This window comes from Lytechinus pictus, chromosome 3, assembly GCF_037042905.1.
Source record: "Lytechinus pictus isolate F3 Inbred chromosome 3, Lp3.0, whole genome shotgun sequence".
Taxonomy (NCBI): domain Eukaryota; kingdom Metazoa; phylum Echinodermata; class Echinoidea; order Temnopleuroida; family Toxopneustidae; genus Lytechinus; species Lytechinus pictus.
This window is the reverse complement of record NC_087247.1, coordinates 50169530-50291586: the sequence shown is the minus strand read 5'-3', so window position 1 is coordinate 50291586 and position 122057 is coordinate 50169530. Positions and strand designations below refer to the sequence as shown.

Here is a 122057-nt window from a genome sequence, read left to right as displayed (position 1 = left end):
CATATCTGGCATGCAGACCGTGGAATGTAATTTAATATGCCATATTGCTGTGTTTGTAATGCAATATGTTTTGTTTTTTGTTCTAAATCATTCAGTATTGCTTGCCAGCGTTGATTATTTTTGTTTTTGCTGAACTTGACACTAGCTTGTGAATGTTGCTCCTGCCAGAGTACATTGTACATGTACTTCAAAGTATTGACAATTATACATTTGAATATATCATATATTTTGCGAAGCCACCACCCATACTGTAGATTACTCAAGACGTCCAAAGTTGAATCATACAAGAGAAGTGTGAGAAACTTTTTTTCCAGGTACTTCATACTGTGTGGACTTCAGAACTAGAATCTTCTTTATATTTAATTTCCACTGCATTGTGTATTAGAGATTCTGTTTGAACAAGTCTTGTGCACCTTTGAATAACAAGTATCAGTTTACCAAGTCTTGAAGCCTTTGCATATGGAGTAATAAGGACTTCAAACAATTGTTCGTGACTGTCCTATCATTCATGCCTATTTTGAAGGGACTGTTTTCATTCTTGTCAATTACAAAGAACAGTTTTGTTTGAGCTCTTCATGACAGTGTCAAGTAAATTGGATAAGTGGATCTAGTTTTTAGGACAGAGCTCAAGAAAGAACTCCAGCTATCCATTCCGAGGACACTTATATAACTATAATGGTAGTCTTAATGTGGAAACTTTAATTTGCATTTCACGAAGTTGAGCTTCTTTAATCTTTGTTGTATTGAATACCAGTAGATAAGAGACTGCCATTGATATATTCTTATAGTCATCCTTCCTTGTAACTGATTGCTGTAACCAGCTCCTTATTTCCTTTCATCCATTAGAGAATATTACTTTTTACATATTCACAACCCTAGGAAGCAAACCAAATAACAGTTCCACATCTTATTATCTGTTTTGACTATCAATAGCACCCATGGAGGATATCTAATATACTAGTCAACACAAAATTAATGAGCTGGGCAGTGTTTATTCATTAAACCCTCACTGGCCACCCCTCTGTATCAATCAGACAAATGTGTGAGTTTCCATTATTGCCTTTGCACCCCTTTTGCCCGTCATCTGCCTGAGCGAAAGGTCAGAAGCCCTTGAGATTCTCCATCGATGATGATTGACTGACGTAGGGGGATCCTTCTACTACCAATATAGAATTCACCCACCATCTGACTTCATGTATCAACCTTGGATGGGCGTGTGTATGCATGCATCGATCTGTCCTGCTTGCTAGTCACATCCATACCTTGGATTAGAAGATGCAGTCAACAGTTCATGCTGGTTCACTCTTGATTTGGAATTATTGATATTGATGCTCGCCTTTCTATAACAAAATAATCCAATCATTTGAAGTTGATGAATCTCTGTGGTATAAAAGCTTTGGAGCACCTTGGTGATATAGGCCCAACTGTTGTGATGGTTTGACCTGGAGTGGATTAGGAAATGATTTTTTTTATTTCAAAGATGGGATTAAGGATTAACGATTAAGACATCTCTTGGATTAAATGCTTAGTTCAGTCATAGTGCTATGCTCAGCCATAATCAGAGGAAGTTCCAGCGTGGCCTTTGTCTCATGCAGGAGTTGTACTAAGTTCGAATAGTGTCACTCTTGTCAGTTTGATATTTATAAAGTACAGGCGACTTCAATCATTCAATTTACCTTCTTCTCCATGTTGGATTGTCCTTGTTTTATTTTGATGAGGTGAAGATAGGATGTTGATAATGAGTGCTGAAATTGAAATGGCTTCATTCAGATTGAGTGCTGTCTGAATCTGAATACATGCCAGCGAGAGATAACATTGCTGCCAGACCATATGCAAATTCAATTGAAGCACCTTATTCTCTGAATTTGTGCTACTCCCATCTGAAATTGTGTTTGAGCTTGTGAGATTCCTTATGACAGTCTGCACACTTAGTTAACCTGTAGCTGCACGACATCTTATTTTGAAAGATTGTTGTTTACGTCAGAAACAAAACGGTTCCATCTTGATGATTTATTTTGCATCATGCATGCTTTCATGAAGCTACCATTGTCGGTGGCTGCATGCTAGATTCTTCTTGCCTTGTATTCTTTCATGATTGTAATATAGAGAAAGTTTTCCTGAAGGCATAAAGAATCAATCAATACTCTTGAGGGATAGGAAGGTTCATCATATGCAATCATCTTCTCACCATCCCAGTGAAATATTTATTGAAATTGTAAGAAGGGACTGAGATAGGAACTGCATACTGTAGTACATTTATCTGTTGAGTTTCTTGTGCATGTGCAGACCTTACCAAATTTCTTGGTGCTTTTACATATTATTGGATAATAACAAACATGGATTATAAGCCTTCTGCAATACCAGTGCCACGCAGATCGCTTTTCACTCCAAGATATCGTAAGTATATATTTTGGCACTCTTTAATTCAACCTTCACATTTTTTTTTCAATTCAGTATTGAATTACACTACTGTACTTTTGAAAATTTTATTTTGTGTGTGTGGGGAGGGGGGGGGGGGGTGGTATGCAAGGATGATACCTTATGTACCTGCAGAAATACATGTACATTATTGCTCAAACGAACATGTTAAAATGAATTGAGATGAAAGTTGTATTTGTTTTTGAATTATATGAATTTCAATGCAGCGTGTCCTTTACTATTCAAATGCATGGAATGATGATGATATCGATGCCTTTGGTAAATGACAAAGTTATATAGAGTGAGTAATCACGCTTGTGAATGAATGCATTGCATTTGAAGGTCTCTGAAGGCACATTATTGTATAATTTATTAATGGCAGTCCCCAAATAATCATCTCTTTTCATCAGCATATTGCAATTCCAGATAAGTTCAGGCTTCTGTTAATGTAGACTACACGATGAACAAACTTCAATGAATATGAATTATGCCCTCATTATAATACAGTTATTGTGGGTGTCACAACCTTCATGCTATTTACAGGTGATAAGTCATCAAAGTACTATTCCAACAAGGTAATTGAATGCAAGGTTTATGATCAAAGTGCTTTTTTTTCCACAGGTAGCTGTCAAATTCTATTTCCGTCATCCAATTCTGTGTATATTATTTGACAGGCTTCCTTCCATGAAAATGCAATTCAACAGCGACATTCGTTGACAATACAAAATATCAAATAATTGACTTGCAATTATATTTACCTGGGCAGCTTGATGCTCTCATTTATATTTCCCATTATCTGTGAAATTATCAATTTTACCTTCTAAATCTGATGGTGGGGATTCATGATATTATGGCAGAAACAGACTACACTGTATACATACATATTACGGTAGTCAGTGCATTTCTATATTCTGTTTTATTATGATTTTTTTTTAGAAAACTGTTTTGCGTTGTGATATTGCTATAGAAATTGCAATGGGAATATGAGATCCTGTTAAAAATGGTGCATTTGTGATTGTAGTCAGTTCATTTGAATTGAATATAACTGATATTACATGTACAATTTACAAAAAAGTAAAGAAATACAAATATGCCCATATTTTGAACTCAAAGTTAAACCTAAAATATGTTTTTTTAAATAGTGAATCACCTATGGGTAGCCGAAGGTGACACAAATCTCTTCAACAAGATGATCAATATATCATCACAATTGGCACTTCAAGCATTGCAACACCACATTGGATTAAGAATAGACATTTTCCCTCACCATGAAAACATGAGAATGATCCCAGTAAATTCACAAAATGTGTGACACTTAAAACTTCCATTATTTTAGATTTTACTTTGCTACAAAAGCAACTCAAATGCAACTACTTCTTTTCATAAACAAAATTGATGGTGCATGAACATGAACTAGTTTGTTTATTTAATATCTATAGACTTTTTATAATATGGAATGAATACTAGTACACATGTCAAGGAATGCATGCACACGCGACACAGCATCACATGTCTGTTATAGCGTTCCACCATGGAACATAACACCCGAGCCTTAATTAGCTCTCAATATAGCCTGCCGAAAACCTTGATTTGGTTAACCCATTACAGGCCATGCCAGAGATAACTCCTTTAATCTACCATTGAAATAGCAGCCACATGTGTTTCATGAGTGATGCCATTACATGATAAGGTTGCTATTAAATAGCAACCTTCCATTCCATTTTACAAGAAATGTCCTAGTAATGCTTTGAGATCATTTTTACTATAGATTATTGTCTATTACAGTATATTTCATGTTTATACTCTCCCTTTTTTGTCACTAGTCAAATAAACTATTATGAGAAGTACTGTTTTCAGCAATGATACTTGATAAGTAATGTACATGTATTGTTTATTCATCATTACTCATCTACATCTTAATTATAACTATATGGAAATATTTTGTTGCCAATTTAAGGAGTGTATATTTTGAGTGATCAGGAAAGAGTCCATGGATTTTTACTTGTCCAGAGATATTTCTATTCAGTGCAGACTTCTTTACACAGGCAAAAGTAATTGAAATTCACATTGTGTAGAATTATTACCCTTCAAAATATTTTTATTGGTGTTCAAGATTACTGTTCTCTGAATATTGAATTTCAGTGATGCCAAGTGTTGATAACCCAGATAGAAATAATCCATCAGATTGCAGCCTAGGTCTACATAAAATAAAGTCATTCAAATCATTCCTTTCTGCTGATAATAATCATTGCGCAAAGAAGCCATGTAATGCTGATTTAAGATATGTTCTGTAGACTTTATTACTAAGAAATTGGTGGGGGGGGGGCAGAAATGGGTTAACTTCATATAACTTAATATTTTATGTAGGGTTGCTTTCAATAATGTTGAGCCAAGTAAATTTAATATCTTACATTTTGTTTCATTAAGTTATAGTTACAAATGAAATAAGTTTATAAGTTGCCAATGTTTATGCAGATCTGAAATTAGTGCTTTAATTCAAAGATCAGCATTTTTAATCTTAATAGCATTGTCATGTTTTTGCCTATATATCGTAACAATCTTCCCCTATTTCTATTTTTCATTTCAGCTCCTGCTAAAACATCAGCATCACAAGATGAGACTGACAGTAAGCCTGTAAGTATTACTTTAATAGGATGATACATGTAACTTAGAATCAATCTAGAAACACATTATTGCATGGGTAGTGTGTTTGTCGAGAACCCAAATGGATATGTTTAATGATAGGAATTAATACATTGTATCATCAGATGCTGTCTTGGTGCAAGATTGATTTTAAGAATGATAATAAAAAATGATTTAAGTTGGTGTCACATACACATACACATGTAGCACATTGAAAATCATCATAGATTTGAACATTCTACATCCTTGTCATCACCTTCATTAAATCATTGCAGACATCCATTCATGATACTCTCCATGTTTTTATTTGTAAGCATCATATAGTGTTTTGGATTTTCATCTTTCATTTATAGGATTATGGGTTCAAATTCTACCATAATGTATTAATTATCTTCTTATAGCTAGAACTTTAATTTCTTAAGAAATTAAAAACATTAATATTAAAGATCAACTTTACTACTCCACTTCCAGAAGAAACATGGGTGAAATGAAAAGAAGAAAGAGACGCCTGACAATTCATCTCATCATTCTTTATCCTTAAAGCCTATCTATAGTTTTGGTAAATCCCCCATATATGTTATTATGTGAAGGATTTATTACAAAAAAATAAGATAAGACAAATTAACACATTTTCCATCAATTTTTTTTTCAACTGGGTGCCTAATTAAAATAAGACATTTGCATAAGTCCACCCTAACAAAAAGTTGATTTGAATAAAAAGAGAAAAATCCAAGAAGCATAATGCTGAAAATTTCATCAAAATCAGATGTAAAATAAGAAAGTTATGACATTTTAAAGTTTCGCTTAATTTCACAAAACAGTTCTATGCACATCCCGGTCAGTATGCAAATGAGGGAACTCACTCACTATTTCTTTTGTATTTTATTATAGGAAATATGAAATATTCTAATTTTCTCCCCATTGTCCTGTGAAACAAAGTTTTATTTCTCCCTGAACATGTGGAATTACCATTGTTTAACATTTTATGGGTCAATCAAGTTTGTCATTATTGTCAAATCTGTAAAAATTGAAATAGTGTTTAATTCAAACAATAAAAAACAAAAGAAATAGTGAGTGAGGGACATCATCGATTCTCTCATTTCCATATGACTAAATTGTGCATATAACTATTTTGTGAAAAATAAGCGAAAGTTTAAAATGTCATAACTTTTTTTATTTCACATCCGATTTTGATGAAAGTTTCAGCATATTGCTTGTCTGATTTTTCTCTATTGATTAAAATCAAAATTTTTCTGAGGTGGACTTGACCTTTAATCTTTGTCAGGAGCTTTCTAATATCAAATTACTAAATCTGTAAATTATTCACTCAAAGGCTATTAAGAAAATGAAAGCATTACTGTGAGAGGGCTCTAGATGTTGAATTAAAATCCCAATGGCTGAAAAAAATGCAAAATTTAAATTCTCCAGTTGGCCGAACACATTCAGTGACTACTACACTTGAATTTTAAATGATACTTGAGTACTATAATTTACATAACTTACCTTTATCTTTCCAATTTATGGGGCAATATAAATATTCACTAATTGATATATAGCTACATCATAAACATACTTATATTAAAACACATAATTAGTGTTCAGAATAGTTCATATCATCAGACTTCATTAGAAAGTTCATGCTGTGCTTGTGAATTGCTAAACAATAATGGCATACAGTCATGATCTAAGCAATGTGTTCACAAATAAAAACACAATTGAATAAGTAATTCAGGTATAAAGAGATGCTGAAAGGTAATTCTAGAGGGGAAATAACCCAAAGGAACTTAACATTAAAAATTACTTATTTGTGATGTGTTTTTTTTTAGGATAAGGGTTAAGATCATAAGAATGAGATACTGATTGGCAGTTTGATTACTACCTAGCTCTGTTGTTTAGAGTAAACAACTTTCTGTCAAAAAATAAAAGTATGCATTCAAGTGCCCCATGTCTTTTAGATGCTTTGTGTCATAACTCTTCATGTAGTCATTTCATTGTGATCTGTTTGTATTATGCTAGCTGTTTTGTTTCTGTTTTGTTGAATGTGCATGTTCCAGTATTATGTTCAGTTAGTACATGAATGGTTAGTGTTACATGTAGGTGCTCATCATCATTTTATTCCATATACCTATCTATTCAATGAAAGGAGTGTGAATATGTATTGAGATAGGGATGGTTTCTTATATCATGTATAGCATATCATTCAGAAAATAAATGATTAAGTGCACTTTAATTAATCAAAATTATGAATTATTTATTTAAAAGGGATTACAATGTTTCTACTAATACTATTTACATTTATTTTATTTGGCATCATATTTAACCTTCATTATAAAGGGTGAAATAAAACTTCTTTAAAGCTGTCTTTTATTCAGTTAATTATGTTTTTTTTTTTGATTTTGTTGAATGTAAACAATAGATGACATTGTGTTTTAAAGAGTTCTTGTGAATGTATTTAAAGAAGCATGCAGTTAATTTACTTGATATTCCCTCCTAATAATACATGTTAAAGAACCACGCATCTGTTGCACCTTTAGCTATTATGATTTGTATTTTGTTTTGCATGCTCTTTTACAAACGACACCCCTTCATAACCCATAACCAGTCAAAAAAATCGCGGCATTCTAAAATCGACACCTCTACATCATCATGGAACGCAAAAGCCAAAAGTGCTGTTGCGAAGAAGGTGGCCATGAGGGCCGCAGCCGAGGTGAGAGCTTGCACTTTTTCCCCTAAAAAGACTAATGCTTGCTGTGTGATATCTACTGACATTTGACCTTTGGTTTGGAGTTCTTGAAGTTCATTAGAAATGGTTGAAATCATTGCTGATCATGATCTCATTCTAGTAGTGTAACTGAAAAGGAAAAAAAATACAATCATTGGCAATTCTGATTTCTACATGTCATACTTACACATAGATTAGAGTCTCAGGTGTTTACATTCTTTATTCTCATTACTAACTCATAAATTATATAGCCTCTTCAACTTGTTATCTTTTTTGTTTCTTTTTTTCTTGAAATATATCCTGAATAGGGAATATGTATTCATGTTTACGGGTTTATTAAAACTTAGTATGCTGGAATACTCTTTCAAACTTGATTTTTTTTCCCCTTTAGATGTTGCTATCCTTATTCCTTGAGATGTATTCTTAAAACATTTATTGGTGTACAGTATCTGAGTGTAACTGGTTTATTGTATTGTATCTGTTATGATATTCTTTCTACAAATGATAACAAGATAAATGTATGTAAAAACCAAATTATAACAAGATATATGTATATTATCCCAATTATATCTTTGCTGTGGATTGTAACCGTTTGCTAATCCTTGTAGCTTTAGTTCAAACCTGTAGCAACCTTATGCTCATTTAACACTCTTTTCAATTGTGATATATAAATATATATATATCTCTCTTTTGTTAGTTGATTGACATGCCCTTGGATTTGTCATAAGGGGTTTTGTGATAATCTAATGTTTATCAATCCACAGGCTGCTGTACAAAAGACTGCTCCTGCAAAGAGGCCTACTGCATCCACAACACAACGAAAGTCCATTAGTAGACCATCAACAGGTAGATCATTATTATCACTTTATTAAATGTGCATTGAAACTACTAACTGCTTGAGTAGTCTTTATGGGCAGGTTGTCTTGATGGAAAAGACCTTATTTGGAATCATATACATTTGGAATGATGTGATGAGAATACAAAATGTACACTATCCAATCAGCTAACCTAAATCTGGGCCTTGAGGGTTATACTTGCTGAACAAGAGTTGTTGCTTAGCAGAAGGAAACATTGAAAGGGTTAAATTTACCAATATAATGCTTGTGGCAGATCAAGTAGTAGTTCAAAAAAGGAGGGGGGATGTACACATTGATTTCAAAAAGTGATGTGATTTCATGAATATATTTGTTTGTATTTTATAACTTGTGAAAATGCCTTGTTCAGAACTGAATAACAGACCCTTTCTCCTTCAGATATTGCTAGTTTGGGACAGACATATTCAATTTAAAAACTAGATTACATACTAAGTTTCTCTCCTGTATATCTCATTCTAAATGTTTATACCGATATGTGCTCATCAGGTTCCAGCAGTGGTGCAGTAGATGAGAATTACTTCCAAGCTGCCTATGAAGATGTCCCTAGTGTTTCAGTAAGTATCTCATCACATAGAGGTAACACCCTTCATTACCATACCCACATAGCAGCAAGCTCTTAGCCTGGCAAAGAGAGGTGTACCATCTACCTATTAAAGCCCTTTTATGGCGCTATATATTGTGATGTTTAGAAGGGCAGTGGCCTCATATTCTGGAACCCAAGTGCAAATTGGAGTTGATAGCGAACATTGTGAAGGAATTATTCATAACATGAAAGCTCTTTCATGAAATCGTTGTAAAGTTACTCATGATTTTATGAGTGACTAGAATATAAACCTACTATTTTCTGTAATGTTTTAGCAGAGTGTGACTGTGGATGAATTAAACACAGATGTCTAAATTAAAGTAAAACATTAAATATCTTGCATAAAAAAAAAATGTTAAAGTGTGTATGTGGATCATATTTCTTATTTAGATTACAAACACTAGGCTTTGTAGTCTTGTACTTCATGAATAGGGGTGTCTCATAAATTAATTGACAATTGCAATATGGGTGGAAAATTGATATCTTAACCACTGAGCTGACATTGAAATATCCTGATTTTGACTAACATCCCTACTTTCAGACAACATTTTTAGTAAATAATGTATTCAATGGCACAATCTAATTTTCAATTATTTACAGAACATTCCATTCATTTCTAGATAAGTCAGGAATATTTTGGCACATTATACCCCAGTCCGTTTTTATGTCACTCAGAAAGTTATATCTTAAGTCATACATAAAGTCATTTGTAAATTTGGCAAGCAACTTATTGAACCACCCAACGGTCCCTCAGAAAGGATCCAAGCCATTGATCCTGTACTTGCTTGCTTTCAAACATTTGTGCTTAACAGTTGGCCAAAATAAACACATTTACCAACTTTCATTTTTTTTTCCAAAACAGATATTCACAACAAAACAGCTGGAGGATGATCTGAGTAAGATTTCTACTATTCTAAATAATGATAAAGCAGATTGGGAACTTCGTGTGACAGCAGTAAGTAGAGATTTGTGTTGCTTGTTTACATGGCATAAATGTTCTTCAAGTTTGGTTTATTGAAGTAGCACTTGCTTATAATACATTTTAATTCAATTTCAATATTCATTCAAAATTAAAAACAATTACAAGGTAAAAATATATATACAATAAAATAGAATTTGGAGACAGCTTTGAAGAACATTGAGGTCTTGTCAAATGCTGCCACCAATATACAAACAATTAAAACCAAGTAATATACAAGAACATATGAAAGAGAGCATATTTCAAATAAATAATACAAACAAGATGATGCAAATAAAGATAAATTGAACATTTATCAAAACCTTACAAACCCTAAACGGACATAACACAATCAATATAAAGGGAAAGTACCAAAGTTATAATAAAAAGAAGAAAAATCATTAATTTATCATCAAGGTTAGACTGCAAAATTCTGTAATCCGATATCTATTGATATGTGGTCATGCCAACAGCTCCTTTGAGCAGGGGCCCAATTTTGCAATTCTGTTTAAATAAAACTAATTGGATTGCCTGATAAAAATTGTGCAATGTTCACAAGTCTTAATGAAACAGGATCCTGTTCACTAAATGGGTTATTCATATTGTTTGATCTCGTCAGAGTTTTTACTTCTAAATGAAATTCTTTCTACGTTTATCTTGTTCCTTTTGATAACCGACATGAGCACTTCAAGGCAAATTCTGTGCATATGGTCAAAGAAGTTGAAGATAGTGGGTGACTGACTTTCGGAAATATTTTTGATGCAAGACTTTATTATTTTTCTTTTTTTATTATTTTATTTTGTTCGTATATTTCATTTTCTTTTTTTTTCCTTTAATTGATGAATTTATTTATTAATTATTTTATTAATTGATGTTTTATCTGTTTGTTTATTTATTCATTTTGTTTTTGGGGCATGTGCAGACCTGCCAACCAGTACGTTTTAGCCGTCTTTAGTATGTTTTTGCAACCAAAATACGGCAGTACGTTTTTTCTTTGAAAATACGTTTTTTTTTTTTATTTTTTTTTTTACTAAATAGTAATTTATTGAGAAAAATAATCTCTATATGTCTCTATTTCATAAAACGTACACAAATATGGTTATTAGATCAATGTAATTTCTGGTAACTTGTTTTTTTTTTAAATCTATTTGTTAAAACCAGGGTGAAGATATACACATGTTTTAATGTTTTTTTTTCATCTGCAAGAGCAGGGCACATTTTAGCTTGCATGCAGCTTGAGCGCCGCGATGAGCGAGTGCGCCAAGCATTTTATTATGAAATACACTTTTTTTGGGAAAAATACAGTTTTTTGTCTCGCCTGCATAGCAGAGCGAGACTATAGGCGCCGCTTTTCCGACGGCGACGGCGGCGGCGTCAACATCAAATCTTAACCTAAGGTTAAGTTTTTGAAATGACATCATAACTTAGAAAGTATATGGACCTAGTTCATGAAACTTGGCCATAAGGATAATCAAGTATTACTTAACATCCTACCTGAGTTTCAGGTCACATGACCAAGGTCAAAGGTCATTTAGGGTCAATGAACTTAGACCATGTTGGGAGAATTATTTTCAAAATCTTAACCGAAGGTTAAGTTTTTGAAATGACATCATAACTTGAAAAGTATATGGACCTAGTTCATGAAACTTGGGCATAAGGTTAATCAAGTATAAGTGAATATCCTGCCTTAGTTTCAGGTCACGTGACCAAGGTCAAAGGTCATTTAGGGTCAATGAACTTTGGTCAAGTTGGGGGTATTTGTTGAATTACTATCATAACTTTAAAAATTTATGGATCTAGTTCATGAAACTTGGACATAAGGTTAATCAAGTATGAGTGAACATCCTGCCTGAGTTTCAGGTCACATGACCAAGGTCAAAGGTCATTTAGGGTCAATGAACTTTGGCCAAGTTGGGGGTATTTGTTGAATTACCATCATAACTTTGAAAATTTATGGATCTAGTTCATGAAACTTGGACATTAGGTTAATCAAGTACCACTAAATATCCTGTGCGAGTTTCAGGTCACATGACCATGGTCAATGGTCATTTAAGGTCAATGAACTTTGGCCGTGTTGGGGGTATTTGGTAAATTACCATCCTAACTCTGAAAGTTTATAGATCTAGTTCATAAAACTTGGACATAAGAGTAATCAAGTATCACTGAACATCCTGTACGAGTTTCAGGTCACATGACCATGGTCAAAGGTCATTAAAGGTCAATGAACTTTGGCCATGTTGGGGGTATTTGTTGAATTACCATCCTAACTCTGAAAGTTTATAGATCTAGTTCATAAAACTTGGGATATAAGAGTAATCAAGTATCACTGAACATCCCCTGTGAGTTTCAGGTCACAAAACCAAGGTCAAAGGTCAGTTAAGGTCAATAAACTTAGGCTATGTTGGGGTAATTGTTGAATTACCATCATAACTTTGAAAGTTTATGGATAGAGTGAATGAAATGTGGACATGGGTGTAGTTGACAAGTCTTAAGTCACCGTTTAAATGTCATTTATGGTCAATGAACGTGGTATTATGTCATTATATGAATGGTGTTTTTGTGAATGATTATTTTATTGTAGTTTTCAAAGTTAGCACTGCTGCTATATTAAATTGCGTAATGCAGGCGAGACTGCCAGAGGCGTTCCACTTGTTTAATCACAGAATACAGTTTTTCATTCCCAGAGGTTGGCAGGTCTGCATATTTATCTCACACGGTAAAAATACTGATTTTTTTGGTCAAAATACTGATTTTGGGGGATAAGAATATTGAAAATGCAAAATACAACTTGGCAGCTCTGCATGTGTGTTCATGAAGGACATCATGATCTGTTGATGTATGATTCCACCCTAAAGTGATCATTGTTTTAGGGATTAACACAATTATGTTTAAAAAAAATATATTATTCCGTGTGAAATAAGAAAAGGAGAGAAAGAGAGACCTCAGAATAGTTACATGTGTGCCATTGAATGATGAATTACTCCCATTAGACAGGATACATTTAATTTAGAGTATACTCCAATGGATCCACTCAAATTAGTTGAAAAATCTTGGCACTATAAAGGGAGCAGCGGATGTGAATTAGCGGATATGATTTTGGTCTTCAATTAAGCAATGCCAGTTGTCATGACGATTAATTACAACTTGTTGCATCTAGTGACTTAGGATAGAATTGGGCTGGTGGGGCCTGAAGTTTAGGAGAAAGCTGTCTTGAATTAACTCCACAGCTTCCTAGAAAAACAAAGCCTGTCAGTCAAGATTGACTCAATGAGAAGTACTAATTTTAGGGTAACAATTAAACTTTAATTCATAAAACTGTCCTTGCTCATGTTTCATTATGATGAATTTCTAGGTTTGAATTGTAATAAACTACTTTGACCATTGAGGGAATTCAATTGTACTTGCCTATTCTTGTGATCCTTAATTATAGGAAAGGGAGAAGCAATATATTTTATATATATATTTATATTTTAATATATTTTTTTTTCAAATTTACAGGACTTCCGACTGATATAAATTGCAGTTTCATGTGCATGAGCAAATAATTATTTTATTATAAAATCTTCTTGAATTTCATAGAAATATATATATTTTGTGTATTGTATTCTGATGCATTTTCATCCATTGATATAAAAATCATGGTGGTACACAAAATATGAATGAATAGACCTAAATTGCTCAATAATCAACTCAAACTAAATTTCATTAAAAATATGGTTGTGTGTATCTGACAGGGGCCTTGGGACCTTCATAAAGAAGTTTACCAATAACGAGTTTTATTCAATCATGGTACAACAGAGAAGTTGAATGGTTGACAGCCGTTGGTTTTGTAGCCATGCAATGAAAATGCCACATGATATTGGTTGGTTTGTTCTTTCGTGCTTGAATAAACCATCAAAAGGCACTATCATTTTGTTTTGAAATCATGCCATTTGATTGGTTGATGGCAAATTTGTCACAAATTTTAGTAACCGCTATCAATAACACGTTATGCAAAATAGGGCACTTTCTTATCTATTATTATTAGCTTTGCACCATTGAAGCATTCACCATTTTATTACTGATATCTTTTTTCCTATAGGCTTTGTACAGGGACCACCATATATAAGTCTAAAGCAAAGGGTTTTATTTGTTTTATTTTTCTTTCAGTTGAAGAAATTACGAGCATTCATCATAGCCGGTGCAGCAGAATATGAATGCTTTGGGCAATCACTACGGCAGATGGAAGAAGCCCTTATTTTGTCGGTCAAAGATCTAAGGTCACAGGTCTTACGAGAAGCTTGTATCACATTAGCGTGAGTTCACTTATTTTGCTATAGATCCTCATTTTGAAGCCTGTCATGTTATTTCATGTCATTTTTGTTTTCATTTGCTTAAAATTTATACCAGTCCATGCAAGTTTCAATGGATGTGGATATAATTACAATACAGCACAGATCAGGGAACTCTGCTGCCTGATACATATAATTTCTGTGAGAGTGTGCTATCTTGTGCATTGTTACTGTTTCGATTGTTATAATGGGCAGTACCCCATTGCATAAAAGTTCATTTTCCATTTGATATCGTAACTACTGCCTTGAGGATATTCAACAGCCATTCAAATTTCAGGATTACATGGAAGTTACCATTGGATCGTAAAGTTAGTGTAATAGTATAGAAGTAATACACATCAAGGGCATTAGTAAGAATTTCATTCAGATTGTTAGGACAGTTCTAACTTATTTAAAGGTAGCATGTACTTGTTATTCTAATACCTGAGCAAATTGCTGAGTATTGTATGTTTCATAAGATGTTGATCCTTGTTATTTTATGAACCATCCTCACCTCAAAACCAGGACCGGTCATTAGAAATAGTCATGACAACCAGTCCAATTTTACTGTTAGCTGAAAGAAATGAATGGTCATCTGATAGATTTTAGTCAATAAGTTGATAAAATCCATATCACCATTTAACCAACCTTTAATGCATTGGACCAAGGCTTATACTTTGGTTGTCTTGCACTATGTAATAGCAGCGGAGTGTAGTGTCATGGGCCCAACCTGTGTAATAGCTGAGTTTACCCACAAATCCAAGTTTCTGCACATTCATTTATAGTATATAACATGGTAAAGGCTCAGTGAGTCTTTGAGAAATAGTTGCATTATAGTCTGTTAGTGATAGATGCATTGTTGAATATATAAATATTTTTTTTAATTCGTGCTTGGCAATTGAATTTTATTGTTCAGATAGACTTGATGCTCAGAACCCATTTCTGTACTTGAAGTTTTTATCGTGTTCTACCCTTCCAGGTTTTTATCAATTCGTCTGAGGCGGCAGTTTGACCATGCTGTAGAGGTTGTCCTTCCCCATTTATTTAGTCTCATTCAGAATAGTGCAAAGGTCATGGCCACATCAAGCATAGTTGCAATAGACATTGTCATTAGGGTAAGTATTTGGAAATATTTACAACTCCACATCTGGTACATGTTTCCCACGATTCTTTCAAGATCTAGTTATTTTGTGTTTAGGATTTTAGATCTGTGTATAATTTAGATTAGATTTTTTTAGATTAGATTTATTCATTTATTTCCGTTCAAACAAAAGATATAATCAAAGTAAAGTGTAAATACATGTTCAAAATAATACATACAGTTCTATAACATTTCATAACAAATATTGAAGATAAAATTATCTGAACGGAGGGACTTGCCAAGAAAAGCAGAGCTTGTAAATAAGGCAAGTCCCTAAACATAGTTCCAATACTAATTAACATAACCTATATACAAGAGAAGGGTGGAAAACAAAAATAAAATACATAATCTACAAAATACCAAAATAGAGCGTATAAGCGACAACAAAAAGTGGAAAGTAATTTGAATAATTGGAGTGATAACGATAATGATGATAAAATTTTTAATAGAATTCTGAATGTTTCCTTGAAGAAAAAATATATGCTGCTTGTGCGTCTTTTTAAACATTCTATAAATATGAATAGAATATGGTATATTACAGAGTACTAGGAATCAAAATCATCAGGGGGGATTTACAACAAAGACTTATGACTACAGGAATGTATGATTTTCCAAGTAAAAAAACATACGTAAAAATGAAATTTTTGCCAAGTCGTTCCTTATTTATGTCACATTTCTGTCATCTAATAACTTGTATTATTAATTTATTTCACAGCATACACATTCACCTAGGCTTATACCCATTATGAAAAGCAATGCAACTTCTAAGTCAACTGCCATTAGGAAGTAAGTAATATTATTCACTCTATATGTGATCTTGATCTTTCAAAAGGTCTCTTGTATTGATCAATTGGATTATTTTTCATAATTCCTGCATAATTTCAATATTTATATGGTAGGGGAAGGCAGGGTAAGTTGTGACACTTTTTGCTTTTTGCATGTTTGAATTGATATGATTAATAATCTTGTAGAAATAAGTACCTTACCTTAAGATTTAATTCTTCTGAAATATTTTTCACCTATATATAACTTTCTACCCCCACACTGAAGTAATTGTCACCTTTGAAAAAAGAGATGTGAAATAGCTCAACTTGCCCCATCTGTGGGGTAAGTTGTGCCACATTCTGGGGTAAGTTGATCCACGAAAACTATGTACAAAATGTATTGGGGAAGAACCAGCATGTCATTTTTTAAATTTAGATTCTTTTCACTTACTAATTCTCTGTACATTGTAAAACTAACATCCTCTAAAAGGAGTCATGTAAATTTGCTCCTTTCTGCCTACTTATCGATGGCTTTTTAAGGTTTGTTTGTTATTTATGTACATTACCATAAGAATTACCATGGCTCAACTTGCCCCATGTTGGCTTGCTCAACTTACCCCAGTCCGAACTTAATGCAACAATTTCTCATCCACACATTTCTTATGCATCCATCATGTAAAAGACTAGGACAAGAATGAAGATCCATACCTGGACTAACAATATTGTTCTAATCTCTTCATTATATTTAAAGATGTGTGTGTAAAAAGCGCTTATCTATTTCACACCCTTTTTTACTTTTTTGCTGAAATTTGTATTTTTCCCTCTAAAAAAATACTTTTTGTTTCAAAGTTGAAAACAATGTGGTGGGGTTAGGGGTTATGCAATGGGTCATCAATACATGACACCACCACAATGTCTGACTCATTCATTATTGGCCTGGGGCTGGTGGCTCAACTTGCCCCTATGCTCAACTTACCCCGCCTTCCCCTACTGTTCTCTTAATTGAAATCTTTAAGGCTGAGTCCATCCAGATAATGAGCTGTTTTACAAATTAACATGATGCTGAAAATTTCATCAAAATTGGATGTAGAATTAAGTAGAAAAGGCACTTAAACATTTCACTTAATTTCAAAAAATGCTATCTACACAACACAGGTGGTATGCAAATGAGGGAACCGATGACGTCATTTACTTACTATGATGTGACTTTTTCAAAAGAATGTTTGATCTATCAATTCAGCACTCGACACTTAGAAAAAAAGAAACCTCATCCATCTCCCGTTAAAAAAAAGAAAGTATTTTTGATAAATTGTATCACAGTGCATTAAATAAAACAATTTTCTGCTTAATTTGAAGCCCAGTTTATATAATGCAGTTTGATTCAATTGCTCTATCTTTGGCAGAGAATCGGGAAAGTGGCTGTTCATAGCTGGAAATTTGTTGGAATTTCGCCATGGAAGTAAATTATCATTAACAGAGTATTGACATTTTCATGGATAATAATTATTGTTCGGAGATGACTTTGAATAAAGTTTTGTCATAGAAATTATCCATGATAGATACCATAGGTGATATTTGAAGAAAGTTCATATACTGGCAAATATTGTTAAAGTGATTCCGTTTATGTATTGCTTGTAACTTTCTTTGATTGATTTTTTTTAAGAGGCCAATATGAACAACTAAATTAAAAGCTTTGCTTGTTATATTCATATCAGTCATGTACATCAATTTTTGTCTTCTGTGCATTCTCCTCAGGCAAACGTTTACATACATAAACACGATATTGAACGTATGGGACACACATGCATTGGAGAGGCATGCTAGCCTTCTATCTGAGGTCATTCACAAGGGTATTGAGGATGCAGATTCAGAAGCTAGGGCTATCTCAAGAAAGTAAGTTTCGATTGCCAAGTCTTTGAGTTAATTTTTCATGCATTGTTTCTTGAATACATGCAACAGTAAAAACAACATGCCCCCCTTCGTTTTTTTTACAAATTCTAAAAACTGTAAATGTAGGTGAGAATTGAAAGGTTTAGAGGTTGTTTTGAATTAGTGGTTTTCTTTAGTTAACTTATCAGTCAATTATTTTACTTTTCTTTACAAGATGGTGTGCATGGAAAATGGTCAGGAATTGAATAGAAAGTTCTATGTTTGTGTTGTTCCATTGTGAAACTCATGATTAATCAGAAGTATTCAGTTCACCTCAACATCACTATTTGTTTGTACAAGTAGAAGAAATGACTCTACCCTTTACTTACAATGTCACTACCATTTTTCCCAAACAGAGCATTCTGGAAGTTCTCAGAGCACTTTAAGAGCCATGCCGACAAGATGTTTAACAACCTTGATGCCTCCAAGCAGAAGATGCTACAAGGAGAGCTGAGCCAGGCATCCAGCTGCACCTCCCTTGATGGCAGACCGCTTTCACGATCCTCCACCGCTAGTTCACATGAAAACCTAAGGTTGGCTAGGGACTACAAGTATGCACACCAACCCCCTCTTATACTTTCAGTTGCAGTTTTATGATTTATGATGTTTTATTTGCTTGTTTTGCCCCTTGCTTGCTTGCTAGAAATAATTAGATGAATTGATTTGTTTGTTTGATTTACTTGGTATCATATAATTTACATCTTTCTCTCTGTCTCCATCTTGCTTCCTTATAGTTTCATTTTACATTTGGTACTTCCACTTGATTATTATGAATACTATTATGCCCATGACACATTTTGCTTTTCTTACCTTCTCTCTCATCTCCCCCCATTTCCTATTCTAAGTTACGTGAGAGTTAAAAAAAAAAACCCATCAGATCCTTATTATGGTCTGTAAATTCGAAATATTTCTAAATATGTAAAATGATTTTAACCAGAGACAACATAGCTTACTTAACCTGAATGATAAGTTGAATGTCTACTTATGTCCTTTTATTAACTGTCAGTCTCTGTAAATTCCCTCCTTTCATTTCCTCTTTCATTGCTGTTCATTGCAGTCTTTCCCCTTTTTCATCATTTGTACTCATTTCCATGAACATTGATATTTATAAAAGCAAATATAGATTAGATTATTATCAATGTTATGTTGTGCAGTTGCATGCTGCAGTTGTCATGGTTTCAAAAAATTTACTCATGAACAAACAGCTATAATTCAATTTTCTCATGTATATACTGTTCGTATAAGTATGTAGTGTTATAAATGTGGAAGCAATGAAAAGGACATGTTGTGAAATTGATTAATGAGTTTTAACATTACAATGCAAAAAGGGAAACAGATTTGGGGGGGATATAAACAAATTTAATTTCAGTTGTGTTTTGTGAATGTGCATTCTATATAAAAAAAAATTAAAAATAAAAATAAATGAAACTTAATGTAACATGTAAAAAGCTTTGCAAAATGCATTTTGATGATTCCTTATTAAAAAACACCATCAGTTCATTTGATTTCTTGGAGCTAATGGAATGATATCTATATTGCCCTTTGAAATGTAATGACTTTGTTTTGATCTTCCAAACTATTAATAGCTAGAGTAACCCCATTTACCTTTATATTCTGAATCATTGCCCAGTAACATTCCTCTTCCTGTGTATATTAACTTATATTAACCAGTTCTTGTATCCTTTTATTACCTTTGTGTATCTAACAATGATTGTTCATGTTTGCATTGCATTTAATAATTCTCTCTTTTCTCTTGGGTACTTTGTCTCTTTCTCTCTCCAACAATATTATCTGCACGCCCTCCATACAATATGACATCATACATACAGCACGGTGTAAGTCTACCTATCTATCATAGACTGTGGTTTCATGGGTTTTATTGTGGTCAAATGGAATGGATTTAGTAATCATTGTTAGATGTAAAGTGCAGTTCTATGCCACATATCACAAAGGTATGTGATGGATCACCTATATGAGAGATCGATTCTGATTGGTGTTTTAATGAAATTCATATTCAACAAGGGTCTGGATTGGCCATCGTCATTTAGAAATTGCTTTTATGTTATGTACCTAGATCATGGAATTTTCAAGGAAAAGTGAAGATTTCAAAGCAATTGAGAAATTAATTATATAAATACAGGTCTCTTGTGTGAAGTCAAAGGATTCTTTAATTGATTAATGAGAAACTTCACTTTCTCCAAAAGCTTGTTGCCTACCCAGGACTGTACTTTAATTGTTTTTTTTGCCACAGAAATATGTGGTTAATGTTACAAACTGATAATAAGCATGTGTTACCTGTCATTTTAATTTCAGTTTTTGTTTGTCTTTATATTGTGACTTATGTAGGATTTATATTTTCATTTTCATTACTCTATCTTTGCTCTTGATGTACTTCAATGTTTCTTAATTACCTATGAACTTATAACCGGCATCATTCTCTTTCATTAAAATAGGGACACACAGTACTGAACTATACTTTTCTAGATTCACTCTCTGAGGGTGATGGTATATATTGCTATTTAAAAAAAAAACGAAATGTCCAGCTCATTTTCTAAAACAAAACTTTTTATGACTTTTTCAAGTTTTCATACCATTTTGACATTTAGATGATGTCCAATAATGACTGATTGATTGTTAGTCATTTTAATATAGAAATACTAAGTAATTACTTTTATATGTATTATCTGTCAGGATAATATTCTATTGATGAATTTTAAAATATTCTTTGATATTACAATTGTATGTTTTTTGGGGGTTAGCTTGTGTTGTTTATAAAATCTCACTATTCTCAAGTTTTCTTAATGTGAGTTGTCAGTTATTGTATTTTTGTTAACTGTTTATGCATGTTCTATAAAATGCCAGTTCCTGGTATCTTTAACAACATTACATCACTTTCTATGTGTAGGACTGCCAGTCTGCCAAGGAGATCAGTTGCATCGAGAGCAAGTCGCACTTCAGATTCTTGTGAGTATTGCAATATTTGCCTCCTCTACTGCTTCTTTGCTCTCTATTTGGCAAACCTGTTCACAAACTGATTTATCATCTTGATAATACACTTATTCCCGACCGCAGCTAGATGTACCAGACGAGTGTACCGTGAACGTACATGTAGCTGTGACTGGTATTTGATAGAGTTGAACTGTTTATTCTTCTTTGACTTCATCAATTTCATATCATTTTGATAGATGATAGCTTTATAAAAAAATATATTGCAATTGGCTCATTCCTTCTAATCACCTAAAACCTCTCTATTCATCATGCCATTAGTTTATCCTATGTAGTTTATTAAGAAGAAAAGATGAATTCCTGTAATTTAAGGTGAAAATTTGCTTACTTTATAAAGTAAGCAAGTTGCATATGTCCATTACATCAACAATTAATAGCCATGGTATAAAACCTAAGTGATGTTGGGCGCTTTGCATGTATGGCTGAGACACATTGCACAAAAGCAGGCAACAATCACAGGAAATGTGAGCTTTAGGTGGGATTTTCTGCCTCAAATTGTATTTTTAGCTGACTTCGATAGATGGAATCTGACCTTCTCTTGGATCCTGAGAATTTAAAATTGTTGCACCCTTTTTGAGTCATCATTTTCTTATGGTTTATCTGGCTTCCCTCTTTACAAAGCCAGATTTATACCCCTTATATGCTTTACTCTGCCACCAGAACAATTAGATGCCAGTGGTAACCAGATGAGAATTAATACGAATGAGAATAACAACAAAACAATTGATATTGATGGTTTAAAAACATGCCTATAGTATTTTTTCTGTTAAATCTATTATGAGGTGCTAAGGTGCTAAGCTTTGTGCCCATTAGCACTGGTCTAATCCAAAGGGAAAAAAAATGGAAAAACAATATCTTTAGAGAACAGTAATGAAATGATTGCAGAAAACGTCTCCTGTCGCTGCCTTTTATTTCTTAATCATGAAATGTTAAATTTACTTCTATAAAGATTAGCAATGTACACGATATATGCAATATTTTACTACATTATGTCATTTTATATAATTATACAGAATTTGTAACCAATTATGTAATTTATGCATGGCACAGTTCGCTTGCGGGATTATGTCATTGCATGACTCAAAGTGCTTGAATGAAGAGTATGTTTGAAATTGAATGAATTGTTTTACATATCTTAACAATATACTTTCAACCAAAGTATGTATCATAATAGATATCATCACTCATATGTTAAAACCATGTATCTCAAAATTTAAAAAGTAATTAAGGACAGCTCAGGAAAAGCTCAAAGTATCTCAATGTAGCAACCGTCTTTTGACTAGAAGGAGGGTTTTCCATGCAGGAATAAGGAGACTTTTCATACAATAAGATGTTGCCACCATACATGTATCTAAAACAGGGCTTTTTCTGAGAGGTCTGCTGTCATTTTATTTTTTATTTTTTTTTTCTATTTTGTGTTGTTTTAATTTTGTATTATATGGATATTAATGCTGAAAAAATTAAAAATCATACAAAATTGTTTTATGAAAATGTTTGAAATGCACTATGTTATTTTTTGATTAAAAACAAATGACCAAACAAAGTTATCATTAAACCTTGGGTTCGTTTTTTAAAATTATGGATATAAAAAATGCTTTTTCTATGTACTTGTTTGCAAAAAGTAAGAGGATTTGTTATTTTCTTCTAGGAAATCATGAAAATCATTTATTAGAATGTTCATCCTTGATGAGTCCTCTTTAAAGAGGTATTTCTTGTGTGCATGTAATTGCATGATTTCATGTTGCTGCAGCAAATCAGATCTCAATGATCAGTAATCTGCTGAAAAGATAGCAACATCACATTCATTGTTCTTGAGGCTCTATCTCTACCATGAAAGTCTACTAGAGTTATAATGCATAAAGTTGTAAATTGAACATTGGAGCTCACTTTCAGCTATTTATAAGAAGCTCCACACCAATCACATTTTATGACATTGATAATGTTACATTAATTGATTTTGGCTGTTAGTTATTCACCTCAAACATGTCAAGCAGGAAAGTGTTATGAACTTGAATATGGGTTTCAGTTGAAAATCATTTAGGAGACTTTACATAAATCTGACTTAGAGTGTCTCTTCACATTCTGTAAAGGACAAAACTCATAAAAGGGTCAGTTACATGTAGTTGAAATTGATTATTGGCACCTTCAATTCTGTGGGAAAAATTGTAAATGCCAGGATCCCATTGAAGACCCGAGAAGTGTGTAATTATTCACATATATTCATGTAATTTTGCTGCTATCCAATGCTTTGCTTGTTTTCATAATTTCTTTAGCAATAGATGCATGCTCATTAAAAGTTATTAACATGATTAATTTATGTAGATATAGCACTGATGCACTATTATTATGCACACTTGGCTCATTTATTAGATTACACTGTAGATGCAATCAAGATATCTATGAAATTCATATATGAATCAATTTAATTTAATTTGAGAGCTTAAGTTTTTTCAATAGCTTGTCTTGAGAATAATTTATTTGGCTTGACTAGCCTTTCTAAGAGCATATTCTTTATATTTAGATTGCTGATATTTTTATATTTAAATTAATATGTTTGAAAGATATAAAAAATATGTAGACTACAAATAGAAGCATTTTAATGGTAAACATAAATTTTGATCTATCAAATATTAATTGGTGATTTGTAGCTTTGCTCTGGTTTCTTGATCCTGCCCTATGTTTAATTGCAGTGCTAACATGGGTTTTTGTGTTTCTTACAATCCTCCCCTCTTCCTGATTCTCTTTCTTGCTCTACCCCTCTATCATTCCTTTTCTGTCTGCATAATGGACAATACTTCCTCATGCATATCATATTACCATCTACTGACATTCTCACGATCATCGTCCCTACAACCATTATCCATCGTCCATACTGGTGTGTCTCATCTGCATTTAACATGCACATGCACAGCGGACAAGCCCGCCCTCTTGAACCAACGTTCCAGCAGTGAGATCAACTTGGCGGCTGCGTCAAGGGCCCGATCACGGTACTCGTCGGCAGGTCAGAGGGCAGCCAGTGGGGCGGCAGCACGTATTTCTAGATCTAAATCAACTTCTCGGGAGAGCTTGGGTAATTTCAAATCACTCTTTTCTTCCTATTTATTTCTATTTACAGCAAAATTTTCATTAACCTTATAAAAGTTCAGCAAAAATTAGCAAAATATTAAAAATGTTAGTAACTAACAAACCTCGAAAAGTGATTCATTAAGAGATCATGTAGAACAAATTTAGGTTCATTTAAATGCTTCTAACACTTTGAATGCACATTTAATTCATAATATGACTTCTTTAATCCACTCCACATGTAGCAAACGACCTAATTTGTGGAACGAACAGTCGAGTAGCTTCCACTCCATTGTCACCAAGACTTCAAGGTAGTGGGGAAAACAATCTTCTTGTCTGTGTGCTTTTTCTGTCTGCACTGCACTCTAGGAATTAGGGTTGCACTAGCAATCCCCTCAATGATTTTTTTTTTCAATTAATCATAAGTCTACTGTGAAAGATTCCGTTTTAATTTTCTTTTCTTTCGTTTTGCTGTTTTTATTGTGAAATAGCTTAAATGTTTTGCCTACTTCAGGGATCATATTGTGTTGCTTTTTATCCTGTAGAGAAGAAGTTATTAAAAAATATATATATGTATATATATGTACCTTCCACTGACCACATAAAGGAGGTCTAGTCATTTTTGTCTGATATTTTTCATGTTAGGGAATGATTACAAACGTTTAATGAAATTAGTTATATGAGATTCTGTAATGGTACTTTTCCTTATAAATATTGATTGGAAAGATAAATAGGGGCTGAGCGGGATGAGGACAGACATAATCATCACTACATGTTCATCAGATGAACTTTATAAACAACCCTGACATTCATGGCCATTCCACTTTGATTTGCATGAGTTTTAGTTGTTTTAGGATGTGATCATTTCATATTCACGATTTGTTTTTTGATTCAGAATGTCAGTATGAACATTCTTTTATTTGTTTTCTCCTGTATGGTTCATTTAGTTTTAAACATATTTGGATATTTTCCCCTAACAAATAAGTCATAAACTTGATGAAAACTGAAGTGATAATGAATTAAATATCCAGTCAAGATGAAATCTAGATAAATTGTTACATCACTATATGCATGTTTGCACATAAATCCTGCAATATATATAAGTAGATTATGTATTAACAGGTAAATATAATATACAATATCATTTTCACATAGGAAACTGTTACTGTTATTTGTTTAGAAATTGCTACATTTCCCCCTTTTTTCATCCTGGCTTTCTCTCTGTGTAGATTCTCTTTTTTTTCCATCAGTTAATGTTATTACCCTCCCCATATATAAGATATGAAGTGTTTCATTATTATTATTATTATTTTTTTTTTTTTGGGGGGGGGCAGGTACAGATGTAATTGGAATCATGATAGTCACCCTGCTTCACATGGTGTACCTGTGGTCTTAGCCAAATTTAGATTGATTTTTTGTTAGATTGACTTTAAGGAAGAATATAATTTTTGCTTTTGATGATCCGTGGCACTAAGAACTTTCTTGCAAGGATTTTATGAGGTTTGAAGCTTTGTGTATTCAAAAGTATTGATTGATTCAAATTGAACTCAACTATGAATGCCATCAATGTCATGATTGAACTTGAAGACATGTAGACTCCACCCCCCCCCCCCCCCCCACATCATAAAAAGACACCATGGTTCAAATTGTATAATATGATATCCCTTTGATGGCACAAAACATTTTTTGGGTCATAATTATGACACTGCCAGCTTTTCATAGTTGAGACTGATGCAGTCAATTGCACTCTTTTGTTAGACAAGCAAGAGACAGGTATATGTGCCTTCTGTAGTTAGTATTGTCTGTGCTTTCCAAGGCCTTGTAACACAAAATATAGCAATTGATCATATGACTGATTCTATTATTCATTGCACATAATAATCAATACAGTCAATCATATAAATCAGTCCTACGATCAACACAAAGCTTTGTGTTACTGAACAATGATATCAACCCTTGATAGAAATCATCAGATGGGCATTTATTCCTTTTACTTTGACTTCATGTCCTTTAGCTTCCATCAGCCATAAACAATTTCACTTTTTGAGAATACCAAGTGAAAATTACTCAACACATTGCAATTTGATGCTGATTGCATTACAAAGAAAAGATTAAATTGTTTATTTAAAAAAAAGATGAAAACCAAACAATACTTTGATCCATTATTTGTTGCAATTATCTCATCTCCTGCAGCCAAGCGAAGGAAACGAGGTCTGAATTCAACCTGTCGTATCTCCATATTTTTCACACCTAGTCTCAGTCTGTGTAATTGGTCTTTATTATGATTTTCTAGATGTGCAGCTTCCCATTTTATTTTGGTTGATCATGTACTTTTGATTTCGGTTCATTTTGATTGTTGTCTTGTACAATTTGATTTTGTTATCTTTTTTATTAGTTTTGTCTTTTTTTATGTATTTGATAAACTGTCTGTATATTTGTATATATATCACAATGGCCTTAACTAAATCAATAATATGAAGTGTACATTAATATGAATTAATTGTAAAAGTATAAGACCAGGATTATTTGTTCTACATAGATATTGATTCACAAGTTGAATTTATAATTTACAGGTTTGAAGGGATTATGAATACAATATTCTATATATTTCATTTTGAGAAATGTGTATATATCTCAATTTTTCATAAGCTAAAAAGAATTGCATGGCTTCTTAAGAATCCACATTATTGTAAAGAAATTGTCAATCATATTTTACTAAAGTTGATATTCTCTTGGATAAGGTACAGCATCAAATTCAGTTGTAATTCATCCTGTTTTGTCATTTGGCAGCATGAAATTGAGTTTAATTTAAACAATCAAACTGCATATTTCATTGTATTTGAATGTCAAAAAGCTAGCAAAAATATCATTTAACTCTTCATGTGCTGTTGTTGTTTATTTCAGATAAGCCAAATTGATATTCGAAGATGCATTGTTAATTGGTTACATGATGAATGATTATGGAAAAAATAATGAGTGATTGATTAATTCTTTTTTTTAACTGTCAAATGAATTACAGGGAATGGCATTGTTTTTTAACTTGTGTAGGAATTTGGTTATTTGGTATGCCACTTGTTTAATTGTTAACTAACGTGGTTTGAAATTCCCCAACAATTCCAATAATAGCCATGTGATCCAACTTATTTGCATTGTTAGCAATGCTCCTCGTCCTACTGCTTTCAAAATAATAAGTAACAATTTGTGATTGTATATATGTTTTGCAGGTTAAAGCCAAAACATAAAAATGAAAATAATTGAATAACAAATAAATAAATGATAGTTGAATGTTTTTGTTCGAAAATTTTCAAATGAGCTATTACCATTTTCATTTAATAATGTGTTTCTACACAACGTTTAACTTTATATTAAGTTTTGATGTGCAAAATTTCAAGGAGAATTTAAATATGTATTTTAAATTAATTGATATAATACCACATGTGTGTTGAGCAGATCTATATCGAAGTTTTCTTATTTTTCCTAGAGGAGATAGTCAAATGATTTCTTATAATCCTATTCCTTTTGTAAGTACACTTTAATCTATTTGTCTTCAATTTCTTTCCGCCGTTTGCATGCGATATCTTTGTCTGCCTACTCAACTGTTTTTTTCCCATCCTTTATGGTAGTGGATATGTTTGTGTGACTTTTGTTGTTCCTCTCTATCACTCATTTCAGCTGCTACTCCCAGAGGATCCTCTCTTCTTCAAACTCCTAATGGTCGTGCAGGGAGAACACGATCGAGAATTGGGGTTTCCCAATCACAACGTAAGTCACTTGCAGAAAATGTTAGTTTCAAAACGCCTTAATTATCTCAGTAAATTCATTACCAACTAGAGCTAAACTACAAAGTATCTATGGCAGGACTATGGATATATATTAGAAATTCAATTTTTGTTTGATTTCTGAATCAGATCTATAATCTGATGCATGATGGTAAATATGAAAAGTTGAATCAACATTCCCAATGAATTAACAAAGAAATAAGGAGGGTGACTTTGTTGTCTGTTGCACCATTGGATTACTGAAGGAGTTATAAGCCCAACATATTAAAAAAGCAATAAAATGCATTAATTTCTGTTCATTCTATTTAATAAAACAATATGTTTAGATATAAATAACTATTGATGGAATGGAAGAAACTCTTTGCTGCTTAATCCTAAATTAAACTTTAATGAATTAATGCGAAGCAACTGACATATTCGGCCATGATGGTAAGCTTTTTTTTATGTGTCTTCTTCAACTCTGTTTTAAGTGCTAGTCTGTGCTATCTTCTATGACCTTGTTTCAAAATACTATCTTCACATATGATCTAGTTTTTTTTTAGCTTAGTATATTCACCAGCTTTAGCAGAGTGGTTCTGGACTTCCTTGACTGAGAGTTGAAATACATTTCCCAAAGTATACCATATTGTATATGCGCACCAAAGGGTGGATGGGAAATCAACAGTATTGATATTTCTTGTTTGCAGCTGGTAGCAGGTCTAACAGCCGGTCCAGCTCACCTTCGACAGCCTCCTCAAGATATTCCAACATTCAGACCAACGGTAGGACAAGGAGGAAGAGTGGAATCCCAGTGCCTCGTAGTCAAGGAGCAAGCAGAGAGGCCAGTCCCAACAGATATGGATATGCAAGTGGTTCGTATATTGTTTCCTTAGAAATATAATCTTTTTGACAATTAAGTTATAGTTTTGATGCCAGTTTTAGCAGATATGGTAATGCTTTTTGTATTTACATTAATTTTTCCTGCAAAAATGATCTTCCTAGAAACTCCCATCTTTATGATATTTGCAAGTATGCAAGGAAGATTTTAATAGTGTTAATACAGTCAAACTTGTGTTAGTGGTCACGTGTCTATAGTTCTCCCGCCTATAGTTGCCACTAAAACCGATTCCCATGGAGGAAGATTGTATAACAGCCACTTGGCCATAAAGGCCACATTTTCTGTTTCCTTGGTTGGTCACAATAGACAGGTTTCAATGTATGTGCATCATTTACGGCTTTCATTATAGAATGGGAATATATGGAGACAAACCATACCAAAGTCGTTCTTGGGCATCAGTGAGTGCATAATGCAAATAAAACATGTTGCGCTAAAATTTGTTGTAAATCATGATTAATCAGGGGTGTGAGAGTTCAGATTTTTTTTGTTTTGATTTTCAGCTTAATTTCAGCTTATTTTTGGCCTTCCTCTGTACAAAAAGTATGGGAGCTCTTTCTATTTCAGACTTTTTTAACACTCTTCAGCTTTTTTCAGATCTTTTTTGTTTGTGACCACTCACACCCCTGATTAATGTGAATTCAAAAATTTACCCCCAATTGTGGCCTTCATTTGCAGCTCGAGAGAGGCGGCAGAGTGGATCATCTCTTGGTCCTGCACAGAGAGAGCCTAAAGAAAAGCAGAACATCATGGCCCAGAGAGTCCTGGTTCCTGGCCAAGATGCAGAGGCTGCCTTAGCTGATGCTCTGGTGAGTAATCCTACATTGACCAATTGACAGGGTCAAATGTCTTGTTTAGTGGCTTTCACTTGTCATCTAGATGGAAAGCCACATTTGGTTAAGGTCTTAAATACCCAAACTAAAGAAGTTATAGGCTATTTCAAAGTGGCTCTTTGAGCATGGGGAACTATCAGCTTGAATTACTTGAAAGAACCATTTCTATCCAATGATCATTCTTAATATTTAAGTATTTAACTGCCAAGTTCTTTGCAGGCAGTATTGATTTTTGGGTCATTCATCTCCCTAAACCAAAGAAAGATGCCAGGAGTAAATTATTTTTTTTTACTAGGACACAACTTTCATTATAATTTGGCAAAAGAGAAGTAGTATTCTTTAATAAAATTATGCTCTCAGATATGAAGATTTCAGACTTCATGGATCGCAGTCTGTTACATCAGAGATCTCATCTAGTGTAGTGCCCAACCCCTTCCCATAGACTTGTACCTGTAATGCTCTTATTCTGTTCACATTGCGCATTAGAACCTGTTAAGTAGCAGGTGTGGGATGGCGCTTGCATCCCAGACAGGCGGAAATCTTATTAGCACTTAGACCACCTAGAGGGTGGGGCTGGGTAGCTGATAACTTCCCCCATAGTCTGCAAACTTGCACCTGTGTTCCTCTCATGTTCGGGTGGGAAAACTAAGGAGGAAATCAAATTAGCTTCGTTTCCAAAAGTATTAATGAATGTTCCAAACACGCATATCCTCACTGATGCTATTTGTGTTCTACTTGTTGGTTCACAGTGTGGAGCCTGCATTTCATTTCAGTTAAATCCTTTAGCTTTACTTGATGATTTATTATATACCTTTTCTCATTGCTTCAATTTATTTTTCTTTCAAGAAAATATATATTTTGCAGTGTTGTATAATTTTTTCTTCTTCATCACTTATCACTGTTTTTTAAGCATTACATAGTCTGTCTTTGATTTCAGATTCTATAAAGGTAATTTCATGCAGTGTAAGATGTTTTGTGGACTTATGTTTTCTGTGCAATTTGTCATTTCATTAAAGCTTTGACCTTATTTAGATTTACACTGTAATGAGCTGGTAGTATATATGACCAGTTTGGAAAGTTATGCTGAAAACTTTTAAGCAACAGTTTTCATCAAAAGTTAATTTACCTTCCTAAGTGAAGAATTTTGTGCTATATTTAGTTCACATCATGATCATGTACAAATATGTATGTATTTCACACTTTTGAAGGTATGAAAATACATTTCATTTCGTACATCGTATTGTAAATATAAAGTGTTTGATTTGCAGTGATGCTACTAAGGATTAAAGCCCCGTTTTAATAGTGCCCTGGCAGAGGGCGGGTAGAAAAAAAGGGGGGGTGGAATTCCTCAATGAGGAGATAAAACCACGGGTGGTAGCCTCCATGCTCCGTCTTAACAGACACTAATTTTTACCCTGGTAGGTTTCCATGGTAATAAATGCCCCCCCCCCCTCCAAAAAAAGAGACAGACAGGAGGAGAACAAAAGGAAGGAAATTGGGGGAGAAGTTTAAAAAAAAAAGAAAGGAAGAGGGGAAAAGGAAAAAAGTGAAGGAAAAGAAAGGAAGGGGAGAGAGGAAAAGGAAGAGGGGGGGGGGGTAGAGAGAAAGAAAAGAAATGAAGGGAGGATGGGAAAGAAGAAAAAGGAAAAAGGGAAAAAGAGAATAGAGACATGAAAGGGAGAGGGGAAAGAAAAAAGAGAGAGAGATAGAAAAGAGAAGGGAAAGGGAGAGATGGAAGAAATGGCAAAGGAGAAAAGGAGAGGGAGAACAAAGAAAGGGGAGAAAGAGAGAGGACAAAAATAAGGGAAAGAAAAGGAGAAGGGAAAAGAAAAGGGGAGATAAAAAGGAAGGGAAGAAGAGAGAGGAAAAGAAAGGTGGGGAGAAAAGAGGAAGAAAAACGATAAGGAAGGGAAGAGGAAATAAGGAGGAAAAAAGAGAGAAGGGAAAGGAGAAAGGAAAGAAAAGAGGGGTAAAAATATACATGTATAGAAATGAGAGAGGAGAGAAAAGGAAGGGGATAGAGAGAGAGAGAGAGAGAGAAGAAAAAACATGCTTAAGAGAGAAAGGAAAGAAAAGGAGAAGGGAAATGAAGAGGTGAGAGGAAATGAAGAATAGAGAAAGGAATGGGAGAGGAGAGAGCTTTTCAGACAGACTGTACCCCGATTGCGTCTTAACAGAACATGCGTCGAGGCGTTAGCGGGGTGGAGATGTTTTTTCTACCGCGCTTCCTCTCTGGTCTAAGCAGGCCGAAATTTGGAAAAATCCTTCTAGACACAGTCCTACTTTTCTCCCAGTGGGAGCGTCTAAATAGGAAGGGACATTTTTGTTCACCCTGCCTTTGTCAGGGTAGGGCAGTATAAAATGTGTCTGTTACAACGGGGCTTAAGTCTGAGTCTGAAATTCATCTATATTTTCCAAAAATGCTAAAGAGCTGTGAGTCACAGTCTCATTGATGTAGAAGGGAAAGTACACTCTAGAAATGTTCCAAAGCTTACAATTGAAAAATGAAGTTGTCAAATTGGTAGCATTTTCCTCATGATCGTATCAAAAGTAAAATATTATTTGTAATTGAAATGACTTCATCTTGCCAAAGGAACTTGATAATTAAAAAAAAGAAGACATTTCATTATAGTTACTTAAGAAATGTCACTGCGACCAGAATCAAATAGTTGCAAATAGTTTGGGAGTTACATAATGATGGTAGTGATTAAATTGTTTGTTTGTATTCTTTATAGTGAAAGTATTTGGAAAAAGTCATGAATGATTGTATACAATCCTGTGTTGAAAAGAAGTAAAATAAAAGGTGGGAGCAAACATTTATTGTGACAGATATCTGCCCAGAGAGCCCTCAGGAGCAACTATGGGTACGGTTACGATTCTGATTACTCCGACAATTTGGTGAGTCAAACACTGCGGCCAACACTCGTAGAAGATAAACGGATCTTAGTAATGGAAGACAATTATTTTACGTTTCTTTGATTTGCATTCCATTTCATCACCCTGTATAATTGGCTTGAATCATTGGTTTGATGGTGTTGCGTTGTGATGCATTACAAGAGGCAGCCTGTGGATTACCCATAATGCATGTGCACCTGTTCATCATAGAATCGTGTGCAGGCATGGAAGTTGATTTTTTGTTGTTGTTGGATGTCCATATGGAAGGGAATGCATTTGTTTTGTTTTGAATATAGTCTGATTTTGTTCTATAAAATCTGAGGTGTTGGTTGCTTTGTGTTATATTTAAAATCATGTAAAGATTATTAGATGCGTAATGTTCATTATGAGATAAAAATTTATGTTGCTAGCATTTGTGTCCCATTAGCTTAATACAAGTGTAATAATCACTGGTAAATTCAGGTAGTTTATTGAATTCAGTTATGAATGATTTGGCACTCTCATGCTCAGATTATATTGCAGAATTCATACTCCTTTCTATTAAATGTGTCAATATCTTCGGTAGTAGAGCATTGTTTTTGTTAAATAGTCTTGTTCAGTTCCATATTATGTGGATAATGATCAATAAAAAAATGGCATTGATTTATATCTTTATGATTAAAATTGTTTTAAATTGTACACTTGCCATAAAGTTGAAGTGTTATTAGTGTGCCACACTTTCTTATAGAGGAAGCAAAGCTATGAACAAATAATGTTTTATTTTTAAAGAATAATTGAATTATTCAAGGAATTGTGGAAATGTCAATATTTTTCTCTTACATGTATGTTATCTGTCTGTCTCAAACTTATTTACAAAGTTGCTTGTTTAATGCAATGTAGTTGCTTATTAAAGATAATTTTATGTTTGTTTATGCATGGATTATTATTTTCAATTGTTTGTTTGCTTTGTTCCCCTTCTAAGGTGGAACCCTTATGAATTGCTTATTTTATTTTGTTTACAAGTTCTTGTACACTTTGTTCTATACAGCATAGATTATTAGTATGCACTATTTTAAGGACGTTCCACAGTTATGTTTGTGCGCATTATGATCTGCGCATAGTTTACACTCTGCGCGCTGACGTCACAATGGATGAACAGGTGATTAATTAGCTGCGGGTATGTGCTGATTTTTCTCATCTTCTGCACTTTAACTGCAGATCCGATGCGTTATTTCATGAAGCTAAAAAATGGAATTATTCCATGGACCATTCAAAAAAAGATTCTCTATAATTTCAAAATACTTTACTCTGCAATGCTGCCAAGAATCACGAATATTACCCCGAGTTTGAATATATGGTAGAGTGGTTTTGATTTTTTCTTCACATAGATACAAAGCATTCGGCGCATTTTTGGTGTTTTAAAAAGCACATTTGCTCTAATAAAAATACAGATAGTTTAAAAACAAGCACATGAACCCCTATTTTTGAATGTTTGTTCCTCTTAGGTATACCTTCCTCTACAACTCTACAAATTTTGGTGAAAATGACATGGATTTTGAATAAAGTGCAGCATTTATTGTACTTTTGTAGTTTGTTACTGAAATTTCACATTTTTTAGATTGGGATTTTGTTATCTTTTACGCCATTTTTAAGAACTGACAGTGCTGTTAAACTTAAAATTGCAAACAAATAGCTCTATAAATATATTCTCCATTCTAACGATACAATTATTAACTCTCTTGCGAAATTTGATGACTTTTTCATGTATTTTGACTGAGTAGTAAAGGTTTAAACTCATTGTAGTAATCTTGGGCGGTCTAAAAATGCCAAATTCTTTTGAATGCGCAATTCTTAAGAACATCAATTTGGGTGAACTTTGAAGTTCTATAGCAAAAAATCAAGCACATGGATCTATGTTAATTTTTGCATATTTCGAATATTAAGGTTCTAAAGTATCTATGTGCAAAGTTTGGTGAAAATGACATGGATTTCACTTTAACTGTGGAACGTCCTTAAGCAACAAAGCATTATTTGGAATATATGCTCTCCATAAAAAGTTGAGGTAGCTTTGTGCTTATAAACATTTAATGAAATGTTCTCTCATCAAGGTTTGTATGTTCAATGAAGATGTTTGCCATGCGATTGGGTTCCCTACAGTATTTGGTTTCTCCTGACACAATGTATATATTTGGTACAAAAAGATTTATTATTGATGTTGAAACTAGCATAATCCTAGTTTTGTCCATCTGAGAAGCGTATCCTATTTTCCACGGTCATATAGGTTGATCATATTGATTGAATTATTATTTAATAGGTTAATACTAACCAGACACATTTTTAATGAGGGGAAAATTAATTGGTCTGTATCATTTGTTGGAGCATGCGGAGGAGCACTATTAAATATTTTATTTTCTGAAGCCATTCAAATGAAATTTTGATTTACCCATAAATCTCAAAGCATTGTGGTGTAATCATGTTCATTGTATGCCAAGTTATATTGTTTTTTAGACAGAATAAAACACACGTTCACACAGCATGGTTGCAAAGCATACAGAATAACACACCTGAATTCTTGAACTTTCTTTTTTAAAATAGAGGCATCTCAGCCAGTTACTTGCACAGAAAGCTGAGATGAACACTTTCAAAGTGGATTTGGGTATTACGGCCAGTGTTTGAGTTTTGTGTCAAAATTTCTCTATTTGTCGTAATGTTTTGACTGAGTTAAAGGATAGAAAAAAATTTCATTTCATTTTAAATGCTTTACCAACCTATGTAACAACATGTACATATCCATACAAATGGAAGATAATTTAACATGCATTCAGTTACAATGGTTTGCATTATCTCTGTGGTTTTGATTCCAAATCATAAACAAAAGCTAAGATGTGAATGATAAGTTTCTTTCAGTTTTGAAGAATTTTAAAAAATCAAACCTTTTACACAAATTAGGTACCTTCAAATATTGAAATCATAGTATTCCTATCTTGTTTGCTTTCTAATTCAAAATCTATAATGATTTTGTACAGGATTTCAAAATAATAGAAATGAACTTCAACGGCTGAAATTTTATATCTTTTTTTTTATTCGAAGAATAAATGATATAGTTTTCAAATTGGAATCTATATGGGTATCCTCTTCTTTTTTTCCCCCAAACAAATGATCATACTTTGGATATATATATTATCTTGTATTGGTAAGTAGGTTATTGCTGGTTAAAGAGATAACCAATATTTAGATTAAAATTTTATTTGTTATGATTTGATTTGACAGACCCAGAAAGTGATGCAAAAGAAGAGATATGAAAACTTTTCAGATGATGAAAGTGATGCTTCCAGTGTCTGTTCTGTAGGATCCTATGGGTCGGGACAAGCAAAGATCATTGAGGTGAGTTTTGGAATTCATCACAACCCATTGTGAGAGATATTGAAATGGAATGCTATTGGTATTAAGGTTATCTGCATTTATTTGCTATGCAGGGTAGAAAGTATTTTTTAGCTCATCCGGCCCGAAGGGCAAGATGAGCTTGTGCCGTGGCGTGGCGTCCGTCGTCTGTCGTCCGTCCACAATTTCAAAATGCTACTTCTTCGCCATTTCAAGTCCGATTTCAATTCTGTTTGCTTTATATGATAGCACTAGGTGGGGGATTCAAAACTTCTACACAGAATTGTGAAATTCATTAAATATGCTAATTTATGCGCATTTTTCAAAATTCACAAAAAATGCTTCTTTATTGTTGACCGATTTTGAATTTTTTGCTTCCATCTGGTAGAGCTTCATGAGGTTCAAATGTCTACACAGAATTTTGAAATTTTGATCAGTTCAATTTTTATGCTAATTTATGCGAAATTAATTTATGCAAATTTTTAAAAATTCACATAAAATGCTTCTTTATTTGTTGACCAATTTTTTGATTTTTTTCCTTCCATCTGGTAGAGCTTCATGAGGTTCACCAAATTTCTACACAGAATTTCGAAATTTTGACTAGAACAATTTTTATGCTAATTTATGCGAAATTAATTTATTCATATTTTTAAAAATTCACATAAAATGCCTTTTTTTTTTCTTTAATTGTTGATTGATATTGATTTTTTTTCTTCCATCTGGTAGAACTTAATGAGGTTCACCATACTTTTACACAGAATTTTGAAATTTTCAGTACAATATTATTTATGCTAATTTATGCAAAATTTATTCAGAAATCACAGAAAATGCCTCTTCTTCTTTATTTGTTGACCAATTTTTTTTTTTTATGTACCATCTGGTAGAACTTCGTGAGGTTCACCAAACTTCTACACAGAATTTTGAGTAGAAAATTATTTATGCTAATTTATGCAAAATTTATTCATAAATCACAGAAAATTCCTCTTCTTTATTTGTTGACAGATTTAGATTTTTTTCTTCCATCTGGTAGAGCTGCATGAGGTTCAACAAACTTGTACACAAAATTTTGGAAAATTATTTATGCTAATTTATGCAAAATTTATTCATAAATCACAAAAAATGTTTTTTCTTCTTCATTTGTTGATCAATTTCAATTTTGTTAGCTTTATATGATAGCTCGAGGTGGTGATACAAAATTTAAACACAGAATTTTAAAATTCATTAAATATGCTAATTCATATATTTTCCAAACTCACAAAAATTACTTATTTATTTGTTGATTAATTTTGATTATTTTTGTTCCATCTGAGAGCTACATGAGGTTCACCAAGGTTCTACACAGAGTTAAGAAATTTTGACTAGAAAGTTATTTATGCTTAATTTATATGAAATTTATTCATAGATCACAAAAATACTTCTATGTAATTTCTTCATCAATTTCAATTCTATATCCTCAATTTATGTCACCAATATAATTCACTACAGTGTCAACTGGGCTGAAATTAAAATTGTGTTAAATTTCGTTGCGAGATGCCGGATGAGCTCCACATCATTGATGTGCTAGTTATTTCTTACTACAGTGGAGTGATTGCTGAATATTCTGGGTTATTTCTTTCATTTGGAGAGCTACTTTCTGTGTAACAAGTAAATATGCTGTAAATGGATCTTTTGCAGTATGAAGAATACTAATTTTCTAAATATTCCTGAATATTGTTTGTGGCAGAACTTTTGGCGATACAAGAAAAAATGGCCACCCCCATGCATGCCATTTGGGACATTTTAGGGTCAGTTTGGGCTGTGATGAGGGTAAAATCGCCTGTCACCCTCATATATCTCCTCTGTTGCTGCTATGCTAGTAATGTAATTTTCAATTCCAGTTGTACCCAGGTACATGCGTATGTAGAAGTCAATCCATGATACCAGTCATACAATTCAATCACTATACACCAGTCAGACCATTTAAGATGATGTGGACCATTTAGCTTGTCTATTTAGATCAGTCATACCACATATGACAATGTGCTAGACCTGTAACATCAATCTTTCATGACCCTGTTACATACAGGGTCTGTATCTACATTTATTTGTTAAACTTTATATGAAAATTACAATAATCATTGAATATTGAGTATAGCTCTTTATGTAAATAGGCCCAGTCGTACTTTTAACCTGAGGAAACCATTTTCTCTTTTTTGCAAAGTGACCAATGTTGGTAGCATAATGTAATTCCCTTGCAATTTGTAAAGTTGATAATATTCCAGATGAACTTAAATTAAGTCTGACTTTGTTAACATTTAAACGTAAATACAAAGCTTATATACTGCGTGTAGATTTTTAATATACTTAGCATGTTTATTTTTTTCTTCGTAATCTTCTTTTTTCATATCAATTCTCTATTCTCATCTTTTTCCTATCTCTCTCCCTTTTCTTTCCAATCCCCCTCTCAAATTTCTGCCTGTCTGTCTCGCACTCCCTGTATCTCATGATATAAATGTATCTTTTTACTCTTATTCTGGGATTGCCCTCGATAAGCTTCTTTGGCTTTTTGGCAATTCCTCCGTATTCAGATTACATATTATGTTCTGCTTCTTTGGTTGTTGTTTTTTTGTTTTTTGTCATTTTTTAATTAATTCTTGTTTGTATTTTTTATCATGTTTTTATATTGTCCAATTTGAATTTGAATATAGAAATAAATGAATTGAATTGAATTGAACATTATTTTCTCAGCGATAGTATAAAGTTAATGCTTGAAGAAACTGTTAACTATGGGAATCAACAATTCCCTTATTTCCTTCTTTTTGCCTTTCTTCTGATAATTTATATATTTGTTATCTCTGAGTCAGTTCTGTAAGATGTAACAACAAGAATGTATAAATTTGTAGTAAGTACTTTGTATTTGTTTTTTATGAAATATGTATTTAATTCCCTATGATTTTACAGGATGTATCAGAAGTCCTAAACAAGATGGCAAGTCCTGCATGGTCAGAGCGGAAAGAAGGATTAATAGGTCTTCAGTACACCCTACATAGCAACAGAGCACTAAGGTATATGCTTCATTGATATGTTTGAATAACTGGCTTTAGATGTTACTGCAATGGACATAATGCCAGTCAAAATAAGTAATTCATGATTAAAAGATCAAATCTTGAATCTAACTTTGAATATCCATTTCATCTGCTATTCACTCTGTATAAATAGCTTTCAAGACTATAACATTTTTGCAGTAGATTACTTTATAATAGACCTATGTCAAATTTCAGTTGCTTAGTCATTTTTTCTATGGAAACCTCTACTTTTTGGAGCACCATGCCCATGGTAGTTGCAATTGATGACAGAGTAAAGATTGAAGATGGTACAGTTATTATGAATATTAAATTTCTGCAACGGAGCACATGGTGGCTGTTTTTTCACGAGGTCAGTGGGACTTAATTTCACATGTGTCACAATCATGTGGTATATAGCATGTTATGTTTACATATGATTGTATCATTCTTTAATTTTCAGTCGATCTGAAATAAAGAGAATCACAGAGCTGTTTACAAGGATGTTTGCTGACCCACAGAGCAAGGTAATACTATAGCTCCTTTAATACATTAGGAGTCTTCAAATACATGCAAATCATTTTGAGTAACATTCTTTGTAAAGACACTGGTCAATAGACAGTATTGATATTAATTATAGAACTGTATGCACCATATTTTTCACAATCATATTTCATGACATACATGTAAGATTATATATTATCTCAGTCTTATTGCATTTTCATCAATTTCTTTATCTTTTACAGGTATTTTTCAGGAAATAATTATTTGTGGGGTTTGATTGGTTTTGAATTTTACATAGATAAAATGTTTATTATAACGCTACTATTTTTCATATTGTGAGCAATTGTTTCCAAAGAGCTAAATGGTATGCTGCATTTGTCCATGTATGAACAACATTATTTCTGTACAATTTTTTTGTCTCTACATTTTCAAGATAATTTTGCCTTTTTTATAATACACTGCATAGTTTGGATTTTGATTCTTCATGTATCTTTCTATTTTTACAGACATTCAGCCTGTTCTTAGAGACATTAGGAGAGTTCATCATAGTGCACAAAACTGAGCTCCTAGACTGGTTATTTGTACTCATCACAAGACTATTACAGAAGATGGGGTCAGATTTATTAGGTTCTATTCTCAACAAAGTTCAAAGGACACTAGAAATTGTCAGGTATATGCCTTATGAAGTCTTTCCTTTATATTATGTCGTTGTTATTTAGCTCTTTGAGCAAGCATATTATTACCATTAGTGATGATATTGTGGCATTATCTTAAGTGCATGCATTGAATTCAATTAGTGTGGAATAAAAAAGATATGCACAATATTGATTTAAAAAATATGAAAAGTAGTATAGTGAATTAGTGAGGTAAGCTAACCTTATTGCCATTCCTTGTATTCTTTTCACAGGGAAAGCTTCCCATATGAGATTCAATTTAGGATACTAACCAAGTACATTATGGACCAGACACAAACACCTAACATGAAGGTAAGGAGGGAGGAACAAACTGAATATCAAGTCTAGTCCATCTGATCCCTCAATCAATAATTGTACAAGGAATTATATGGAAGGGTGCATTTTCAAATTTCATTTTGTATGTGTGCCAAGACCTGAAGCAAAAAAAAAAGTTTTTATCAAAGAACAAAGAAGTGTTTGGGTGTTGAAACTTGTTTTCTAATTGTTTGTTATCAACTATTATTGTTGAATAATTATTGGTAAATAACTGCATTACCTGGAGGCTTATGCTACTTCATTGCATTACATCATGGCACTTCATACCAGGATAATGATGGGTAAAGCACTATGAACATCACAACATTATTGGTAAGATTGCTAAAGTTGCCAAGTATGGTCATGAGAATGATGATGATGATTATTATTATTATGAATACTAATTTGATATTTCTAGACAAAAGTTGCCATGTTACGGTACATGGAGAGTTTGACAGATGTGATGGATCCTGCAGACTTCAGTAACTCAGCAGAAACCAGGTTAGCTGTCTCAAGAATCATTGGATGGACCAAAGATGCCAAGAGCCCTGAAGTCAGGAGGGTAAGATGCAGGATTCAAAACTGGCCAAGACCTTCCCTACCCCCTCCCCTCTAATAATTGTGTCAGAAATTAATGGGTGGGGGGCACTATGGCATTGTAGTCTAGTTGGAACAGGTGGTTCAAAGCTGATCAACTACCATTTACCCTCCCCTATGTGATGCTTTAATAGCCTTGTAAAGATTAAAAAATGATACATCCCCTGGGCATCTCTACCAAGCCTGTCATCTTACTAGATTTCTTTGGGGCTACATCAGTGTCAGAAAATTGCCATCCATGACAAGCTATGCTACATTCTTTGAATGCATCAACTGTATTGTAAAGGCAATTTTGTAACATTCCTATGCAAAGTAATTCAAGAATTGAATTCAAGTATTGTCCACATTTTCTGTCATTCAACAAGATTTACAGGATTTTATTTTGTGATCTGTTGAAGTAACTCTAGGGTAAATTAGTTCATGCACTGGAATGTTAATGAATTGTTTACTGTTCATTTTGAAATCTGTTTCACAAGGAACCAATCAATTGAATCAAATACGAAATTGACACGCCTATGATTTCCTAAGTTTAGACTCAAACTGTAGTTAAGCAACAGGGGGCAATTCAGTTTTTATTCTCTATGTAACATCTTCTATCAAGACAACTTAAACTCGGGTGCATACAATCATTTTGTGCTGCTGTAAAATCTTATGATGTTGGTAATGCTTGTTACCTCACACATTTTATGATTTTAAATATGATTTATGTTATAATTTTGATGATTTGCAAGTTTTGTACTTAAACAAGTTCACTCAATCATGACTTCATATAATTTCAGTGAATTTGGTAAGGATGGGGTTCTCTTTAATATAACCTTTCCACCTTTTTATGAAGTATGCAAGTGAAGTTCTACACAGCTTTTAACCCATTTTTTTATCGCAAAGTCCATGTAAATTCAAACAGTGCTATTCCTCCTGTATTTCAGGTATGCCATGTTGAATGAAGTAGTCTTTATTTATTGTTTCCTCACTTTATTGATTTATTGCTTTGTTATTTAAAGGTGGTATTATTCTTTATTTTGTGTTTTTTACACCCAGGCATCCCAAGCTGTATTGATAGCCTTGTTTGAACTCAACACCCCAGAATTTAGCATGATGTTATCTGTACTACCCAAGACCTATCAGGTAAAAAAAACAAAGTGTATCATGTCACTTCCTCCTTTGTCCTACATGTACCTTCTCAAATGCATGTCATCTTCCAGGTCTCTGCCCCTTTTCTGGGTTATGATTTTGAAGCCCCACCGAACTGACTACCTTGAAAATGGGGTTGAACCATTTTTAGAAAAGGGTAATATTGATACTCATCTGATCTGATCTGATCCTTTTTTTTTCTTTTTCTTAAGAAATTAGAAAAAATAGAATGATTTTCATTCTGCAAAGAAAGATTTTGTCCTATCATTGCAAAATCTGTACTTAATTTGGGTTAATGATGTAAATGATAATTGATATTTAATTGCTAACACAATATTATCTTAATAAACAGTGCTCAAATTATGTAATGAGTGATTAATGACACCTTTAAACATTCTATGGATATATTTTTGGAGAAATATGAAGATTTCCCTTTTTAAACGACATATGAGCTGAAAGTAATTGCCTCTTTGATAGAATACAAATTGGTTCTTCTGCAAGATAATTTTTTTTTCAAGGTCTTGATAATATGGGCTTATATAGATAGGGATGCATTATTATTTATTTAGTTTGGGGTAATCTATCAACTAAAGATTTTATGAAGATGTGCAATTTTCTTTTTACAGGTGGTCAGTTTAGGTAGCCCCTTTATGTCCTGTATTTCCGTTTCTGTATGATTTGCCTCTTTGTGCTTGTACCTTAGTCTGCTTTCCAAACTCATGTTTATGTTATCTGGCCTTTGCTTTCAATGGTTTTTGTTTTTGTTAAAAGTTGAACACCACTGCCTTGAAGAGCACCAAAACATTCTGGATGGTTCCTTTGAGAGTAATTGATCCTTTTCAACACGCTATGCATGATTTGATTTTAGGGAGATGGATAATTAATGGAAAATTGACAGAAGTCTGAGACTAAAGTATTGATGCTAATTACACATTTAATGCAGGTATACTGTGGGGGAAAAGAGGAAAAGAAACATATATGTAGAAGTGCACTGCATCGTGATGAAAATCATGTTTATGAATGAATGATATGGGTTAGGGGTATAATTACAACTTGAATAAATTTTGCTTTCACTTTTCTCATTTAATGGTTAAAAGCAACAAAATTCATTATAATAAATTGTTTTGTTTAATACACAGGACTATATTTTCCTACATAATCTTATTAAATTGCCATTTTGTTACCCCAACTCAAATAGCGAATTTGATGAGTATAACTGAGATGAGTATTGCTAGGACTCATGTCATATTTCGCAGTACAATGTTTAGAGTTTACTCTTCAAGGTATGTAGTGTGGAATGCCATGGCGCTACTATGCTGCATGAAATATGGTCTAGTGGTGCTGGGTAGTCAAAAACAGTACTTTGCACTCATTGGGGAATAATGACGATGACAATTCAATTATTCATATGAGTGACCTTGAAGTTATGGATATAGTATGACTGTAAAATAATAATATATTTGCTTTGTAATCCTAGGAGATAGTACAATGTGCCTGATGTTGTCATAATTAATGTACATTTGTTTTGTATGGAATTTATGGAGTGTAAGTAATTTATTTAGGTAGAAATATTTTATTCATATTTTATTCTTAACATAGAGTAAACTATCTGTTTCTGCCTGTGAGTAGGATTAATTGGTGATTCATTTCACACATCAAATAATTAGAGAATTATTCTAAATAGTTTGCCAAATGCCAATCAGATACAATATTTGAACAAAGCTTGCAATGATGGTTAATGAATATCTTAATGAAGTGATTATCTTGTGTGATCTTGGCTGTTCATAAATTGTCCTTTCAAAACATTAGAATTAATAAACGTGGATAAGTAGATGAGTAGATTAATGCTGAAATACAAATGTGACTTATTAGTTATTTGCGTGCAGTGCTCCACATGTGGTGTTGACATCCATTTACCCACTATCAAGCCGCCTCTAACCAATAGAATTATCTACAATAGACAGTTATCCAGCGTAGAACTTTGTCCTGTTTCATAAAGACTTGTTATTATAACAAATGCACATTTCAATAACAAGTTTAATATCAGCCAATCAAATTGAATGATTTCAATAGCTTTTAACTGTTATTGCAAATTTGCTATGATAACAAGTTTTATTAAACATGCTCAAAGGATGTTTATTTAGATTTATATATCTTCATATCTTGGGTAAGGTTTGTTTGAGTAATTACCTTGTTTGTATTTCAATATGGTTGCAGGCTTGTGGTTCTTAGAGAGATTTGCTGATTTCAACTCACTGAAATAAATTTATGTTATTCACATTTTTGGATATGAAACATTTGAGTTTTGGTACAAATCAACAATGGTTTATTCAGCTATCTACTGATTGCACTTTTAAAAATCAATAGTAAAAAAAAAAAGGAAATAATAAAGAAGTATAAACCCTAAAACTTCATTTAAATGGACACAGTTAAGAAAACATGTGACGTGAAGCTGGATGAGATGTCACCGATAGGTGGTGTATTTGTCCCCCTTAAATACAATATTAACCTGATTGTTTTTGCTGTGTGTAGCCTTCTGGCCCATGGAATTATCTGGTTCCCAACTCACCTAATCAGACACCAGGCTACATGGTGAGATCATCAACATTTAACAGATTGAAATATAAACCATGTAACCATCAATACTCCATAGTCTTCCATTGTTTGTTCCATTCTGAAGAATTTGTATCAGGCTATTGTATATGACCCCCCCCCCCCCCCTCCCCCCAAAAAAACAAAACAAAAAATCAAATATTCAAGATTTATAGTATTCTAATCAGATTGCAAAGGCATTGATGTTGCCCATTCCATGTTGCATTGGTACTTCATCCAGCACATAGAAACAAATATATTTGCTGTATACATGTAGCAACATGATGGATTAAAATAATATCTTAGTATTTGTGGATTATATCAATATTCTATTTTCCTCCCCCTTTCCTTTCTATTTTTTTAAATAACTTTATTCTATTCTTACATTCTTTGCTGTCCCATCCCTATTCCTCCTCTCCCTTTGCTACTATTTGCTACTCTTTTCCTCCCCCTCTCTCCCCAGATAAATCACATTTTCTTTTCCTCTTTGCCCCCCCCCCCCTGCCCCTTTTCCTCTCTCTTTCCCTCTTCCATTCTGTTTCTCCAAGCCTCTATCTACACATATCTCTAAGAGGTGAATTGTATAACTAATTGCAAATAGCTGATATCTATGTGCTCAATTCCCTTGTGGTATGCCTGATGAAGGGAAACATTTTTGCTCTAACGTGCTGCAAAGTAACACAAGCCAGAGTCACATTGGTTTATTAATTTATATTCAACTGTTATATTATATAAAAACACCTATCATACAAAGGAAATCACCATTTTACACAAAAAAAGAGGGGGAAAAAAATCAAATATCTCCTGTTTCAAACGCAAAAGGTTGTGATTGACTCTAAAGATAGAAATATAAACTTAAATGAAATATGTAGGGGTTCTAAAGGGCAAGATGTCCCTTGTAGTTAAAGCTCTCTCCCCAAATCTGAGATAATCTTAATGCTCACTGTCAGGGGTCTAAACATACATTTTTTTTCTAAAGCTGTGCATGAAAAAGGCATTTTATTATTCTTGGATTCAGATTTATTGCAGAGTATAGTTATATGCATGTCCCAGAAGGTGTGTTTTGTTCTTTACTTTGATATTTTGGTTCTGAAGTTGCTATCAAAATAATGTTTAAGGCAGGAAGGTAATCACAAGCAAGCTAAAGAAAAACTAAGTATTTCTATAGATGAGAGTGTGTCATTTACCAATTCTTGCATAAAAAGACTCTATATGTATGTATTTTGTTTTCATTTTTAATTTTAAAGAAAATTTGATTTTCCACCTGTGTTATTTTAATTGTCCTGTTGCTAATGGTAATACAAGGATATCAATTGGCCTTTTTAATTTTTTTTTGTGATAAGTCATTCTTTAAGTTACAAATTCAACATTCAACATTGCTCATACATGTATATTCCCAGATTTTGAATGGTTAATTTCTTCTGTGCTTATGGATTTCAATAACGTAATTTGCTTTAGTCAATATCCGTGTTGTATTTTGTGTTTGTAGATCCCATTTTTATTCCCAAATTGGCCCAATTTAAGAGAGCATGCTGCCTCCTCCATTTCTTTAAACATTAAAGTGACATTTATTCTTTCCATTCTCTTCTAAATGTGTGAGAGTAATGCAAATTTACATGTAAATACAAAAAAATCATTTTGGAAATGTTGACAATTAACTTGTTATGTATTTTAAAAGTGTATTATGTAATGAATGAATAGATTGATGATAGTATTTAGCATCAGAAATCAGGCCATATAAATATATTTTAAACTACAATGTGAGAAAAATCTAAGTTCTTGTTAACCTTTAAATAAGATGTCTGAATTTTCATATTCTGCATCTTTTTTTATCTGAGGGAAAAATTTAAGAAAATTGTTGTAAAAGAGTTCACATGTGTAAAAAAAAAAACACCATAACTTGATGAACAGAGAATATCTTATAAATTAAAAATTAGCCAATAATAAAGGTAAAATATTTACATGATTATACATTATATTTTCATTTTCTATTTATATGTAGAATATTTTTTGAGGGGATTTTTGAATAATTTCCTTGCTAATTAATATAACAAACAACAAGACATTCCTTAAATATGCTTTTATTATTGGATTCCAATTTCAAAATCATATTTAACCCAATTTATTTTTACTGAGATTATTCTTGGTTCAATTTCCATTTCTTACTAATGACAAGCTTATTTAAATGACAAAATAAATTGGTAGTCAGGGAAATAGGGCTCATTAAATTTCTTGATTATTTTTTAATGGGAATCAAAATCTTTGGAGCAAGTTAGTGTTTTAGTATAAATATGAAAACAACCCCCCCCCCAAAAAAAAAAAACCCCAGAGAATAAGGTCAATGAAAGTTTGAGACAATTCGACAAAAAGAGAAAAATCCTCCAATTCATGGCAATGCAACCAAGATCCTCTCTCCCCCTGTGTACACTGATAATGTACCCTCAAATACCCATTTTTGCTCATTGTAATGATAGTACAACCTCTTTGTCCATGGTATATTTGACAAAGCCTCTATTACATGTCACCCCCCCCCCCCCCAACAAACAAAAAAAAAAAAAAAAAAAAAAAAAACCACCTGATATATGGATAGACTTTAAAAAGTGACAAATTTAAGTATAATATGTAGAAAACTAATTGGGGAGTTGTGTAAGTGTGACATCATACATGTTAGTCAAATTACTAACAGGAGAATGTCCACAGCATTAGTGATCTCAATATTCATATGCTCATAAACTTTCTTATCATTTGTTAAATATTTAAACTTTCATTGATTTATAACTTTTTTTTCTGTTTTCATGCAAGCTAACTTGTTCCCAGGATTTCATTTTCCTTAGTGAACATTTACACTTTTAGATGGTGTTAGCATAGAGCTTGACAGTTCAAATAATTATGGTATCACCATTTTAAGTGAAAAGAATTCTGCAGTAAAGTATTGTTCACTCAAAGCAATGCTATCTTTCATACAAAATTGACACTTAGGGGATAAGATTACAAGTGTGTTTATATCTTGGATAAGACAAAAAATGATTATTCTATGGGTTAATGACATTTTCTGCCATCTTTGAGAAATTCATTCACTGCATTTATTATATCGATCTGTGTACTATAAAAGTGAAGTAACGGTTGATATAGTGCAATCATTTTATTTCATGTTTCTTAATAGTATTATGAATCTCAATCATTTTTAACAGTTCATCAAATCAGATTTCCATAGAATCATCAGTCCCACCCAGTGTCAATGAAAAAAAAAAACTATTTGCAGTAGTTGAATAGAAGTGGATGAAACAGAACAAAAAGAAAAGCATCTAAGGATCAGGCATGCAACCATTCTTCATTATAAAATAGACTGCATAATAAACCAGAATAAAATGCATAGACTAATAGTGTACTCAACAACACTAATGTTCACTGGAAATGAGCATAATTTTGTGATTATATATGAAAGTAGTAAGTGTTACACATTGATTTATAGTTATATTTAGTATATGTATACAGTATATGTATATGTATTTTTTGCATTCTTTTGACGAAGTTAAATTGTACTGATTTTTAATGTCATCTTTAACTATTCAGGCGCTTACCATCTTGATTTTTGGAGATTCTATAATATGACTGTGTATGCATTCCACTAGCGATTCTGCAGTATACATTTCTTGTGAAATTCAAAATAACTTAATTTATTCATCACTTCCTGATAGTTGATGAAACCCTGATTTAGAAACAGCGCAAGTTTTTCTTATTTCCTGGTTGGATATCAGTATTTTTTTTAAATGTAATGTTCATTATTAAAAGAAGGATATTCATTATTTAACAAATGTTGAATCAAAGTCAAAAGTAATACTAATATTGAAATATACTTGTATGGTCCAATCTGCCTTAATATTTCTTAAATTTGTAGTCATGTAATAATGTCCGAATTTTTCTTTTATTTTCAATTGCAAAATTTATTAATGTCCATCTAATTTTTCTGAAGGGGGTTAAAAAAATTCCCTTTTATCCTGTGTTAATGGTGCTGCAGTGGGGGAACCATGTTTGCCTCATGACCTTTCCATTCTTTTTCTCCTTTTTGGGGCTTAATGGAGTCTCTCAAGTATTTTTAAGGTTCTTCTCTGTTTTCACAATCTGACAAATAATTTGTTTTATTGTGTATTCTTTGTCTGTCATTTTCCCTTTCTTCCACTCTTTTTGTTGCTTTTTTTCTTTATTTTTTTATTGTGTCTTACACTAGGAGGGGGCGACCAAGCTCTTGCGCAATGATCTGCGTATAGCATCCACCATTGATGATGAGGTAAAGCAAAGCAAAACAGAAACAGATCTCAAAGCTCTGGGGCCACCTAGCAATATTAAACCAAAATCCATCCAAATGATCAATGTAGCTCTCTATTACCTGCCATCCAAAATTGCTTAATCAAATATATATTCTCCTTTAGCTTTAATTCACCCTTTTTCTATTTAATTTTCTATTAAAAGTCTCAATTTTCCTGTTGTAACACTAGATTTTTACAGATTTTTAGTCTGCATTAAGTTTATTTTCAAACGATTATTTTTAGGGATTACCATGTGGCTCCTTCCCTTAATATTGCCATGAAAGATATTAAAGATGAGATTTCTAAACCTTGAAGGTGATCTTTGGTTTATATACACTCAATACATTGCCACACTCAGGCTGAAGAGATACTCTGGTTCGTGTCGGGTTGATATAAATCTATTTGTGTTTCTTTGTGCTTGCCTGTCTCTTGATAGTGCACCATTCTGTGAAAGAATGTCTTTAATGTTTGCCTCTTAGTCTTTATACTGCATGCTGTGAGATTTTGTTCTCTGTTGCATGTCTATTTTTTTTCTTCTCGCATGTTGTCTGGGTCTTGTCTTGTAGCCCTATCCGTGTTGTTCTCATTGCGCTTTCCCTTCTCTTGACAATTATTGGAACACTCTCAATATATCCAGGTGTATACTTACTCTATATTATTATGTACAGTATATTACTCCTATCACAATTATTATAATTATTTATATATGATACGATAGCAAATATATTTAGATCTCAGTATGTAACTGATAGCCTTTCCCTCTATGTATTCATATATAAAGTGGTTGCATGATTCTATACACCCTCCAATTATGATCATATGATATTTAAGGACAATATAAAAACTATGTGTTCATATTTCATCATTTTTCCTTGTAGGTAGGTAATAGAAGAAATCAGTTGCCTTTTCCTTAACAAGTTTATATTAAATTAATAACCCTTGTGTATATTCAGTTTATTAATTTGGTAATTTTGTTTTGTTGGTTTCAATTGAATTAATATTGTTGTGCATATTTTGTATCATAATACAGTTTTGTCATTGCATTTTATTAATGTAATCTTGTTTCCCATTGTTTTGTTTCAGTTTATTAAGTGTACCATACCATGTTTTGTTAAGCCTTCATTCCAGTGCTTTTTTATGATCATGTGATCACAATATTTTTAATCTGTTATCTCTTTATATATCTTTGACTGCTACTCCTCACTTACAATGCAAGTCATCTAAATATTTATTAATGGTGTGAACTTTTGCTGTGCTATTAATCAATAGATTTGTAGAATGAGTATTGTATCCAGCATAGACAACCTAAGTAACAACTAAACTTGAAGTATGTGATTAAGATATTATATGCTTACAGTTTAATAGTGAAGGCTTGACTTGTCACCATTGCATAAATTACATTATTAATATATTATATAAGTGATGTTTTTATATTGAATGGTTGAATTGCAGATTACTGCTCAGGAGTATAGGAGTAAAGCTTCCCCAAGATCAGTCTTAAAAGCTTCCCCTCGATCAACAGGATCCTCACCCCGTGGCAGCTACGCCAGCAATGGCCCTCCAGACACCGAGTTCCTCAACTCAGAAGACATCTATGACTCACTTCGCCGAACCACCGCTGAAATACAGAACTACATGCACAGTAGCCGTGATGATCTTGACCATGTCGCAGTCAGCAAGGAAACGCGAGTGGACAGTGATGAGGTATTGCCTGACCTGGTGCCAGGCATAAGAGTGGACAGTCCCGAGGGCAAGGTCAAGGAGTACCTGGAGTACCGCATGGTACCTGACCCAGACTCCATGCTGTCACCCCCACCAATCACCCACAGTAGATCATGCGGGGACTACCGTACAGTAAGCGGTGCACGCTCTCCCACCCCACAAAAAAAGCTCCCAGCTGCCTCTTCCCAAGCTAAGTCCAATAGCAAAGGCAGACCCACATTGAAAATCCCATCAGCAAGTGGGCGGGGGTCACGCAACCAATCCCCTGCTGCCAAGAACAGAGTCCGTGCACGTTCCCAGTCCCCATCTCCCCCTGCTCGTGCTAATCAATGTTTCACAGATTATGATCATTCCTCTCCTACCCCACCAGTCTTCTCTCCTGATGCCTATTCTGAACCTGCCTATAACCCCCTTCCTATGTCCACCAATGCTTTGTATCGTGAGTCTGCTTCTCCTGTCTCTTCTCGTAAAAATCCTCCAGCCTCAGGGGATGGACATGTTAGTATTGTCAAAATAATCCACTTTTCTGTATTTTTCTCATTCTATATCTTTATCATTTTAACTTGGTACTTTCATGTCATCAATTTTAATACACATATCTCTACTCTTTCAACTTTCTGTATATATACACACGATTTCCATACCCAACATATTTATAAAGCCTGTATATACCCATATTATACTCGTTTAGATATCAGATCATATATTTTTTTACTTCACAGATATGTGTCATTTCTATCACAAAATAGAAGGCCATTCTAGTGTACATGATGTATCACGATTTATGAGTTCTATATTTATTTTGAGTCATCAACATCATGAATATATGACTTAAAATAACACTTTGTAATCATTACTTTGTTGGCCTTGTGTAAAAAAAAAGAAAATGAGAGAAAAAAAGAGGCCTAACAAGATGGAGGAAAATTGTATGGGATTTATGATCATTAGCTGGTACAGTTTAATGTTACTAATGTCTTAAGAGTTTACTATCTTTAATTTGCACACTGGCCTAATCTTTTATGTTTCTTATAGGGGATATCAAGAGGAATACAGTTAGATCTCAATTAATTGAAGTCCAAGAAGGTCCTTGTTTGTGGATGTATTTTTTATTGATCTGAATACCCACTCATTGGTGCTAGATATTTTTGTGCCTTAAAGAAATGTGCCCTGTAAACCATGGCCTTGCCCTGATGCAAATCAAAATATAATACCTGAACATAATTCTATTTATGAATGTTTTTTTCTCATGTCACTCTTTCCTCTCCTAACCTTGTTTCTTCAACCAATTGTACTAATCCTACTTTCACCCACCCGATTCCATACCTACACATTGAGCAGTCAGTCTCAATACCTGACCAGTCCATCATGACATTCACCAGTATTTGCCTTGCCCTTCAGCTGTCCACTCTTTTAAGGCATCATCAAGATTTATTTTCATTGATTATTTTTGCAATTAACAATTGCACTACTTCATACCACTGCAAGACTTTATGACATGGTTACTATTTTTTATAGTAGATAAAGATAGTCAATATTAATGATTAAAAAAAAAGGAGCAATTAAAACTAAATGGTGTACTAAATGCATCCTATCATTGGCTTTCACTGTGATCAATTGATCCTTCCCACTTGAAACCTTAAAATACATGTAAATTGGATTATTAAATTACTACCAAGCAGTTACTTATTCTATAAATAAATGTGTTATGAATATAAATCATCATCTTTGTTTAGAATTTCATCAAAAATGGTGTTTATCAAAGTCATAAGTTTAGCAGTGGTTTTGGTTCATTGTTTTTTCTTTGCAAGGGAAGATTTTTCTGTTACACTTTACTTTGACATTAATTGGTTTTAAAATGTAAATTTTTTCTCAAATTATCATTTTTTTCAGCTTCTATGAAGTTTTAATTTCTGTATCACTTTGATTTATGAAATATACACTTATATAGTCTATCTCAGTACATATACTAACAGCATTGTATCCAAGAATTATAAGTATTTCAAAGGCTTTATGCATTCCAATCTGTGTTTAATTTATTCACAGGATTATTAACTGCATGAATTCACAAATCTAGATTATGAATGATACATCATCATATTTTCAGGGAAAAATTATATTCTTTACTGATTATACTAAAATTCAAGCATTTAAGCAAAATATGTGAACAAATATCAAATGTATACAATGTAATATATCTTGTCCTTAAGTCCATTTTGTAGTGACAGGGGCTAGTGATTATTCATGCTTAATGCTTTCCTAGTTTTGATATTTTGATGATTTGTTTTTCTATTAATGCATAACATACACTGTCCTGTACATATGTTCAAATGCATGGTAATGATGTCATATATCAGCACAAGTGAAGTAAATGTATGAATTTTTCTAGTGTATTGGAATACTTTTTGTATCGTTGCAGTGTATTCCTTGGAATAGAGCTAGTTTAGGGAATCTCGTCATATTAACTAATGTCCTGAACAGTGATTGTTTAAATAGTAATTAAGATATATAATATATTCACAGGGCATAGCAGATACAATGGGTAGAATGACATTGACTGATGGAAATTTTGAGGATGAAACTTTCCATGAAGGTAAGTTGTGAATACTCCTTTAAAGGAGAAATTAATGGTTGACTGATTCTGTTTTATATAATGAAGAATAGACTTGTGTTGAGACATTTTTAGTGATTATAGAGTACCTGGGGGGCTGTTTCACAAAGAGTTAAGTTTGACGTAACATGCAATCCCAGTGATAATCGCTAGAGGGTATTCATTTGTCTCGCAATCTACTATGGTCAACAAGGGAATCCCAGTGATGGCTGTATGTATTTGGTATTGCCTGTCAATTCAACATAATCTGATGAGTGAGGTGGTGTGTTTTTTACTGCATGCAACTAGGACTTTTAAGTACAAGTTTAAGTGACACCTATAGAGATGGTAACTATTAGTTGGGAAACAAGCCACCGGGAGATTAATTTTTCTTCCAAATTGTCAAAGAGAATAGATGTATGATATGGCTTGTTTGTTTCCAGATTAATTAAGTCCTCTCTTTCTGTCTGTCCATGTAGATCACCAAGATATACTGGTTCCTCTACTGACTGAACTATCAAATCACAATGGAAGGTAAGTGAAGATTAATTTTTGGATATTTCTTTTCTTTCTAGATTGTACTTCATTCAAAATAAATCATATACCATGCTGACATTGGTATGGAGATATTTTTTTTAATTATTCCATTAGATGAGATACAAGTTTTTCCACATGAAGCACATGTTTACTGATTTTTGCTGCAGACCAATTATATTTGAATTTTTGATATAAAAGTGCTTGCTGAAAATTGGTAAATTATACATTGTTACTAATTTTAAAGCAGCCTCATTTTGAATATTGACATTTCTATAAATATAAAAGTGTTTGACAAAAGTTTGCACATATGTATCTTCTGAATTTAAGCAAGGAATATCAAGATTGCCAAGATTGTAGAAAATGTTTTTACGATATGAATATATGTTTAAAATGATTATTCAGTGAAAGATTTTCCTTTTTTTTTATTGAACTAAAAAAACAAACAATTTATACAGTTAAATAACTACATATCAGGTTGATAGTTTCTGACCAATAGTTTGTGTTGATCTTTACAGGTTTGAAGAGAGAAAGAATGCCATGATGCAGTTAATCCGCCTCACTCGGTCTGAAAGCCTGTCGCTTTGGGATGACCACTTCAAGACAGTTCTCCTTCTAATGCTAGAAACCTTGGGAGATGTAGAGGTAAGTTGAAAGATCTCAACATATACACAAGATATTCAAAGAGAACATACTTCTAGTACATTTAAAAAATATTTTTCTCCTTTTGACATGGCACATTTTTTTTTGTTCTGATATGTTATTAATGTACTGTAATGGTTATAATAAAAAGAATAACAAAAAGAAAAAGTGGAAAAGAATCAGAATATATTAGAAGAGGAAGAGAAGAAAGAAGAAGAGCAGACGATATGTGATCTTGTGTATAATAATCATTGTATTTCATTCTTGCCATCAGTCATCAATACGAGCCATAGCATTGCGTGTCCTTAGAGAGATCTTGAGGAATCAACCTGGTCGCTTTAAGGATTATGCTGAGCTCACTATTCTCAAGATATTAGAGGCACATCGCGACCCACACAGTGAAGTAAGATAACAGTACTACACTATCTACATGTGGGGGTCATTCTGTAGAATTGAAATTTACATTCCAATGACATGTCCAAGAATTTAAGACTTTTCATTATTTTTCATTGTCTATGACCCAACATTAGTTGTTAGGCTAAAGCAAAAGGCTATGAATTATCATGGAATCGCCTGGGAATCATTTCTATTCCATTTATGCAGAGGATGCTTAGACAAAACTATTTTGGCATGATGGAGAATCCTCTGATTTTTTTTACAGCAATCAGAAACAAAGTGGCTTGTCTCACTTGCCTTTAGCAGCATTCTACAGATAAAAACAAATCATAAACATTTATTCAAATTGCATAACCACAAAAGTGAAGATAAAATAAAGAAAAGATTATCAGAATACTAGCCTTAGCTTAGTCCATGACTCCTTATTTTAGATCAAACTGTTGGTTTTCCCTACCCTTTGTTGTCAATAATGTCAAATGTCTTTTTGATTTCTTTTCGTAAGTTCAGTCAATTATCATAGGTGCTTTACTACACAAAAAAAGTGAACACAATTACTCATTGTCAATTTTATGTGCATTCTATTGCAGGTTGTAAGACAAGCAGAAGAGACTTCCGCCACCCTAGCTATTTCCATTGCCCCTAGCCAGTGTGTCCGAGTCCTATGTCCTATCATCCAAACTGCTGACTGTCCTATCAACCAGGCTGCCATCAAGATGTTGACCAAGGTGAGACTAGCACCGTTGTAGGATATTAATGTTAAATTATTACGTTTTTATATAGCACATGATACACATGAACAATGTCTATAAGTTCTTTAGAGATATATTGTACATTTGATCATTGGAGTGTGGATCGACATTCAAGTGTTATATATGCACACTCTCTACTCCCTGGGGAATAGTTCTGCAATGTTCAGACATCTCTTGGGAGCTGCTGTAATAGAGCTTCTTAGGTCTCTTGTGGAAGACATTCACCAAAGTACACATAGAGCTAATTTGTATTATGTGTACATGTTCTTCCGTAAATAAAATGTGCATTTGTCGGAAAAGGTCTTCAATTTATCTCCCAAATAGAAACGTCCATGGAGTTAAATCTGTCCTTTACTGACCGTCCAATTTTCAGCTTCTGAATTAATGTTTTAGTCCATTAAATCATGTAGTTTGTCATTCAAAATGCAATATTCTCCTTTTATTTTAAATTTTTATATAAATATCTTTTTTTTATTTATCAGATTGTTGAATTAATGTCAGAAGCAGACCTAATGGAAATCTTACCTGAGGTGATAGTTGTTCTACTCAAGTCCTATGACCACACTGAGAGTAGTGTCCGCAAGGCCAGTGTCTTTTGTCTTGTGGCCATTCATAACATCATAGGTGATAAACTCAAAGAGAAACTAGCAGATCTACCAGGATGCAAGGTGAGTCAACTCATCATCAAGAGGTTGTAATATGAAGTTTTCATCATTTTCACTCTCTTATACAGTCTCAAGGGTCATTTTAGGGTCTTTGTCAAACAGGATTTAGAAAGTCACATGCTGGAAATGCTGAAGTGTACTGTCAATACAAAATAAATTCTCTTGTGAATCTAATTTTCGCAGTCAAAAATATCAATAAATGCGGGAATATCCCTGCTAAGTTATTATACAGAATATCTGTTCATTGAAGTGATGTCATTTGGTCAAGGTGAAGAGTTAATTTTTATTTGGGTTTATTTTGTTTCATGATTCTGTTGTATAGATTTTTATAAGTAGTTTAAAACATCATATTCTTGGATCTGCTAGAATTGTAAGGCATTGTGTGATGAATAGATTTTAATTTGTATATTCTAGAAGAGTGACAGTCTTATTTTCATTTTTCTTTGAATTGTCTGCATTTTAGATGAAACTGTTGAACCTGTATATCAAGCGTGCTCAAGCAGAAAAAGACGCTCAGACGCCTTCTCCAAGTAGTCCTTCTGCTTTATCAACTGGAAGCAGATAGTACCCATCTTAATATTAGACTTTATACACCAGCACACAGACACACACAGGCAACTTTGGATGGGACTGTTGGTAGAGACCTGAGCATAGACTCTGAACCAGTGCACAGTCACAATACAGTTTATCAGTCAAAAGTGTGTATTGGTTTCAATTACCCCCAACTTAATGTAGTGTCAGCTAACCCAGCAGCACCACATAATCACCTACAGGACATGGTAACCTATGAATGGGACTGTACAGAGAGAACTAATCAAGAACTAATGAAGAATCTACTTGGAATTTTGTCTGCTTGACCTGCAAGAAACGGACATAAGGTTTCCTTTAGCTAATAAATGCATACTACTTTATGTTTGACTGTTGTAAAGTATGAAGAAATCAATCGATTAGTCCATTGCTGATTTATCTATTTCCATTATTAGTAAAATACATTTTAACAGACCTTCATTAAGTTGCTGTAAATCAGGTAAGACATTCATAAACCCCCACATATTATCCACATTACCCTAATACAACTCACCATGGGTCCAACTCCAAGTGAAATGGTCACCAAACCCTGCACCTTTATCAACATTTTCATCCACATCCATTGAACCTGGCTTGAATATCAAACTCAGTTGAAAAAAGAAAGATATTTGAACATTGATAAAAATTTAGAGGGTACAATATGTTACCTTATTATGTTATCACAACTGAAGATCAGTATACCATTCAACCCTAATTTCTGATATATTAGCTCCTCATTGTATCTGAGTCAGGAGGTCACTACTCTGTGTAAAGTAATTATATCCCTTTTGTTAATTAGTTTGCCATGAGCTCTTTTAGTCTTGAATATCAATCAGTTTTTAGTGAGAAACACTATTTAAAGCAACAAGCAACACTATTTAAAGCAACAAACAGAGATACCTAGATGTGGAAGTAGTTATTGGATATCTTGCTTCAACATTTTTATAAGGAAGTATTACGTAAAGAAAGACAATTGGTGGTATTGATTCAACTTACAAAGTTTAGTATTGATTGTATGTAGGAGTGAGTAAAATTGTTTTGGATGAAATATTGAACCTCACTGCCATTAATGATGTTGCTGTAATGGTATTTTCTAGATCTTTCAAGGAAGATAAACTAACATGTTTTTGGCTTGCCATATTTTGTATTGTATTCTTTGGAGGAGAGTGGATTATTTAATATGCACTTTAATTAATGCTTTTTAAGTTTGTAAGGTAAATTTTTAAAATGATAATATATTGACTATTCCAGAGCAGTTTAACAATAGAGATCAATTAAGTGGTAAAAGTGAGAAATTATTTTCAAAGGTTTGAATTAATATTTACATATGGCTTACAAACCGTCTAGATATTTGTTATTATGATCAAGATATGATTGACATTATATGCATTTACGCACTGACACAAACATATCTGTTGGAAAAATGAACTCCCAGATGGTTCAAGATGTCATTATTTGGATGATTTAAATGTTAATGGCTGCATGTATTTGATTATCGAGTTATGCCATTGATAAGGCAATTCCAAAGGTTTTTACTCCATTTTAAAGAATAGTTTGGATAATATTGAATCATAAATGTAAGTTTGTCTGAAACATGCAACACATAGAACTTAACTACAGCATTACCATTTCCCTACATGGTAATAAAAACTTCATCAAATTAGCCGAAGGAAAACCTGTGAAATTTCCCTCTGCTTCCATGCTCATGCTGGCTTGTTTTTTTATGTTTACATTTCATTTTTTTTTCTGTTTTTGGTCACTGTAACTCATTTTATTTATGGGTCTTTTCTGCATACCTTAAATCACTATGTATCTCAAGAATGCTTACCAATCATCATACCTTACAATACCTATCCTTTCTCTATATCATGGTCATTACAGATGATGAATCTTTGGTTAAATAAATAAAAAATTCTGAACTGATTAATTGTGTATTAGGGAAAAAATAAAGAAAAAAACAGCAGTTAACACAAATTGTTTACCTCATGGCCATTTTATAGCATTTCATTTGTTCTAAAAACAATATTATCCGAATTCTTGACTGTAGCTTGTTAACATTGTCAGCAATGATTTTAATGTGAATGGTATACTTGATATCTCCATTAATGGTCTATGGTAAATAGTATTCTAGCGCTTTGTGTACAGGCAATCCCTACACATTAAAATGTTATCAGTATGGCTTACTAACCATCTATAGTGTACCCTTTTACACGATTCATCATAAATTAATATTGCAAGAACAATGTTAGATGAGGTGTTAATAGATGTAAATGATCCATTATTGGTGTCACAAGTAAGGCATTAGATCAGATTCTAGACTTTGGATATTGACTATGATGAAGCTTCTGAATTCAGCAGTGTCTATTGTACAAACACAGATGCAACAAATTCAGGTGGTTTTTTTTTTAATTAATAGTGAGGAGCTTTTATCTTTTTACAGGGCTGCCTGCTCTGTGTATTTGTTTATAGGTGTTGTTGTTAGAGATGATTCTATAGTAGGTTCAGTTTATTTAACATACAAATGAATGTCTGAAGTATCCTCATACATGAAAAAAGTTCATTGAGATATTTCTGATCAATTAGTTTTAGACAGTGGTGTGACTTTTTATTTTGTTCAATGTTTCTTGTTTATTTTTTTACGAATGGTAAGATAATGCCGTGACTGCATTAAATATGATAAACTGACTCCTTCTGTTCACCCACACCCCTTAAAAGTAATACAATGAATAACAAAAAAACATTTTGATCATTCAGAACAAGCTAAGGAGCAATATCAAGCTAACACATATTTTTGTTGTCAATGAAAATGGAGTGGTTGTCTTAAACTACCTACAGAAGTAAATATTGTGGAAATATGAATACATTGATGGAGCAGATATCGCATGCTAATTGTGTATACTTCAAATTCTTATGAAACTTTGTGTTCTTGAAAGAGAAGTAGGAGATCTTGCTAATGTGAGGTACATGTATTTACACATTTTAAGTTGAAAAGTGGGGGACATCTTCTTTTTCTTTATTTGTTATAAACACTTAAAATTGTATGGATTTATTCAGGTGCGCTAATAGATATCTCCCAAGTCTTGTTTACACATGATACAACAAAGCACAGCAATGTTTTTCAGTGACAAATTGTACCATTTATGAGTATAAATGTGCATTGTATGCTTCAAGATTTAAAAAAAGTAGTCCAAAATTGTGTAAACGAACTCATTACATAATGATAACTTAATTATGATGTCGTGAGTCTTATTTTCGCAACTCTGAACAGATAATTTTGGTTTAGCTTTGGTGCACCATGTGTGGTGAACTTGCTTCGAAATGAAATAGGATGAAATTAACTTGCCTTCTTAATTGTATTTCTGTTTAAAGTAATCATGATCATTCATGTTTTTCATCACAAAACTGTACAAAGTGTAAATTGATGACATATTTAACATAGAGAAATTTTCAAACAATTTACTTACAGATACAGAGAGAGAAGGAGAGAGAGAGAAAGAGTGAGTGAGGGGAAGAAAGATCATTGCAATGTGAGTTCCTTTGATTTGGAATCTCATTTTCACCATTGTATAAAAATGTATAGTCCTAGATGTTTTTGTGGTCTCTGGTGTTCTAATATGGACAAACTAAAATCAACTCGACTTTTTTTATGTGTGTCTTTCAGTTGTACTTTAACAGGGCTTATTTAAAGATATTTTAAGAGAGAGTTTGAGTTGGTCGCACTTCAGCACAATAAGGACAAGAATGATCTGTAAATATGTTGATTTGTTTATCCTTATGTTGCCCTTATAAAGTGTTCAGATTCATACCAGTTGATCTGTGCATTCGTGTAATCATGTCTTGATTGAACCTAATTTACAGAAGTGTCTTCAAACTTTTTTTTATGTATAAATTTGATGATTGTGTGAGATTGAATTGTTAACAGAAGTGCTATTATTATGCTTCCAAACTGATTAGTGTAATAAATATCGCTTCACTTTCTTTTGCAGTATACTGGGCAATGTTAGCTACATCAGTAAGGGTTGAGGACGTTATTCTATAGACTGTCTGGTAGGAATTTTACATGTATAAGTTGCTACATTCATCCGTTGAATGGGAAGTAATCCCCTTTTCATTATTTTTGGTAACGACCTGCCATGTATCCTGGTATTCTATAAATTTTCAAGCCATTTTTGTGTAATACAGAAAACTTTCATCAGTTGAGGATGATTGAATGTTCAAACTTCTACCAACCTATTTCTATAGAAGGCAAGATTTAGTCCACTCCTATGAACTCTCAAGAGATCAGTTGTGCATGCATATGACTGAATCAAGGATAAGAGACAATCTGGTCACCTATCATTGATCTAGTGACTGAAAGGATAGCAGGCAAGAAAGTAATCAACACCAGTGAAAATATGTGAATTATCTCTTGACTTGAGAAATTACACAGAAGTGAAGAAAGCTCGCATTCTATATGAATAGGTCGATAGAAACTTGAACATTTTAATATAATTCACCAAACATAGATGATAACTTGTTTTCTGTATATGCCCATTATCAAGATCTCAAGATGAAATATTGCAATTTCCCCTTTTTAAATTACACTTCTTACTGGGCATGATCTCTTGTTGATGTATCCATCTTGGAAAATTTATTGTAAATATTTGAATGGGAAGAGTCTGAAGCAAGAAAATAGTTAATGAATTCAGATTTTGTATATTGCTTTATAGATGTAGATAAGGTTATCCTGGAATTGTGAGGAGAAAGAGAGCAATAGAGAGAGAGAGAAAGGTGCGAGAGAGAGAGACAGAGTAATAATATGATGATATGCACATGTAGAATAACATGTCTACTGGCTTAGTGGTACCTATGATTGCAGCCCATTTTTGTGATGTGGTCAGAGCTTTTGAATCTATCTGCATGTTTTCATTTTGAGTAGTTCTCAAGCAATTACATGCGAACATGTGGCATTTTTCCTAAACAACCATTTTCTTTGTGTGTCTTTATTTGACTATGATTGTTGTTTTTTGTGGAATGAGAGAAGAATAAATGGAAATTAGTTTATTAATTAGAAAGTACACAAGCTCAGCTTGAAGACAATTGCAAAATGCCTTTTGGATGAATTGGATAGCTAGCATTCCACAGTTGATACTGATCTGAATCAATAAAAAATGTAGAGGAGACAGGGTCTTGACCCTCTGATTGCAAGAATAATCTGATGAATCAAACGTCATTTTCAACATGCTACTTTTACATTTACATCATGCATATAATCTTCATTTCTAAGTCAGTATTCCCTACCAAGAAGAGAGAGGTAGGGAGTTATGTAGGATCTTAGTCCACAAATTAATTCGATCGTCAAATTTGACAATATAGGCAATCTAAATTTGAAATACAACCATAATTTGAATGGTAAAATGTTTTTACATTCAAATTGAAGTATTTGAAGCATAACAAAATTTGACAGTATTACCTGAAAATGCTTAACAATTATTTTGTTACCTTTTTAATTTTCAAGATGATATTGAAAATGTAAGTCTGTATTGTCTAAAACTTATTACAGTCAGTCAAAATGGACAATGTCTTTACAGAGGCTCGCTTCAATAATTTTTACCAGGCACGTGCCAATAATTAATAGATTGGTTCAATCACAATAAGGCTTAAACCCCTCATATTAGTTTCATAATCCAAAGTCACAAAATGAAAAAGAAATACCAATGAAAACGAGATGGGATTAAACAAACTTCACAGTTTATTACACATGTCTTTCACTGGAAAGTTAAGTGGTTGGCTCAATCACGAAGAAGCAACAGGAAACTAACCTCAAATCTCTTCTGACTAGACCAATCACACAGCCACACACAAACCCCACTGGGGATGTCCCAGTAAGCGGGAAATAATCTGAACTCAGTAAGCGTCTGTGTGTATCTTACTCAGCAACATTGTTGGTCTGATATATTAAAGCTTAACCCATTTAGAAAAATGTATTGTAAGAGTCCCCCTCAGTATTGCCAGTTTCTTTGCTTCTTTTTGAACCCCTATATTACTATTTTTGCATTTCATTTAATGAAGGTGGTTTTTTAAGTTCTTTTTGTTTGTACATAAGATTAAGTAACCAGACTTAAAACATGATTTATTAAATGACATTACCTTTTATTTATATCCTGCTTTCCTAAAAAAAATCCTGCCAACTAAAATCATGTATTTCCATATTTAAACATCTCGCACACATTCCCACTTATTTCAGAAAATTCACAAGTATTGAATTTATTTATTCATTTATTTATTTATTTATTTATTTCAATTTATTTATTTATTCATTTATTTATTTATTCATTTATTTATTTATGTATTAGAATATATTTAGTCAGGTACAAAAATCAGCAAAATGCTGTTTTTCATCAATGACCTGATGAAAACAAAATCAAGATTACAACAAAAATCATCAATATCATACATGTAAATACATGTAAATATAGGCCTACGTGTAAATTTTGAGGTTTTATCTAGGCAAAGCTGAGTAACATAAATAAATATTTTACATACGTTTCTTCTTCCCTTTCACAAAATGAGCATAAATTGGTCTCAACAAGGCCAAAGCGGAAAAAGTGATGGTTTGTGTAGTCTACTATTGAGTGTGTTTTATGTCTTCGTCTGAAAATATATATTTCTACTTCATATACAGTTCGTATCAATAAAAAGTTTGCACTTTGAAAAAGTCTTGGGAAATGAAAAATATACAATATGGGGATATTTTTTCACATATATTCTTGGGTTTGGGTCTCATCTATCAAATGAAAGTAAATTTGTTTACAAAATATTACACTTGAGTGAGCAATGTCCATTTATGTAAAGCTCGCAAAAAAATAGTTTGCGCAGAAATGCTAATTTTCACACTGTGTCAAGGAAAAAAGAAGAAAACAAACTGACCGTGTGGTAAACTTCTCATATATTTCTTATGCATTTTAGCGAATGGAAATAAAACAGATACATTTAAATATTTTGTAACAACTTTGCCACACAAATTAACATTTTAACCCTAGGTAAGCACGACCTCTATTATATACCTTTTCTTGCGCCAGCTGGATCTGGGGACATGAATGTAAACAAAAGTTTATTTCAGACATCTCCAGCATTCTTTCACTAAGTTTTTATCATTTAAAGTGGGACCACATTTCATATTTCATTAAATACTAGTGTCTTTACACTTTTCTCAAGCTTAAGAACCTAAAGTCAAGCCTAAGCCATTTCATGTCAATCACAGCTCCGTGTAAAGCAGATATCAACATGATGGCCTCTGTGTGTGGGGATGGGGGGGGGGGGGCACATTGGCGTTCGGTGAAGTGTTTTGGGAAAGGAAACAAGCTATAAAGGTAGAAGGTATCTTCAAATCAATCTTCCTACCTAAAGTCCATGTGTTCTTCATGATTAATGTCTACTTTTATTGACATGAAATTATTTCCAAGCTCTACGCAAATCATTTTCATGAACTTTTCATTAGTAAGTGGTGCTCACTCAAGCGGAAAGATTTTTCGACAGTTATATCATTTGCTTGAAGAGATCTGTACCAATGAGGAAAAAGCTTCAGGATATTACAATGATTTTACAGCATTATGAAGTGTAAAGTATTTTTGATACGCACTGAATAGGCTAAATAATCCACTCTAATTAAATTCATCTCTCTTTTAACAGCTGTACGTATATTTGTTTTGATTTTAAATACATTATTTTAGTTGTTTTATTCCCAATTAAAGTGAAGACCATTCCAGAATTGTTTTTCATAACGGGTAAACAGGCATGGATATGCTTGAGTTTTTCAATGTCATTCGCTTCTAAACTTTAATTTAAAAAAAAAATGTCTGTCACATTTTAATTTATCATTATTTTCCAAAATATGTTTTGATTTGTAAACTCCCTTATCGTACAACCTGATATCTTGTATACAACTTCCTTTGTATCGAATTAACTTATTATTGAAAATCGCCACTCCACCAAACTCTGTACTTCTAATTTTATACCCACTCATCTATTATAATAAGTCCGTGTAATTTTAGTCACACGAAATCATCAAACATCTACCCAAATATTTAGTGACAAAATTAAAGTACTGTTTCCATTTCATGTCTTCGTCTTTATGTAATAGTTTCCGAATCCACGTAATTCGCGGTGCTTTTACCTACGTAGGAAATTTGAACATCTTTAATCCTCCTTGCTTCTAGTCTGAAATCATTGTATTCTTATTAATTTTTTTTTCTTTCCTTTCCTTATGAAATAAAAAACAAATTCATCCAATGATTAATAAACTGATTTTGGAACAGGAGTAAGAGATGCTCGATGTGCATCGCCAGTCACACTCGTGAGGGTTACATCAAGTCGCTGCAGCGATTGAGAGTGGGGTGGATGGCGCCACGGCGCTTTATACCCACTGAACTAGAAATACGTATACTTATTATATACCCCACTCTCGATTCGATCGAGTGTGACCTACGAGTACTCTCTCGTTGAGAAATACCATGGATCAACCCATGGAAATACGTACAGCCAATAGCAGTTTTGTGCTGGCATAGCTCTCCATGCAATCGTGCATTGTCCCGGCATTGTCCCTGGTCAAAACACATGAATAATCGCACTGAAATTTTTTTTTGGCTTGTATACGATCGACGTTTGTTTCATGTGTGATGAACCAGCCAAGAATTTCATGTATTATGCTGCATTTTCAAGTTCACGGATCAAATGACCTCTATGGAAACACAACCGTCAATGGATTTGTTAGGAGAAGCCGAAGGATTGAGCAGAATGAACCTTAGATGGAAATAACACACAGCAAGGTAATTATATCTATATATTTTTGTAGGCTTCAATATTATTTTCATTAAAATTTGGAGAAGCATGGTGACTCGATCCTGTTTCATACTTTGTCAGCTCTACGATATCCACCCATGGATATTGCACAAACCGAATATGATATTAGAGAAAAATTATAATTTTCCCGGGGACTCTAAAGATTATCATCTCCAAGGGCTCCAAGGCCAATCACGAGAATAGCTTGATGTTTTTTAAATCTGTTTGTTATTGTAAGTCTATTACATTTCATCATATTATTAGTACAAAATTAGCCTGATAATTTAGCTGGTTTAGCAATAGAAATCATCAACTTTTACTAATAAATACTTACATAACATGGAGGTGCCTATGTTTCTTCATAACCTTATTCATATTCCATTTTCACGTCAATATGTGTTCTTTTGGCCACGAGTCATATTGCTAAATAGTCAAGGAAACGATCGGATTACTATGTCAAGTTCATTTTGCTCTTTCTTTCCTCGGCAGCCATGTATTGTACTCCGGAAATCGCTTTAGTTCATATTTACTTGAGCACTGCATATCTAAACCTTGTATTATTAATGTATTTTTATCTCGATATTTTGTTTCACTCTGAATTATACTGATCGTCTGTGTTAATTTCAGTATTATCTTTGTATTTGTGTGGACCTATTATACAGAGATCCACTATCAATAAGGAACATATAATACATGCTATACTATATGTTGTTTATTGATAGTGGACCTCGATAAATTATGTATCATAGCTGTGTCTGGAATAACGTCCGTCTCGAATTTCGTTCCGTGATAAATAGAGGGCTGGCTCTTCCCTTTGTATCTATTCACTTGAGTAACAGACAGTATTGATCAAAGCCCGGGATTGAGGCCGACATTCAGTACTATTTACAGAATTTCAGTGTCTGCTGTAGTAGTGTCCCTGGTTTACAAAAAAAGGAAGACATGTTAATGCGAATTATTATTCATTCCATATCTTGGTGACTTATATTTGCAAGCCCTGACCTCACTTTGGTAATTAGATTACTTTCGCGCATAGCTAGCCCGACGGTTTGGACGTAGTCTGCAGGCGCAGAGCTTTGGTTTCGCAATTCGCGTAGTGCATAATGGAGAGTCTGAAGTAGTGAGACTAAATTCACTATGTAAGGTGGCTGCCAGCACAGACAGGGAGTTTAAAAGCTAGTCTTCGCTCTAAACATTGTATAAGTGGTAAAGGTGTCAAATTTGAGTCCGTGCACGCAGACTAGATTGAACGGTCAGACAGATGCAGCAGCTGCGAGTTCATGGATGTCAAATGCCGAGACGGAGAAGACTGGGAACCCGGACTGGGAATCACGTGGAAACAGATGCCTGGGAGACAAGACAGAGAGAGACATGCAGAAAGACAGTCAGAAGGGGGGGGGGGGGGAGTCGGAGAGACACCAGAGGGTTATAGGAGAGAGGATGGGAGGGGTTCGGGAGGGGGATGGTTCGCCAACAAAAATATCGGCTTAAATATGCCATCGAGAGAAAATATAAGGCTACACATATACAATAAACAGTAACATCATAATTATCATATCTTATGTTCATTCAAAGATTTATGTAGTTTGAAATTTTAACCAAATAATTGATAAAATTTTGTAAACTAAAAATCTCCATTGGGAATGGAAAATATTTAAGGTTATTTGGCGACTGCATGCGGGGGGGGGGGGGGGTTCTCGGATTTGGAAATGGTATGGGTGTGCAGCCCCAAATCTGAATTTATGAGGAGCTGAAAGGGAGAATCCAACCTTGGTCATAAAATGTTGTGTTGGAAAAAAGAAAATAAGATAAACAGAACGGTGAAAGTTTGAAAGAAATTGGACAAGCAATAAGAAAGTTATGGCTGTTTTTAAATTGAGATCCCTATATAAGACTTTGTAAAATTTCAAAATGGCAACTGGGTAGGTAAATTATGACAAGGGGCAAGGACGACTTTCCCATATAGGCTATGTACTTAAAGGAGAATGAAACCCTTGAAACCAGCTGAATCCATATCAAAGAGAAAAATCAAAGAAACATATTGTTGAAAGTTTGAGGAAGATTGAATGAATAATAAGAAAGTTATGAGCATTTGAATATTGAGATCACCAATGCCATGTAGATCCTCCCATTGGCAATGCGACTAGGAGCCTGTTCAGACCGGCAGAGATAGCGCGATCTAGCGCGCGCTAGATCGCGCTATCTCTGCGGTGTGGAAGGTACAACGTCGTTTCGGTCCGCCCAACAGCGAGCCACGGCGAGCCAAAACGGCGTGCCACTGGAGCACCTCTTGGGGGTGGTCCACGAGAGATAGCGCGGTCTAGCGCGCGCTAGATCGCGCTATCTCTGCCGGTGTGAACCCGAGCTACGATAGCACGCCGGAGATACAAGAGTCTAGAATCTAGATTAATCAAATTAGAAATACATGCACAATGTACAACGCCATGAAATAAACGTAGGCCGGCTAGCATAATAGGCACAGCGATATCGAACTCTCAACTAACTAGTACGGGTTCGTAATAGCGCGCGAAATCTTTGACCGCTCTGACCTCATGACGTCACGCGTCATGGCAACAGGACCTCTAAAAAAAAGGGGGTGCTACGATAGACCGCGCTATCTCACTGCGGTGTGAATCCGGCGAATGCCAATGGGCGGACCGTGGATCGCGCTACGATAGCGCGATCCACGGTCCGCCCACGGTCCCCCCTTGCGGTGTGAACAGCCTCCAAGATATGTGATGTCACACACGTACAACTCCCTCATTATTTTAGTACTTATTTCACTTATATTCTCACCTTTATATAGTCTATCACAAGGTGAGGTGTTCTCTTTATGAAAGAACAAGTACAGAGGTTTCACAACATTATATCATTGATGAATCGTTTGTCATATGATTAGAATGAGCAAAAAGAGATGTTTGGGGTATATTTTCAGTGTCCAAAAGGGGAGAGTTGTTCATCTGTGACATCATAGATCTTGGTTGCATTGCCAATGGGAGGATCTCCATAGCATTAGTGATCTCGACATATAAATGCTCATATTTCTTCTATTGCTAGTCCTATTTTACTCAAACTTTGTTGATCTTATTCTTTGATTTGTCTGTTTTCACAAAAGCTAACTTGCTCCAAGAGTTTCATTCTCCTTTAATTATCAGGATTTTGTGGTTTCTCTTGAATGGGGACTTCGCGATCGAGAACTGACGCCTGAAATGGTGGGGGGGGGGGCATGGAAACTGGGGAAAACGGGATTGTCAATCAAAAAGGGTGAAAATGAACTACTGGCAAGGTGTGAAGGGGGTTCATTTTCAATTGGTCTAATGCTAATTCGTCCAATCACCAACTCGTCTTCTATCATTTGGTCTACCATCAGTTCGTCCACTATCCTCAGGTTCTAATTGCATTTCATCCTTTCACCATTTCGTCTAATAACCAGTTGGTCCAATAGCCATTTAGTCCATATACCATTTGGTCTAATTGGATTAATTGAGCGAAATGAATGAAAATGAAATGGGTATAAGACCAACTGGTTATGATACGAAATGGTCATAGACGAACTGGTGTTTAGACGAAATGATTATTGGACAAAATGGTTATTGCACCAAATGGTTGTTAGATGAATGTTGATGGACAAAATGTATTAGACTAAATGAAGTTAAACCATTTGATGAGTTGGCAATAGACGAATTGGTAATTTACCGTGAAGGGTAAACCTGTTGCTCATGCGGTTGGCCAGCATGGCGAACTCTGAATGTAAATGAGAATAATATCAGAGATAATTATGTCCTTATATTTCATCGTGAATTTCCAATGGACCCAGTTATTTACCTGGTAGTAGGTCAATATAAGTTTCAAGGTCTTTTAAAACTTATTTTTCAGATCATACGATCTATTTGAAAGAAATGTATTGTCATTCTGTGTGGAATCATTTCACACTTAAAAGGGAAAGTCCGTTCCAACAAAACAGTGGGTTTGAATAAAAAGAGAAATATAAAAAAATCACCATGATCACAATGTTTGAAATTTCTTCGAAATCGGAAGTAAAATAAAAGAGTTAATCAAAGGAGTACTATAGGACACGGTTGAAAATAATATGAAAAATTCATCTAAATCGAACAATGAATAACAAAGTTGTGACATTTCTTAAGTTTTGCATGATAGGCATGTACACATGAATATGTAATGAGCAAGCTGATGATAATCATATCCCTCCTTTCTTTTGTACATGTATTACGTTATAATTATGAAATCATTATTATTATTATTGTATTAAAATCTTTTTATTCAAGTGTTCCCTCCAAGAATTAGAATAAATGACTATACAGATTTAGTTTGTAAGATAATCATTGCTGCAACTCATGGATACACATACAAACCCTTAAAAATATGAATTAATCATGCAATAATATGAGAAAGAGGACAGTGGGGACGTGAGATCTACCTAATGCATATTAATCATAACCTGCATATAATTGCTTTCTCGAAATTTTGCTAAATTTTGGTAAACTTCGTTATCAGATTTTGATAAATCATAAATATTCAGCGTTTTGCTCTATGTATCTTTACTATATTTACTTAGACAGTGGCGTAACTACGGGGGGCATGGGGGGCACGTACACCCCCCCCATCGGCTGACCAAAAAAAAAAAAACGGGGAAAAGGAGAAAAAGAGGGAGAAAGGAAGAGAAACGAAGTGGGAAAGAAGACATTATTGTTCATTATAATGTTATATTATATCATAATTATGTTATGTTATATTACGTAAGAAACATTTTTTTTCATAACTTTATGAAACATAATTTGCTCAGGGCCTATGTCCTCATTGTTCCTGGTGCTCGCATTGTCTGTTTACGGAGATATATAATCCTGTTATACTAAAACCTCCCGTTTTCAAGTCAATATACACCAAACTGCCAAATATATTTCCTCGCACTTCGAGTTATTGTTTTATGTACAATAGTATGCTTCTTTTTAATGACTACTTAAAGTGATTGCCTCATTTTAAGGTCTTGATATAAAACATTTCCTGTCCGTGATTACGTTCGCAGTAGTGGATTGGTGAAATATGTCTGCTCTCCATGGATTCCTAGAATCAGTCCTTAAATGTCCCTATTTCTAATCTGAATATCAAAAATTTTCAGCTCGCGCTTTGCGCTCGCATCATTTGGTTAGTGAACTACGTATGGTCTTCGTGAATTTCTACAAACAAGCCTTAAAATGCCCCTCTTCAGGTCTGAATTTCCTAAATTTTCAGCTCGCGCTTCGCGCTCGCAAGATTTGATTAGTGAGATGGGTATGTTAATCATGATTACAAGTGCTTTATGTGCATGTTTAGATGTAATTCTAACAAAATCAGCAAGCGCTTATTGGCACTCGCATTAGATGACTATGGTGAGATGTGTATACCCTTAATGCATTCCTAAAATATAGTCCTTAAAATCTTCCTGCTTTGGGGTCAATATTTACAAAAATTTCAGCTCGCGCTTCGCGCTCGCATTATTTAGCGAGACAGGTACATATCATGATTACAAAAGATTGATTATAATGTCCCTTTTTAGGTCTAAATATCAAAAATTTTAAGCTCGCGCTTCGCGCTCGCATTATTTGACCAGTGAGAGACATATCCGTTTAATGGCACTGTCCTTAAAATGTCTCTAATAGGTATACCTGGCAGATGGGCGCGCTTCGCGCGCTCACTTAGTGACTCAAAACTTTTGCTGGTGCCCCCCCCAATGCCGTGACCCACGGTACGCCACTGTACTTAGATATAGTTATTTTCAGTCCAGAGCACCCCTTTAAGTTTTCGCTTTATTTTTCACAAAATAGTTACATTACATGCACCATATAGTGACATGGGAGAGAGAGAGAGAGAGAGAGAGAGAGAGAAAGAGAGGGGGTGGAGTAGATGGTGTCATGCAAATTTGACAATAAAGATACTCTATAAAATCTTTATAATAGTAGTACGCCGTGGGACGAAGCCATTTTTTTGTTGTGTTCACAAACCTGTAGTGAAGTTACGAAATAAAGATGTCAAATTATCTTTTAAATTCATCAAATCTGGATCCACTTGTTTATTTGGGGGCAGAATTGCACAAGGACGCACAAACTATGAATAAAGCAGGTAATATTTATTCTGTAGAAGGTCTTATTTATTTTGGGGAATTCGGCATGTGCACAAAGACACTTCGCCGAACTCAGCACAGACCACTGACTGACTGATTTGTATACTATCATTATTTCATGAAAGGATTCTGTAACTATGGAGTACTATAGGAACGGTTTATTTGATCACTAAAATATATTTTCTTCATGAAATGAGAATGTACCTATTGCAAGAAAGAGTTGTTTGTCTGAGGAATCTTTTAGACTTTAGTCCTTCAAATTCATTTTATTTCATTTTCAACAAAATATGAACCAAGTAAATACAATAATAACAAGTCAATGTCATAGACAATATAATGAAGGTCATAAAGGTCAAAGGTCAAAAAATCGCACGCTAGTATGATATTTAGATACAAGATGGATTTTTATAAAGTTTTGGCAAGCGAGGTGACCATAATGTAGGCCGATAAAAAGTAATAGTCTATACATGTATATATATATATATATATATATATATGAATTTATTATGTACATACACAATGTAAAAACTGTGGTGTTAAAACTGACACCAGTTGGTGCTTATAGAGGACCACACCGTGAGGTATTAAAATTCACCCTAGAGATTGAATATATCACGAAAGAGTGTAAATGTAACAACCAAATGTGTTGTAATAACACCTATAGGTGTTAAACTAACACTGTCAATTTAACACCGGTGTAAAATAACTGGTGTGGTCCTCTATGTATACCGGTTAACACCACAGTTTTTGCTGCGCACACTCATTGGCGGCGCTCAATGGGCTTGCCCGTATAATATACGACTTCTGTGAGAAACCCTTGTTATGGATAACTTGGTAAATGGCAGTTTTGTCCGGTGTTATGTATAATTATGTATAAATAGCAAAAATTATGTATAAATAGCAAAAATTATGTATAAATAGCAAAAATATTCAATAAGATTTTTTTTTTATTCAACGATTCGAGTATACACTCGATATTTAGGAGGATAAAAATCCATGACGCAAAGAGGTAACAAAATGTCGCAATGAAGTCTGTATACATGCCGAGTTCCAACAACTCGACATCTTGTCTTCTGGTCCCAAACAAGCTGATATGCCGAGTTTTAACAACTCGTCATCTTGGCTCAAACGAGCTGACATTCCGATTTCCAATAACTGATCATATTTTCTTCTTGCAATTAACAAGTTGACTTGCTAAGTTTTAATAATCGTATTGTCTTCTTGCCATTAACAAGTTGACTTTCTGAGTACCAACAACTCGTCGTCTTGTCTTCTTGCCATTAACAAGTTGACTTTCTGAGTACCAACAACTCGTCGTCTTGTCTTCTTGCCATTAACAAGTTGACTTTCTGAGTACCAACAACTCGTCGTCTTGTCTTCTTGCCATTATTAAGTTGACTTTCTGAGTACCAACAACTCGTCGTCGTAATAATAATAATAATAATAATAACGTCATATTTTACCCAGGGAAGCCACTTCAGTTCTGAAAATTGTTCTACGAGTGGGCTCTGCTTAACATGATAATGTTATTATTACCCCGGCTACCTTGATCGGGCGCTCGAGCATGTCTGTTTGTCTTGTCTGTTTGTCTGACATAAAAAAGGGAGTAGAAGGAGAAAAACAAGCATATTGGATGGTCAAGAGTGGCTGAAGTGGCAGGGGGGTGTGACTTTTCTAGTAATGAAAATACTTCTACTACCAATACTACTACTATTACCATTATAGAGGAAGAACATGAAAAAGGAAGAAGGAAAAAGGCAGGGGAATGAAGGTACAGCAATCCCCGAATTCGATCATGGGTGTCGGTCGGTATTCATGATGGGGGGGGGGGGGGGGGGGGTTGACTGACACAAATTTGTTCTATGTGAGGGATTTCCCCCTTTTAGTTTAAGGGGTGGGGCATTTACTTGACGATTCTAAAAAAATAGGTTGCCAGACATGGCGGCGAACCAAAAATTTGAAATTTTTTATATAAAATTTAATATCATGGTTGACATTTTAAAACCTGATATCACATTCGCCGCTTTTCTTTTCGTGTCTCTCTTTTCTCCTTTATTGGTTGCAAAACTGTTTGAGGGTAATGGCCCCCAAGCCCTACGTCTGTACGCAAGTGGTGGTGGTGGGGGTGGGGGAAGGGTAGTCCTAAGCACCAAAGTCTTAAGTATATTTTTAGCTTTATCTCTACAACAAGACTATGTGTGCTTCGTATGGACTAGATCAATAACGCGAGCGCGAAGCGGAAGTTAAAATTTTAGAAAAATTGAAGTGAAAATAATTTACTTGAGGTCTCTGGTAAATTGCCAATTCGTCTATTGCCAACTCGTCCACTCACCACATGGTCCAACCTTCATTAAGTCTAATGTCATTCCGTCCATCAACATTTCGTCTAACAACAATTTGGTCCAATAACCATTTGTTCCAATCATCACTTCGTCTAATCACCATTTCGTCTCATAACCAGTTGGTCTAATATCCATGTCATTTTCATTCATTTTGCACAATTAACACTAAGTCCAATTAGAACAAATGGAATATGTACTATATGGCTATTGGACCAATTGGTTATTAGACGAAATGGTGAGTGGACGAATTGGCCATTAGACCATGTGGATAGTGGAAGAACTGGTGGTAGACGAAATGATAGTTGGCAATAGGACGAATTGGCATTTGACGAATTGGAAATAAACCGAGGTTTTACCTGTTTTCATGGATATTTCCATATATATATATATATATTACTATACATATAGTTCATAACTCGAGAATAACAATCGGTTAAGAAAACTTCCTGTCACGTCTCAAACTTTTGTGTTAAATGATTAGCAAAGCCTTGTCTTGAATCGTGCAATGAGAGTTTCGTTCCGGTAAGATAAAGGAGAATTGCTTCCCCTCTTAGGTATGTTAGTTTAGTTGAAGCCTGTCTAAGCTCAAATATTAGTTCAACAATTTCTAGATACAACAAACTTTGTGATACGGATGGTTGAAATGGATCAACCTGAGATATCAATTACCGGCAGTGGCGGATCCAGTCGGATTGGACACAATACAATTTTCAGGAGCCGTATTATTTGTGTATTTATTGGGACCCTCAATCAGTGCCTGTCCCTGAGGAATAGAGATCTTGTAATGATAGAGGGACGGTGCCAATAATCGCGAAAATATTTTATTAGCAGTAAGTTACATATTTCAATTTCATATTCTTGTTGTAAAAGATATCGATGACATAACATGTTTCTTTGTTTCCCCTCACTTCTTAGAATACACTGTGAAAGTTTTCTTATGGAATTTTCAAAGTGAACACATCAACTGTGAATAATGGGAGGTCCTGCTGAAAATGTGAGGAGAGACCGAATGCACCGTTGGTTTCGTGCTCGATGGGGTTGGGTTGTGACTGCAGCTGGATTCATCGTCAACCTTGTCACCTATAATATGCTTTACTGCTATGGAATCCTCCTTGTAACTTTCCAACAGGAATTTAGTACCAATACCGTAACAGCAGGTAAGGTTTAGTCCTATTTCGATTTAGTTCTAATTCGATGGTGATTCTCATCAAAACCTGTTTGACAGTATCTGAATGATAGGTTAGGATGCGTTGTTTTAAACAATGGACATAATTTGTATTATTTCAAGTGCATAATTATACAAGTGTTAATGGGGCAAGTGAAAAGAGCACTGTCAATTGCAAGTTGGCTTTTATACTTCTTTTGAATGGAGGGCAGTTCTTTTAGAGAGTCAATCTCAGTCTCGAATGTTTCTTGGAAGAAGTTTTAATTTGGGGCATCCAACATGTCCAAGGTAGAGCCAAGTCCTATGAAGCGCTGTTAAAGTGGCTGCTTCGTTTATTGATCTCTGCTTGGGGTAGTCCGGCCGATATAGGAATCTGGATCTTTCAAATGAGTTATTTATTTCAGAGTTGAAATTGCACGAGTTATTTTTGTCTCACCTGCATAGCAGAGTGAGACTATAGGCGCCGCTTTTCCGACGGCGGCGGCGTCAACACCAAATCTTAACCTGAGGTTAAGTTTTTGAAATGACAGCATAACTTAGAAAGTATATGGACCTAGTTCATGAAACTTGGCCATAAGGTTAATCAAGTATTACTGAACATCCTGCCTGAGTTTCATGTCACATGACCAAGGTCAAAGGTCATTTAGGGTCAATGAACTTAGACCATGTTGGGGGAATCAACATCAAAATCTTAACCTAAGGTTAAGTTTTTGAAATGTCATCATAACTTAGAAAGTATATGGACCTAGTTCATGAAACTTGGCCATAAGGTTAATCAAGTATCATTGAACATCCTGCATGAGTTTCACATCACATGACCAAGGTCAAAGGTAATTTAGGGTCAATGAACTTTGGCCGAATTGGGGGTATCTGTTGAATTACCATCATAACTTTGAAAGTTTATGGATCTGATTCATGAAACTTGGACATAATAGTAATCAAGTATTACTGAACATCCTGTGCAAGTTTCAGGTCACATGATCAAGGTCAAAGGTCATTTTGGGTCAATGAACTTTGGCCAAATTGGGGTATTTGTTGAATTACAGCCATAAATTTGAAAGTGTGTTGGTCTAGTTCATAAAACTTGGACATAATAGTAATCAAGTATCACTGAACATCCTGTGCGAGTTTCAGGTCACATGATCAAGGTCAAAGGTCATGTAAGGTCAAAGAACTTTGGCCACGTTGGGGGTATTTGTTGAATTGCCATCATATCTCTATAAGTGTATTGGTCTAGTTCATAAAACGTGGAAATAAGAGTAACCAAGCATCACTGAACATCTTGTGCGAGTTATAGTAGTTTTCAAAATCAGCACTGCTGCTATATTGAATCGCGTGATGCAGGTGAGACGGCCAGAGGCATTCCACTTGTTAACTAATATAGAGTAGATCTATGTGATGAAGTCATTATGTCAGGCTTTTTTTCGAGTCACCAAAATTGACTATCGAACCTGTTCTCAGGCTATCAGATACAATCATTTCAATAGCAAACTCTTCTCAAAACAAGTCATGTTGCTACTTAATATATGTTTTAATTCATGACTTTTGCCATTTAAATCAGATTGCAATTGGTTTTGCTGTTGAATACTTATCAAAAGCTTTTTTCTTTAATTCTCAGCCGGCCTACGATAGGCGCAATATTAAATATCTGGAAATAATCATGATGGTGGTGGTGGCGGTGAGGATAGTGATAATGATGATATTACGGTTATAGTAATGATTGGATAATAACTTCTGCACCTTATTTTTTTATATCAAATTAATAGGTTGGGTGGGCTCCGTAGCCATTGGGATATCATGTCTGTCCTCACCCATTGCGAATCCTCTCATCGAGCTATTTGGCAACCGAGTGGTCATTGTCATCGGAATCATCCTTTGTTTCAGCTCCGTGATCTTGACCTCATTCATGCCTGTCCTCGAAGCCATGTATTTCACATTCAGTATCCTATACGGATTGGGAGCGGGATTTCAGCTCATGAGTAGCACTAACCTAGCTCTTCAGTACTTTCCTGCCCTCAACTCTACCCGTTCCGTCTCTATCATCATGTCCGGTGCCAATATTGGTAAGTCATATCTGATGCTCGGTGGGTATCAAATCGGTTTTGTTGTCACGTCATTTTCGCTTGTTTATTGTCTCAATCAAAGCAGTAATAGAAACAGCAACAGTAGCAACAGCAATGAAAACAGTAAAATTATTATAAAACGATAATTATTTTGTAAGAAAACCCTTCACCTACTATATGCTTTCACTAATTGGTAAATGACATACTTCATCATTCGGCCTTATATAGGGATAAAGCAATAAATGTTAGTGCACATTGTTGAAATGTCAATAGCAATACGTGTTTTATATGCAATAACAGTGGGAAAAGGAACATACGCCAAGAAAAGCTATCTCATGACCGTCATTCATGGGTCTAAATACTCTGTGAATACATCATTAAGAAATTTCTTTTTTCCCCAGGCATGTTGTGTACGGGACCCTTTCTACTTTACCTGGTAAATAACATTGGTTGGCGAAACAGTCTCCGTGTCATGGGCGCCATCATTCTTGGTATTGGGCTACCGATGACCTACGCTTACGATCAACCAAGGAACATTCTGCAGAATATCAACATTCCCGAAGGCACAATGGAGGAGTCAGCTCAGGAGTCAGCTCCAGCAGAGAAAGTACAGTGTCTTCCATCAAACAAAGAAGCCATCGAGCAGAAAACGTGCACTTCTGAGATGAACTCAAGGGAAGAATGCGAACCTCTAAAATGCAAAGATACAGGTTGCCATGGAAATGAGAAGTCAACACTAGATGGTGGAAAAAGAAAGGGTCAAAAGAGAAACTTATTCTGGCGTATTCTGGTGGTTTTGACCTTCCCTGATCTTTGGTTGTTCTGTATAGCATGTTTTGGTTATGGCGCTTGTTCTTCTTTCGTGTATGTACATGTGGTAAGTCGATTTGGTACGTTGAAATAAATGTGTGGGGATCGTCCACTTTATTTAGCAAATTTTATCTTGGAAATTTCATATTTAATTTATTGCAATATATTGTTGGTTACAATGGACTTTTCAATTTCATTGTTCAAATGATAATCCCCTATCGCCATATTCATTTTACTGTTATAATAAACTAACACTATATAAGTACAATATGCTCCAACTCATCACCCTTTAAAAAAAAACACAGTGCATTTCATCACAATTTGATGTTTTTATGTCTCCAAACAGATCACTTCAACTAGGTATGAAATTATGGGAAAAAATATTTATGAGCATAGTTCGAAATGGAAAAAGTATATTGACATTCATAACGTCTTATTTTATATCTAACTCCTCGAAGTGGTTTTGTACAAAGACCGCGTATAACAAGATTAGATAGGGTCCTACTACGAATTCTTAAGTAATTCCATTTAATAAGGGCGTTAATAGGAGAATGATCTCTCTTCCCTGTATCTTCTGTTACAGTTTTTATGTTATTACCTGCACTGAAGCCTGAGGGTTGATTGTCGCATACACAAATCATTATCATAATACTGATAGTACTTTGAAAACATAGATCTTCTACATATTCACAATCTGCTCAAGGGGGGGGGGGGGCGATGGTGCACCGTCTTCATTGCATTCCCTCTTGCCTTTACTTCATTTCATTCCGTTTATTACCATTTCCAACATTTTACAATTATGTTTTGTTCCATACATCTTGATAGTAGAGAACAATGGTTGGCGTAGCTTAAAGTTCCCCAGAGCTATCTGCCCTTTGGAAAAATTGGTGATGCCGAAGAAAATGTCCCTGCCGGGAATCGAACCACTAGACCACAGAGATGGGTTAGTGGTTAGGGCGACCCAGATCCGATTGATCGTCAGATAGACGGGGGCCCGGATTCAATTCCCGGCAGGGACATGGTAGGCAATGGTTAGACAAAGAAAATTTATATGTGCATTATAATCAAGATAGCCATAAAAACAGGTTGGAATGGAGGAGGTCGCTAAAATGCGGAGCTTGTAGAATGCAGCCTCCTATTAAAATAATTACATAACTAGTGTTAACCCCCCCCCACAACGATACGCCTATAATGGATGTGGGTGTATAGATGCGTGTATTTTTAGTAAAGTCATTAAGTCCAGTGAACTGAGAAAATGGGTCCAAAGTATTTATATCTTAATACATAGAGTAGAATTCACTGAGCAAAATACCGAAAATTTTATCAAAATCGGATAACAAATAATAAAATTATTGAAGTTTAAAATTTAGCAACATTTTGTGAAAACAGTCGTCATGAATATTCATTAGGTGAGCTGATGATGTCACATCTCCACTTTCCGTTTTCTTATGTTATTACATAAAATCATAATTTTTTCATTATTTCATACTTGTGTGAATAGTATGTCTCCCTTATAATGAAATAAGTTGTACCATAAATATTTAATGCACTAAATCAGTTGTCAATCCAATTTTTCTAGTTCTTGGAGGAAAAAAATTGAATAAACATAATTTCATATAATAAAATACAAAAGAACAAGTGGGGATGTGACATCATCAGCCCACCTAATGAATATTCATGACGACTGTTTTCACAAAATATTGCTAAACTTTAAAATTCAATAATTTTGTTATTTGTTATCCGATTTTGATGAAATTTTTGGCATTTTGCTCAGTGAATTCTACTCTATTTATTAAGCTTTAAATATTTTCAGCCCGGACCATCCCTTTAAAGCTTTACATGAAGCCCAGTGAACTGAGAAGGGATTAAGGGAGCGATAGTTGAAATTTAGCTTTATCCAGTACGAGGCGTGAGTCCGGGGTCAAGAAAACTTTACAGTCAAATAACACGGATGGTTTCATTATTGTGAAAAAGAATATGTGATGAAAATGAATGATGTTCTCCAAAACCTCATGACATTGTTTCACTTATAAGCAAGGTCATGGATTGTTAAATAATGTTTACATTAAGTTAAACCCCATCAAATATAACAGGGGATATAATATCAATACACTCTTCATGGCTTCTTTGTGACCCAGTAAAAAAAATATTACTTTCAGAATGATGCGTGCAAGATTGGAAATAACAAGCTATTAAATATACTGAGGGAAGTTGATTTTTTTAATGATTTCCATTAGCACCTTTATAGCTTTCTTCAAGGAAGCAATTAGCAGTATATTTTCCGATGACCTTGTTCGTTATCTCCATTAATTGTTGATATATTTTCTAAATAGTCATTTAATACAAAAGAGCCAAGACTTTATTCCAGTATCGCGTTTGCATCGAGTGAACTGGAATAAGAAAAATATGATGTAACCTTCCAGATATTCATCAGTTCAGTTCAATTTTTTTTCTCTCAGCTTAAAAACTTATATATATGTACAATATGTACCGGAATGACAAATAATATTAGAGAAAATAGGAAGCTGCAGACAAGTTAATAAAAATCTTGTGAATAGTAGTTCTCAATAAATTAAATTAAATGTATAATAACAACAATGAATAAAAATATACACACAATATTATCAACACTACCAAACACACATATGGGGGCGGTAAATGTAAGAGGCAAGAATAAAGATTATTTTGCATATTCATTTATATATACTTTTATTTACTTACAGATATTGTGATTATGAACGGAATGCATGATTAATTTTATTAAAAATATATGGGATGTATTTGAAGGAATTGTGTTATGAATAGTACGAAACATCACATATAATATCTGTAATGAATGTCATATGGGTTTTGAGGTGAAAAACAAAGTTCGTGAAGGAAATCTAAAAGGGGAGTTTGTACAGATTTTTCAAATTTTCTACCTTTTTGCTGGCGAAGAAAAGGCGAGTCAAACTTGCCTCGCGGAGATGGTAATTTCCGTTCACATTGGGGGAAAAAGTTAGACTCGCCTCGCGGGTCTGACTCGCGAGCTGGGGCTTAGTGAGAACGCGGTATTAAGAGGGGAGATCTGTGGATCATACCCGCGAGCTGGGGGAGACTCGGCAACTTTTTGCAGTGTGGACAGAAAGCCAAGTCTTCCCCGGCAATTGATTGCGAACTTCCGGTGTATCTCGCGCGCTTTATTCGAGTTTTGTTTTTCTACGCACGCAGTCTTTCCGGAGTACACTCGATTTTTTTTAATTTTCAGTCGTGGTTTATTTTCAAGGCAAGCGCGCGCCAGAGTTTGTTTACATATTCATCTCGGAGGATTGTGGGTAATTGGCGGAGCAGACCCGCGAGGCGAGTCTGCTCCGCGAGCTAGGGCTAAATGTGAACGTGAGGGAAGAAGACCCCCACGAGCCGAGGCTGACTCGCGAGGCGAGTCTGATCCGCGAGCTGATATGGGGCAAAGTGAGAACGCGGTTATTATTAGGCTCAAGGGAATAGTACAGGACATCATGCTTGGGAAAGTACAAAGGAAAAGGAAAAGAGGAAGAAAAAGGAATAGACGATTTGAATGAGTAACTAAGGAAAACAACAAATGCTTGAGAGAAATAATTTGCAGGCGAGCTCAGGATAGAGCAGCATAGTCGAAATTTGTCCATGGGATCACCAGTCGCCAGGAAGGAGTCTCAACGGCACATAATAGTATGTGTGTTGTTACAGTGGTATATTATTGTGGTGGTATTGGTGGCACCGTCCTTGGTTCTCTAAGCAGTGGCGTAACTACGGGGGGGGGGGCATGGGGGGCACGTGCCCCCCCAATCGGCTGACCAAAAAAAAAAAAAAAAAAAAAAAAAAACGAGGAAAAGGAGAAAACGAGGGAGAAAGGAAGAGAAACGTAGTGGGAAAGAAGAAATTATTATGCATTATAATGATATATTATAATTATGTTATATTACATAGGAAACATTTTTTTCTTAACTTTATGAAACATAATTTGCTCAGGTCCTATGTCTTCATTGTTCTTGGTGCTCGCATTGTCTGTTTATTAAACGAGATATATAAACCTGTTGTACGAAAACCTCCCGTTTTCAAGGCAATATACACCAAATATATTATTGTTTTATGTAGTGACATATGCTTCTTTTTCATGACTACTTAAAGTGATTGCCCAAGGTTAAGGTCTTAATATAAAACATTTCCTGTCCGTGAGTACGTTCGCATCAGTGGAATGGTGAGATATGTCTGCTCTCCAGGAATTCCTAAAAATCAGTCCTTAAAATGTCCCTTTTTCTGATCTGAATATCAAAAATTTTCAGCTCGCGCTTCGCGCTCGCATCATTCGGTTAGTGAAATACGTATGGTTTTAGTGAATTCCTACAAACAAGCCTTATAATGCCCCGCTTCAGGTCTGAATTATCTAAATTTTCAGCTCGTGCTTCGCGCTCGCATCATTTGGTTAGTGGAATACGTATGGTTTCGTGAATTCCTACAAACAAGCCTTAAAATGCCCCTCTTCAGGTCTGAATTTTCTAAATTTTCAGCTCGCGCTTCGCGCTCGCAATATTTGATTAGTGAGATGCGTATGTTATTCATGATTACAATGACCACAAGTGCTTCATATGTGTTTAAATGTAATTCTAACAAAATCAGCAAGCGCTTGGCACTCGCATTAGATGACTATGGTGAGATATGTATATTATTAAGGGATTCATAAAATATAGTCCTTAAGATCTCCCTGTTTGGGGTCAATATATACAAAAATTTCCGCTCGCGCTTGGCGCTCGAATTTTTAAGCGAGACAGGTACGTATCATGATTACAAAAATTATAATGTCCCTTTTTAGGTCTGAATATCAAAAATTTTCAGCTCGCGCTTCGCGCTCGCATTATTTGATTACTGAGATGTGTATGTTATTCATGATTACAACGACTACAAGTGCTTCCTTAATATGTCTCTATTAGGTCAGTATACCTGACAACTGAGTGCGCTTCGCGCGCTCACTAAGTGACTCAATTTTTTTTGCTGGTGCCCCCAATGCCGTGACCCACGGTACGCCACTGTCTCTAAGTATGCCATCACAAGAAATATTTTCTTAATATTTTTGACGTGTGATGCATATATATATAGTTGATTTATTGATTAATTTATTAAGGTGCATCACACCTTAATAAATTATGTATCCCGGTTTTTTTTCGTCAGGTTCCATACTGCTTGTCCTTGGGATTCACGGAGGAGAAAGGTGCACAAGCGATCATGGCAATTGGGATATCCACACTCCTTGGAAAGTTCGTATTGTCCTATTTTGGTGACCGGGTCCCGTTTCCAAAAATCTTCATTTTCTTGGTAGCCACTGGAGTTGGAATCTCGCTTTCGATCTACCTTCTATTCATCTCAAGTGTAATCGAAATATTCATCATAATCACGCGTATGTTCTATCAGGATGATGATAATTTATAACAATGATAATAATGATAATAGTAATAATAATAATATTGATGATAATAATAATAATAACGATAAAGATAATGGCAATAATAACATTGATAATAACAAATGAAAGTGATGACTTAATTGTATTAATAAACACATGTTTTATTATTCAAAGTTAACATCAATAAACAAGAGATGAACTGAAATTGCAACAGGAAAGAAAATATATGTAAATCCTTTAAGCCCATGAGTTGGTATAGATTGATGAATACATGTATATTTATATGATACTACATTTTACCATGAAGTTGATTGCAAAGTTGGTGACAATTTGCATTTTCTTTATGATTTTTGTTCTCTCCCCCCCCCCCCCCTTTTTCCTTAAATCAAGTTATGGGGCTGTTGGTGAACGGTATTTGCGACACATTGCCGTACTCAGTCTGTAACCAGATCTTTGGAGTCGAGAGGGGTATGGAGACTTGGACTCTTGTCACCTGTTTTCATGGGGTTGGGTATCTGATATCATCCGTGTTTGGTAGGTACATCAATTCTCTTATTGTCCCTTTTGATTAATTTACTGTTAGTAGCAATATATTTCAACATATTGGCCTAATAGAAAATACACTTTGTCCCATTTAAATTGTGCCCATCGTATAAATAATCAGCTAAACCTTGGAACGTTTTATTTTTTTATCATTTTTATATCCTTTTTGAACTAACCCATTTTAACGGCTGAATTTGGTTTACACAATAGATATATAAATAAATAGATAAATATATCTATCAATCAATTAATCAAATAAATAGATAAATAAAAAGATAAAATGAAATACCTGTATTAAGGGATCGAAAACAGCAGTTGAAGTTTTTTGTAATCTCCCTTCAAAAAAGGAAAATATAAATAATTAAAACTCACGCATGTTTCCAATAAAATTCACGGCTAGATTACATTAATGTGTATTCCCCCCTTCCCGCCTCTGCTGCCCCAATGATTTTTATTTTAAGTCTACTGTACAAAAGAAAACAAACAAGGTCTTTAAAACAAGAAACCCGGCTCTTGTAACCCTGTTAGCCATGTTATTTAATTTAAAAAATGTCACCTTTAGGATGTCTTGCAACCCTGTTGAAATATCTGTTATTAAAATGCCATTTCGTATATGATTTGTAGGTTAGATAAATTATTGTGTTTAACCCTATCCCCTTGTAATCTTTGCTGTTTGGGTCTCTACACCCAATATATACCTTATTTTCTCACTGTCATCAAAGTTTAAGATTCATATTAATCGTTTGAATTAGATGAAATGGCATTATTCTTGTATGCAGGAAAGAGTGTCGATCAGACAGGGTCATACAACGGTGCTATTTGGGCAACAATCATCATCTATGCTGTCTCAGGTCTTCTCTGTGTGATGGTTCCAGTTTATCAGAGACTGTTTGCTCGGGACAGGTTTGTCATGGCCGACTCCTTTCAGAGGTGCTGCTCCAGAAAATGTGGCCAGGCAAAGGAGCAGATTAAAGAAAAGAACAATGACAAATTTGGCGATGTTTCGGTGATAGTTGACTTGCCAAGGGAATGAATAATTTGTCTTTTATTATGTGCTTGCATTGTTATCCCATGAGGCGTGCCTTAGAACAAAATATATATTAACAGACGGAGAGGGCGCCTGTCATGCTTATGGAGGGGAGCTTGAGGAAAAATGTTGGGAAATAATGAAAAAATATTTTAAAGACATGCCTATAATAACCGATGGTAGAGGTGATGGTGCGAATTATCACTTCCAAGGCAGTCAAAAATACATATTTACACCGTCTGCTGAGTGATGGTCCTGGTTTCAATGCCCGAAACATAGTGATAATTTTCTTTCATTGGTCTGAGGCGCAACTTTATACTTTGGTTCGCGTGTTTACTGCTCGAGTATAATAAGAGGGCATTTATTCACGCATATTCGGGGACATGGTAAATATAATTAAATGTGAGGAATTTGTTAGAGATAGTACGGAGTGCAACATACTTTCTCAAACAGTATAGAGTGCAATAAACTTTCATATCGTGCACAATCCACGTTTTGATAAAACGCGCCGTTGTTTACACGAGGATTCATAATGCGTGGAATATTACAAATAATTTTCTTTGTCAGTTGCAGTCATCGGAAGTGGAAAATTAATGCATTTAACCGATACGCTTGATATATTTTACACAAATATATAACTAACACTACGAAAATGGAATATTAATATTGAACATAATCTTCCAATTTATAAATAATGATCTGATGCAGTGATGTACGAGTCTATTAGCATGAGTTTGGGTTTTTATGCTTTTTGTCTGTATAATGTTGATTTTTTTAAATATCTAACTTTTTTTTTTTTTTGGAGGGGGGGTGGGATTTAAAGCAGGAATCACATTGGTGTAATCCTTAAGGAGAATTTTAATAATAGTAATATCCCTCATTGAAGCTGTGACATCAGTGGTCAGTTATTCTATTTTTTTATAGAGAGGGGAGAGAGAGAGGGGGCGGGTTGCGAAATTAACTGCGCACAGTGGGCCAGAATGGGTTGAAAGTGCGCCAAAATTATATTCGGTGTTATACTTTAACGTGTTCTCTAGGGGTAATTTTGGGCGTAGAATCGACTGAACATAATTTAAGGCCGATATGACGTCACCTTGATACCAAATTTTGATGGCTACGTAAAACCTATCTGTGAAAAGACAAATTATGCTAAACAATGTGTAGTATATAAATTTTGTGTTATGTATTACTTTACGATTGTCCTGAGTGAATGTTCTTTAATGCTTCTCACATGCCTAAAAAGTGTTTATGAGATCCCAAAAAAATTATGACATCAAAATGATCATTGAATAAAAAAATACTTTAAAATACGAAAATAATAACCGTGCTTTATCAAGCTGTGTAGACTTGGGTAAAACGCAGAGTATATCACACCACGAATGTATCACTTTATGAGGAGGGCTTTTGGCTGAAATGATGCTACGAGTAACTTTTTATCTCTGGAAGAGGGGTGGGTAGCCCTTATATGCGTTATCAACCTTCATTTTGTTTACATTATGCCCGGAATTCATGTCATTTTTCATGGAATGGAAGGGGAATCGACCTCGCCGTGCAAAAATGAATGGCAATGTACACCCCATACGATGCGCTGAGATGACTGCGCGGTATCAAAATGACCATTTTGGGGGTGATGTGTCAAGTAAAATCGGCTCTAACATAAAAACGGGCAGCTAAATTTGGTATCAACGTAAAGCTTAGACATCGGGAAAAATGATGCTGATAGAATTTAGACGGAAATCCACGGAAATCTATAAACTTTTCTAATGTAAATGCAAAAAACATGGATTATCAGCCTATTTCGAGGAATAATTATCCTATAAACCTCCTGAAAAGTGTATTTTTTCTACTTTGAACCCTTTCACACGGAAAAAGAATTTATCAGGATTATTTGGGAGCCATTTCAGATTCCTACATGAAAAACCTCCAGTGAAATGGCCTGTTTTTCAACTAGGTTGTCATATACGCGGTATTTCGCAAAATGTCACATTTTACGATTTGAGGTAGGAAATTAACAACCTTTATGCACATTCCGGAATGAAATATTTTGCTGAAGTATTCTTCAAAGTGTTGTCTTTCAGCTGGGTATGACAAAAATAAAAAATCTGGAATTGCCCAAAATGACTTTTGGCGCACTTTTGTTTCGCCCCGGCCCACTGTGCTGCGGTGGGAATAATAATTCCGCGGGCGGGTTATGTATAAAGGTACATTAACTCTTGCACTAACAAAACGAATCCATTTAGGCACCATAATCATTCAACGAACGTACCGAAGTGACGGTAATCTAATAAATTTGAGGGTCACACAGACAAAAAATCTCGCAGGTCAATGTTTGAACATTTCGAAAAGAAAACGAAATTTCTACTTCTTGCTATATAGAATCCATCTAATTTTCATGAGCAGAGGTGTAAAGTCTTTGTGTCTTTATTTCAATCGTTCATGGTATACCTTTGAATAAATGCAATAGATTTTTCCCAACAAAACTAAATACGGGATGGGCACAAATATCGTTACAGAAATATTATTTATATATGCAATTCCACAAGGTAAGTATGGAGGTACTATATTATGTAAAATTTTGTTATTTTCATTTATTTTCTTACTTTTATACAAAAATGAAACATTAAAATGCATTATATTTTGGGTAATATATGATATGAGGTCGAATGCAGGGTTATGTTATTGATGTTAAACATCGTAATTATATACAATAATAAATTACAAAGAGTTGCGATTGATCCGATCAATCGCAATTATGGAAAGCCAGCAAAGTCAACATATTAAATGCATGTTTGTTCAAAAAATTCTAGATATAAATGTATATCCATAAATTCATTGATTTCTAATTGATAATTTGGTGTGTTCTCCTTTGTTTGCAAAGGACATTTTGCAAATTTCCTGTAGAAAAAATTATGACACTGATGGATTTCCATAGAGTTACGATTGATTGGATCAATTGTAACTCTTTGTAAGACGGGGCCCTGGTGTTGCAAGTTGCAATAAGGTTAATAGACCTAATGATGTAGATTATTTTTCACCAGGTGATTCATCAGTTTGTTATTTCATGATCTTCTCACTAAAGACATTTATGGCATTCAATGCTGGAGCGTTGATATGATATATATATTTTTTAATCTTGAATTTTTTTCAATAAACTGAAATTCCATGTAAATATAATCAAATCATCTAATGCATTTTCTTTCTTAAGTTACACGCATGCCTGCATTGTCACATGTTTTTTTGTATACCCCCGGGGGGGGGGGGGGGGGGCGCCTCAGGGCAAGTGATGGATGGAATTGTGCCCCATCTAACTATTAGTTTCGAATGCTCCTATAATTAATCATGGAATTAAATTCGAGTGTGTCTTTATTTTACTTATTTCATTCTCGTTCTTTTTTTCTCTTTTAAATTAATTAATTTATTTATTTTATTATTTTAATTTATTTATTTATTATTATTATTATTTTTTTTTTTTTTTTTTGGGGGGGTGGTTTACTTTACACTTTTGCGCCCATCCCAATTATGGCATGGATACCAGGGCACACTCCCTCTCCTACCACAAATACACCATTATGGTACAAATTGGTTGTCAAATGCACATGCAGGCACAATGCTTGATACTGAAGGAAATTGATTAATTTGAATCAGGAGTTAAAACTCGGCTCGTTACCATTCTCTGAATCGGAGGGAATTTGAGAGCAAATATGAAATAAACGCACCTTCTATTTAATATATATATATATTTTTTTCTTTACAGATGCCTAAATGTACCTTTTACAGAAATATTCAAATATGGACTAAGCACCTTTTGGAATAAAATTATTCTGTTGCCAAATAAACTTGTTATTAGTTCTTTCAGGTTTAATGTTAGAACTGGGAAAGTGTTACGTATTGTCACTCATAAGTATTTACTAACTAAAATGAAAGCTTGAAAATAAAAATCTGGTATTAAAAGAAAAAAAAATATCGTAAAAAATGTTCGCGTAGTTTTGGCAATAAAGGTTTCACACGCCTAATTATGACAGTAGGCAAAACACATTCATTCGAACCAACCCCATTCCCAATATTTATCTATTTATTTCAGGTTATGAAAGAAATATCGTCACGAGACGTATTATTTCCGAATGAGCCGGGCGACATACATTTTTTCTGGTCAGATCAGAAATATTTCTATCCACTGGTAGTAAACATTAGTCCCTCTAAATTTATCTTTATATCTATATGATTCTTAAGTGCTTTTAGGAAAATGTTTAAGTGCATGAGACATCCAGAAAACTTGAAGCAAACCTTTCCGTGACAAACGAAGCGCCATCTTTATATCAGGTAGATAAATAATTATTTTTACTACAATCAAATCCCAAATGTTGTCCTCAGTTTCACTAATTGCTATTGCATGTCTTGTCAATGCTCAAGGTGGTCGAGGATTAATGGAAATTAATGGTCATAACGACCGTAATTTTTCGTCATTGAATATTGCATTTTAGGATAGACCAGGATATTGTACAAAAATTCGTGGGGGGTGTCCCGCCCCTGATTGCCTACCAAGAATGGAAGGCAGCGGGAGCATCATTCGAAAAGAAAAACGGATTAGAGTGAGTAAAATGGAATAGATAGGTATTTCAGGTCACAGACCATTATTATATTCCCCATTATTATGCTCATGTGTTATGGTGTTTAAAATGATTTCTCCTTTTCTTTTTAGAAAAAGGGTTTCAGTAAAAAAGTAAAAGTGAAGGTCGTTTTGGTCCCAAGTTATTTTGTCAAGTAAGAAAAAAAAATGGTGTCAATGCAAAACGTTGCTCATTTTCCTTACATTAAATGTAAGGAAAATAAGCAACATTTCATTTTGACACCAAATTTTGTCCTATTTGCCACACCTACCAGAACCTACCAGAGGTGCTGTCTATGGATAATAATACACCCTCTGGAAGATTCTTGGGGGGTGCTTCAGCACTCCCGCTTTCCAGGGCCATACGTGGTTAATAGCTTCTTTGGCCACCGCCCGGGGGCCACTGATTCGAACCAAGTCCTCAAGAAATCAAACTGCATGAAAACTGCTGCTTTCTCGTTGGGCTATTCCAAACCAATAATAATTGTTCTTTAAGTTAGTGTAACTAAATCTATTATGCATCCTTGATTTTGTAATATCTTTTTTATTCAAATCTTGCTCCAACCTGTGGGGTTCCCGAAAATGAAAAATCCTTGCAAGAGATCGATGAATAGCGCCATCATGTAATCAAAAATTTATATTACCTCAGGAGAGGAGATTGAGCTGATACTCGGTCTTCATAAGCGAAACTTCTTTAACTCCTTTTACCTTCCTCTTTATTTTTCTTTCCACTTTCTCTTGTTTGAAATTTTCTAGATCGCTCCTCATTATTCTCCTTCTTTACTTCATTTTATTATTCCTATATACCCCCTCCTCTCTCCTTTTCTTCTCCTTCTTCTACTTCTTATTCTCATTGGTGCCTCACCTTCACTATTTCTATTTTATATTGTGATTATTATGTGATTTCAGATTTTCTTATAGATATACGGTAATAACAGAATATCTGAAACTCAATAGTAAACACTTGAGATATTCCTCGAGAAATCAAACCGAGTAATCAAAATATGTATTGTCTCTAAAACATGAATAATCTATGCTGTACCTTTGTGTGTGAAATCTCAGTTATACTATCGAATGTAAATATCTGGAATGCTTTTGTATTATATAATATATATATATATGCCTCTCTTACTCTCTTATACAAGAAAATCAATGCATTTCAGGACCAAACATTATGCTCACAAATTGATATATGGTGTAACTTGATGCCGACACATGGTATCACTGAACTGCGAAAATAAACTTAAGTTTTAGATGTTATAATTTTTTAATATTACAAATTTTGATGAAATTTTCAATTTTATTCTTGTTTGATTATCTCTGTTTACTCAAATCCACTCTTTTTTTTTTGGGGGGGGGGGGGCAAACGTGACCTTTAGTTTTATACAATTTTCCTTCTTTGTCGTCCTTCCCTTTTCCCTTCCCGGTCTCCATATTTGTGCATTTATTCTTCTTTCAAAATTCTATTGTTAGTCTCCTTTCTTTGCTCTGATGTGACTCTATAAAGTTTGTTATGATAATAAAAGTGCATGAACAGTTTAAAGCTACTGAAATTATTCGATTTAGTTGACTGATACTAAACTTGTTTAATAGATATTGAGCATTTGCAACTATTCACAATAAGTATTTATGAAACAGTACTCTGAAGTGGTATTTCTCTAATATGTTACTGTCATTTGTTTTGTCTAATTAAAATACGCTTATATTTATCACCACTGACCACTAATAAGTTAACCAATCATTCTGCTGTTCAATTAAACCAGGTTAGCAGTTAGTAAATATCTGCCAGTGGATTGAAAGGAAGCCCTCAGAATGTCAAACACATATTTATATATGTTGTACTTTGCCCTGATGGTGAAAACCAAGACTATGTATAGCTGCCTTTTATCATTACCCCATGACGGAAGAAAAAATCCTACATTGGAAAAAAGAAATGTATCTTCATAATTTGGGTAATCATATATTGATATTGCATTGATTCGGTGATTGCTTGTCTATGTTTATTGCGTCAATTAGATTATCTGCTGCGTATTTAGTCTTTTTCCGTTTTTGACGATTCGTCTGTCCAATGGAGGATGCTCAGAATAGCATTCAACATCCATGCTTGTAATTTTATTAAACAACGTTTAACAACAATACCACTGTTTTATACATTTGCAACGCAAATATTCGGTATATTTGGTATATATAAAACCACCCATCCCTTCACATGTAAGACTCCTCCTCTTGGATGAAGAGTGGGGCACCAAATATCTTTTTTCTTTTTTGATATACAAGTCAAATTAATCGCGAAGATAGAGAGACAGACAGACAGAAAGGGAGAGAGAGAGAGAGAGGGGGGGGGGGGCGTGAGAGATTCGAAGCTAACACAACAGATCCAGTCGGCTGACAATCGCCTTTGTTAGCTAGCGAATTTTAATGAAATTCCAGTACATCTGCTCTTCACCCAAATTGGATTACGGTAGATTTAGAATGACCAGCAGCACCTGTAAATTGATTAATTATCTTGACCACAATTAGGCATAACCATATCCACTTATCCAGGATATACAGATGACCATTTGGCATTAGCCAGGAAGTTGGGTCATATAATTTATCGTAAGTATATACATTTATTGCAGCTGATGTCATTGTGATGTTAATGAAATAATTTTGGGAAATTTGAAAAATTTGAAAAATATTCTTTGACCCATTTCCATGAATGATTAAATATGCTGTAGCTCATATGCTCAATATTTTAGTCATGTTTAGGTTTCTGCCCTTTACGCACATCAGACCAGAAAACGGAAGGAATATTTTGACAATTTCATTTTCAAATTGACGGCTCTGCATTCTCAGTTCTTCCTGATAATCTAAACAGGACGTGCCTTTTCAACTCCAATTTCATACGAGTGCTTTGCATTGGGTTGGTATCCACCACAATGCTGTCAGGGTAAAAATATAAATTTATATACCTAAAAGGACTATCGAGTTTCAGGAGGCTGTATTCTATTCCATCAGAATAAAGCAACATCCCGTATAGGCTCCTACATCAATTTAAATATTACTTCTAGATTGTTCTTAATAGTATACAAATATATCACGATTTGAGAAAGTATAGTGGGAATTATTTATCCGAGGTTGGACTGGCAATTACTATTTTTCCCGATCGGCGAAGCCCCGAAGGAGAAATAGTTATATTGCCAGTCCAACCGAGGATAAATAAGTCCCACTATACTTTCGAAGGAATTGCCTGATATATTTGTTTTATATCCCTCTTTAACTTGCAGTCCTTGCTGATGTGTAACCAATCCAGACAAATTCTAACGTTACCGGACCTATAGACCCAGGGCGATCAAGCAAATGCTGACCAGTTCCTGGATAGGTTGCGTGCGGCTTCTACCCAACACTGTAGTTAATGAGAGGTCCGCTGCGCTGCGCCGCTGCGGTTGCACTCGGTCTCAAGATAATTTTGTTACCGCGCAGGCTAACTTACTACTCTATTATCGAATTTTGATTCACCTTTGTTGGTCTGTATGAATGGTCGTCATGGAATATATTTCCTGCATGATAATCTAGACTGAATCCTGCACTGACTTTTTAGATTTAGTAAGTAATTTGAGCGAGAGCGTTTAAAAATATTTTTGCGGATAAACGGTATATAGTTACGTTACGAATCTCAGGCCTGGGGTCCGTTGCAGAAAGAGTTGCGTTTAAACGCAAGTCAAAAAATCAATCGCAAGTCCCAAATGCGCGCTGTTGATTGGTTGAAAATCAAGTTGCACATGATTTTTAGAGTTGCGATTGATTGCAACTCTTTCTGCAACGGGTCCCTGGATATCCAGGTAAGTCAGGGAGCATGCGCAGTTCAATGTCGAGAGAAAATACCGAGCATGAGCATGCGCAACTCTGCCCATGAAAGTATATCGTAAAATATTCGGAGCTAGAAGAAGACTATACGGAACTGTTTGCAGCGATGTGTTTTTCTAGTTAAAATGTACTTTGTCACATGATCACGAATTGACCAATCATTAATCTAGAATACTCATGAATATTCATAAGAGAGATATAATTCCTAAAAATGCCTTTTTGACAACATACTGTAAATGATTGGTCTGTCTACTACTACAAGACATTAATTTCAACTTCTCCCTTCACAAAATAATTATCCCAGAAATCTCCCTGTATTTGCTGCCAAAAGAGATTACTTCATCAATCATGATGTATCAAGATTCATGATTTTTAAATCTTATTACATGTCACCTCTGTAATGAAAGAGCTTCAGGATTTCTCATAGATTATTTTATGTAAATTTTACCCTTTCAGCATCTCATGAGTGACAATCCATGATGGATATGGAGACCCCTTTAAAAATATAAAGCAAACATGTCCCCTTCCCCAAATAAAAAAGAAGAATATTTGTATTTTTGATAGTACGCTCGATTTTAAAGTTTTGACGGTAAAAAGAATATTATTAAGAAAGAATTATAATTACATATCATAATTTCCTCGGCTTACCCTTAATTTATCTTGAAGTGATATCATTTTACAATATTGCTTAGTTGTCATAGCTCGCTTTTCTCACTCGTAGGATATTAGTTTAGATTTAGGTTTTTGGAAAGCAAACACATTTAGCGTAGTGATACAATTATCACTATAATGCATACACCTGTAGTGTATTTTCATGATGAAATATAAGACTTCTACCACAGAAAATACTTATTTTTATAGGCATACTCCTTCGTTAGTATCATGCATGAATACATAGGGTAGCATTTACAGGTTTGCAGAGGCTCTTAGATGATACTATTAGTATTTCCTATATGGTTTGCTCATAGCATGGGATGAAGTATATTTGGTGATGATATGAAACTTTTCACCTCTCGTTCAGCTCACTCGTTAAATTCAAATCAAAGTACATTCCACACGAAAAACGGCTTTCAAAAAGTTGAGACAACAATTCCCTTCGGAAGTTTTCCCGAAAGATTACAAAATTTCATTTTCATGACTACTTAGTCAACCTTGTTCACCTAAGTCAAAGTCATTTCGGAATCTACTTGTATCACGGCAAAAAAGCAAGCAGATTGATTTCCATATATCCTTAAAGATAATGGCGCATTTTTCGAATTTCTGTTGGTTGTGGAATGACTAACGTAATTTTCAACGTCATCAGGGCGTCATCCGCATGCGGTATCACCCGTCAAATACTTTCCCTTTTAAAACATACGCGATCGGATCTGTGACAAAAACAATTTAAAATATAAAACTACTACCAGTTCGCTGTGTTTTCCTATGTTACGTAGTGGCCTAGATAATAATTGCTCCTTGAATGCATGCTTTGTGAAATGACGCCGATGCCCCTGCGTCATGCTTATACTGAAGATAAAACAATAATTAAAGTAATTCACTGATAATCAATTATCAAAGAGATTTACTGAGATGTGGAACTGGTCGTCTTGTTGACAATACGTGCTCATCGTCGCAGAGTGACGAGACGAGAACGATCCATTCTGAAGGACAATCGCCTTTAATTTGTGTAAATGCTGACGTTAGGGGATCGATTTTTGTTCTCTTTGTGAAGAATATATATTGATAGTCTAGCCTAATTTAGATTTTCGTATATTTCAATATCAACAGAATAGAAGAGGGGAAAGACACGCTCGATTAGATAACCAATGGTAACAATATACATATATTATTAGAATTTGACAATACTTAGCTGATCAATCCTTACCAAATATTCCACCAAATGCTTTGATTTCATGCAGTACAAATTTTGGGATTGCTGAACAGATAATAAACTAAAAAAGATCTTGTACGTCACATAAATCAATTTATAAATGAATTATTTAGTCATTTTAAAAGACAAATAAGATACTAACTTATTACTTGTAGTTATATCATGTTAAACCTATCGACCCCAAAACATTTCCTACGTAAATTCATTTCAGCTCTGTATAAGCGGAGCAAAGAAGCTTCAGTTTGATAAGGGGAAAGAAACGTGAACAGCACACTGCATCTTAAATGTTACCAAAACCGACCCCTAATGTATGGGTAAAATAAAACTTGGAACGCAGGTACACCTCCTTAAAAGAGGTATAAGTGTGTTCTCGAGGAGGAAGATCTAGTTTACCCATGGCTTCAAAGAATCTCCAGTAACAGGTGATCATTCCTATGGCTTATAAATATCTGATAAAAGTAATGTGGATGTTGGGATGCGTGGTGAAAGGCATGTCGTTATTTGGAGGCGGAAGCAAACCCCATCAAAAGAAAATTAATTCATGAGTAAAATCAAGAACATTATGAGAATGCATGTTAGTGCATCAAGAAATTAAGTACAAATGACTGTAATTATCTTAATCATCTCTGAAAGCACAGTAAAATTCGGGAAAATTAAGTGGTTATGGAGAAAAAATAATCATAAAAAATGATGGAGGAAAATATGGGATTCAATAATAGTGAGAGGTGGTGTGTATTTAGAATCTTGGGATGAGAAGAGCAATGTCTTTAAAAAAATGTTGGAGAGTGAGATTAATGTTTGAACGCTGGCTGTTTCAGTGAATAATTGTTGTGTGTCTGTGTGTTTGGGTGTGGGAGGGTGTGTCTCTGTTTGTGACAGTGGGTGCTGAAATTGGAAAATTGTGTACAAACATCCGTTCATTGTATTAATTAAATGATTTCTTTTATAAGAGGACGATATGTTTGATATGGAGCCAATGATAATAACTGTATTGTATATAATTTACAATTTAGAGGTCACTTATACTTAAAATTCATGGCGCAGTATTGTTTTTCACAGAGTAAGAAAAGTTGCACATAAAGTGCAGTGCATAGTGTTTCCTACTTGTACGGATTCATACCATTTTTTGTCCTGTCGGACTACTTTGCTGGTAAATCTCTTTGTAATTAAACGAGAAACCAAAGCAGCGTTTCCGGTATTGACGTTTTATTAGTCTTACACTATGCACTTTCACACTTTGACACGATCATTTACCTTTCATCGAAAGGTAATTCGTTATCAGTTCCCGATATATATAGCATTCCATTTTATAATGCATGTTTGTTCGTTTACACTAGCAAGGTCGGTCCACTAATTATCTTTTTAAGGAAAAATACACAATCTACTTTTCTCGCTTTCTCCAAGTAATTAGTATGATCGGGTTTAGAGAGATTCCGCTTGTCCATTTACGATCTTTTATGGACTTGAGATAAAGTAAACATTCCATTAATCTGAATTCATTCATGCAAACTTATTTAAACAGCGAAATCGTGGTAAAATACTTTTGTACCATCATTCATGTCCTCTTTTAGCGTCATATCACCGGTTGAAAGGAGATACACGTAAAGCTTACATTACATACCTACACACTGTTCCCCCTCACATGCATAGAACACACACATCACCCTCTCCCACACTGGTGAACGCACCGGTAGTGCGCACGGGTTCTTAAAAAGCGTCCATTGGAAACGTGGCTGATTTGATCAATTGCTGTTAACGCCATTTAAAAAGTGAGAAGTGATGAGAGACGATACAATTTGGTAGCGAACACACGCAAACTCAGGCGTAGTACAACGAATTCATAAAAAGTCCACTCTTTTACTTGATTCTCTACTGCGCAGCCGTGGATGCGAGGATAACTAATTCTTTGATTATCAAGTCACCTCGGCTTACCTTTTCCCTTTCTGCTTCGTGCGAGAGTGTTTGAAACAACAACTAGCTGTTGGTTTCTATTTTTCTCGAAATCTGAAGTAAAAATTGCCGTGGAACTGCACTGGCCGAATAAAGGTGAAAGGAATTTCTCGGATTTCATCTTTATCATCGCAAGAAAGTTTTAACGTCTATTTGATTTTACGATACACCGCTGAGATAGTGAATAATTGACAAGAAAACCACGAGGGGTGTATTAAGAGTCCAGACGGCAGGGCGATAGCGGTCGTTGCTTAGTAAGATAATGGCAAAGCTATATCCAACCATTTATGCCTCGATACTTTGTTTGGCGCTTATCTTCGTGCACACAGGTAAGTTTTTAATACTTACATTTTGAGTAGATTTTTGTTTCACTAAGAAATCCTTCTTCAAACGACAGATAACATGCATGATGAAGGAAAAAGTTTTTATATAACGCTTAAAGTGCTTTTTGATTTCTGAATCATCCGAATAAACTATTGGACATACAAATAAATAAATTTCATCAATAAAACAAACAAAATAAACCAATGAAATACTGACGAAGCTTTTAAAGTCATTTAAAGATATTTAGATAAAACTTATACTATACACAATGATAACTCAGTACAATTCAAATTGACACAATTTCTTATCTCTTAATAAACAAATTTGAAAAGCCTAGGCAAGTTAAGTGATGTAAAACACAAAAAATAACAGTTTGTATTCTCATACCATTGGTTAAGGCAACTCTTTCCCACTCTTTTATGCAGTGCCTTTTGTCAATCCGATCTCAACGTAACACAAATGCAGCGAAAATGTCACAAAACGATGAAAATGGGAAGAAAACACTACAATAAACGAGTATTAAGTGAATATTGATAAGATTTTTTTTGTACATGATTTTTTAAATCAATATTGAACAATATAGAACAAGATAGATAAAAACCAACAGTCTTTATAGTGATGTGGGTTTATTAAAACCCATTGAGTAAAATACCAGAAATATTCTATTAAAATGATGACAACAGCTAACAAAATATCAATGCGATAAACGTTTTAGCTAAAAAGTAATTATTTGTTTGTCTATTTGAATCATCGTAAAAATCAAATCAAATTTAGGACCATGGTGACTCCATATGACTTCGTGTCATTTGTGTTCATATCTGTATTCACAAAAATAAATGTATATAATACTTTGATGTTATTTGAACTTCATTTATGGATAACAAAATTGTCCTAGGATCAGAGCATGCTTTATAAACGATGACACAATGCCTGGTTACAAGCTTGTATCTCTGAGGTTGATTGAATGTACTAATTGGTAAATTATCTGTAATTTCATTCCAAATGAATAATTTTTCTAATATTTGATTATAAGATTTAATAGCAGATGACAAGTCAAATAATGTGCATCGACAAATGAAAGAAATCTTAAATCTGTCCATCCACAAAAGACTCGAAAAAACAGCTGTTATTGATTTAAACACTTTCTTAGTTAGAGAAGTGAAAAAGAGCGGAAAATATACACGAATCTTATAAATGATGGGAGTAATGTTAACCAAAAAGAGTGAAAGAGGGTAAATGAGAACGAAATATTAAGCCCATAAAGGCGTTTGAGTGTTAAAACAAGAATATAAGCTAATTAAATCATTAAAGAGTGTAGTCTAACTGGGTATCGGCTCGCTCCAGTTTCAAGGGGGAATATTAAATCGCGGTCAATATTACGGAACCGTTACGTCGTGAATGAAGACCTTATTCTGTCAGAATTTATCAAAAATTAAACCGTTAAAGTTAGGTTAATTTCCTGCCATTTTCAGGTTAATAAAGTGAGAGTGTAAACCTCTCTAAATATTTGTGAAAGGAAAGTCATCAATATTATCAACGTTAAAGAGAAAGTCGACCCAATCCCAGTTATTTGATTTGTTAATATTACAGTTGTTTGTGTCCAATAAGCAGCTTTCATGCATTTTTTGATAAAAATCAGGGATTGTCTCATGTAAGCACAATCAGGATGAGTTTAATTCTGTCCAACAATAGCCTTTTTTCATTTATCAGGGATTGTGACGTTTGGATAATTTACAAAGTCTTTTCTAAATCGAATTTTCTCTCGGATTATTCTTTATGCATCTACCAATAATCAGAGTAGTCTTTAAACCTCATGAAGTATGCAATCAGTCTGATGGAATTTTATTCAGGGAAACTTTTTTCATTGGGCAAGTTGATCGATACAAGTGGTTTCATCAGTTTTTTCGTTAGAACACCGTGTGGTGTGAAATATTTAAATAGATGATTACAAAGTTACCAAATCACCTTAAACCTGATTTTCTTGCAACAAAAATAAAACATTGATTGAAATATACAATAGATGAAATGTCAGATTATTTTCTTATCAAGGCATTTTTTTTTACAATCTCGTTCAATATGACCCAATATAAAAATTGACTAAAAATGTGTCGTAAAACGTTATGCACGTAACACGTTATTTCAGAATTTCCAATGAAAATTTTGTCTTCTTTTAAAAGCTGGCAGCTACACATGCTTCAAGCAGCTTGCCCATGCATTTTACCGAATTTACTATTTTACATGATTTATAATTCTCTATCTCTGTTAGTATTATCTATCCCTTTGATTTTCAAACTTGAATACATTTATTTATATTATTGTTATTATACGAGTAGGATAATACATTAATGATTTGTAAATAAAATGCAAAAACTCCTGCAAAATACGAGTATTTGAACTATTGTAATTTATTAGAAAAGTACAAAGATATAATGCACGTATTTATAATTCTTATTTCGACCGTTAAATTTCATTTACGATTGCGATTTTAAAAAGGAAAAATGGGACAAGGCATACATACTTATGTAAAATTAGTATTTATAACCATTTCCCTCTTGAGCAGTAAATATTTGGAGGGAATAAATTAACATTGTTTGTCTCGGAGGATTTTTTAAATTGAATCATTGTGTTGAAGTCACTACAATGTAACTATTCGCCAAGTTTTATTTCACCCGTGGGAGATCCGTCACAAACCATTAATACAATGTTTTCTTTATAAAGCTTAGTGCTATTTCAACTGGCCAATTATTGTAATGGGACCACATGGATCATTGAAATAGTAGTTTGAATCCTATATAAAGAATCCTTAATTGGGAACAACATTTCAGAGATTGTAATGTGAAGCATAAAAGTCATTACCCAACATGACAATCGTTAATCAAACTATAAAGAATATGCCTACTGGCCTTGTGTAATTTGTTTGGTTCCAATGACCCGCACATTTTGTATCATTGTTGATTCTCAAGGGATGGGATTAATTTTTGGACGAAGTGTCTCAAAAAAGGATGTCTTCAATGAATTAATATAAAAGAAAAAATAGAGTCAACGAAGAAATAAAAAATGGTCACTTTGAAATACCCAAAACACTTACAGATAAACATTTTGAGAGCTAGTATGAATAATATTTAATGATTTAAGAAGGGAGGTACTCCGCATGAAATGGTGTGTTAAAACTAGGGTTCCATGTTCAAACATGGATCAAGTATTATTCACCCTCATCATTTTTTAAACCAATGTAGACAAATAGAGATTTACATATCAGAAATATAGCACAATCTCTTTATTGGATGTGGATCCATCATGGAATTTACAAACTAATCTGTACCCCGACTGATATCAATAAACTCTGAATAAATGAAATATTTCATTTTATGTTTACAACCATTCATTTCCCCTTTAATACCAAGCGTCTTAACGCTACTATACCCTACTCCAGTCTAATAACCTTGGTGGCTGTGAAGCCGACTTTATTGTCATATCAACACCACGGTATGACGAAAGCAGTCATGGGTGGAAAGAGGCTGTGCATCCACATTTAACTAACGCATACACACACCCACACGTGTGCATCCTTACCCTCACACATACGCACACACCCTCACGCGACCTCATCAACCTTGGACTTGGTTGATTCGAATATGATTAAAAATATCCACCAGTCTGAACTGTGCTTATTTGGATGCTGGGTCACCACGATGATGGTTATGTTTTTTTTCTTCAAAATATCCACATGGAACATCACTATCTCATCATTCCTTCCAAAACACTAGTGCAGAACTTTAGTCTGTCGAGGTTTATGTGTGAACACACGGAATTGCATTCGTTCCCAGAAAAGGACATTTTCGATTTTCATTTACTCAGCGAACTTCTATGACCTAAATTGATCATAGATACAAATTCGGTTAAAAATTCGCATGATAGGAGTTGTCTATCAGAGTATGACTTCCTGATGTTCGCGTGTAGATAAAAAAAACGATTCCAAGTTCAAAGAAAATTGCATTTAGTACATCCTTTTATATATAAGATTTAAATATCTAGATTAGATAAGACTAGATATATGTTTATATAATGATATGTATATTTAACGTCGAATTGTGGTCATAAGGTAACGCGAAAGTACTAAGTACCCTGCAACACAGATTAGATAATTCAGAATTCCAAATCTACCTAAAATGGCACGAGTTGAATTAAAACACAAGATATGCAAAAGATAATAAATAGAAATGACATGAATGAGGAGCTGGATTTCCTGTTTGCTGTTCCCTAATTGTTTTTCTCATATCATGAGGAACAACGTGACAATAAAGAAAGGCACTGGACATCACGGTGAAACTGAGAAAGAATGCATGCGTAGATGGATAAAAACTTGTGGAGTTCTTTATCGTTGAGTTTGCCCAATTTAAAAGGCGTTTAGTCTTGGAATGGGGAGAAAGTGCTGGATGCCCATGAACTTTCGATTAGAAGATGGCTCTTTGGGTGAAGTGGACCTTTAGCTTGGCAGCGCAAAGTGGGCTATCAAGTTTCCTTCCTATCCACTCCCTGCCTGCCTGGCATCCGAATCCACCACGTCATATGCGTCTCCCATTTGGGCGAATATCATCATATTTCAACCATAGTATGGTAAATTCCTAAACTCGTGAATACATATGGGAATGGAAAATGATTGGAAGCCGCAAGCCTGAATTTCAAGAGAGATCTTTGAATTGGTAGACAGTTGGAGGGGTTAAATTTCATGGCATCCACAATACCCTTTTCAAACCTATAACGGGTGTCACTAACAATGCTATCAAAGAGCTGTAAACAAAGTTAGTATGCTTCACCGAAGGGCTATGAATCGGACCGTCCATGGGACTAAGGGATGTTGTCATGACTATTTTTATCAGAATTATGAATAATGGGACAGTATTTGTGACAGTAGAAGTCATGAATTATTGAATGGAACTGTGAAATAGAAATTATACCACTCGGGTTATTCAAGCGGAGGGAAAGAGTAAACAGATTGAGACAATTGTTAATATATACAAAGGGAAATGGTACGATAGCAAGCCCGTTGTCGATCGAACTCCTCTATTTTTCAAAGCAAGAAAAATAGGTTAGAAAACAGGTTTGTCTGCTAAATACCCAACAATTTTGACTGCTGACCTTTTTTTTCCTGAGGCGGATGGCCCAACAAACTTTTCAGCCAAGGAATAGAAGGAATCGAACCCCATATTTGAAACTCCTAGTTACAGGGCTGGTTAGGAAGCGAAAACGGAAGGGGAAAGGTGAAGGGGGGGGGGGGGGTTAAAACCGAAATTAGAAACATTTGTGTTACATTGTGTATGCATGTGAGAGAGGATCGTGTTGTAGAAGGAAAGCGGTGGCAGAGAAGGGAGGGTAATATTCTAATAAGATTTGTCGGTGTTTCAGATTGGCAATACAATGTTAGTACTTTGTATGGAGATTATTTGTTTGTGCTTACTCACTCTTGATTTCCCTCATATAGTTTAAGAATCCCATTAGGCCACTTGGATAAATCTTAATTGAGACACCCCTAAATCACCCTACAGGTTTCATCTTAATCCCTTACGGGAGTTTCGGCCATTAGCTAATGACATTTCTGAACACGTTAAGATCTACCGTAGATCGTAGCATAGTAACATGCAACAATGCATGTCCAACTTCAAAACCTATTTTGACTGCTGTAGCGACTGAATAATGTTTTTTTTTATCAAAAATCTTTTCTGATACTAATGAAACGTGATAATTGAAGAATATTTTGTCAATACATTGTTTGATTTGTAATAATCATTTGTCCATCAGAATTTATCGTGAAATAGGATGTGAGCCTATATAAGTACCCACATTCTCTATTCTATATTCTCACTACTTTCTCTTTTTTAAGTCTTTATTGAGAAGATCTGAAAACTATCAGAATCGTAGCACATTTTAGAAGTTTCGTTCGTCCTTAATAGGCTAATCTTACTTGGTCTCTGTTCAACGTGTTGTAAATTAAAGCATATATATAAGGTAGTTGATCAGAGTATTGATATTTTATAGGGCTTTATTTTGAAATTTTGAAATTTAGCCCCCATTTTCAAAAAAATTGATATTGCAATTGATGCTTCACTCAGTATGGCCCAAAGTGAATGACTTCTTCAATAGAAAAAGAATGTATATATTGTGGTTAGTATCGTGCTTCTGATTCCGAGACATCTTTGCCAATAACGGATCTTAGAGTGTCCTCCACAACGCTATCCGATGATGTATCGTCTTTGCTATTGTGATAGTTGTGTCACCCATGGCAACCGATAGGGGGTGTGGCTTAATTGAGTGCGTGGGATGAATAGATTCGACCAATTGGAGCTGACTTAATACTTCGTAGAACCCAACTTCACTTTACGTTGGACGGAAACGATGTCGACATTGCTCCATGTTGAGTGATTATTTATAGAAATGTCTTGGAAGTGAGCGGGAGGGCAAGAAGGTTTCCGCCATCCCAATGTGAAATATATAGCTGGAAATACAGATTTTAGGCACGTAATTAACGTTGAGTACTTATTATTGTACAACGGGAGGGAAATCCAAATTGTACGATGTTTTTTGCGCCAATCTTCTTTCTCTAAATATCATAGTTCAAATTTATCGTCTTGAACACAAGTTATTTGTAAATTACATTTTCTGAAATAGTTAATTTTTTCCCGATCATAATTTCATTCATGGGTTTATTACTACCAATAAAATTATTTTTTTGTTAGAGAAATTACAAACGGCAGAACTGTCATTAAGCCCGCATGTGCTATTAAGTAGCTTAATATGTAGAGCATATTCTGTAAAATACATGGAGGGAGAGGTTCAAGTATTTCTTAAAGTTCACTTATTTCCAAGATAGGTTTATAACCAATTTGACAAGTCAGATTAATATACAAATAATTGCAAAATATTTCTTTTATCCATAGCGCACGCAAACCTATCAGATGGATGTAAAATGGAAAGTGATGACATAATCTACACGTTTATTCGCATGTTGGTCTTCACACGAAGTCCATGTAATTTATTGAAGGGTAATTTTTTCTTGAATTAAAGATATAACCACACACAAATGAACAAAAATCATAATTTCGGTTGTCCTTTAACACATTTGTCCATGCAATATTGAAGAGTTCCTTGATACTTTTACATCAATATAGAAACATGTAATTGCTTAAACAAATAAATAATTTCACTAATAGGTGAATGTGTTGTATGCAACGCGGATCATGACAACGGATATCTATAAATACACTGACAGAGTTATTCTATTATCGACCTGGCATTTTATGACATTGCCGATTATTAGTTTTCTTTTCATACAGACCTTTTCTAATTAAACGAAAATAAAATTCAAGAGCGCTCCAATCAATGAGTTATTGACACCGACCAACGTCACAAAGGCAGTGTCAGATTAACATTCTTGGTGGATGTAAATAATAAATGTACTTGATGATGATTAGTATTACAGTAGCCATCAAGACAAGATGTTTCAATTCTGTTTCTTGATTTTGGCACATTTCTCACTGGCCGTTTCAAGAAAATCTTAGCGGACAGAATTAAAATAAGAATAAACACGTTTTAGAGTTTACCAATTGGTAAATGGCAATAAGTGCATGATTAAATTTGATATTGCATAATCCACTATGATTTTAAGGATTCGAATTATACTGCCAACAAATCAGAATTTTCGTGAGATATAAATATATATATACACACAAAGTAATTTGGGTTTGGATTACAAAATCGATGATGGCCTCTTTTTTTCATGAAAACATTGATATCACAATATTTGGTAAAAAATTTATTAAATGTTTTGAGGTGAAAAGAGAGTGTTTCCGTGTTGTTGAATATGTATTCATTTGGCTGTACACACAACGTAAAGAACGAAGCAAATATATTTTTTCCCCTCAACTATCAAATTAATTAAGCTTCATGTGTCATTTATGGTTAACCATTATTTTCCATTCATTTGCCAATACCAAATGTACCCTGTGTCAATGAATGGTATAATTGAGCTCGTAATGATTCCAAGAGAGTCATTTGTCAATTTTCAGCAGAAACAACCGATTATATAAAATACTCTTTAATAAATTGTGCTAAATATTTTCTATCAATGTGTGCTCATGCTTAAATCGCTTTTGCAAACAAGATGTCACATTTTGATGAGTAAATTTCTATTAATATCTTCTCTCTGTAAACATTGTTTGCGCTTTGTATTGCTTCTCCGTTTATGCGAAGGGTTATCCGCACTTTCTGTTGGTTGTTAATAATTATCATGTTTAATGAATGGATTACTGTATACTAATAATTGAATGGCATTACTCGATATATTGGTGAAATAAGTAGTTGTCCAGTAGGTCCGTACTCACACTTAACATTCACTATTTATTTTCTATCATGAAAATGTCGAATTGTAGAATCTACCATTAAAAACTGGCGAATAATTCATTGTCGCATTTCCTCTGCATGATTTTTATTAGATTAAAATTTTGGTGAAAGCATACTCTGTATTTTTGTATGGTTCGCACATATCTTGTAATACACATTATGTTATTCTAATGGACCTCAATATTCAATGAGAACATTTTTGAAGGGCCTATAAAATTTTCAGAAATGGAGTGGATAATAATGTATTACTACGTTTCTGGTTGATCCCAAACCTTTTAACAATTATCTAATGATGACGGGACCCTCATTGTTAGTTGTCTGCACATAAATACTCACCCAATATTGCGATTACATACCACAGGAGCTGATAACATAAACATGTAATTAAGATAATTGTGTAGTACGTTATTATTACAAAGCCATTGAATTATACACTGATAAAAAGAAAACTAAACACTGGTGGAATGCATTAAAATGAATGATTGACCGCGATTGAGAATCATAATGAAAGAGAAAGGTAACGAAATAGAGAGAGGAAGGGGTTGAAATTTAGTGCAAATGAGAGAGGGAGAGAAGGGGGGGGGGCAGACCTGGGCCCGTTGCAGAAAGAGTTGCAATCAATCGCAACTCTAAAAATCATGCGCAACTTGATTTTCAACCAATCAACAGCGCGCATTTGGGACTTGCGATTGATTTTTTTACTTTCTGCAACGGGCCCCTGGAGGGCGAGACAATATATTAAGAGTGAGAAAGCGTTTGATTATATTGTGCGTTCACGGAATCATACCCTCTCTTTCATTTAGTTAATCTTGTAGGTTGATTCTGTTCCTCCAAAATTTGCGTTTCTTTCACTTCTGGGTTCTAATTAGGCCGAAGGAGTTTGCTCATGGAACACAAAAATTAAGATACTTGAAATTGCCTATATGCATATCTTTTTACTTATAAATGTTAATCGAAGGTTATCTCTATCTGTGTGATTCGAAAAAAATCGATTGGTTACCGATATAACAAAAAGGTTTTCATAAGATAATTTACAAACGATATGAAAATCAAATTTTATCACGAAAGACAGGATTTCTGTCTTAATTTTCCACGTCTTCAGAGAATCCGAGAGGTTTAATTATACAGCAATAAACTAATATCCTTTGGCTCTTATGAGTTGCCCCTCATGAGCTTCTTAACAAGACAATGACAGACCTTATAATATTACTAACTGCAAATGATGCAGAACGGCAGGATGTTGGAACACCTCATTGTGGTCCTTCGGTTGTTTCCCGGCGTCCTTCTGGCGCCATGCCACCAAGTGAAGATTGATTTCTGCTGAATCAACGACCAAGTTATGTGAGACGATACTTTTAACACTCGAGTGGTTGACATACTCAATATCAAGCTATGATACGATTCCAATTATTATTTCTTTAAGTATAGAGGAGGAAGTCAATCATTTGTTACTCTACAGTGATCTGTTAACGATATCGTTCCTCTTACAGCAACAATTTTCTATTCTTTTATCGCCCACCGCTCAAACCTCTATCATGAAAAACCATTGGGTAAGAAATAACGATATCTAAACTGACTTGACATTATTTACATGTTTGTTTGAACGGTATAAGAAGTGCTTTTTGATACTTTCGCCATTTCGATGGATCACTAGTATTCATCGCCGTCTTGAAGAAAACTGGAAGAGAAAAACATAAACTTCGAGCGTTATGCAAGTGCCCTCTGTACAGATATTCCTTAATCGATATCAGTACGCATTCATAAACAAATCGTTCAAAGTGCTTTTCGCTATTATAAGATTGCCTTTGCTGCATGTTGTAGGTTTTTACTTAAATGTATTTCAGGAGAAGAGAATCAATAAATGATTTTTCTTTCGTTTAAAGTACTTTAGAATTACGCCAAGGAGGATCTGGTCTCCCTTTCCTTTTTTATTTGAAAAAGATTATGACGATATTATTCAATATTCCTTAAATATCCAACTTTTCAGAGAGAGAGAGAGAAATAGAGAGAGAGAAAGAAAGAGAGGTGCCCTGGAAGTATCGAAGTGACAAAAATGAATTAGAATATATTAATGCATTTAATGACGACAGATGTCTCCCAAACCATATGGAAACGAAAGTTATTATGAAATAAATATTCATATGTTTTAAACTCTGATCTTATGGGGATATGCAACTAAAAATTATAATAATAATGACACTAATGATGATGATGATGACGATAACAATTATAACAATGATAATAATGACAATTATAATATATAACAGTAAATATATCGGTTATTATAATTGTTCTATCAGAAAAAAAAACTACAGATCACGATGAAGGCAAATTAGATGGTCTGTCATTATTAAATGATTACCAAGAGGTATTCCTTACGCATGTACAGTACGTTACAAAAACAAAACAAAGTATTTCTCATTGGAATTGCACTCAGACGGAAAATAAGATTTCCATTCCATTTAATTTGCAAGTATAATATGAACATGATCCCTGTATTTATTAAATTTAAATAGCTTAAGTGATCTCAGCTAACCCATAACTTGCACCATTATTAGCCCATCCACTGGTAAAGAGCGAAGTCTAACGAAAGACAGTGATGCACAATCTTCTTTTACGAAAAAGGTCTTCTCCAATAGAGATTGTACACACAATGGGAAAAATAAAATTACAATAGTGCCAATGTTGACAACATAGAGATAAAGAAAATAAAGAAAACGAGACTATTCAGTCAGGTACAAAATATTAAAGTATAATCGGCTGAAAGTACGCAATATCTATAAAGTAAAGCCAATAAAAATATGTAAACATTAAATTGGAGCAAGATAGTACACTGTAAAAAATATTGGGTAAAATTTTAACCAGCACGGGCGTAAATATGTGTCCAACCAATTTGATGCAATATTTTGCCCAATGCGGGAAGCGTATTGTCCAGTAAGGTTGAAAAATAAGCAGTAATTACTTTAGAATGGGCAAAATTTTTCATCACACTGGATAAACAAAAATGCCCCCCAAATTGCCCAAAGTTGGTTGGACACATAATTACCCTCATGCAGCATTGTTACCAAATATTTTTAGAGTGCACAAAGAATGTGAAATTTAAATCGGTAGGACCTGGAATGTGAATGCTGAATTAATCCAAGTTCATGTAGGGGTCTAGATATTGCTAATCAAGAAAAATAGAGAAATTTAGAGTTTAAGTATATGACCTAGCACTAGGAAAAACAACGGATTGACCATGTTGACAGTTACTTGATATATTAGGTTACTGGGTTAGCCATGGGGAAAATAAACTAGCGTAAAGAGAGCACATTGCGGATATACCTTGCGAAGCGCTTGATACATAAAAGGCCAGTATACCAAGGCACTTATGAAAATCTTGAAAGCTAAACTCGAGTAAGTGCAGTAAATGATCACTCTAGACAAAGCTTTTACAATCATTTTTTTTTCAAAAATACATGCAAATAGAATGAGTAAGTTTTGGCGTAGTCCATGGTAACCAAACCTTGTGACATTATCAAATTGACGATTTATTTGTGATTTAAAGATTGTATTTCAGACAAGCAGAAGTGGTTAATGGTAATTCTTTTACCTTATTTAGCAGGTAATAAATGTTACTAGTAGGCTACTTTGTAGCTGATAATTTTCGTTTTAACATTGTAATATTGGGAGGTAGTTTGTTGTTTTCCCATTCAAACTCATTCTGTGATCGTCAGTAAAGCTCAATTTCGGTCTAAGTACCAATGATTTTCTTCCACTTTTGTAAGACCTAAACGGATCAAAGATGAATAAGAGATGAATTCTTATTCAGAGATGAATAAGGTGAATAATAATAAAGTATGTTCTAAATATCCATCATATATATTTCGACCCTGATCTTTCCGTTCTGGTATAAGGAGTCTAGATTTATAAGCAAGAAGAGTCGATGAATAATTTAGTTTATTTACAAGTTATGTTCACAGACTAATCCCATATCTGATGGCTCTCTCTAAGTATATATGAAAAGAAAGGTAAATGCAACAATGTGACTAGAAGGAATGTTTACCTCCAGTCATTTATTGAAACAATTTCCTATTTCATCGCAGTCTGGTATGCATCATCACTGCTGTAACCGATTGAGAGTTAAGTGTGGTTGATCAAGTTTCGTTTAAAGGAAAATTATATTTGTCGGCCAAAAAAAAACACCGTTTGATTAAAGGTATCACACCTCATTTATCAACAATAATGGCACGTAGAAGAGAACGTGTGAGACTTATTCGTTTGATTCTCATTTCCAGCATCACCCCATCGGGAGTGGTAAAAGGTGTCTTGATATTCTGGAATACAAATATATTATGATAAGAGATAGCTGAAGTCACAGTAGATTCTGACAAAATGGTTTGAAAAATACTCAACTGGAAAAAAAAATTATTGCAATATTTATGTTTGTCTTTAACTTTCTCTTGATCTTATAAGGCTTTTATTAGTATTTTGTGTTGTGAAAAACATTTGGAAGATATATTTAGGGAAGGATTTTTTTATATTGAGAACTGACTAGCTAGATGATAAAGATTACACATGTAAGAATAATTCAGATTAATTCAATGGCTTTCCTATCACGGTTATAAAAAGAATCGTTTCGTAATGTTCGCATGACATGAATAATCATGACATTACAAGCGACATTAATAATCATGATATCTCAAAAAGAGAAATAAGACAGTATTTTTAATGAAGGAAAAATAAAAATTACTATGAATTTGTTAATGTCCTCTAAAGCAGATATTATTTGAAATTATAAAGAAATAAATTATTCAGCTATTCATTGTGATAATTTACATGTACAGTATATACATTAAACACGAAGTATCTAATTTGGTATCTTCCCGGATTATATCAGTATTGCACAAATATACCATATTCCCCACCTACTGGAGACTGGTGTGGTGCTCTCAAAGTTAGGCGAGTATAGTGATCTTTGCATTATATTAGATTACCATTAAACACCTGTTAAAGAATTTTCGCTCCACGGCTCACACGGATTCAAGAACATAGAAAATTTATTGTCAAATGCCCTTCATGACAACAAACAAATTAAAAGTATTTATCGAAAATTGGTGAACCAGAACGACAGTTTCCTCCCGGACTCTGAACGAACGACATATTTGCAATTTTTCGTCAGCTCTGAAACGTAGAACGAAACTGCTCTTTCGGTTCACTGATTTTCGACACAGACCTCTTAGCTATTCTTTGTCATTTGACAAGCATTTTCAATACAATTTCTAGGTTCTTGAATCCATCGTACGTCATAGAGTAAAACTTCCCTATGGATATTGTGCCGAAGAACCCAAGTGACTGGTCTCAACTCGAATACATGACCCTCTGATTAAGATGCGGAGTTAAAACAATTGAATTCCAATGCATCCACACATAATAAAAGGAATGTTCGAAAATTCCCGTTTGTAACTTTGCGAACAACCGTATGAATCGCCATTGAAACAGCCTATTCTTGTATCAAAGCGTCGTATTTTGCTGAAGCATGTAACTCAAATATCATGTATATGTTCTTGCACTTGTCTTTTGGTTGACTATTCTATGGTATCACAGAATTGGCAAGGTACTTTCAAGACCGGGGGTATGACATCCGATACCATCACTTGATATGGGATTCCGTGCTTCTTAGTTTAATAATGGTAACAATGACTGAACGATACAAGATCTCATAGTTGCACAATGAAACCAAGTAGGCCTACATACAGCGAAAGGAGGATGACATCTATTAATGACCAATATTGGATTATCTTTTTGTCTCTCTTTAGAAACTTTGTGAAAGTGGATATAAAAGAGCCTTGCGAATTAGTTGGCAGCTAGAAGAAACTGTAAGACCAATATTTTACTTCATCTAAATAAAATGTATAAATTTGAACGAAACACCAATTACATTCTGAGGAATCAGCTCGACAATTGAGTCGAAGATTCCTCTGAACGATACTTAGTATTCGACACTTTTACCCTTTCTTTAATTATTCTGACTGACGTTGTCTTCAACTATCTTTTAATTTATCGCGGCGTTCATTAAACTCTCTTACTTAAATGACATCACTAACATGCCAGAGAGCATAGAGGAATCCATTTTTGACATGCTCCCAAGGGCATTAGACTGAGCCTAAGGGTCGTGATTATCATTACCTTATAACAAACATGGCTGGATGGGACCAGGAATGTAAGAACTCTTACATGAATCAATATTGGCTTTTAGATCTCGGATCGGGGAAATAACAAGCCATATGATGAAGGCAATAACCCCGTCGTCATGCCCATGATAATTATAAACTGCTAACCTCATGCAGTCTGTTACGCAGGATAAATGATCATAGGCTTGGAATCAGGGAATTAGTCGGGAAGGTCGACAACAGAGCGACATTTCCAAATCATCCAAAGGAAATTTCACTGGAAATAGAAACTCCTTCTCTATAAATTAGAATGACGTCACCCACTCACTATTTCTGTTTTAATTTTATTAAATTAAGAATCTTGTTAAAAGTGAATGTATATAAGACGAAGGGGGAAAGAATATGCTTTATTTAAAATATAAACTCTTGACCATACTTAATTCCTCACTTAGCTTAAAAAAAAAACTATTGCATGATGGAAATCAGTTGTACGATACTGTCGAGTCAAACATTGTTTTTGATGTAACTTTTCTGAGCTATGTCCAATATCAAATCAGTGATGTTTTTTTTCTCCATGTCAATATCTACCTTAGATATAAGTTGGTCATCATCCAGCTATGGTTGCATGCTTGCTTGTGTGTGTGCGTGTATATGTGTATTTGAGGGGCGTACGAATGATGCGTTAATATATAGGTCTATGTGTTGATAGGAACTTTGTGTGGGTGTGTGAGTGTGGGTGAGGGTGGGTAAGGGTGTGGGTGTGTGTGTGTGTGCAAAGGTTTGATCATCCCATTACAATTTAAGAGGAGAGCGCTGGTGCTTGTTTTTGGTCTAGTATAGTTCTGTTGGGCTTATGGATCGAATCCAGTCTTAACAACTGGTTGTTTGACAGGCTACATTTACCAGGGATCATGGTGTTGTAAAGGTGAAGGGGAATTAAATACTAAAAATTCTAGAGATTCCGGTCAATGTTTAAAACCGAAATAATCATTAACAAGCAAAATGAGTGCAAAATCTTACAGTTACGGCTTCAATTCTTTTGTTCCTGTCGAACAAAGTAGTAAAGTTTGACGAATGCTTGTTATTACAACGTAATTTGACCAAAAACCTAAATTAAACCTTTATACATTTTGTGGATTCTACAAAAATGCCCACTTCCTCTTGCAAATACTAGAGGGATAGTACGCATCTTCTACATGCATAGGTTGGGGACCGGATTGGCTCTTTTTGCATTTACAGAGTAGATTACCTCTGATGATATATGTTATATGAGTTTTAAATGCCTCAATACCATATGATTGCTGTTTGTTTTTATTTTTATTTTATTTTGTTACGTCCCAGATTTGTTTATTGTGTTTACATATTCTACCAGTTCTCAAACATTATTTAATTTTTTGGTACCTTATTCAATTTATAGTGAATGTACTTGCACATGTGCTCGTAATCTATTTTTATCTCCAACTTTCAACTTCCCGTGCAGTCAATCAATTATTTCCTTTAAAACATATACACTCTCATTTCAAGATTTTTGATTTAATTATCAATTTCGATTATTGAGATAATATCATTTATTACACACGGTTTCATGTTTTCTCAAGTATACCACCAATTTACACAACCCACATTATCAATCATGTCTATATTTATTTTATCTGCTTTAAATTTATTAGTTGTTTATCTGTGTATTTATCAATGTTCTATCAATTATCACTATTACAGACCAATTCTGGGTACATGTAGCTTGGTTGGGGAGGGACATCCTCGGGTCACAATTATCAAGTTAGCTTTTCCCATACCCAGGAAGCTAAGCTACATGTACTCATCTACGGCTCTGCTTTTATTCATATTTTGTTCAAATTTTATTGTATATTGTAATTGCCGAATTGATAATAAATAAATAAAAATAAATAAATTGTAAAATAATAAACAACAACGCACTCTTCTATTTTGAAACACACCCACATCCCACCCTTTCTCCACCCACAAACACACCTTGATGAATCTAATAGTTTATATATAGACTCACGGGGTCTTGTTTAGAATGTAATGCCTTATTACATTCATAGCACAAATAACAGGCTCTTTGCACATTTGTACCACAAAGTGGGTGTCGGTTTTCGAGGCAGGGAAGTAAAGTGTCCCTCAGAGAAATGTCATTGATTTCAAGGGGCCTGAAGATACACTTCATGGGCAGCGAACATGCGAGTGTTTGATTTAAAGGAATGGAAACGGATTCTGAAATTTACATCGAAAGGAGTCGCACAGTTTGCACTGTCTTGCGTTTCAAAGGTTTACATTTTATCACATTCGCGAGGAGTTAAGAACTCGAATCTTAAGTGATTTAGTAGAGTGCACGGAAAAATAAAGGTCATAAAATCAATTTTTGAAGAAAGTGTATTTAAACTATTTTTAAAGTATCCAATGTGGTTATAGATATAATGTACAATGAAACAACAAATTTGTCTTCAGGAAAGCAAATCCTTTGTTGTTAGGAGAATAAAAAATAAATTTCCAACGTCAGGTTTCAATCTTTTTTTATATTTTAATTTAACAAATAGTACTTTCACAAATTCGAATCGACATGCTAGGTATTAAAGAGTATTTACAACCAGTACTTTCTGGAGCATATTTCTAGCTTTTGTGCATTCTTTTTTGTAAAGAGGGTTCCATAATACACAATTGTACAAACAGTATCTAAAGTTTCATGAATTTGATGTAAAGTAATCATATAAGATTATTGTCCTGGAGGAAGCAATTATCTAGTGAAATATCAAACAAGCCTTTAATCTTTTCCAGAGGAAAAATTTCCTCTTGAAGGATCAAAATGGTGTTCAGTAAAAACAGGTTGTCCAAAAAAAAATTGTCAGGATGATGTACCCTACATTTGTCATATATTGCTCTTGGTCAAAACTCTACAGTGAAATCAGGAGTGTAACGCCTTATATGTACATAATTACCATTTTTTTAATGAGAATATAATGATAGTAATAAAGACCCTAAAGATAGGAAACTTCCCTCACTTCAACCGTTGCTTAATCATTTATTCATGATATATTCGATCCATGATCACTCCTTTTCTGCTTTTTACACGGGTAATATAAAACTGAAACCAATTGATTGTGAAATAAATTTTGTTAGAAGGATGCTTAATATTGCTAAATTTAGAAAATAAGTTACTGGACTGTTAAATTCACAAGCTACAAAAAAAAAATTACTGAAGGCATATTGTAAATTGCGGTCATAATTTCTAGTAATATCATCCGGCTCGTAATAAGTCAGCTTTTTGGTTAATAGGAGACGACCAATACTTCTTTTGAGGTCACGTCATTCCATAGTTGCTAAGTTCGATTTAAGTGACCAGTTATTTTATTCTCAATATTGACGGATATTTTGAGCCTTTCAAAAAGTGATAAATTTGAAAATGGCCGTATTGTAGACCTTCATGCACATACGTAATAGCTTATATCAGATTGATGCCCATGGGGGGAAATTGCCACGATTCGTCGACACAATAAATAACACGCGCTTCCACAAATCAAACAAACTTAACGGCTAGCCAGTTCCCTGGCTACGCCAACTAATAGGATTGTTTCATGCATATAACACGAATGTTGCCCAGATCTAATTAAGACCCCCTTGGCCTTTTTATGGTCTTGATACCCTGCAATTAACTAACGGGATGACGGCAAGCACTCGAGTATGAGAACTACTCGAGCAAGCAATTCAAAGGTCTAATCGTCATCAATATGCCAGTCGATGAGAACTCTGACGGGTGTTTTGAAGTTTTCCAAGTCACGTGGTAAGATAGAATAATGATTCACAGAATTCTTGGAATGTCCTCATATCATTGCCATTGGTGAAAAACCCCATTTGATTCAGTATGTAATATTTATTTCTTTTCGTGTTATATGGTAGGATAGAATAAATCATTCATAGGTCTACTAGCTGTCTAAGATCGGTCAAGCTGGGTAAAGTAATACGAGTTCATTCACCATGCTTGGCGTTAGTTTATTATGATTTACATCACTTTGGTAAAGAGCTCGAATCTTTTTAACCTGTCAAAATATTCAACCGGGATCCCGAGTGTTTTCGTCAATCACTCCGATCTTGCTGAAAATATCTAAATCAGGTTTATCACACCATAATCGAGTTAATCAGCTCGACAGTTGCGACCTAGCATTGTGGGTGTTTTAGCGTAATACCTATTTACAGTTAGAGAGAAAACTGACGGTGACTAATGAGACCCTTGTGGCACACACGTCCGAGTACTATCAGTCTTTACCCTTGCTAACTTTATGTAGCGCAAAAACCCATCTTCAATTCACTGATTAGTATTGCGGCCGTTGCCTTTTGAAAATGAAGATGGATTTTTTTCCTGCATTTTCTATGTGTATACCAGTGAATGTCTCTGGTTGTAGACCACTATGGTTGTAGATCAATAATAACATCATTTACAAGACTTTGCACCACCATTCAAAGTCTAATACTTTTTAAACTAAGAGTGGTATCCTGATGTAGTATTTTTTCATCGTCTCCCTTAATCTTAAGGAAAGTTTGCTTCCTACTAATTTAAGAAAATTGATAGAATTCACCTCATGACAATTTTTTGGGTTATGAAGTGCCCGTAGTTCTGTTCATTTCATATTCTTTTTCATTCTTATTGTTTCATGGACACCCTATTACGTCGAATAGTGATAGCACTATTGAGACGTTGCGGCTACAGGCTAAAACATAGGGTTATTCAGTAAACGGACAAAACGTTTTAGTCTTCCAAATGAAATAGCGTATAATAACACTTTGCTTATACTCCCTGACCAACGAACAAAATGGGATTACTTTCAAATCTTAAGGGACAGGTCTACCTCAACAAAAAATTGATTTGAATGAAAAGACAAAAATCAAATAAGCATACATGAGCACTGAAAATGTCATCAAAATCGGATGTAAAATAGGAAAGTTTAAACACTTTTAAGTTTCGCTGAATCATGTTCGGTGTGCCAATGAAAGAGCTGATGACGTCACCCACTCACTATTTCTTTTGTATTTTATTCCATAAAGTTTTTTTTTCTCAATGTCTTGTGAAACAAAGTTTTATTCCACCTTGAACATGTGGAATTACCATTGTTTTAACATTTCGTCCAATCAAGTTGGTCCTCATTGTCAAATCTGTAAAAATTGAAATATTGTCTAGTTCAAACAATTAAAAAAAACAGAAGAAGTAGTGAGTTATGGACATCACCAACTCTATAGCACTGAGTTGTGCATATAACTGTTTTGTGAAAAGTAAGTGAAACTTTAGTATAAATCAAAACTTTAAAACTTCATCATTTAACATCCGATTTTGATGAAACTTTCAGTATTTTGTTTGCTCGGTTTTTACTCTATTAATTCAAATCAACATTTTCTAAGGTAGACTTGACCTTTAAGAAAAAAAAAGAAACTGTATATATTTCAGCTTCATGAATGATTATATGGCTCCCCATGGGATCATCAAGATAGCCAGGACTTTAGGATTTGAATGGATACCTGCTTCCAAAAAATCTGAACTTCCAAGATGCAGAGCGAAAATGTCTCATCAAGCAATGGGCACTAAACACGTCCAGGATGTCCAGGAAGACATCTGCATATTCTGCCACACAGGTATACAGTAATACTGGTCATCAGAAAGTTGGTTGGCTGCAATGGATTTTTAAGAAGCAGGGAATTTAACGATATTTACATCAATCATGGCGAAAGAATTATGGCATGAACAACATATATGGTGTTGCAGTCGCCCTATAAATGATTTCAGGGAAGGGATGTTATGATTATGATGAAAATGCACTTTGACCATGAATCAAGTAGCGTTCTTTCTGTTCTATTTGTTTACTGTTTATCAAACATGATCGTTGTATATACACACAAAACTACTGTAGCAACTGATATTTGCGTTAGGCATATAGTAAAATTCACCGAAAATTCCATGAATAATTAGTTCGAAACCTGATGGTATTAAACACTGATAATAAATCCCATTGACAGTTCTTATCGTTATCAAGATAAACCTTTCTCTCTTATAGTTAGGAATGTGTGTATGGGTGCGTGTGTGAGGGTGAGAGTGTTTGTGTAAAGAGTCAGTGGGTCACACAGCCCGCTCCAATCTCTTCAGATACCACTGTCAAATTGATTCAAGGCGGTATTGAATCATGGTCTAAGAAAATGGCTTATTACAATTTGAGCGACCTTAATTGTAAACTGTTCATGCTGATTATTACATTCAAAGGGAAATCTACATCCGTCAATATCCAATTATAAAATTATCACATGGAGACAAAAGATGAAGCCTAATTGATATCTAAAGAATAAGCGTCTACGAGGAACTTACTCTAAACGTGGGTGGGATGAGAGTATTATCTTTACTTTATTTTGATCTGCTGTCAACCTATTTCTTTCCCATTTTTTCGTCACAAGAGACTGTATGTGCAAACAGCACATTTTGCTGCTTATTTGCGTTTGCTTAGCTGACATATGAATTTTGGCCCCCTTGAACAAATTGCTCATTCGTGGATTTTCCTGAGACAATCTATTAGAATGATTTCTTTCCTTGAACATTTTCCTTATATGTTGGAATAGTTCTAGGAAAAATCATTAACATTTCAAACAATTGCCTCACCTGGGGCCCCGCCCTGTGTATTTTGTTGGTTGGGGTGAAACCACTCCTCTGTTAGTATTACAATGTAATTGATACATAATATCCATAACAAAGCACTTCCAAATTTTTGTTCTAACAGGACCAAAAATCGCTCAGAAAGAATTATGAACTGTTTAGCATACGTGCAAAAAATATTTTAGCGCGCTTTTTCGTGAGGCTATTTCGCACGTGTAACACGCTGTTGATGATCGTTGTTCGGAGCGGAGAGAGGCTTCAAGATAGAGAAAGAAGGGGGAGGACGGAGGGGAGATTCCTCTTTTTTATATATTCAATTCAATTTATTTACACTCTCAATAAAAACATGAAAAACATACAAAAGGTACATAAGTAAAACATTGTAACAACATACAAAAAACATATTTATGAGAATGAGGGGCCAACAAAAAAGAGCAGATAGCCTTATTGAGCGTTGACCCAACAACTATAAGACAAAATCAATAAATATTACAAAAAAGATAACATAAATGAAAACATATATTAACACATACATTCAAAATATATAGCGTAGTTATACAAGCAAATTAAGAATACAAACTTAAAAGATGTAATATGTAATAACGTTTGAAAGAATTGAGGTTTCGGCATGTTTTAATAGAATGCGGTAAATTATTCCAAAGAATAGGTCCTTGAAAATAAATTGAGTTATGAGAAACTGAGGTACGTACTCGTGGTAAATGATAATCAAATAGACTGCGGGTATTGTGTTGATGAATCGAAAAATTAAGGCAAAATTTAGACATAATGGAATCAGGAATAAGTGATTTGGAACAAAGATACATAAATATTGCGATGTTAAACCTATTTAAATCAGACAAAGTAAGTAAATGAAGATCATGAAAAAGTGGCAAGGTATGGGCATTATAAGGGCTATTACAAATTATCCTCACGGCCTTTTTCTGAAGTATATATAATATGTTTATAAAACAATCAGCGGAGTTAGACCAAACGATATTGCAGTGATTAATATGTTAGAAAATTAAAGCATAACATAACATAATCAAAATATATTGCGGAAAATGTTTTAATATATATTGTAGATCTGGTAAACTATTGTTTGCAATTTTCAAACTCTAAATCCCATTAATGTTATTCAGTTTAATGTTTTATTCTTCATATGTTTCTAATCAAACACTGTCTTGATAGAATGATTTGATAATATCTTAATATTGTGAAGGTGTGGAAGCATATCTGATGCCCCCTCCTCGTTATATAATGCACGTGTTTATTTACGAAGTCTACTTTCTGTTATTCTACATTCTTCATATTTAATTATATATTCACTATCTTCTTTCATATACAAGGAATTAACTCTTCATTTCAAGGTTATGTAATAAAAACATAAAGGGACCGATTGGGATTTGCATTTCAATAACTGGAGTCTGCATCAAGAAATTTGCAGATTAAGCTCTATCCCTTATTTGAAAATAACTTCTTGTAAAATCAACAAAAAGTTTTAGAAAAGAAGTATAAAAAAGTGTATGATTATCATTTTAATCATGAGCGACAGATCTGAAGATTACGTTGCTCTTAGCATGTATTTTCATAATGATTTTACGAAATGAAGCTTTATACATGTAGGTATGTAGATGCCTAACGATGTCTTTTAGGCACCTTAGTATCTGTATCACTTCGTGACGTAGAAAGTTTTGATACAGCTATCTGCAATACGCATACTTAATAGTTCGATCAAGGTCCGCGCTAAGGGAATATGCATTTATTGTATTATAATGATCGACGTAAAATTACAGCTTTGATTTAATTACCCATCATTCTATTTCAACCATTGAACAAAAATCACGAATAACTAGTATTGATGAAAGATTCAGAATCTGAGGAGGCTTTGGGGATGTTGTATAAATTGAAGTTGGTTACGTTTCAAGGTCTGTTGTAGCATTTATTTCAAGCGTGATTAGGGAAATCATATTAAGCACATGATACCATATACCCGTCCGCACTATGAAATAAAAAGACGTGCCTTTTCTTTCTCATGAAGAATCGCTTATCGAATAGAAATCCTTTGGGAAATCACAGCCGAAACCAGTTGAAATCGATAGATATTAAGTAAAAATTGACTTCGCCTCATTAGATTATAAACGTAAATAGATAATTACTTTGTCTTTAGTGACGATCGACAACGTTTTAAATATCCGTGAAAAGGAAAGATTATTATTTAAAAGTCCATTGTGGTAAAAAAAAAATTTTTAAAGCAAAAGCTCGTTGTGTTTACCTTCCTATGTATATGTTAAGTTGATTTCATCGAGGATTTATAAATATTTTAGAGTAAGAGATATCAGCCAAAACTTATATTCTTGAAAGTGGCAAATTGCTGAAGATGGATATGAAAAATAACATGACGATCAAAATGAAGGCGGCGGTGAAAAACGTTTTGACCAAACTGTCACTGATTTAATGGCATTGGTGCTTCTCAGAGACAGGAATCATAAATCACAATTGCGTGCCTTCCTTTTGAATAAACTATAGCCTTGCGTACATTACCTCCAAATTACACAAAAAGTAAGATGTAAATCGATTATTCAGAAGTGACCATGGATAAAAATGAATCCGTCTTAGAAAAAATGAGATAACTATAAGAACGTATTTTTTTATAATGCACCGTATTTGTGATAATGCACCGAATCGCTGTCATTTTAAATGTCAAGAATTGACAAAATGTACGGTTTTAAAGCAAAATATCAAGAAACTGTTTCCCAATCAAGAAACTGTTTCCCAGGACATAC

General features: G+C 34.2%; 2 protein-coding genes across 19 annotated transcripts; both read left to right on the top strand.

Moving 5' to 3' along the window:
- Positions 1-373: 373 nt before the first annotated feature.
- LOC129257080 (CLIP-associating protein 2-like) lies at positions 374-62139 on the top strand. Of its 16 annotated transcripts, none has more exons than XM_064097295.1 (33): positions 374-2397; positions 5006-5052; positions 8548-8629; positions 9145-9212; positions 10104-10196; positions 14349-14494; positions 15489-15624; positions 16366-16436; positions 18170-18307; positions 18700-18894; positions 21249-21307; positions 24261-24419; positions 24658-24723; positions 28085-28174; positions 28878-29042; positions 29744-29874; positions 32728-32796; positions 36043-36156; positions 39094-39197; positions 39658-39721; positions 40205-40368; positions 40606-40684; positions 41106-41249; positions 42323-42409; positions 49236-49295; positions 50767-51534; positions 53557-53626; positions 54103-54157; positions 54676-54802; positions 55074-55202; positions 55783-55920; positions 56427-56612; positions 57073-62139. In XM_064097295.1, exons 1-33 carry the CDS (start codon positions 2337-2339, stop codon positions 57172-57174), a joined length of 4167 nt encoding a protein of 1388 aa, XP_063953365.1. In that variant the 5' UTR covers positions 374-2336; the 3' UTR covers positions 57175-62139. The 16 variants fall into 16 exon arrangements, with proteins under 16 accessions (XP_063953365.1, XP_063953366.1, XP_063953369.1 ...); XM_064097296.1 differs by lacking the exon at positions 374-2397 and adding an exon at positions 7664-7768 and having other exon boundaries at positions 5011-5052; XM_064097299.1 differs by lacking the exons at positions 374-2397; positions 24658-24723 and adding an exon at positions 7664-7768 and having other exon boundaries at positions 5011-5052.
- A 2328-nt stretch (positions 62140-64467) lies between these two features.
- LOC129256248 (monocarboxylate transporter 12-like) lies at positions 64468-88846 on the top strand. 3 transcript variants are annotated; one of them, XM_064097293.1, is made up of 7 exons: positions 64468-65983; positions 75372-75613; positions 77388-77684; positions 78086-78561; positions 83679-83904; positions 84301-84444; positions 85233-88846. In XM_064097293.1, the coding sequence occupies exons 2-7, from the start codon at positions 75430-75432 to the stop codon at positions 85484-85486; spliced, it is 1581 nt and encodes a 526-aa protein (XP_063953363.1). In that variant the 5' UTR covers positions 64468-65983; positions 75372-75429; the 3' UTR covers positions 85487-88846. The 3 variants fall into 3 exon arrangements, 2 of the variants coding, with proteins under 2 accessions (XP_063953363.1, XP_063953364.1); XR_010293107.1 differs by having other exon boundaries at positions 65683-65983; positions 83679-83764; positions 85233-86792; XM_064097294.1 differs by lacking the exon at positions 64468-65983 and adding an exon at positions 75127-75286.
- Positions 88847-122057: the final 33211 nt, after the last annotated feature.

Coding starts and splice junctions, on each gene's coding strand:
- LOC129257080 (XM_064097295.1), top strand. CDS start 2,337: ATGGATTATAAGCCTTCTGCAATACCAGTGCCACGCAGATCGCTTTTC. Junction 18,895..21,248: donor AGGTTGGCTAGGGACTACAA/GTATGCACACCA, acceptor TTCTATGTGTAG/GACTGCCAGTCTGCCAAGGA. Junction 24,420..24,657: donor AACTTCTCGGGAGAGCTTGG/GTAATTTCAAAT, acceptor CTCCACATGTAG/CAAACGACCTAATTTGTGGA.
- LOC129256248 (XM_064097293.1), top strand. CDS start 75,430: ATGGGAGGTCCTGCTGAAAATGTGAGGAGAGACCGAATGCACCGTTGG. Junction 78,562..83,678: donor CTTTCGTGTATGTACATGTG/GTAAGTCGATTT, acceptor TTTTTTCGTCAG/GTTCCATACTGCTTGTCCTT. Junction 83,905..84,300: donor AATATTCATCATAATCACGC/GTATGTTCTATC, acceptor CCTTAAATCAAG/TTATGGGGCTGTTGGTGAAC.